The sequence below is a fragment of the Scardinius erythrophthalmus genome (genome assembly GCF_964197995.2).
Source record: "Scardinius erythrophthalmus genome assembly, chromosome: 2".
In the NCBI taxonomy this organism is placed as follows: Eukaryota; Metazoa; Chordata; class Actinopteri; order Cypriniformes; family Leuciscidae; genus Scardinius; species Scardinius erythrophthalmus.
This window is the reverse complement of record NC_138222.1, coordinates 34,662,841-34,807,019: the sequence shown is the minus strand read 5'-3', so window position 1 is coordinate 34,807,019 and position 144,179 is coordinate 34,662,841. Positions and strand designations below refer to the sequence as shown.

General features: G+C 38.4%; 7 protein-coding genes across 7 annotated transcripts; 3 read left to right on the top strand and 4 right to left on the bottom strand.

Moving 5' to 3' along the window:
* Positions 1 to 4,091: 4,091 nt before the first annotated feature.
* Positions 4,092 to 18,051, bottom strand: arl8 (ADP-ribosylation factor-like 8). The gene is made up of 6 exons (XM_081355058.1): positions 17,409 to 18,051; positions 12,226 to 12,286; positions 11,769 to 11,916; positions 9,489 to 9,572; positions 9,219 to 9,370; positions 4,092 to 5,968 (listed from the first exon to the last, which is right to left on the bottom strand). Exons 1-6 carry the CDS (start codon positions 17,452 to 17,454, stop codon positions 5,920 to 5,922), a joined length of 540 nt encoding a protein of 179 aa, XP_081211184.1. The 5' UTR covers positions 17,455 to 18,051; the 3' UTR covers positions 4,092 to 5,919.
* Positions 18,052 to 30,865: 12,814 nt separating this feature from the next.
* Positions 30,866 to 34,055, top strand: hrh3 (histamine receptor H3). The gene is made up of 3 exons (XM_081358961.1): positions 30,866 to 31,321; positions 31,413 to 31,579; positions 32,828 to 34,055. Exons 1-3 carry the CDS (start codon positions 30,943 to 30,945, stop codon positions 33,740 to 33,742), a joined length of 1,461 nt encoding a protein of 486 aa, XP_081215087.1. The 5' UTR covers positions 30,866 to 30,942; the 3' UTR covers positions 33,743 to 34,055.
* Positions 34,056 to 34,763: 708 nt separating this feature from the next.
* vps35 (VPS35 retromer complex component) lies at positions 34,764 to 71,449 on the bottom strand. The gene is made up of 18 exons (XM_081358847.1): positions 71,269 to 71,449; positions 71,033 to 71,184; positions 68,641 to 68,739; positions 66,585 to 66,681; positions 66,281 to 66,404; positions 59,660 to 59,842; positions 59,191 to 59,404; positions 57,817 to 57,900; positions 57,556 to 57,665; positions 57,274 to 57,370; positions 57,027 to 57,175; positions 53,162 to 53,369; positions 50,007 to 50,162; positions 49,518 to 49,640; positions 46,430 to 46,609; positions 45,965 to 46,204; positions 41,817 to 41,960; positions 34,764 to 35,789 (listed from the first exon to the last, which is right to left on the bottom strand). The coding sequence occupies exons 2-18, from the start codon at positions 71,033 to 71,035 to the stop codon at positions 35,610 to 35,612; spliced, it is 2,391 nt and encodes a 796-aa protein (XP_081214973.1). The 5' UTR covers positions 71,036 to 71,184; positions 71,269 to 71,449; the 3' UTR covers positions 34,764 to 35,609.
* On the top strand, positions 71,142 to 77,850 carry orc6 (origin recognition complex, subunit 6). Its single transcript, XM_081358848.1, has 7 exons — positions 71,142 to 71,649; positions 71,757 to 71,883; positions 72,557 to 72,720; positions 72,802 to 72,891; positions 74,212 to 74,321; positions 74,638 to 74,724; positions 77,239 to 77,850. The coding sequence occupies exons 1-7, from the start codon at positions 71,585 to 71,587 to the stop codon at positions 77,367 to 77,369; spliced, it is 774 nt and encodes a 257-aa protein (XP_081214974.1). The 5' UTR covers positions 71,142 to 71,584; the 3' UTR covers positions 77,370 to 77,850.
* Positions 77,792 to 97,638, bottom strand: mylk3 (myosin light chain kinase 3). The gene is made up of 13 exons (XM_081358846.1): positions 96,934 to 97,638; positions 95,180 to 95,273; positions 94,683 to 95,022; positions 93,150 to 93,622; positions 91,609 to 91,714; positions 89,562 to 89,655; positions 87,224 to 87,333; positions 86,473 to 86,614; positions 86,002 to 86,072; positions 84,866 to 84,994; positions 83,180 to 83,332; positions 78,892 to 79,027; positions 77,792 to 78,779 (listed from the first exon to the last, which is right to left on the bottom strand). The coding sequence occupies exons 1-13, from the start codon at positions 97,486 to 97,488 to the stop codon at positions 78,702 to 78,704; spliced, it is 2,481 nt and encodes an 826-aa protein (XP_081214972.1). The 5' UTR covers positions 97,489 to 97,638; the 3' UTR covers positions 77,792 to 78,701.
* Positions 97,639 to 118,984: 21,346 nt separating this feature from the next.
* On the bottom strand, positions 118,985 to 127,206 carry cUnh16orf87 (chromosome Un C16orf87 homolog). Its single transcript, XM_081358845.1, has 4 exons — positions 126,756 to 127,206; positions 125,873 to 125,966; positions 122,686 to 122,865; positions 118,985 to 120,857 (listed from the first exon to the last, which is right to left on the bottom strand). Exons 1-4 carry the CDS (start codon positions 126,819 to 126,821, stop codon positions 120,739 to 120,741), a joined length of 459 nt encoding a protein of 152 aa, XP_081214971.1. The 5' UTR covers positions 126,822 to 127,206; the 3' UTR covers positions 118,985 to 120,738.
* A 2,662-nt stretch (positions 127,207 to 129,868) lies between these two features.
* On the top strand, positions 129,869 to 143,968 carry gpt2 (glutamic pyruvate transaminase (alanine aminotransferase) 2). The gene is made up of 11 exons (XM_081358844.1): positions 129,869 to 130,562; positions 132,029 to 132,118; positions 135,373 to 135,481; positions 135,758 to 135,888; positions 135,985 to 136,228; positions 136,882 to 136,961; positions 137,624 to 137,760; positions 139,874 to 140,048; positions 140,236 to 140,391; positions 140,725 to 140,837; positions 142,472 to 143,968. The coding sequence occupies exons 1-11, from the start codon at positions 130,254 to 130,256 to the stop codon at positions 142,569 to 142,571; spliced, it is 1,644 nt and encodes a 547-aa protein (XP_081214970.1). The 5' UTR covers positions 129,869 to 130,253; the 3' UTR covers positions 142,572 to 143,968.
* The last annotated feature ends 211 nt before the right edge of the window (positions 143,969 to 144,179 follow it).

Genomic DNA, 144,179 nt, shown 5'->3' with positions numbered 1-144,179 from the left:
TGTTTAGACCATTAAGCATTTGGTTCAGAGACTGGGTTTTAGTGTTTCAGCAATTGAGGAAAACTGTAATACAACAAAAAAAATATTATTTTAATACTTATTAGTAGACCAGGTTGAAATCACAAAAATGTGCCTAAATAAAAATCCTCAGGCATTTTTGAGTAAAAGTTGGCAAATAGACTATTCTAGGGGTATTTTTTATGCTGAATCCATTTTTGCTGTTTGCCAAGCTGTATCTCTTACATGAAACTCAGTAGAGTGCAAAATCCAAGATGACCGCCTCATACGCCAAAATGAGCAAATTTCTCAGCACTGGCTCAAAGATAAACTGTTTTTATTGTACTATAGCATTTATTGAGTAAAGGAAACAAACAGAATAGTCAGAACAAGTTAGTCATTCTGTCTTACAATATTTCAGGTAAACACTGACAATTGTGTTTTTGAGTATGTCCATGTAAGAACATCAACATCATGCTGGTGGCAGCAAAAGGCCTATATCTTAAACCATCATCCTATTACATTAAGAGTGTTTATTACTTTTCAACATTTACATGTCCATGTAAATAAGTTTAAGGACTTAAATTTAACCAAACTAAATTCTCTTTTGGTTTATTTATGAAAAAGATATTCTCAGAAAGATTGCTTGTAAATATTAAGAATTGAGACAAATTAACAAATTACTAAAACATATCACGGTAATGTGTCACACCACTAACATTAGCTTTGAACAGATAAAGGAAATAAACACAGTAAACTTGGCCTAAAATTACCTTATAAAGTTGGACATAACATTAGCTGAATAATAACTAAAACATGAACTGCATGGCATATAAAATGTAATGTTATTTAAACAATGGTAAAAAATAAAGTATAAAGTCGGCAACACCTAAGCTCCAAAATTATCAAAAATATTTATTTTACAAGACAACTATCGCATGGCGTATGTGACGTTTCGAGCACGCAGGCTCTTCACCTGATGAAGAGCCTGCGTGCTCGAAACGTCACATACAGCAGAGCAACGCAGACGAGACCTTTTACATTTACATCGTGCACTCATACATCTTAAGGCGCAGTTGCAACTGATCAATTCCAAACAGTAGTCTGACTAACCGAGGTTACGTTAGGTAACCAAGTACGTTCTCTTAAGAGAGGTTCTCTCGTATTGCGTAAGTTGCTTACGCTATGGGAACCCCTTGTCAACGCCGTGTGCGCCGATCATCCACTGCATGAGTCCCAGGGAAGCCCGGGGAACACAAAACATGTGGGAAACAGGCGGCCAGCAACGCGGGCCAGCACATGTACATAAGCACTTCATAGGGAAATACAGAGCGGCTCCGCCGGTCTCTGTATAGAGAATATCGCCCTTAGTACAGCTCAACCAGAAGAGCTAATAGTCACATGAGAGTAGCCTGCACACGAACAAACTGGGAAGAACATACACACCACATAGACTGTTAAAAGTCTAGCCTGCAAGGCGGGAACTTCCAGGTTATAAAACTTAACAAATGTAGAGGGGGAGGCCCAGCCTGCCGCCATACAAATGTCATGAATAGAAATCCCACTGGACCAAGCCCACGATGAAGCCATGCTTCTAGTGGAATGGGCCCTAATGCCCAGAGGGCACTGCAGGTGTTTGGACGCATAGGCATGCTGCGATAGCGTCCACTATCCATCTGGACAGGCTGTTTCGAGGCGGCGAGACCCTTGGTGCGCCCACCAAACGAAACAAAGAGCTGCTCAGAACGTCTGAAGGCAGCAGAGCGTGTGATGTAAACTCTCAGCGCCCTGACGGGGCATAGGAGTTTTTCACCGCCCTCGCTATCGGATGCTGGCAGAGCCGATAGGGAGATGATCTGCCCTCTGAAGGGAGTGCCAATCGCTTTGGGGACATAGCCATGTCTCAGTTTGAGGATGAATTTAGAGTCATTTGGTCCAAACTCAAGACACGCGGGGCTAACAGATAGCGTGTGTAGATCCCCCACACGTTTTACTGATGACAGAGCTATCAGAAAAACGGTTTTGAGCGACAGGTATTTTAGGTCCATGGATTCTAACGGTTCAAAGGGAAACGCTTTCAGGGCCTCTAGGACCAAAGAAAGATCCCAAATAGGAACCGAAGGGGGTCGCAGGGGGTTCATCCTCCTGGCTCCTCTAAGGAAGCGGATGATGAGCTCGTTCCTTCCTATCGCACGGCCGTGCGTCGACTCTGCTAACGCTGCAATAGCCGCAACGCAAACTTTGAGTGTGGAAGGGGACCTGCCCTTGTCCAGCTCAACAGCTCTAGAAGGAAGGAGAGCACCCGCGAAACCCCACATGTGCGTGGGTCCTGGCTCTTTGTAGCGCACCATTTGGAGAACACTGACCATTTAGACGCGTAGAGTCTTCTCGTAGAAGGAGCTCTAGACTGCGTGATCGTGTTCACGACCCCTTCTGGCAAAGCAACGGTTATTCGTTGATTATCCACGCATGCAGAGACCAGCGCTCTGGATGGGGATACAGCGAACGCATAGCACAAGCGGTGCCAGACCACGTGCTGTTCTGTGTTCTGGACAAGAAGCACTCTGGCAATTGCTTCTCTGTGTTGAGGATCGTGAAGCTTGCCTCTACTTTGTGCAGCTGATTTTAGTGTCAAAAGGCCCTGTTCTGTCGCATTGTATAGCTTATCTTTCTTGGATTCTTGGCATATAATGCAAGTATTCAATGACATTGACCGGTCAGGCTTCAAACTACACACAGCTTCCATAATTGGTGATCTTATAATCTGACCAACTTCATGGGTACAATTCCACAACTGGAAATATTTTGTGTTGGTTCATGTCGCTTTTTGGATATAAAAATTAATTCTGATGAAAAATACGAAGTGTGGAAATAACTGCAGAAAGTAATAGAAAGTAGAAAGTAGAATAAAAAACCTCTTGGATAACTCTGAACTAAATTCACACACTTTGATCCAAAGACAATAGTATGCATGTGACTCCAAACAAATGACTCTCGCATTTTAGATATTCTGTTTGTCCATTTGAAATAAGGAGAAAAACAGATATTTTCATGACTACAATGAGAAATAATGCAATTATCATTGTCACATACAAGTATCTTAATTCCCACCTAAATAAACTTTCTCGTTAATTGATGTCGTGCATGATGTAAAGTTTATAAATATAGAATTTCCTGACATTTTAGAGGTCATCTTGAAGTTTGCGCTCTACTGAGTTTCACATAAGAGATACAGCTTGGCAAACAGCAAAAATGGATTCAGCAGAAAAAATACCCTTAGAAAAGTCTGTTTGCCAACTTTTACTAAAAAATGCCCAAGGGTGTCACATTATCTGAAAATTGACCTAGTCTATAGGGCCCCGGCCACCAGGTTGAGAACTATTGTTGTTGACTCTGAATTGGAGAACAAGTTACTTCTTTTTAAAGAGTAACAATACATAATGGTGTAGGACAATTATAGTGAACATGGCCAATAAAATAACTACAAAGCTGAAGCCACAAATCAACATAATTAAATGTTTTATAATAGAAACAAACAGGTGTACTTGAGCAAATGGGGAACTCTAGCAGCTTTGAAGCTTCATGGGTACTGAATTAAAAATAAATATCCGACATAAGAGCTGATGGTTTCAAGTACGACCTGGGTCATGTACCCGTTCTCAGACCTACATTCCTGTCTTACACTTCTATAAATGAAAGGCTAAGGCTCCCCATTATAAAAGTGTAATTCATTGATTTAGCTTATTAAAGTGCCCCCTTTATCAAGTGTTTTTTTGTTTGTTTGTTTTTTGCCTCAACATATGAATAATTTACATCAGAATCAGTTCATTTCACAGTTGAAAGCATTTCCTATCATCAACTATGAAGAAATTTTTAAGAGATAGATTCATTCAAACAAAGTGGAAGCAGATCATTTCCAAATGGATACACAAGACTAATCCAAGGTTGCTGCGGCTGCTTTTTCTTCTTCTAATAAACTGAAAATACAAAATTTAAAAGAAATGGCTTTGTAAAACTCACAAAATGCACCCATTTTCTTTTTACATATATACATACATATATAACCCAATAATGCAACAATAACACAATTGAGATTTCAAAATAAAAGCTTTTATTATAAAACTATAAGAATTAGGAAAGTTGCTACAGATTTCACCTTCTCATTTAGAAATGGCACATCTGAGAACTTCATGGTCTGGTTTGACCATGAACATCAGCATTGAAACAGAATATTAAACTTTTTCCATAATCTTGTCCAAAGACCTCTGTTTCTACATGGTGTCATACAACATACTCGTATCAGGTTTGTAATGATGCATATTAACACACACGAATACACATTCAGCTTTAGACTGAGAAAAAAAAATTATATTACATATATCTGACCAATGAAGCCTTTTATGCCAAGTCACAACAGCCAAATTAATTTTGTATTTCATCAGAGAAGACTCCATGTGAACTTTATTTTGGTATGAAAGTTAAACAGCACATCCACAACAGTCAGGTAATGACCTCAAAGAGCCACCATATAAAACCCCTGCAAAACAGAGACAGATCCATGGGACTGATTTGCCTAGATCAGCAGCCAATAATAATTATGTAAAAAGATTTCACTGCTGGCAGGGACATGTCAGTGAGAGCACCAATTTGTAGTCACTGCATCAAAGTCTTGCAAGAGTTTCCCTTAATCGAAAGCAGCGCACGGAGAGGATGGAAAAATGTGAACACGCACAGAACAGTTTCAGCTTGAACCAAAAAGCCCATTGGCAAAATCAACATGTGAAAAATAAGCACTAGTGCTCATGCACTCATGTACCATACAAACGGAAAACAGCGAAGATGACAAAAAATGATAATATGAAATGTCCGGAGCTGAACAATAATGAATAAAAGAGCAACAGACAACTTATGGCTGGTTGACCTATGAAGATCATCTGCAGGTTCCATTTTTGCACCAACAGGATTTGGATGAAAAGAAAAAATCATAATACTGAGTTACTTTTGAACGTTATTTCCTTATGATAACTGAATGACCTTTATGCTATAACCACACTCGAGCGAGGAGCATGGCTACTTAAAACAAACACACACAAAAACATGCTAGTTCACCTGCAGTGATGTTGGTTGGACATTCTCACATTCAAAGCACGCACACACACCTGTAACAAGCATTACAATAAATGCAACATTTTTTAAGCCTTCTCTCACAGCTGTGATCATACCTGGTGACTTTTAAATTGCATCTCAAATGACATTTCAAGCTGCAATGGCCACGTTTGAAATGGTAACAGCACCCTCTACAGTAACGAATGTTTGAGGTAATGTGAAATGATATGATATGCTCAGGTGTTTTCATGATATGGTATGATAGTGGTGATGGTGGGTAGGTACCAATGGCACTTAAAGCACTCGATACCCAAAAAGTTGAAACCCAAAAACATACAGTTGACCAATGACAACAATTGACCCCAAAATTTCCCCATCTGAAAAGGAACATTTTGACCATTCAAATAATTTCTTTCCAGTAGATTTAAAGAAAAACATACATGATTAGCTTAATAAACCCATCCAAAGAACTTCTTTTCCACTGCCAGAATGCTAAAAATGCCGCTCCTCACAAACACATACCAGCACTGTAGTGCCTCTCTTTAAGTTGAAATACTTTGAATATCTTCTGCTATACACCCAGTAAAAAACTCCAGTAGCTCCTGATACATTATTGATCAACAAGTCTGTCAAACCAGATTCACATAACCATTAAATCCCAGCTGAGGTAGGTGTCCAAAGTGTTCAGCTGCAAAATGTAAATTCTGAGATTTGAGAGATTTAAAATAAAACATAAGCAGCCAATAGGATGAGTCTGCGACGCCACCGAAGGAGGTGGAAATCACAGTCAATAAGTCCAACATGGAGAATCAGAGGCTATCTGAGCCCAGCCCTGGAGGTCATCCACTCTAAACCCTGACACAGCCTGAAACAAACACACACACACACAAGTGTTAAATAGGGATGCACTAAAAAGAAAATCCTGCCCAGTACAATAAAAAGATCATTTTCATATTAAGACCAATATAAAAATGTTACACTATTGCCTATAAAATTCAAAACTAAAACAATTAACATAAAAATGAATAGTTAAAAATGTTACAAGTAGACATGTGCTAGTATATGGTAGTACAATATCTCACAATGAACATGCACAATATTGTTATTGTGGGGCCGTGGGCACTTCAAAATACATTGAATAATTATTTATTACGAATTATTCTGATTTTTAGAACGCATTGAGAATACTTTACCCATCAACCGTTAAAAATGCACAACACGCTGGAAGCAGCGTCAAAGAGGCATGTATGAAGGTAATATGATGCCATAAATTATCGCATGCGCAGGGTAAGATTTGTGAAAGTGTACATAAGATTGCAAGCGTAAATTAAATTTGTATGCGCAAGAGAAGATTTGTAAAGGTGTAAATCGCCTTTCAAGTGTAAGAAAAAATATTTGCTGCATTTAACTGTTATTCGTAAGTGTAATTCATGTATTGTGAAGCTGCAGCTTCATGCTAACGCAAAATGAATAGGATCTGTATTCTTCTGACTTCCATTTTTCCGCGCCTACACTTTTGGCACGGTTTTTGCGCACAAATACTGCCAAAAGCATTGCAGGCTTGTGGAACAGCAATTTGCAACCGAAAGCAAAAGAGTCAGGAACTGCAAAATAGATTCATTGCGTACAATCAAACTTTGTGTAAAAAAAGAAACTGTTGCAAATGTCTATATGACTTGTTGTGTACATGGGGCAAAAAAGTTCCCGAAATAACCCGATTTGTACAGTTGCGTCTTTCTTTTACCTGCGCTTCCAGTTTTGGCACGGTTCTCTCACTCACTCATTGAGTTTTGCAAGCGTGAAGAGGAGCCAATCAAATGAGCTTCTAATGCAAATTATCTTCTACATAAAGTAGCTTGATCAGTCACACGAAAGTAATCACTAATCAGAATCAATATTGATAGTGCTACCAAGACAATATTTCAAAATATATAATTGAGTGTTAAATACCATGAACAGAGACATGATGTGAAAAACACTGCATCAGAATGGTATTATTACATAAAGAATGGGTATTAAATGTTTTGATTGTACTTCAACTTTTATTTATTTATATAGCACATTTAATAGCAGCGCTGTTGCCAAAAGTGCTTCACAGTTAACTAAAAACCGTAAGACAAGATTGTAAAGTTTAACATCTGCTCAGTGGCATAACAGATAATGCCAGCTTGAAATTCAGTATGAATGTTAGTCAGCCTTAATCAGCCTAATGGTGCACAGCTTATTAAGCAATCATGATTTATTTGTTTATTTATTTTTTTGCTTACCTATTTATTTATCATGTATGTGTGCATTAAATGTACCATTTCGGCAACGAGAACGTTTCTGAGCCAAATGAAGATAAAGATGTGTTCTGGTGACTGGCGTGTTTATTGAACCAATCAGATAAGAGTAAACCTAGAGTTAGCGAGAAGCTCATTTGATTGGCTACATGAAGAAGGTGGACCCGCCCTCCTCTTCACGCTTGCAAAACTCAATGAGTGAGTGAGAACCGTGCCAAAACTGGAAGCGCAGGTAAAAGAAAGACGCAACTGTACAAATCGGGTTATTTCGGGAACTTTTTTGCCCCATGTACACAACAAGTCATATAGACATTTGCAACAGTTTCTTTTTTTACACAAAGTTTGATTGTACGCAATGAATCTATTTTGCAGTTCCTGACTCTTTTCACAAATCTTAGCCTGCGCATGCGATTCTTTATGGCATCATATTACCTTCATAGGCATGCACCCACTCTGATGTAAACAAGCCCAACACACATGAGCAGCGCATGGCAGAACGAGTAAAGGAGAAACGCTGAACGAAAATGCACATTCACTCTCTGACAGCAGGTGGCGCTGATGGAACAGCAGAAATGCTGCAGTTTTAAATGTTTCAAACAGCCATTCAGATTTTTGAAATCGCAATGGTGTTCATCGCAGAACCGATTACTTAAAGACTTAAGGCTATTTATTTTCAAATTAAAACATTTTTATATTTTAATCTGGACTACAACATGCCCTAGATATTGTTTGAAATAAATATGTTCTGATTCTTTATTGTTCACACTTTATATTTATATTATATAATCTCAACATTTAATAATACATTATTCAAATCAAAAGTTGTATTAAAAAAAGAAAAATTCAAAATGTATTATTTAATGGACCTGAGCTAACGAACTAACAGTAGTATTTTTTAACTAACATTAACAAAGAATAAATACTTCTGTAACAAATCTAACTATTGCTCATTGTTAATGTTAGTTAATGCATTAATGAGACCTTATTGTAAAATGATACCTATTGTTCTTTATAATTCTTTTGCACTTTAATCTGTTTGAAACATTTGTTGACTTTGAACATTAAATACAATAAAGCAATACACAAAAATGTTTAGTTATTTTTGTTACAAGGGAAAAAGTTATTAAATTTGTTATTGTGACAACTCTTTTTCTGCAATTTATTTCAATATCGTGATAATACCATATACCGTGATAAAAGCTTCAGAATTTATCGCAACATAAACATTTTTATACCGTCACATGCCTAGTTACAAGTGAACAAGCATCACAGAATTAGTGTATGAAAAATTTATATTTGCAATAGATTACATTTAACATAGTTGTTAAATTATGTTTAAAAGGATTAACGTTAAGAAATAATTAGATGATAGCAAAGCTAATCTAAATGACCAATTTTGATTGAGACTGCAGATGTGAAACTGTGTATTATTAGTCAATAAAATGTAATACTGATACATCTGGAGAGAGATGATATTTTTGGAGAGAGTTAGGACATGATTCATTTAATCTGCTCGCAGAAGTGTCTGGCAAAGCAAGGAACAAAGAGCGTTAATAAGCGCAAACCCTGCCCTGCAGCCAATCACAGGTAACTGCATGATTGAGTTGACCAATGAAATCAGCTGTGAGGCAGGCTTTGGAAAAAATCTACTTATTAGGCTGCTGATACGATCTCCATGAAGTGTGCATCCTTTTGAAGATTTTTCTCTATGGGTAAAACATTATTTAAATTTTAACTTGCTCTGTTTTATTGTATTATTACATTTTTACATCATTAATCAACCAATAACTGCAGGCTAGAATAGTTGATGTTCAGAGGTAGTGCAGGTCTTACCCTTCTCCAGTAAGCGCACAGCAGGATTGGATGTGCCATGGATGATCCTTGATGGAGCTGAGGGTCAGGTATTTGGAAATCTCTGCAGCAGACATACAGCCCTTCATGTCTTGCTTATTAGCAAAGATCAACACCGCAGCTTTGCGGAGATCCTAAGTGAATGATGAAGAAAAAACAACAACTGAAAAACAGAATCAACATTTTGCGAGAGTGAAGCTTTATATTCATCCTCCACAGTTTTATCGTGTGGTGTAAATGTTAAAGCATTACCTCGTGTGCTAGCATTCTGTAGAGCTCTTCTTTAGAAATGGCTAGTCGCTCTCTGTCAGTACTGTCCACTACCAGTATGATGAACTACCAAAGAAAACACACACACACACACACACACACACACACACACACACACACACACACACACACACACACACACACACACACACACACAAAGCATTATCTTCAGATGCCAGGCAGCATACTGTTGCACTTGCATTCAGAGGTGGTTTCTAAGTTTAGCAAGGCCACAGAGTAGTTTGTTGCTCAGAGTACACATGACCTTGGCAGAAATGGTGTATCTATGGTCTGTAAGAGCGAGTGCTCCTGAATAAAGCTTGACAGCAGGGCCCCACCACAAATCTCATACGCACACTTTCTGAATGAAAGGCAGGGGTCTCGCTATTCAAACCTCTTTGTGTAACCCTGAACTTTGAACTGTGAATCAGACACCAGCTGCTAAGATCTGGCAGAATTACCGCTGCGCACAACTGTTGTTCAAACTATTGTTCACAGCAGACTGGACCCACAGCTGTTCATCTCACCATATTATCTTTAAAGATGCTTTTGCTAGTTTGTGCATGTGCTGTTAGATACTGGTACTGAAAATACCCATTTGAAGATGTATCTGTATGAGCACGTTCTAGTCAAAAGTTGTTTTTTGATATTTAAAATAAAAGTCGGAACACTTAAAGGGATAGTTCACCCAAAAATGAAAATTGTGTCATAATTTACTCACCCTCAAGTTGTGCCAAACCTGTGTGAATTTCTTTCTTCTGCTGAACACAAAAGAAGATATTGTGCTGAATGTCAGTAACCAAACATTTGATTGGCCCCATTGACTTCCACTGTATTTTTATTCCATACAATGGAAGTCAATGGGGTCCATCAACTGTTTGATTAATGATTACCCATATCCTTCGAAAGATCTTCTTTTGTGTTCAGCAGAAGAAAGAAATTCACACAGGTTTGGCATAACTTGAGTGTGAGTAAATTATGACACAATTTTCATTTTTGGGTGAACTATCCTTGTAACTGAAAGGTTCTATATGTTAAGACTGCATGAAATAACAATGGACAATACATTTAATGCATCTTTTAAACTTGAATTGTTACATATTACCAATACCTTTCTGACATTTCAGGTTGTATAAATTAACATAAGCAAATGTATTATGAAGAAACATGAATTAAAGTACATTTATAAATGAACATTTACCTAGATTAATAAATGTACAAATTATAGTTCATTGTTAGTTCATAAAATATTTCCGAAGTCTTTTCCAATAGAGTAAGTTTGTCCACTGAAATAGGGAGTTGCAGGACCTGATATTGTTAAAGCACATACATTCTTAGATTTTTTTTAAAAAGAAATAATAATTTATTCTACTAGAACGCATTCAATTCAAAAGCCTGTATAGTATATGCATTTATAATGTTGCAAAATACTTCCATTTCAAGTCTTTTGAAACTTTCAATTCATCAAAGAATCCTGAAAAAAAAAATCAGCATATTCAGCAAATATTCAGCAGCACAACACTGTTAATAATAAGAAATGTTTCTTGAGCAGCAAATCAGAATATTAGATGATTTCTGAAGGATCATGTGACACTGAAGACTGGAGTGATGTTTTTCCATCACAGGAATAGATTACATTAAAAAAATAAAAAATATTACAAAACTTATGCAATTTGTATTTATTTAATATTGTATTTAAATTTCAAATAAATACAGCCCCCTTAAGCATAAGAAACTTCTTTAAGAAGAGAAGCAGATTCAATTCACGCGTCATGTTCCCAAGCCATTACATCTTTCTCTGCCAATGATTTCCTGTCTACTCTATGAGGTCTCTGTGAATACAAAAACAGGCCTAAAACAGGACACAGGAAATTCATCCTCTGTGTGTTTATCCTACACATTTGTTTTCTCTCTTCCAACTCGTGAAGTCCCATTTCCAATTCAACAACACAGAACTGACTTCAGCTGAACAACAGCCAAAATGTATTATTTTCCTGTTATCATCGTAAAGCTGCTTTGAAACAATCTGTATTGTATAAAACGCTATATAAATAAAGGTCACTTGACAGCAGCACCAATCAGAAACAGCCTGTTAAATCTCTCATGGGACCTATATCCACTTCAATTTCATCTGCAAAGCATTTAAAAAAAATCAATTATGTAATCCAGTTCCCTCTTGTGTGAAGTTTTCAATTCTGTTAATACAATCATCACTTATCAAAGGGGTTCAGCCTCCAGCAGTGTAGTGTATAAGTGCATTACCTCAGTGTTGGAGTAGTATGTGTTCCAAGAGGAACGGAGACTCTCCTGACCACCGATATCCCACATCAGGAAGTGGGTTTTCTTCACCACTATTTCTTCCACATTGCTGCCAATCGTAGGAGACGTGTGCACCACCTCATTCATTAAACTGCACAACAAAACAGGTTCAGATAAAACAAACCGCAGAGCAGTTTGTATACTTCACATTAATTACCACATTGGAGACTTTACCTATCTGTCCATACAGTATCTCAATCTATTGTTTTACTGCACATTGTATGATGAATAAATTGCCATGTTTAGTGTATTGTATGTCCATTCTCACCGTAAGAATTTTGGCTGGCCCAGGCGTGTGGCAATAAAGACTCTATTCTATTACTCAATGAATTAGAGACTATGAATATAAATAAAGAGCAATAAAGATTCTAATCAAGTAAATAAAATATCTATTACTCACAATTGATAAAGTATAGTGGTCTTTCCAGCATTGTCCAGCCCCACAATTATCACCTTGTGTTCTGCATAACAGAAGAAAATATATTACGGATTAAAAGAATAGTCAAATTAATATTACAAGAACTTCATTTAAAATTCAAATGCAACAAATTAATCTCAATAAATAAGGATAAGAAAATATGTGAAATGCCATAAAATTTAAAATACAATGCAATCCATAATTAAAGTGGGTTCATTGCATTAACTGTGCTCTTGCTCTTTCCTTCAGAGCTAGTTTGTTTCTGTTGTTCTCTCTGTTCTAACTCCCAGATAATTGGTCCAGCAATCCCATACAAACACACAACTCAGCCACATGAGAAACACAATTGCATAACAGAGGAAGACGTGATTAGATAAACCAGTGATCCATCCTTTATCAGAGCTCAATGTGAGGAAATTCTGACAGCCTCTCTGTGTGTGTGTGTGTGTGTGTGTGTGTGTGTGTGTGTGTGTGTGTGTGTGTGTGTGTGTGTGTGTGTGTGTGTGAGTGAGAGAGAGAGGGCACATTTTGATATTTTTCACCTTTAAACTCTGATGTGAACTACAGGAAGCAGGACTGGATAACTCATGATATCTTTGGCAGCTCCACAAAGACTATTTCACGCCTATTACTTCCTCCAGAGGCACCGACCCCTATTTTACTCCTGTATGCCTCCAGCAAAAATGTCACAGGGGCAAACTAAAGCCATGAAGAGAGACTGTTTATTAAGACTACAACTACACTTCCCACAGGTTTTGGTGGAACTTTTCATAACAAACAAATAGGACAAATTTAGCCTGATTCTAATGTAAGACTACTAGTGCTACTGCTCTACGCTTTAGCCAAAGGATAAAACCTTTGAACATTAAAGTGAGAGGTTAATGATTTACAAGACCAATAGGCCCTAATCAAGCGTGCCGCACAAGCCCTGAAAAGTGAAGCCAAAACGTCTCGATCGCCCCCCGGTGACTGGTCCTAGTATAGGTCATAAGCCCCGCCTCCCTGTGTTATTCAACGGGACGTGAGACCAACTAAACAATTAAATTACACTTCAAATATCTTTTTTCCAAAGGTGGTTTCTTTCATTTGCTGTCGTTTTTATCTCGCTGATGTAAGTTCAAGTGTCTGTTTCAAAAATAAGTTGGTTTTTAGTTAGTTACGTGATGCGGTGGTGTAACGTCATGATTGACAGCTGTGATTGACAGGTTCTCTGAGCGAAGTAGTCACTGAAGCACCAACGGACATTTTTTCGGGATCTTCGGAGGACTGAGGAGATTGTATTTACTTTATTTTAACAAGTCTCTTGTCGTACTGCAATCAATTTTTAAAAAAAGTGTGCAGAATCCACTCTCCCTTAGTGCATTCTGCAAGAGTGAGGGCGGAGCGTTGATTTCCCGGCTTTACTTCCTGCTCACTACTGCGCAGGTCTGGTCCCGAGATCGCTACTGCGCAGACTCAAGTTCCAATATGTCAGCGCCATATCGGGACACTGGTGGCTTCAGTTCTCATCAATGGAAGAGAGCGAAGGGGCGTCGTCCATCTTTTTTTACAGTCTATGGTCCTAATTTATTTAAAGGGGTTCTATTATGCCCTTTCACGGAGTCTTGATTTTGTTTTTGGGGTGTACTAGAATATGCTTTCATGCTTGATTGTTCAAAAACTCATTTTTCACATATTTTACATTATTACAGCTCTTCTCTCCCCAGTCTGTCCCGACGCGTTGTTTAGTTCTGGTTTCGATGAAGTCCCTCCTTCCGAAATACAAAATGTGCTGTGATTGGTTAGCTGGCCCAGTGTGTTGTGATCGGCAGCACTTAGCACGTGTTCGGGAAATGTCCCGCCCCTCCATAACCGCGAGTTCTTCTCCAGTGTAAATATAAAGGATGGTGTCAATTTCAAACCAGATTCAGACCCTGACAATGTTAACAAACAAGAGGATCATCCAGAATGGATTTCATGCACAGACTTTACAAGCACAGATCTCACAGGACGTTTAAGAGTGGTATGTTTTTCTTGTACATTATAGGTAGCCTACAATGTTATCCACCATTTAATCATGATATTTGTCGGAAAACTATGGTAATCAATCACAAAAACATGGATAATTTTCCTAAGGGGCGGTGAACAGTCTTACAAAAGCGAGAGCATACAAAAGATATAGTAAACACTATATCAACACTAATGTTGGCTGGCAGGTGAGCATAGCAACAACATAAAACTTATAATTAGAACTGTTAATAGAAAACCCAACTTCAAATAAGATGTGATTCTGGAAGCTGTTCTTCGTAAAACGTGCAGCGCACAGATAAACATCTTGATTATAATGTTCAGGATCAGTGTTTAAAATAAATTTTACCCATTCTAAGTTCATCAGCCTTAGGAAGGTCAAACAAATGAGTTGTGGTCTCTTTGACAATGCAGCTAGGCTAATCCAGGCCTCGTCCGTTTTTCGGCGTATTCCGTGGGCGGGGATTATTTAAACGAGGAACATTATGACTTTGTAAAGCCTGGAAAAATCGCGTCATCATCTAAAATCGCGTCCAAACGAGCCGTTTGTTGTAGCTCTTGGAAAGTGAATTCTGTTAAATAAAATATCTCCCTTTAGAGTCAACTTTGAGCTTTGTAACCTAGCAGATCTTTTTATGCTCATACAGCAACATTAATAATAATAATAAGATACTGTTATGATATAATATGACTGCAGGAACGTTTGTGTATTAGAGAGAGCAACACTCAATGTAATGAATTGACTGGTCCTCTTCAGGAGAGTAATCCAGGGAATTAGGAAAGAGAATGGGATTACAAATCCAACAGACAGAATTCCTTCTATGTCTACAGGAGTAGGCCAAAGAGCTATCCTACTTTCTCCTGGGACATCAAATTGGACCTATAGCAAGACTCAGCATTTAGCCCACAGGACTGTCTAGTTCATTTGTAAGGAACAAATCTAGCACACACAAGAAATCATATGTTACCAATAATTAACAAGTAGAAACTTCTATGAATGCAAATAAATTGGTGTCAGAAATTATTGAAAGTGCTCGCAATATCAACAACGTCCATCCCATTCCCAGTGTTAAAGGAGAACTCCGGTCAATTTTAACATTGAGCTCATTTTTTTGTACATTTGGAGTGCTGTCAATACAGAGAACAACGACAAAAATCGGTGTTGCCTACACCGAGTTATTCTATTTTTAAAATTTGCACCCTATTGACTTCAATGGGGCAAGTAGTAAGCCTGCTTTTTAGCCTCTTAACATCCTTTAAGTGTCATTACAAGTGCACAGAAAATGTGAGTGATTCCTTCCGAGTGAACACGGGTGAATCGGACTGCAGTAGATGTTAGAGATATTAATAAAAATGAAGTTAATTCAGCCAGCGCTCATACCTCTGTTTACATCCTGTTTTCGGTGGAAGGCCATAGTAATCGATTGTTGAGTTCACGCGCGTGATCATAGGCACTAAACCTATGCGCGTGAACTCGACAATCGATTACTATGGCCTTCCACCGAAAACAGGATGTAAACAGAGGTATGAGCGCTGGCTGAATTAACTTCATTTTTATTAATATCTCTAACATCTACTGCAGTCAGATTCACCCATGTTCACTCGGAAGGAATCACTCACATTTTCTGTGCACTTGTAATGACACTTAAAGGATGTTAAGAGGCTAAAAAGCAGGCTTACTACTTGCCCCATTGAAGTCAATAGGGTGCAAATTTTAAAAATAGAATAACTCGGTGTAGGCAACACCGATTTTTGTCGTTGTTCTCTGTATTGACAGCACTCCAAATGTACAAAAAAATGAGCTCAATGTTAAAATTGACCGGAGTTCTCCTTTAAAGGAACATCTGTCCAACATTACAGCAATCTGGATGTGGTTAGGAATGTTTGTCAGGGGACAAAACTGCTAAAAAAAATTACACTGGAAATACTATTTGCTTGGTAAAAATTCAGTTAGAAGTGTAATTTGGAAACAATCTAGTACACAAGTTAAAATCTCTGCAGCTTCTGTGAATTTGTCCATCACTGTGTGTCCAGCCTCTGGGCAGGCTCAACTGACTGCTGAAATAGGCAAACAATGGGAGAGGAAAACGGTTTCCTCACGCTGCTTTTGTTTGCCAGGTGCTTGTGGCGTCTGTTTCTCTACACAAAAGCATTTTCAATTCAAATCAGTTCCTTTTATTGTCATTCCACAAGTTGGAGCTGATATCTGACCCCTCTGTCCTCTGGACCTACATCATGAGAGACACATCTGTCACAGCAGCAGTTAAGACATACAAACATATATCAGTCAAAAAAAAAAAAAAAAAAAAACATTAATATAGCCAAGAGCTGGAGAATAGCTGGAGTTTCATCACAGGCTAGTTGTAGGCAGCATAATCCACTATGGCAAAAACCATTTGCTTTTTCATGCACTGACCAACTGAGGTTTTGGGTTACCAAGAAAACACACAAAATACACATTTAAGTGTTTAATTTATTGCAGTATCAATTTGTGTCTGTAGATTTCAGTTATCTTTTAAAGGCCAAGTTTTTTCCTCATGCACTGCACCATCTCCACTTCAGTAACTTTGTTACTTTCTCTAAGTTTTTATGGAGTGACGAAAAGAGTTATCCAAAATCCTATCAGTAGAAACCTTTAACTCCGTGTAAACAAAATGAAACAAAATTTAAATCTGGCTTTATCAAATGTTCAGATTTCTGTTCTGGAAATGTATCCAGTGTATATTTAATAAGATAATACATTATTTGCATATTTACACATTTCACAAAATGTAATACAAAAAAATTATAGCATCAACAAGTGGATAATACGTTTATGTGCAGATCATTTAGATCTGACCCATCTGTTACCTTCACCACTAACCAGATCATCTTAAGTGTTTGAGCTAAGTTACCGGGAGAAGGTAACGGACCAGGTAGCCGACTAACGAACCGTTACCATTACAAGGTGAAAACACGATCTGGTCGGTTTAAAATATAGGATAAACACACGTAAACGTGTCAGTGAGAGACAGTGGTTTCGATAGGTTAACATTGGCACAACGCAGCGGATTTAAAACGAGCACACTAGCATCAACATTAGCTCAGTTCCGCTGGATATCTGACAACAGTCAAAACAACTCGCTATAGTACAAACCAGTCAGAACAACACCTCTTACCTTGATTACAAAAGAAGCTCCATAGTTTGGCGAAAATTAGACCCATGTCTCCTGGTGTGTGAGAGAGCGTGTCCAGTGAGTGGGAGTTTAGCGAGCGGCCTACAGCAGCTGTCCGTGAAGCCGTTATTTCTTCATAAACCCGCTCGCGCCATGCATATACGATACGATAAGTCAGCAGCACATGCCTCCTTCCTTCTGTCCGTGTGTGTGTTTGTGTGTGTGTATGTCCACGGTGTGTTCACCCAGGCGAGCAGCTCCCGAGCACTTTCTTTGTGATCAGATCAAGTGTGCGACAGATGCGAGCGCGGCGGATACATCACTGTCCAAACACAAGCCTCTTCACTTCCCAGGTCGCTCTGACCTCATCCACATTTTCCTCATGGACAAAAAAACAACAACCGCATATCAGCTCCCTTTGTCAAGCTACACACGGGTATGTGCACAGGAGGGCCTTAAGAGAGTAAAACCACACGTATGTGCAATTGTGCATGTGCTGCTGCTGGGTAAATAACAAAATCTCACTCTCCTTTGCTTTGCTGTGCTGTACACACAAAACACACACCATCCCCCATCAGTGTTACACGTGTGAGGATCATGACGTGCACATCCAACCCACAAGTGTTTTCTTCTTCTTCTTTGGTGAACCCACCACATCCATACAATGTGTTTTATATTTAATTAAAAATAACACGGTTGCAAACACAATTTTAATTTTCTTTTTAAATTGACATGGACATATGCTAAGCAGATAGATGGGCAGGCATGCAGGCACATAGACAGGTAGTTAGTATGCAGGTAGACATGCAGGCTGTCAGATAGATAGATTCATAAATGGTGGATTGATTGATTGATTTAATGTTTTACTCACCTGAATCAAAACTAGGATATGACCAAAAACCACAGCACTCTGCATTGATTTTGACCACTGAGAGGAAACTGGTTGGTTACTCATATGTCTTTTTCTGTTTTGCCTGAACCACAAGTTCCCTCCTGCCTGCAGCAGAGCTTATTTGCACTATAATGTGAAATCTCTAAGAAAAAACTGAAATGGAGCCTGTATGCAAGTATCGTGTCTGCTAAGAATCTACCGTAATAAGAAATGATTTGCCATTTTACTGAACACTGTCATATGATTGTTTCAGATTAACAAATGGTATATGTCATAATATGACCTAAACACTTAACAACTTCTTTATCATTCATCAGAAATCTGATTGGTGTCACACTTCAAGAAATACAACTTCAGTTCAAATCTAGTTGAACTTTGATTAATTTAAATGTGGTTATGTAGCATTAGTGTGTACAGACACTTGGTAAAGGTGTTTACAGTGTTGCACTAAGAAAACTAGCAGGTGCTCTGGATGGTTTGAAGACAGAAATGCGAGAACTTAGATTTTAAATTTAAAAAAAAAAAAAATTCATTTAAAGGCACACTATGTAATTTTTCGCCACTAGAGGTCGTTTATTCAAAACAAAGGCGTATAGCTTGATGACGCCTTGCTTTCACGGAGTCATGAGAGTTGTTGTCTTCACCTCTACAGCCGGTGGAGAATCCGACGAGACTTGGACAGAAATCATATGGATGACCGGTAATGTAAGATTTGTTAACATAATGAAAGCCACTGGAGCGGAACGAAGCCGCTGGAGCGATTGCTAATGAGAAACAAGCACGACACACAGCTCGAAGGCAGTGGAGCATTTATTATGACGACGCACTGACACGGTCCGTGTCCTTGTTAAAACTGCTTATTTCTCTGGATTTAAACATCCTTAGAAACATTTGGGATAATGTAAGAACACAAATCAACAAAATATAACATTGTTCTGGGTTTTGGATATCTGAATCCAAATATCTTACATATTGTGCCTTTAAGATGTGAAGTTGTTTAAATATTCCTTTTGTGGCAAACAACATTTCTTGGTGTAATTTCTTTAACATAAGGGTAGGTGCAGCCATTTGTAATTTGCAATTTGTAAAACTATGTTTGATGTGAGCAGGCCACTTGTTGAATCAAATATGCAGCAAACGGCAGCAGCGGAATTTGTTTTTAGAACGAGGGGGAAAGAACATTGGATAGGGAAAGCTCTGGCTTCGTGTATGCATTTCTTTTTAAATTCTTAAAGAAAGTTTTTATATGCCATACAGGTTTCAGGTGGTCATTATTAATTTACACCATGTCTGGTTTGCAAAATTGAAATGTTTATATTTTTCAGATTCTTTCTTATCTATTGGCAAGATTACAGATGTGTTTAAAGTCAAGCACTTCTTCATTTTTCTCTGCTTAACTTTTGCATAAGAACAACAAGTCGTCTCAAGAAATATTTGCGCACACACGAAACCACTGAAACCGACTCAAAACGATGTAGTATACATGCCAGACCAGTATGTGGCGCTGTAATTCTGCCACAGAGACACACTAAAAACGGAGAAGAAGACTTGGTGCATGTGCATCATAGATATATACACGTGTGAACATCCATACGCAGCACAAAAGTCCGGCATCATCCATGAACTCGAAGTACAGGCGGAGATAGCAGCGTTACCTAGCTAATTCCTATGACAAGTCCCCTGTTCCAAGATGGCGGCGGTTTTGACGCATGTTTAGAACCCCAAGGCGACATCTAGTGTATATATCTATGCATGTGCATAAACCTATTTTTTACAGTCTATGGCATAAACCTTGCGCGCTATGGAACAAAGCTTGAGATTTACAAGATTTATTTATCCTGATTTATATTATTTATTTTAAAAACAGCAATTTATTTAAATTAAATCTCAGACAAACTGTAGCAGAAATGTAACAGATACTAAGTGGTCAACATTTTTCTATATTAGTCCATTCAGTAAGATAAACTATTTCAAATTATTTTAGATCATGTTGCCTAATTAAACTTTGTATAATGTCAGGTGAACATATGAAGTTCCAGAACTTCCAAGCCTTCTAGTGCACTGGGAAGGCTTTTATAAAGGTCAAAGCAACTGCTGGCTTGTGTGTATTTTCAGGTCATTTCCAGGGCTCTGTGAGCTGCAGGAATACAGGAGAGAGTCAACGGGCTGCTCTGACAATGATGTATGTATCCATCCACATGATTTATCCAAGACTGGCAAGGCTTCACAAGAAAGCAAAGCATAATACTTATTTAAATACTTGTTTAACAGTGGTGACATTTTACTGTTTTTCCAAAAATCTAAATCCCAAATCAAAATAGGCTATGCTTAGTTTTCTGCACATGATCCATAATCCTCTCCATCTGTTAGTATTTAATATATGGATGACAGCAAAATTTTGTAGAACACAGAGATTTATAGTGTTTATACCTCCTGCTTGTTTTATTTTATTTATAATGTTGGTTTGATTTTGATGCTATTTCGCTGTCAGACGCTAGGTGGCGCAGAAGGCACCATTTCAGATCAGCAAGCTCGTGCTCTGTGTCGATAAGAGCTGGGTAGCCTATATATATATATATATATATAAATATATAAAATCAATAGCCTACTAGTAGTAAGCACAATTATGAAAAATACTATTCTTAATAATTAATTGTGTTTTGATTATAGGTAGTAAATTAATGGTAATGATTATGACATAATTGTAGCCTTTTATTTATCATTATTTTTTACTTGACTTTAGTTGTTGTTTTGAAAGCAACATGCGATGTATTAATTTAAACACAACCCAGCTGTTTAATTTGGACAATTTGAACAACTTTGGACTTTCACCAATACCTTTTATAATTCAGGTATTTTTTACAGTTGAAAAACAAATATATTATCAACCCTTTTAGAGTCTCTCTATACAGCCACGAGATGGCAGTGATGAGAAAGACATGAAAGAAATACTAAATTAAAGGAATAGTTCACCCATAAACGAAAATTCTGTCATCATTTACTCACCCTCATGTCAGAGAGTGAACACATAGCTGACACCTCATGATCTATCATCATATGCTTATAATCACCACAAGGGACTGTAGATTGATGCGTGATAGTCGATGAATAAGGTGTAGCCTATTTTTTCTGTAAAACAGCTGGTGCACAAACTTACATAATAATTAACTTGCTTGTTCTCTTCTTGCCAACTGTAGCCCATTATATGGCACACTCAAATTAGAGACCAAGAAGGTCTTGACTCTATACAGCAAGAGAGCAGAGTGGATGCTTTCTCCTTTGAAAAGCTATAGTCAGAATGATTTTAAAAGCACTGACTGTAATATGAGCACGAACAGTAAGTGGGGATAAAATGTTGAAAGAGATTCAGTAATGCTTTACATTAGCTTTACACAAAATTGTACACCTCCACAAGGCTGGAATGGGCTACGGGGAAATTGCCAAGCAGCTTGGTGAAAAAAGGTCCACTGTTGGAGCAATCATTAGAAAATGGAAGAAGCTAAACATGACTGTCAATCTCCCTCGGACTGGGGCTCCATGCAAGATCTCACCTCGTGGGGTCTCAATGATCCTAAGAAAGGTGAGAAATCAGCCCAGAACTACACGGGAGGAGCTGGTCAATGACCTGAAAAGAGCTGGGACCACCGTTTCCAAGGTTACTGTTGGTAATACACTAAGACGTCATGGTTTGAAATCATGCATGGCACGGAAGGTTCCCCTGCCTAAACCAGCACATGTCAAGGCCCGTCTTAAGTTTGCCAATGACCATTTGGATGATCCAGAGGAGTCATGGGAGAAAGTCATGTGGTCAGATGAGACCAAAATAGAACTTTTTGGTCATAATTCCACTAAACGTGTTTGGAGGAAGAAGAATGATGAGTACCATCCCAAGAACACCATCCCTACTGTGAAGCATGGGGGTGGTAGCATCATGCTTTGGGGGTGTTTTTCTGCACATGGGACAGGGCAACTGCACTGTATTAAGGACAGGATGAACGGGGCCATGTATTGCGAGATTTTGGGGAACAACCTCCTTCCCTCAGTTAGAGCATTGAAGATGGGTCGAGGCTGGGTCTTCCAACATGACAATGACCCGAAGCACACAGCCAGGATAACCAAGGAGTGGCTCTGTAAGAAGCATATCAAGGTTCTGGCGTGGCCTAGCCAGTCTCCAGACCTAAACCCAATAGAGAATCTTTGGAGGGAGCTCAAACTCCGTGTTTCTCAGCGACAGCCCAGAAACCTGACTGATCTAGAGAAGATCTGTGTGGAGGAGTGGGCCAAAATCCCTCCTGCAGTGTGTGCAAACCTGGTGAGAAACTACAGGAAACGTTTGACCTCTGTAATTGCAAACAAAGGCTACTGTACCAAATATTAACATTGATTTTCTCAGGTGTTCAGATAATTATTTGCAGCTGTATCATACAAATAAATAGTTAAAAAATCATACATTGTGATTTCTGGATTTTTTTTTTTTAGATTATGTCTCTCACAGTGGACATGCACTCTCTCACTCTGTCTCTCACGATGACAATTTCAGACCCCTCGATGATTTCTAAGTGGGAGAACTTGCAAAATAGCAGGGTGTTCAAATACTTATTTTCCTCACTGTATATATATATGTCTCCTTATATATATATGTATATGTATATGTTAATATATTTATCTACAGTATAAATAAAAAACAAAAATGATGTGTAAATTATATCCCAAATCCCTAAATAAATGCATATTAAGTAGCACTGGGACAGTGCCCTTGTATATTGGCTAGCTAATGCAATGTGAGTGACTCATTGAAGATCGTTTCTGGAACTGCTACTTCACTAAAGGCTAGATTTTTCTAAAATACACTATAGCTAGCCTAATTTACAATCACACTACATTCACATTCATTACTGTCCAGCTCTGATATCAAATATGTTGCGGTATTAGTCAGTATTTAAGTATGCAGTAAATCACAAATATATAGAATGTGACCTAACATTCTTGCAAAATGTGACTGGATAATGTTGGGTCAGAATGGCTTTAACTGAGAGTTTTTTTTTTTTTTCTGAGACTCGTCATCTGTTATTCAGTAATGATTGACTCAAGATCACTTGTCTTGTCCTCTAATTAGGCCACAAATGCACCTGTTGCATGTCCTGCAGGATCATTCAAAGCATTTGAAGGGCACTAGAACACAAGCACACTTGCTTTCATGTTGACCTTATGCCTATTCATAAGCACACAACAGCAAAACTGCTATATGGATGTGAACTTCAAACAAGGCTATACTTTTACACGTGGCCGGCTATTTTCATAAACGGACATTTCACCCTCTCCGTTTTCAAAAATAACATCGTGCCCACCTGTCATATATGCCGTCAAGAGCATGCCAAACCTGTAGGTGGCAGTGTACTGGCTCTTCGTGTTTGGAGGGAGGACTGAGGAAAGGAGAAGTTATTGCAAAATTGCTGACCTCTGAGCACTCATTCATCTCTGCTCCTCGACAGCTGTATTTGCAAATGCAAACAGACGAAAAGGGTTTTTTTACCAACATAAATGCAACTGCTACTCTGAATGCATCCATGATCATCATAGCCAAATGAAAATGTAAACATAGGTAGCACTTTTGACGCTTGTGCCAGTTCTGTCGCATACTGTGACGTCGGCTGCCTAAAACTCCGTTCTGGTTTTTCTCATTTACATGCAAACGTGCAAATTAAGTTTTCCAAAATCTCCGCTTTTATGGAAAGAATCGTTTTCAGAGGCGAATTCTCCGTTTGCATGTAAACGAAGGGAAATGTCTCCGTTTAACCTACGTGTAAACGGGGCCCAAGCCTTAATGGTCATATGAGGGTAAACGGAGACTGAGAGCAAAACTTCTTAAGAGTAAAGAACCGTCTGCAAGAGAATAAAGTGAAGTATGAAGTAGAGTAGAGAACCTAGAAATGACTAACATTCAATAGGTTCAGCCCGAGCCCTTTAGTGATTCACCACTCCATTTCTCTACAACCACTCGCCACCCCTGCAGGTGCAAAATTACCTACATCTCCATCTCCCCAGAAGCATGGTTGCCTGCTACAGCCCCTAAAAGGAAATCAGTCCTTCGGCCCACATCGCTGCCAATCTCCAACACCAGCAGCGCTGACATCTCCCAAGCCAGACTGAACAAACCGACCTCAAGTTGCTGGATGATGCCGTTATCTGCAGGTTACAAAAAGTCGAGGCAGAGTAAAGATGACTTTAAAAAATAATGGAAAGTGAATCATCATGCAAATGCTGGTGGATTTCAGGAAGAAGAGGGTCCAAACTATCCCTGAGTAAATATGCATGGGAATGTCATTTAGTAGATTTTTTTATTATTATTATCTAAAGTGTCTAACAAATGAGGAACATCACAATAATTTATTATGCAAATGTAAAATAAAGTAGTAAATTTAACCGAATGAAAGAATGGTATAGAATAACTCTATAGACTATCAATACACACTGAGGCTTTCTGAAAAAGTTTTTCATGCGCACTAAAATATATAAAAGTTATTAAAAAAGAGCCCAATGTACTGTGTTAATATGAAGTAATTTTCCATATTGGTTTAAAAAAGAGAAATGTCCCTAAACTTAATATATATACATGTATATATAATTTTTTTTTCTCTGATTTTTGCATACATTCCAAAAAAAGTCAAGCCTTTTTTCAAGATTTACGCTTTTCAATTAATAGCAAAATTCCATCGAATTGAATTGAATAATCCTTACATATTATTCATATTTTGAATTAAGAAAAAAATATTGAGCTTAATAAAACATTTGGTATGAATCAAACTTAAATTTAAACACATGTAAATAAAATGTTTTATTAAGCACTAGTTTATTTTACTCATTTAAAATTCTAAAATTATTCATAATATGAATAATATGTAAGGATTATTCAATTCCAAGGAATTTTGCTATTAATTGAAAAGCGTAAATCTTGAAAAAAGGCTTACAATGTTTTTGCGTAGCATTCATTTTTACAGGTTCAGTGCATTCTGAATGTAATATGCATTCGAAACGTTTTGCATTTTTGTCTGTGTATATTCTATCTCTTTTTGTATAGGTCTCTTCTATTTCACTTCCATCCCAGTTGAGCATCTGACAAATTAACTTCAAGTCTATATACTTTGTATAAACTCTAGTATGAGATATTTTTTTGCAAATTACTATTGTTCCTCTTCATCTTCCTCTTCTTCTTGTTGTATTTACATTAAAAACTTAAAGCACAAAACAAAAACTGTGTGAAAAAGAAATTCCGATAAAATCAGTTTGAGTATGGGTTTTTCATTTATGACAGAGCCATCTTTCCCCCTTTTGTGGGAAAGACGCTTGCTTCCTATGAAATATGTGAAAGCAAAGATAAACTGCTGAACAGGAAGACCACAAACTTCAGCCTATAATTATGTGCTGCTTCCAAAACCGTCATTCGTGTGATATGGCCCCCACTTCTTGCAATTAACATAAATTAGTGAGTGTTTGTGAATGAGGTGAGCAGAGAGATAGAGAAAGAGAGTCTATGATGATGGTAGTGGTGGAGAGAGAACACATCTGTTACTGTTTTGCACAACACAAGCACCATGATTATGATTATCTATTTTGGTGAATTTGAGTAGGTTTTGTATACCATCTTATTCCCTTCATATCCAGATGTTTCTCAAGTATTGTCCAATAGCTGACTGCAAAAAGTACTAACAATGTTTTGTACATGTTAAGTTTTGCACTGCTGCCCAAATTGTTCATTTCATTTCAGTTTCTTTTGTGTGCCATCTCACTACACAGAAAGGTGCTTTATGCATGAATCTCTCTCACTCTCTCATTACTCTGTCTCTGAAAGTCCACCGGGTATGCTTTTGTGCTGTTGAAAACGACTACAATAATGGAACTACAGATCCAAAAAGGGTCACAAAAATGACCCAACTCTACAAATAAGATGCTCAATCACAAAAGATTAAATGCTCTCTATTTCAGTCCAGTGGTCAGCCGGTTCATTCATAATTCCTCTGTCTCTGCCTGCTAATCTCTGGCCTGTAATGTGACTTCGATGCCAGATAGGACTCAGACTAAATGATTATGCTCCATTCAAACACACTCTGACCAAAAAAAAAGTTTTATTACACATGAAATCATTTATGTAATGAATATTGCATTAAAAAAAGCTCATAACTATTTAAGCACATAGACAACAGTACACACTTTCTGCTGTGTTTTGTAAAAAAGAAAGCTCACGGTTGGGCATGGGCAATATTACATGTTGCAAATTAGTCCTGGCGTGGCTTTCATGTCTCTTTACTATGCTCTCAAGAGATGTGACATTTAAGTCTCCATGAATTCATTTGACCTTCCTGGGTATTGATTTTTTCTTTGCAGTTCATTGCAGGCACAGCGTTTTTAATTATGACAAAACTCAAACTGTCAAACATCATATTTTAGGTTAGTGGTTCAGGGAGACGATAAGAATGAAAGGTCACCCGCTATTTCAGACCAGTTTAGGCAATATGTCAAGGTAATCTCCCAAAGTAAATAATGATACTGGAAGGGAAAGTTGTTGTTTACTCTGCTATTGTATTTGAAATAAGATTTTTTACCTCCCTTTGTGTTTTGAGGATCATCTCTATGCAGTGCCACATCCATAACATAAACAGGCTTATACTATAATGACCTGTTACAATCAGTGATAATAACATCTGGCATGCTGGTCCAATATACCGTATGTGGATTTAGAGAGGTTTTTTTTAGTGCGGTAGGCCAGCTAGACCAAGTTAAGAACAGCGTGGCAATGCAAGGAGACAAGTTAAACCATCTGACCAGCAGGCTGGGAGACCAGCTAAACCAGCTAAGACCAACAATCCATCTTATGCCGGTTTGTAAAGTAAGTGATCTTTCGCGCTTTCGAGCCTATCCCAGGTGAAAAAGACATAGCCTACTTTTAAATGTATTAAAAATGTACTTTTATAACCTATGTTTGTAGTACAAAACAAATATACTAATACATTTAACAGTACGTCTTTTTCACCTGGGATAGCAATAATTAATTCAATTAACATATTGTTTTTTATGCTGCTAAGAGGACCGATGGCCAATTACGCGCTGCAAAGTTCTGGAAGTGAAATAAAATGCAGATTCACTCTCGAAATTGCATTATTGACAAAGTGATGTCAAAATAGATACACGCAATGAAGGCTAAATAAATGCATACTAATAGATTACTTGAAAAAATATTCGTATCAATGGGCCTACAGTATATTTTAAATTCCATTCCAATTATTTGTAAAATTGCTATCCTTGTTATGAGCCGTTGCAACATCTGCAACCTCGCTAATTTCACATGCTCAGTGATTTAATTCTTAATAAACTTAGCTAAAGTTCAGGTAAATATTGAATTGTGCATCTGATTAATAAAATAAAGTCTGCAAATCCATTAAAATAATTTACAACAACTGCAAACATGCAACTGTCATTTGTATCGCAACATGTTGTTTATGATGTTGCATAAATCTAAATTTTAACAATGAAAAGTAATATAGCCTATGCAGACAGTGATGCATGTGCAACAACAATAATGTGCATAGTTCTGATCTACTGTCTTAACATAATAATATTACTTATTCTTAATCATAATATGGTTAGTTTTTCTATTAATATCGAAGGCTATAGCCTGTAGCTCTTTTTGACACATTTTGTATCAGGGGTTCCTGCTCCATGTCTCTATCGCCTAAGGGGCCCTTTCCTTGCCCTGAAAACGCTGAAGACCCCTGCCATAGATGCATAATTAAACTCTACTGTGTTTCACAGTCAACATATGGCTTTTTGCCCAGGGTAAGGGTGTTACACCTTACATCAAGGCGACATAATGGATGGCACTCCGTGGAGGTGAAAAAAAAAAAGGCATGAGATTTCGGCTGTTTTTGTCAATTGTAAGTTTAAATTTAAAATGTTTGTGATTTTAACATAATAAAAGTATGCGTTTAAATGTTTTGACTCTTGCTTGAGCAACTTGCTATCTATATAGTAGGCCTAGGCTAAGGCATTGAACAATAGGCTACGTTGTTATTTAGTGTGTTTAAACGTGAATAGGTCTCTATGAAAGATTGCGGTATAGACCGGAGTAAAGATAGTTTTGCGGTTTGATATTTTGTATTCTTTTGTCTACGGTGAAATGAGATTCGGCTGTTTTTGTCAATTGTAAGTTTTAATTTAAAATGTTTGTGTGTTTAATTTAGTGTGTTTAAACGTGAATAGGTCTCTATGAAAGATTGCAGTAGACCGTACAAAGAGAATCGTAATAGCCTGAGCAATCCTGACAAAAAATGTTCAGTAAGCGGGGGATTCTCCAACTAGGAGCACTTTTGGCACTGTGAGTTTATGGAAAATTCACTCTCTTAAAACACTCTTAACCCTCTGGGCTTCTTCATCCGAAAACGACCGAAAACTTAAACGTTTCGAAATGTTTATTTTTTTTTGCTTCATCGGATGGGGGTGAAACTTGGTGACTTTTGTTGTATTACCTATATGAACACACAAAAAAATCAAGGAGATTATTCTGATATGTTAAAGGGTCGTAAAAAAAATAGTCACACTTAGCTTCCTCCCGGTCAAAAACGGGCGACATAGGAAATGAATGGGAAATACGAAAAAATAGAAAAACTCAGAGAAACGTTTGGTGGTACAAGCTACAGATCAGCCACTGTGCTGAAAAAAAGTGTACAGCAATGAAGGGGTGACACTCTTAAACATCAAGAGTGCAAATATGACAGCATTTTGGCAGATTTCTTTTGGCCGTAAAGCAATTGTTTACATCGCGAGACCTGATATCACGCGATACTTCCTGACACGGCGGCCGGCGGCCCGCCGGCTCAAAGTTGCAAGTGCGGATTTTCCGCTCACGGGCACCAGGAGGGTGCGAAACGACCACCATTCAACCCGAAATAAGTAATATAACCATTCCAATGACTCCGAAGCTGTTCAGTTAAGGTAAAAAAGTTACTTAGATCACCTTTAAAGTTGATAAATGCCACGATTTGGGATTTTTGCCTACAGCATTTCATTTTTGCTCAGGTCTATGTTTATTATAAGTCACTCACACATATATTGTAAGTAATGAACTATTACTACTTGATTTAAAATACATTTAGATCCACATCATTGGTTATTCTTATTTTTTCTTCTTAAAAACTGTAGTGGTGGAAAGTGGTGGAAATGACGGTTTATGGTGGAAAGATTATTTCTGTTTATTTTTACTTAAATTGCCAGCCCAAAATATTTTTAACCATGTATTTTATTATTTAACATATATGAGTTGAACAGTATACCTAATAGTTTTAAAAATAATGATTACAAATGATATGCAAATGATATGAACCTGCTCAAAACATTCATAGAAATATAGATAAATAAAAATAAATTTAGAGTGTACTGGAATGATGATATATAAAGTTCTCAGTCCAAAAGCACAAATATGTCATGAGAACATGCAAATAGCACACAAAAACTATATAAATCATGTCCAAAGCTACGCATGTAATTTCTCAGTGGTGGAAATTACATTTTAGCCGTTTTTCTGCTATTTTAGCACTCCCTCATGTCAGGCTTAGCTACTTTTGGACTTATTATGTTGTTTACTCGTAATAAACATACATACATACATTATTTTCATATTTGTTGTACATAATTCAACCGAACTACAGCCAAGAAATGACGCTGAATAAAAATACTCTGTATAAAAGCTTGAGTTACCTTGATTTATTTTCTTGTGCGGAAGAGCACATGTGCCTGAAGTTTCATCTTCAACTAATACGTCCTTTTCACTATTATTTTCATGATTACCAAGTAAATAAAATATTTAAGGTGGAGCTATTAAAGTGGATTTTGTTGAAGGAGAAATGACGGAAAATCTGGGGAGACTTATTTCATTCCAAAAATAGTTTAAAATTATGATATACATATGGAATTTCGATGGTATGATATTATTTTATTTGTCCTTAAGACAAACATGTTAAAAAATATTTTTAAATCGATCCTTTAATATAATTTTTTAACATTCAAAGAGGGCCAGCCTGGGTTGGGGACAAGCATAAAACTGCAAAATCTGCTAATAAACAGCCTTGCAAAAGCATTTTTAAAAGAAAAAAGGGGCAAGATTTGATGGTTACTAGGATGTTGGAGCATGAACTTCATAATGACAGTTTATTTGTGCACTTGTTTATTTATTTACAAAAAAAGTCCAAGGACGCAAAAGTGCCTGTAGTTGGAGAATCACCCAACAACTTTTGGACTGGAAATAAAAAGAATGAAGACATGTGGTTCAATTGCGCATTGCAAAAGCGGAATATCATATAGCCTATGTGAAAGCACAATAAGCGCGTGCTGCTCCTGCGTCGCATACGTAATCCAAGACGCACCGCATACGCACTGCAAACGGAGTAGGCTATGTGTGAACCTGGCGTTAAGTAATCCTGGAAGAGGCATCGACATCAGACCGAGCAGCGTTAAATAAGCAGCCAATGAACGCACGGTGCCCTATCGGTATAAAAACCCGACCGCCCGTGCCTCTCGTCTCGCCGAACTGTGAATGAGCAGCTCAGTCACTGTCGGGCGCGCGGATGGCGCGGCAGCTTTTAAACGCCGACTGTCATGCATAATCGCTTGTTGACGGAGGAAAACGGCGGCAACACCATGCAGTCTTTATTGTCCGTGGCTCACTCTCCCGGGATTCCTACAGCCGTTTCATTCATGTGGAAATCAGGAAATCCGCAGTCGTCCAACTGGTCGGGGCTGGAGAGGGAAAACGCGACTAGTCTCGGCGACTTGGACACATTTGATAACCGGCGCGCACAGTATGGCCAGTTTACTCCATCCACCTCAATATTCCTGACAGTTCTCATGACACTGCTGGTGTTCGCCACGGTTCTCGGGAACGCGCTTGTCATTTTAGCTTTTGTGGTTGAGAAAAGTTTACGCACACAAGGCAACTTTTTCTTTTTAAATTTGGCCATAGCGGACTTTCTTGTCGGTGAGTGATATTGATGAAGTTTTTTGCATGTCAGTTTTCGTTTTAACTCTGCAGTGTGTTGAAATGTAGCTGTGTTTGAATGGATTTTCAGGCGGGTTTTGCATCCCCGTGTATATTCCCTATGTCCTGACGGGTGAGTGGAGGCTGGGCAGAGGTCTGTGTAAACTGTGGCTGGTAGTGGATTATATGTTGTGCACCGCCTCAGTCTTCAACATCGTGCTCATCAGTTTCGACAGGTTTCAGTCCGTCACTAAAGCGGTGAGTGTATAACACACACACACTCACACTTGAAAACAAGTAGACATAGTTCCATATGTCTTTCAATTGCAGAAAAGGTAATTTATGGTAGAAAAAGGTTCTTTAGATTATTAAAATGTTCTACACACACACAAGTTATTTTAAGAACTGTTCACGAAAAGGTTATTTGAAGAACTAAACTTTTTTTTAATGTAATCTCTGCGAAACCCTATTTGGTTGGCTATAGGCTACTTTTATTTACTGTGTAGCTACAATTAGACTATGGCATTTGAGCGCTCCTAATTAGTTGAAATCGGTTTTGGAGAATAATAATTCAAACTAACGAGTCTGAACCACCACTGACAAGAAACGGCAACAAAATAAATGTTGGTTTTCAGAGATGAACACAGGCAATAATACATGGATGATTCACAAGGATATCTGTGGAAGCTTGTTTCCGCCACAGAATAAAACATTTTTAAAAAGATAATTGCGACTTTTTATTCCCCTCAGAATTGCGAGATAAAAAAATTACCTTTTTTATTTCTTATTCTGTGGCGGAAACAAGCTTCCATAGCTCACAGAAAAATTAAAATTCTGTCGTAATCTCCTCTCCCGGTTGTCGTTCCAATGACATATTCCTGTGGAAGAGTTAAATGCACTTTTAATGTGGAAAAACACTTTGTCTTTGAACATAGATAAATCAGCTTAAGTAAATTATAAATAGCTACACAGACCACAATATTACAAAATAATTGCCTACTGATACATGTTTTAATGCCTTGACGATAAAAATACATGGTAATGATGAAAATGAAGATTTTTCAGATTATATGTGGTTTCCACATAAAACAAGCATCACTGTGAACATTTCTATATAGACAGTTCCATTCAGGAGTTAGCCGTTCACATAAAGATGAATCAAACCAACACGAATACGTTTTTACATCACATACATACATACATAAATATTTGGACAGACACAGTGAGTGCTGATCTACAAATGCCATGCACACTTTTACACTTGTCAATCATATGTCAACATTTATTTATATCCCAGCATGCAGCAGCGCGCAAAAGCATGAAACCAATTGCATCTGCTTTAGAGATGAATGCACTGAGACATCCGTTTAATCATAATATTTAATTATTTAATCTGGCAACCTATCATCTATCTGTCTGTCTGCCCATCTGCTGTTCTTTCGTTCGCTCTGTCTGTCTAGCCCTACGTGTAATTCATATTAATTCAGTTATAAATCTGTATTTCAGGTGAGTTACCATTGCCAGAAGGGGATCACCAGAGAGGCTGTTTTGAAGATGCTCTGCGTGTGGCTGGCAGCGTTCCTTCTTTATGGTCCGGCTATTATCAGTTGGGAACACATCGCAGGAGGAAGCGTAGTGCCAGATGGAGAGTGCTATGCCGAATTTTACTTCAACTGGTATTTTCTGATGACTGCCTCAACTGTTGAGTTCTTTACCCCTTTCATAAGTGTCACTTATTTCAACCTCAGCATTTACATCAACATCCGCAACAGATGCGCAGTGAGAGAAGAACAGCCGACTCACATTCGGCTTAGGAGCCTCAAAATGAGGCCGCTCAGAGCCGGCGATGTACAGCGTGTGTTTTTTGTGAGGCCTGTAGAGGAAAGTGGGGCCGCAAATTTGCCCTTGAGGTCACAGTGCTGTCGGTTAGATTCTACTGCAAAGGTGTCCGCCATCGAGTTCCCCAATGGCAGACAGACTAAACGAAGAGACAGCACTATTGCAGACCTGTCTCCTCTGCAGGTCGGAGACCGGCTCCTGCCATCCAGTGAGGCACAGTTTCATTATGTGGATCATTCGTCTGGATCACACAGACATCGCCCTGATATGGTTGCCAGTCTAGCCAGCCGCTTTCGCCTATCTAGAGATAAGAAGGTGGCGAAGTCTTTGGCTGTAATAGTTTGTGTTTTTGGACTCTGTTGGGCACCCTACACACTGTTGATGATCATTCGGGCAGCATGTCACGGTCAGTGCGTCCAGCACTACCTTTATGAGATCTCGTTCTGGCTGCTGTGGATAAACTCATCCATCAATCCAATCCTGTATCCTCTGTGCCACAGCAGCTTCAAAAGAGCCTTCAGCAAATTACTATGTCCGAGCAAGATAAAAATACAACCTCAGAACATTGACCAGAAGTATTAAATTTATGAGGATGACTGTTTACAAATGGGGCTAGTCCCCCCACCCCCACCCTCACCCTCACCCTGCTTAATGTGCTTGTATCTAGCAGTAATGAACAGTAGCACAACATTTTCATGTACATTGTGAATAAAAAGACAAAGACCTTTTATCTACTTATTTAAAAATCTACATTTTTCTATGAAATTCAATAATGAATGATTGATTTATGTATAAATGTCTGAAAGCGTCCAGCGCAGTGCCATGTTTGCCTTTGTATGTGTAATAAATAAATAAATAAAAATCCCATTTCAAAATAAACTACTGGTGATGTTACAAACATAATGGAGTGATATACCTCTGGAAACCACGGTCTGATATAGACCAGCCTATCCATAATCGTATACTGATTGTACATGACATTTGTAAAGGGATTGCTGGCGAAGCCTGTAGTTCCTAGCAACTGCATGACCTATAATTCCTATAATCATATCTAAGAAACCAATTAATTATGGATTATTTCAGGGCTTATAGCAAAGTCTGAACACTTGAATCAATCTAGTAAGATGTACAATGCATTGAGATTCTCCCTTTAAACTGAGTGAGAAACCAATAGACAATACTATTAATACTTGCATTCACTGCAAAATCTGGCTCCGAGGTATGCTTATTAACAATAAGAGGTTGAAGAAAGCATGAAATTATGTTATGTTATAGATCTCATTGTGAATTTTTTAATCTATTATTGGTTTATTTCATTTTAAAATGTTTTTTTTGACCGTCTAATGTTTAATCAAAATGTCATAACTGGATCTTCCAGTTAAATCGATAGACTTCTCTGGTGACGCATCCCGGACTTACCTAATCATTTAGTCTGCTTGAACCCAGCCTTTCCACAATCGACTGGAAGCTTCCTTCATTTTTGAGTGCAACATCCACACTTGGGTAGAATAAAGTCTCCATCCTACATTCTTTAAAAAAAAATCTGTTATATTCTGGTACATGTCAAATTACGTGACTTATGAAATAGTACTTCTACAGGCCTGTGGGGTTAATATTTTTTATTTGTGCAAATGCCATGAAATCAATGATATTTTGTTGTAACTGATTTACAATTAGATTATACATACAATATATGAAGGGAGAGGGAATCATAATTCAAAAAAGTAGACAAGATGCAAGAGAAGGCTTTTGACATTGTTTCGATTCACAGCCACAGCTACTCGTCTATACACACGTTCACCCATTCCACGTATTAGTCAACACACTGTCCCACTCCACCAAAGAGTCTGCCGTAAAGTAAAAGGGCGAGAAAGAGACTATTCATTAGTTACACAAAAGTCTTTAATTCAGCATGGCGTTTAAAATATTAATGCTGAAAAAACGAAATAGAATCAAGTGTAGGTCCTCTAAACAAACACCGTAACAATGCATGGCTCAAAGCCCTGCCCTTTTTCTCCTGTTTGGCCGGCGGGGCAAGGAAGTGGTGTAGCAACATTAAATTATTATTATTATATTTTTTTTTTCACTCTCTCTTAAATGTATAGTTTTTATTCTTGCTCATTTGTATGGCAACAATAGTATCAAGAGGGAATGGTAGTCTGAAGGAAGCGCAGAGTAGGAGTGCAATGCATACACTGTTCTCTAAGGAATCCACAAGAAAACGCCTCACGAAATGAGAAAGAGGAAGGAGGGAGAGAGAGTAAGACAGACAGGCAGAAGACAAAAACAACATACAGAAAGTATGAGCAGTAAGAGGAATGGGTAGAGAGGCAGGTGGGTTTGGCTTTGTTTTTCCCCTGGCTGGAATACCCTGGTGTGCACATGTGGGCATATACATATATCTCTCTATGCATGTGTACACAAATATAAATGTAGATGTGTGCGGCTCCTACAGCACCAGCCCTTCGTAAGCAGGTCCTTCGGACTCGGGCGACTCTCTCTGCAGACGCAGGTGCTCCAGTGTATTGTGGAAGTGTTTGTTAATCTGCTCCGTCTCCTCGCTCGCCTCCAGGTTTGGGAGATCCTCGCGGATCTTCTGGATCAGCTGATTCAGGACTTGGACCGTCACCTGTAAGACAAACAGGCACACAAACGAACAGAAAATGTAAATCCAGGCTGATCTGGATTTATACAGACAAAATTCGCAGAGACAGAAAGTAATGAAGAAAGTGTGGAGAGCTTTTCTTAGTAACAAAGTGTAAGATCTTAATATTCCCGTGATTAGACTATGGTTACTGATTATCATCACATATCTTTCTAAAAAACATATATTTCTATTTGTGTGGAAGATATGTTAGTACCACATGGGTTGATGTGTACCATGAAACAATGACAAGAATTGTCTTTCTGTTCAGTTGTCCTCATGGGCTGCAAGAAAAACCAATATGCGATGTAGTCCAATTCAACAAATGAACAAATTAGCCTTTTGAGTTGGTTCTGTTTATTTTGATTTAAAAACATGCAGCGAGACCAGTGCAGTCTGACGTCTACCGAATGACTCTTGGGTATCAGTTCTTTTAATGAAGGTTAAGAGGAGTTACTGGTTTGATTCAGTCTGCCAAATCATACTGAACTGAATTCATCAAAGTGGTCACTGAATCAACATCTGGCTCACTAAACTGCAAGTTATAATTATTTTCAGCGATGTCATTATCGAAATGAAGACAACAATGTGTTGAGAAAGATATTTGGGGTCAGTAAGATTTTAAACTTTTTTGAAAGATTTCTATTTCAAATAAATGCGGTTCTTTTCAAAATGACTATTGATCACAGTTTCCACAAAAATGATACGCAGCACATCCGCTTTCAACTGATAAATACAGTAAATGTTTCTTGAGCAGCAAATCAGCATAATAGAAGGATCATGTGACACTGAAGCCTGGAGTAATGATGCAGAAAAATAAATGCAGCCTTGGTGAGCATACGAGACTTCATTCAAAAATCTTACTGACGGAAGTGTATAGATAGATCTTTAGAAAACTGGAGGATATTAACCAACTTCTCCAGTGTCTCCTACAGATTTTTAAGTATAGACAGTTCTGTTGATTACAATGGCCATGCATTTCTTGTTTCTAGAAATGTGAGCGATCTTGCTCTCAGTGCAGACATGGTGCAAAAACTGCCAAGCACTAAAGCACTTACTGTGAGCACTGCGAGCAATTTACCCAGACGAGAATCTCACACAGCCAGAGACACATAAACACAAAAATAACTTTGGTGTCTACATCTACGGATTTATAGGCAGCATTTGATTTCTGATGCTGTTTTTTACATTATCACACAAGCCACGCACATGCACACACGCAACAATAATTTAACCGTTGCATTCGGATGTGAACATTTCGTTAACAGCGATTCGCTTACTGTAGACGCTGGCCGACTCGTGAGTCTCTAATTGATTCGATACCGGTAGCTACATCACAAACAGCCGTCTCTTCAAGCGATGTTCCATCTATTATTGCGAATCATATGCAAAGGATTAATCCTACATCATTAAATAAATCAACGCGCAGGATAAATCTGGCAATTGTAAAGCATTGTGGTTTCAAACTTTTCAGAACAGTAAACCATGCTCGCATTCTTCGGGACTCTCGATCAAAACCAAGTGGGATATTAGGTGGACATTTGAACATTCGAAGTGTTATTCCTAAAAACGATCAAATACAACTTGAACTATGAATCAAATTTGGATTTTTTTAATGCCCATCAGAAACATGGTTGCATGAAAACTCCCCTGCTGACGTTAAACGTGTATGGTTATAAAATGTATAGACGAGACCGAACTGACGGTAGGGGTGGAGGTGTGCTATTTTTATGTTAAGGATAGTATAAGGTGTAAGCAAATCCAGTGGTCTTGTGTAAACGACTTAGAATGTATTGGTCTTACTGTCTGATCAAATGTCATTTACTCAAACTGGAATATATAGACCATCTTCAAAGACTGTATATTATGAAAAATTAAACACTCTTATTAAAGAGTGCAATACTAATAATACGATTATTTTATTAGGAGATTTTAATATAAACTGGAACGACAAAGCACAAAGGAAGAAGCTAAAAAGTATAGTTTTTAGTCATTTTGATTTTCAGCAGACTATTGAAGGGCCAACTAGGGTAACTATCCTCTGAAACATGTACTGATTTGGCTTTCACTAATAGACCAGAAAGAATAAAGAAATATTACAATCTGGTAACAGGAATGTCTGACCACAATATGATTATGATTGTAAGAAAGCTTACTAAAAGGAGATTTAATTTAACAATTGCCAAGAAGGTCGAAAATGATAAAATACCTAAAAGTCAGTTAGGTCATTTTGAAAACGCAATTAAAGAAATAGAGTGGAATGATTATTTAATATGTAAGAGTATAGATGAAAACTGTAATTCTTTCATGACTGAAATTCAAACAATTATAGACAGTTATACAAGGGAAGTGAAATGTAAACCAGGACAAAGAGAATATCTACCATGGTTAAATGAAAAAATCCATCATGAAACAAAGGGATCTTGCTCTTAAAGTTAGCTCTCAGGTCTAAGATGGAACATGGCAGGAGTTTATTTACCACATTAAGAAATAAGGTTGTAAAGGAGCTTAGAAAGGCAAAAGCTACATTTTTTTAATTAAGGCTATCAGTGAAGCTAGAGGAAATTTAATATGGCAGAATCAAATTAATATGGCAGAATTTAAATAAAATAACTGGAAAATGTAATAACATACATAAATCAATAGAGTTAAATATAGAGGGAAATGTGACTAATGATCTAAATAAGGTGGCAGAAGCTTTTAATAATTACTTTAGAGATTCTAGAAAGTCTTTGGTTCAGAAGGTATCTGGTTTGAATTACTTAGTTACACCTATACATTTTAACTGCCTAATTCTAAAGTACATATTATTATCTCATCTCTTAATAGTTCAAAAGCAAAGGATGTATGTAGTGTGTATGGATACACTCATTCCTCCCATTCTAAAAATTTTAATTGGTCTATAAATGAAGGAGTGTTTCAAGTGTTTGGAAAAATGCAATAATTACACCAGTGTTCAAATCAGGTGATCACATGGCTACTAGCAATTATAGACAAATTAGTATCCTACCAGCAGTATCTAAAATTGCGGAAAATTGGATTTCTGAACAGATATTACATTTTAATAGTACTCCATTCTCTTTACATCCGATGCAATTTGGGTTTCAAATCACTCCACAGAAACTGCAAATTGTTTTCTTTTAGAAAATATAAAATCTAAATTGTACAAGAATTATCTATCTAGATTTAAAGAGAGCTTTTGATACAGTAAATCATGAGATTTTAATAAGTTATCAAAATATAATTTCTATAAAATTTCTATAATTTCTAGGTAATTAAATGGATAAGATCATACCTTGTTGATAGAGAACAGTGTGTCCGGGTAAGCAATAAGACTTCACAAATAGTTATTAATTCTGTTGGTGTACCCCAAGGTTCAATTTTGGGACAGTTGTTGTTCAGTTTGTACATTAATGACCTGCCGGACGTTTGTGCATCAACTGTTAACTGTCAGATGTATGCTGATGAAATGGTTATATATGAGTATGTGTAAAAGCAAAAACCAAGCTGCAGAACAATTATCAGCTGCAACGGTCAATGTCTCTAATTGGTTAAAAAATTCATGTTTACATCTTAAAGGGATATTTCACCGCTGGAAAGATGAAGGTGTATTTAAATTGGGTAATTTATGTAGTAGAAATGTGAAATTATTTTAGAAGTTGGTGCCTTCTAGACTGAGAAAAGCCAGAAAATGTATTTTTGGCTCATGTGGATGAACGACAACAACTCCCAGAATGCACTTGCTTCGCTGCCCTACGAGGCCACTAGTTGACTCGAAACTGAAAAGACGCCGTTTTATCGTGAGATCCCCCTATGGGCGGGTTGAAAACATGCAGAACTAGCTCCTACTACTGGTTGTAGTCTCTAGCCTCTAGCCAAAAAAAGCCTAAAAAAATAGGGTTTTTTTTTTTTTCAGACACACAATACAGAAATCTCTCGTCTCAGGGGGACATAAGAGAGGGAAGCACGGTCATTCGAAAATACTACCGGGTTTCTACTGATACAAAGCTTAATGCTAATCGGTGAAGTATCCCTTTAATGTTAGTAAAACTGTATGTACAGTACTGTGCAAAAGTCTTAGGCATGTTAATATCCTGACAACAGCCGGTATGATCTGATCAGACAGACTAAATCCAGAAGAACTGCGGGAACGTCTCCAAGATGCTTGAAGAAACCTTCCTGCAAAGCTACCTGAAAAACTATGCGCAAGTGTACCTGGACAAAAGTCGTTTTAAACGTAAAGGGTCGTTACACCATATATTGATTTGAATTAGTTAATAGAAGTTAAATCATAAATAAATTCAATTTGTAATTTTATTTTTTAAAGCATTCTCACTTTACAGCATTTTAACACAAGTGCCAGTACTTTTCACAGCTTTGCAGGAAGGTTACTTCAAGCATCTTGGAGACGTTCCCGCAGTTCTTCTGGATTTAGTTTGTCTCAGTTTTTTCTGTTTCTTCATGTAATCACAGACGGACTCGATGATGGTGAGATCAGATCATCCTGGCTGTTGTCAGATTCCTTGTGCATACACAAATCTCACTGGATTATTACAATTAATGGCAAAAACAATGTTTGGAAATGTAAACTGACATTTCCTACGGACACACTACAGCAAAAGATATAAATAACTGACTTAAAACCATTTTTGGGGGGGAGGGGGGAGACTTTTGCACAGTACTGTATGTTCTTATCAAAGTCTGCAAATAGAGATCCAGATTCGGATGTCATAGTATCAGGAATAAAACTATCAGTAGTCCATGAGTACAAGTATTTAGGCATAATAATAGATTCACAACTTAAATAAAAAAAAAAACAAGTTAAAAACGTTGGGAATAAAATATTATTTAATCTGGTCTATTTTAGACACATTAGAAATAATTTAACCACTGAGGCTTCAAAGTTATATGTTAATGCCATGATATGATTTCACATATTAATTATTGCCTTACCAGTTGGACGCAGACAGGGGGAATTACATTATAATCAATAGAAAGACTCTATAAGCAGGCTTTGGATAAATATTTATAAATATTGGATAAAAGGTCTAATTTATATCATCATTGTAAAATTGTAACTTTTTTTAAATTGGGAAAATATGAATTTAATTTGCGGATATTTTACTTGTTAAATTTTGCATGGTATGGCCTCACCTCCACTTAATGAGTTTATCAGACAAAATCTTAGACCTAACTCATCTACTAGAGCCACTACTAGAGGGGATTGTATAATACCACATAAAAGGAGTGCTTTTGGGCAGTCAGCTTTTTCTTATAGAGCTGCACATTCCTGGAATACTATACCTACAAAATTAAGAAATATTACATCTTTTTCTGCATCCATAAAACAGTGGTTATTGGATAATCAATCATGTTTTCATAATTTGGAGTAGTGGCTTGTTTTGGTCTCCTTATATTTAAAGTCATTCTGTTAATTAATGTGCATTGTCCCTTTTAAAATAAATAAATTCTAATTCAAATTCCCAACGCTGTTCTCCATTATACACATTAATGACAGAACAAACATGGACAGGTAAATGTGTCAAAGAAATTCAGCGTGGGAATTGTTTTCGTTTCGACTCTCCCATTTATTTCCACTTTTAAAGAGGCCCTTGTCCTTGGATGAAGCTCAGATGAGCGACCTCTGTAATAAGTCTGCAGTCTGATAGGCACACCTTGACTTTAACTGCATGTGTGTTTGTCTGTGCTTCCTCTTAGCCCTTGCCGCCCTGTGCCCTCGATGTGCTCCGGCAAGTCCTGACTCAATCTCCCTAAATTGAACACTGATACAGATGATTCCTCTCAGATGAGTGAGAGTTAGGTATAATCTAGAACTGCTTGCTCCAGACAAAAACGTGGAGCACGGAGAGGGAAATTGCAAATGAGTGAGAGACGGAGAGACAGAGCAAAGGCAACAGGTTTAAACAGAGCAAGTATTAAGAGGTAAAAGAAAGAGAATAAGAAAGATGAGGGGGTGAATGATCAAATGTGAAAAGGCATCTCTGGTCATACCGCATCATTCTCTCGCTCATAGAAGCAGATGTATCTGTTGAGGATCTCGATGAAGAGCTGAACTTGCAAGGACGGGTCCATGCACTGGTTAGCGATTTTCAGAGCCTTCTTTAAGCATTCCATCACCCTCCGCCCATCACGGATCTGACAACAGAAGAAAAAAAAAAAGATTTCAGTTCAGCCTCAAATTATTCCATTTTATCTTGGCAAAGGCACCATGCTTCAAGCGTATGGGGTTACAAATTGGATTGGGAAGCTCTGTTGTTAGGGGTAACACATACCTCCCAACAACATGCTGTGGAGCCGAGAGAAGCAAAACAGCATGATCCTATCTCTCCACATGTATGTATGAGTCACAACAACATTCTCTATTGATCTATACTAGAAGAAAATAAGCACTGCTACATCAGGTTCCCTGCATTAAGTGTCATTTCAAAGGGGCTGATGTGTTATTATTGAGCGCTGCAAGAATGTCAGTTATGTAATTCACTATACATTTAACTCTGAAATTATACACTTGACAACCTGCTTATGTCATACAGTCATAATATACATCAGAGTGAGTAGTGCTGGGCGGTGAACCGGTTCATACCGAATACGGTGTTTATTTCTGTTATGATGTGAATTTTTAAAATACCGCAATACTGGTGTATGTCGCCAGTTAATAACGATCGGAACGCGGCGACACTGTTTGAGAGGGTCCTTTTTCACTGTGGTGTTGCACGTGTTACTAAGCGTGACTTTGAAGATAGCTGTCAAATTATAGAGACAGAGCGCAATGCGTCATAATCTGAAGACCAAACAGTCCAACCGTCTCCATTGACTTTGCATTGCGAGAGGCTGCCTCCTTGTCATTTCTTGCTTCTAACAAAAGACAGAATAATGCCTAAAAGCTGCTGTGTGACAAGGTGTACAGCAAACAAGCTAAGAAACACAGAAATAAGTTTTCATTAGCTCCCGACCCCAAAAAAAACGAGCGTTTGAGGACATAAAAGTGGATACAGGCTGGAACGAATGGGTAAATTGTGGGATCCTGACACTCAGAATGCACTAAAAATACACTACGTGTGCAGTAAGTTAAACATTTGGTCACTGGTGAGTCAAATATCCAAATGTCAGTTTTATATATTATATTTCTGTAAGATAAACTATCCTGTGTTGCCGATTATGGTCTCCTCCAGCGGGCGTACGTTAGTTCTCAGAGTAATGAGACACGTGACGCTCTGTCTCAACTGTCTGTATCCACTTTTATGTCCTAAACACTCGTTTTTTGGGGTCGAGAGCTAATAAAAACGTATTTCTGGGTTTTTTAGCTTGTTTGCTGTACACCTTGTCACACAGCAGCTTTTAGGCATTTTTCTGTCTTTTGTTAGAAACAAGAAATGACAAGGAGGCAGCCTCTCGCAATGCAAAGTCAATGGAGACGTTTTGATTGTTTTCCCCCGGGTGTGGGCGTGGCCTAAATACGCTCTGTCTCTATAGACCCCTTCACGGTTGACGTCACAAGAAAATTCATGTTTACAAACATTGAAGGGGTCTATAGAGTATAGACCTTATGTAGCCCCGCCCCTTTTCAGCACTGCGCTCGTTGTCTTTTGACTTCCGGTCTGTATCTTCACAGCGATTTTGCGTTGTTATTAATGAACGGCTCGTTTTAAAATCTTCCCGGTCGACTGACATTTGTTAAGTCATCTGCTTTAAACATTACAGTCCTCATGATAACTTTCGTTAACTTTACATTAACTAAATCCACTTCAAAAGCTAATTACTCTACGCCATAGAAATATACAGAGCGACCGCAAAAACGGAAGTTAAAGGACAATATTCTAAAGATGTCGGCGCCCTTGTTTCTCTGGCGCATAAGGTCTATATTACAGTGTTTCCCATACATTGGTTCACAATATCAACACAGCCTTTTGGAAAATCTATTTGTGGTTGGCATTGACATCGTTGAATAAACATGAGCACTGCACGTTTCAAAATCAAAACGTGGCGCGTGTGTTTTTATATGAATGTATCTAAAGTGAATTGACGGTCTTTAGAAAAGTTTCTTTGTTATTACGATTGAATCTTTCTTTATCTTTCCTGATAAAGCAGCGTTTATGAGCGTTGCTGCATTGTGTACAGCCGTTACCGGGGAAACAGCTATTTCTGCCTCTCCTAAAGCGCCTCCTGCTGGCACCTCTTTGTAAACAGCCTTGCAAACCTATACTAGTGTGAATGTTCACTCATGACAGTAAAATAGGGCATTCTAAGTCAATCTGCTGCAGTATTTCCTCTCACTCAGTGAAAAATGTGTTTTACACCCAGTCATGCTTGTAAAAAAAAAATACCGTCATATACCGTGAAACCGGTGTAATTTAGAAAAATACCATGATGTGGATTTTTGGTCATACCGCCCAGCACTGAGAGTGAGTCAAGGGGAGGTGAAAGGTCATACAAATGATGCTTTAATTTTTAACAATGGATGTGCAAAGAACATAAAAAAACTCACTAAAAGTCAGATTCAGTCTTAACTTTGTTACCTCTCTACAAAGTAAAATATACTTTATGCTGCATTTCCTTACACTCATTAGTTAAAGAAAGAACCGATTCTGAACTGCCTAAAACAAGTTGTCAGTAATTCCAGTCTTACTTCCTGCACAAACCTACGCAAGTTTGTACAGATCTGCATAATACCAGCCTATGATCTTCATTGGCTGCCCACGAACAACGTCTACTTTGACCAGCTCTCAAACACTGTAGTTGTAGCGGAGACTTAAACCAATCACAACAACCAGGGCCTTCTGACCAATCAGAGCAGAGTAGGTTCTCTGAAAGGAGGGGTTTAGAGAGACATAAGGCTTGTTCGACGTGAACCAGCGCTGCACAGACCGATCGGTGAATGACATCAAAGTACTGTGAGAGCGAATAGAAAGTAGACAGCTCCTTATACTTTTGAATTGCTAGTCGAACAAGCCTTGAATCTTTGAACGAACCGTGTCTGACACTGAGAAAAGAGGTGATGCTGCAATGTATATTATGAGAAACATATATATATAGAAAGAGACCTCCAGAACAAAATTAGTAACCTTTAAATAGCATAATATGGGCACTTTAAATGGAGAATAAATACTGTAGTATGAAGTTGAAGTTGAACGATCACATCATAGCCACCACACTGCACAGCAAAAATGGCACACTGGTGCAATGCAGGAGCTAGTCACGTATAAGCATGAATCACCAACCGACTACTCCCCCCTCCCCCTATTTTGGCCAACTGGTCTTAATTCGTATTTTCTGAACATTTTCTCATGAAACCAGGTTGGATAAATACAGTGAATATTCAAACACACAGTTTGGGTATTAACAAGAAAGACAATCTTCTATAACTGAACAGACAACCTTAAATTTCCAGGAGCTACAACTGAATTTTGAGAGAGAAATGCAGAAAAATTCACACTTGTATATGAGGGGTCGAGATGCACAGGCAGATGGGACGTCACATTCTGAACCAACTGTGTACAGCCTACACAAAATGCTGCTTCTAAAATGAATCACTGCGTTTCACTGAAATCCCTGGCAGATTCATTTACAGTTGTGAGCAATTTACCCTTAATTATCATCTCAATACAAATGACTCAGAAAAACATCTTCCACCTACAGAGTCTTGAAAATGAAAAAATCTTCTAGAAAAGCTTTAAGCTTCAGAAATGACAGCAAATACCCAAATATCCAATCCTACTCACACTCTCATTTTCATACCAAAAATAACACGGTTCATTGTCAAAACGCCCACAATAACTTACTGAGATCACACAGAAAGACGACACCCATTGAGAAGCATCAAGACATGATCATTCTGACAGACTCAAATCTAACAGGTTATGCAAGAATAACCTCTTTCATCATGATCAGACATTGACTACTGCCACGATTATGGCACAATTGGAAAATAAACTAAAACAAGCGCATGAACATTATGTGCCAATTTGCGGTGAGGTCATAACTTTGTTCAAGACTATTCAATGAGACTTACATAACCTGCAATCCAATTACCAACTTAAGGGCAGTTAAATTTACAGTCACAAAAGAATTACTAATATTAGAAATTAAATTTTCTGAACACCAGATTCCATTGCATAAAACTGTGGAAGACATGGACCAACCTCTTCTCCACCTTTGTCAGTGTTGCGTCCTGACCAGAAAAGGTGGGCACAAATGCTGACTGCACGGCACTGGTCGGGTTTCTTCAGCAGTTTGGAGGCAGCCAGAGCGCACTGGGTACGCAGGGGCTCGTGGTTCTCTTCGCTGAAGCACCGCGAGCGCTCAAACGTGCCAATGATCAGGGTGATGGCGGCCAGCTGAGCCTTTGAGTCACTGATCTCGTCTTCATACAGAGAGAACGCCTTGGGACACACACGCAAAAATTAAGTCACTTTTCTAGAATTAATGTTTTGAGGTGTGAGAATCAGACAGTGAAAAGCAATTATTTTTTTAATCTAGTCTTGCTCTCAGGGTATTACCGTATCATTGTGAATAGTAATCAACATGAGAGGGAAGGATAAAGAATCTATGCATGTTAACCATCTTGATAGTGATCTATTAGGCATTTAATCAAAATGCTTCTCTACCTGAGACATGAACTCATAGGCAACGGTTTCGTGGTTCTCGAAGCCGATCTCTCCAGCCGCCAGAGCCCCCTGGAGGAAGAGCCTCAGAGGTAACTCTGCCAGCTCTGCTTTGATCAGAGCGCTGATGGTCTGATGGGCGAATGAGAAAATCTTCTGACATTTCTTTTCCCATTTATCATCCTGTGGAAGAGAAAGATTGACATGTATATAAAAAAAATCTCTTCTATTATGAACTGTGATTCAAATGCAAGTGCATTTCATTAAGTGTGAAAATATGACAGATGAGGCTTGTGTAATCATTCTTCCATGAGAAAGGAAAGGTGCACTTTCATTTTCACACTATGGATGCCAAATGCAGTGCTTTAAAGGCTTTCATTTAAAGGCAATTCAACTGTATTGTCTTAAGTTTTTTGGACAGAAAAAGATGTTTTTTTTCATGATTTTTCTCCTTGTCAGTCTCCATAAATTAGTCAATTAATTTACAGTTAAAGCTGCAGTCGGTAGTTTTTCCTCTTTTTGTCTCTGTTTGAAATCTGCAGTTGCAGTTATTCGCAGAATTATCAACTTTACGTGGGTTGTGCCTCGGCACGGCACAGCGCGGATGAATCCAATGTTTTGAGGAGAATGTGCGGCTGTCAGTCACTGCGCCGGTGTGGATAATGTCATTCGCAATCACAGATTCTACTTTTTGGAAGTATGGCCAACATAAGATGTCATCTGAACAAGTAAATAACATCCACTTTTGTTCTGACCAACTAAGGGGAAAAAAAGCATTGCAGTAAATCACGCTGATTAAATCTAATGAACGAATAGAATTATTTCTAACATACAGCTATGTCAGACCTGCCATGTGGATTAAAGCATTTAAAGGTATAGCGGAGGATCTTTCCGAATTTTAGATAAGAACCGCCCTCTCCACTTTTTGAAAAAATGCACATGCGCAACACTCTACCTGCTCCCGAGAGGGAACGCCTATTAAACGTGTGCGAGGTTCTCCTCGTGCACGCTCTGTTTACAAGTTGCTGTCGGCATCGCTCATACAAGATTACTTTCCAAAAGAAGATTTGCACTTTTTCTCCAAATAGCATGCCAAACTTTACCTGTCAAGTAGAAACTTCGCGACTGAGGCATCAGTGGGAGGCCCAACCTGTGTTTTCAGCGCACGCCATCGTGTGAAACAATCTCCCAAAAACACTCTGATCTTGTTTCTCTCTTCTGAGGCCTTTCTCTTCTTCTCATACAGTTCGTACAAACTTTTTCTCTTGCAACCCTCAGACATTTTCAAAGGACCCGGTGAAACGGTGAGCTTCAATGAATGGCTTAGCTCTAGCTCACCACACATAAACACCTGAAAGTGCGCATGCGCAGAAAGCGAAAACTAAGGGACGAGCACGTACGACGGCCTTACGTAAACATATCACCAGAATGATTGACACTTAGGTGGACCAATAGTTTACACTACCCACCCGGAAAAAGAAAATCCTCCGCTATACCTTTAATTTATAGAAGATTAAACTGAAGGAAAAAAATCTCTCAAATTATCTTCTGTATTTTATACAGGTGTGTAATTACACAGTGGCTTTGCTACCAAATCTAGTGAGCTGCCGACCTGAATATAAAAAAAACCTAAAAACTGAGAAACTAAATGTTTAATTCTGAATCATATTGATACAAATATTCCTATCTAATCTAAAATTAACTATTAATTTTTTTCTATTAGAGTAAAGGCCCCAATATATTTCAAGCGAAATCGAAGAACGAACTGGTGTGACATTATTTTGAACAAAATCAGGCCAAAACGAAGTTAGTTTTGTGTTCGTTTCGGGAGTTCGAAACAGCTTGCCAAAGCAAACTTTCCGGAAAAGTTCTCTCAGGAATTGCGATTGCGTAATAGGTAGGTGTGCTCTGAGGCTCCTCATTCTTTGACATGGAAATCTTCTCTGGCTAATTTCTTCTGTTCAGTCCCTCAAGGTCGGACGTCCGCAAGGAAAAACATAAACATACTAGAGAACCGCTGTATAGTAGAAAATGAAGTTGTAATTCTTAATTTCTTAATTGTTGAAAAAGTGAAAGAGAGATTGACACTGTTTTTTCATGTTTAATACGGTAAGTAAAGCTGCTTGCTTTAAAACAATCTATTGTATAAAGCGTTATATAAATAAACGTGACATAACTTTACTGGAGTGCCGAATAGCAGAGTTTGTGCAAACATACTCTTTGTTGCTATGATCAAATGCTTTCTTCAATATTTCATCATTGCTGTCATTTTTGTTGCGTGTTTATCTTAATAAAAGAAAAGCGAGCAGCACATAATATTTACATATTCATCTAAACACCGCTCTCAGTAGTATGGGTGGCGTCGGGATGTTCGCTAACAGTATAACGCTGCTCACATATTTCAAACATTTTACCCCAAAACAAAGAACAAAAAAGAACTTTGCCGTGAGTATACCGGGCCTCAATGCACTACAAGCTAACACTCAAAATATTTCAAACTAGAGTATGCTTGGGGGACCAAAGAAAAGATTTTATAAAATGTATTTCTTAAATCTGTTCACTTTAGATATTAGTATAATATGTTTAATGCAATTATTTTTAACATACTGTAATACTGAATTAATAAAAGTTACCAATTTTGTTCTGGTCAGAAATCATGACATCAATCATAGCCATTTCATTCGATTGAATCACAGTAAAACTAAACCTGAAAAAGTTGCTTTTGTATTTTTAAAATACAATACAATAAACCTCTTGTGTTCTTATCACGGTTAATATTGTTATACACAGTGTCTTGATTCAAGAGAATATATAGCTGCCATTATATTTTATTAAAGGGATCATGGGGGTCCTCAGCATTTGAGCAAAACATTTGAAAACCCCTGCTCTACTGGAGCACTATTGTCACATGTCTATATGACCACCAACAGAGTTGCTGCCAATTAGGAGTTTCTTAAATCATGCTTTTATGAAAGTTTCTATTCAGTTAGGACACTGCCTCTAAGGTTGCCATGTAGACAAAAGCAAGCACTTTTGCTTTAGGTAACGTCATGGCAGAGTGGGATGTTCCGTGGTCGAATGTGGGACATACCGAGGAGGAGTTTTCTTTGTAACGGAAGGCCAGATGATAAGCAGCGAACACCAGTGGGGGAAGAGTGTGTCGAATTCTCTGGTTCCCCCCAGCGCCAAAGTGTTTCCTGGCAGTGTTTAAAATCTGTGGGAGGCACGAAAGAGAGTAGATGAATCGATTTTAATAATTCATTAAGCAGCAAAATGACCTCATCAGCTGATTGAATGCAGAATGAAACCACTTTCACTGGGAGCTAATTAGACTAGTTCTGGCTGATGTCAAACAATCATGACATTGTCATTCATTTGCTTATGATGTTCCATCAAGGGGATTGTATCTCGTTAGAATCCAGCACTGGTGAAATGATCAAAGAAACATCCAATACTTTTTCCCACAAATAAGGAGTACTTGACAGCAGTGCATTTTTATAGACTTCTTTGATTAGAATCTAACAATGCCCTTCTCTGTCATATGATGAAAGGAGTGAGTAAAAGGGGAAAGACCACGTACCAGATACTGCTGGTCAGGGTCGTCTGAATGCAGCAGATGAATGAAGCGGCCCACTAAACTCTGTTCCTCTGCAAAGTCCTCTGGGTCAGGATCCTCAGCAGGCTGATCTGGCTGGTCCTGGATCAGCGTAGACACCAGGCTCAGGATTGCATCAACCTGCAAGGAAAGAGCCATGAGATTATGCCTGAAAAAAACAAAGGGTGGCTCTAAAATACACAAAAAGTGACTTGGGAATTTGGAGAGAGATCTGAATTGAAGTTGTACAATTTAAGCAAGTATTTGGAGAGTTTGTTTTTTCGATTTTTAAAATACTTTCTTCTCTCCATCTTAATGTGCAAAGATAAGTAAGCTACTGACCCTGTAAAGTGCAAACACTTAGTGCACTTTAAGTTTGATTTAAGTCAGACTAAAGGAATAATTTGTCTTTTTTTTTAAATGTCATGTAAATACTGACATGTCATGTAAATATAAAGTCTGACTGAAATCATACCACTCTCAATTCTGAACAGACCTGGATAATTCAATCATAGCTTGGCTTCATCCAGTCATTTTGTTTTGTATTTTTTGCAATTTTGAGTTCTAAATCTGTTTCTAAAAACTGACTACATAACCATTTGAATCCATGCTCTCTTTTCAACTGCTCAGCAAACAAGTGGGTAAAAATATGGTGCTTTTTTGGCACAGACCTCAGAAAACGCCAGAGCAGCTCCAACATTCTCCAACACAGGAATATAAATATATTACTACCTCGGTACTATGGTCAGACCTGTCTGAGTCATAGCTGACCTTTCCCTCAGGAGTCACAGATTATAGGGAGAATAAACAAAGCACCTTTGAAAAGGTAGAGAAAGGCAGGCGGAGAAAACCCCTGGGCTAGAATGAAACGGCATTTAAAGCCAAAAGCAATCAAAAACCTCTCCAGTGCTCTAAACCCACGGTGCACAGCGTAATAACAAATGAGGAAACCGAGAATAAACCACTTGAACCTGTCAGTCACTTAAAATTAGAGGAGCAAATGACTCAAATATTGGTTACATATTCATATTCTCAAAAAGAACATACAAACATTAGCAAGTTTGTGAACCCTTAAGAATTTCCTGTTTATCTGCATAAATTTGACCAACATTAAAACTTTCTATTAGAAGATCCTTTCCACTTCTCCAAGACCCAAGAGTAAATATCTTTGTTGAAGAAGTATATAATAAAGTATCATCTGTTAATTTAAAGGTGCAGTACGTAAGATTGACAGCTAGCGGATTGAAATGGGCACTGCAGTTCAAATTCATAATATTGGAGAGGGTAGTTTCCCCTTTCCCCTCCTGCTCAGACTCGACGCCCAGATTGAGGACAAGCAACAGGAGCGAGCGCAATTGACAACTGAAGTCGAAGAGACGCAAGTTGATGAGTTGATTTATCCGTGTTTTAATATGTTTCGGTTCATAGAGATTTTTAGAAGGGTGCCGAGGCTTTTTAGGTCGGGTAGAATCTTCGATCTCTGACATAGTTTGTTTGCTGGCTTCCATGACTGCAATACGCTGTGTTTTCCACTAACTGGCAAACCAGGGTGTCGAAATATTATTGGATAAATTGTCAGTGGGCGGGATCACACAGACCAAAAACAAAAACAGACATCACGACACAGAACGCACATTTCAAAGTAAAATAACTGACTGTAGCATTGTTTTTCAGAGAAACAAATATATGAACTTAGAATGTTTCCTAAATCTGATAAAAAAAATGTGAGCTTAGCAGCCCTGCCCTATTGAAAGAACATAAACCTTGATCTTCTCTATCAAACTCTGGTCTGCACATACAGTTGTGAGGTCAGCCATGGCTTGGTCATTTGTATTTCTGATCTTATTAATGCTTACCAAGCTGGAAAAGTTTTATAGTTGCGAAGAAACAGAAGTAGCGACAGATCTTTTCCATATTGTGACACGTGTAACAGAGTATCGAAAAGAAAAAAAATTAGGGAGGGGACCTGGTTCTATGCATCGGTTGATGATTGGATTTTGAAATGTGGCCATTGCACTCAAAAGTATAGATTGCAGTGCTGGAGTTTAAGCGGACTAAATGATTGGAGGAGCCCTGCATATGTCACCAGAGAGAAGCATGTCGTTTTCACCACCAGGTCGTTATGATATTTTGATTAAACATAATACTCAAAGAGGTCAATATTATCTATTCATCTGGATATCATCTGAGGATCTACAGGCCACTCTCGCTTGGTAAGGTTAGTGTTCATGAGTCCAACATCAGACAAACACTGAACAAGAATAGGGTGCAGTGCATGGAAGGAAGCCACTGCTATCCAAGAGGAACACTGCTGCCTGCCTGATGTTTGGCAAAGACAACGTGGATGAGCCAAAAGACTATTGGAAAATCGTTTTATGGACAAATGAGTCCAAAATACTTATTTTTGGTTTAAATGAGAAGAGTTAAATTTGGCAAAAACTAAACACAACATTACACAATAGAAATGTTCACTACTATTCAAAACTTTGGGGTCAGTAAGTTTTTTCCCCCAAGAAATTATTATTTGTATTCATTAAGAATGCATTAAATTGACCAAAAGTGACCGTAAAGACATTTACAATGTTACAAACTATGTCTATTTTCAAATAAGCTGCTTTTATTTAAAAAAATAAAAATTCTATTCATCAAAGTATCCTGAAAACCATGTATCATGGTTTCCACTAAAATAATGAGCAGCACAATTACTGCAGTTTTCAACATTGATAATAATACGAAATGTTTCTTGAGCAGCAAATCAGCATAATGATTTCTGAAGGATCATTGCCCTGAAGACTGGAGTAATGGCTACTGAAAATTCAGCTTTGTATCACAGGAATATATTACATAAAAAAATAAAATTGTAATACAATTTCACAATATTAATGTTTTTACTGTGTTTTTGATGAAGTAAATGCAGTCTTGGTGAGCATGAGACTTCTTTTAAAAATCTTACAGACCCCAAACGTCTGTACGGCAGTGCAAGTCGATGTAATTTACTGTGGGTAAAGATAAAAAACATTCTTAGCAGGGCTCACAAACTTCCTATTACCACTGTACAGGGATTTTGTTTGAAACATGCAAAAACATCAGCTTGACAGCTAACAACCACAACTGCCAAAAGTACTGAATGTGATATAAACCTGATCTTGGGCCACTATGGTGGTGTTGTAGTCCAGAATGTTGCTCAGCACGTAGCAGCTCATGCTTTTGCGTGACTCATAATCGAAGTACTCGAAGAGAGGTGGGAAGTGCTTGAGCTGGAGTACAGTGAGGATGTTGTTGTACGTGTCCACGGGGATCTTTAGGAGCCTGGTCAGCTCTTTAGAGACCGCGCTGCTGGTGGCAATGCTGCACAGAAAGACACGAAGACATCAAACATTAACTCACAGAAGCAGGTACAATTATGTAGTAACGATTGACCTTACAGCTGTGGTCATTTGAAAGGCAGGTGGTTTGTAAAAAAACATAGCTAGGCCTTTGTATAACTAAGGCAACATAGCATAGCTACCGGTATGTGCCAAAATGACACCAAGATGTTGAAGAGGGCAAAACAATTCATCCTTATAAATAAATCCAGCATTTACAAAACTTAATTAGTAAGATTTCAGGTATGACATTACAAATGTGGAACATTATTACCACAACATATCAAAGATATCTGCTGAAGTGGCAGCTAGTCACAAATACCAGCCTTTAGCATGATTGACCTGTGCTGGGATTGCAAACAGTGAGTCATCATGGCTTCCCATCCACCCTCAAAATTGGTGGGTATCTGATAAGATTTTGGACGTCAGCAAAAAAAAAAAAAAAAAAAAAAAAAGGCATTTGCCCAAGTTATTTTTAACATATTACAAAGACAGCAAAGAAACATTTTATAGCGACATTTAAAGATAATATCGGCATGTTCTTTGATCAAGGTGCTTTAAAGGAGAACTTGGTAGCTTTTTTAACTTAATAAAACTGTCTAGAAATCATTTGGATGGTTAAACAACCTGTTCTGGTGATATTGGTGACTTTCCCCGCTCCCCCCAGCGTTCCCAGGCGGAAAACCAACCTTGCAACTTGTTCACTACCGTCCCGGCAAGATAGAAATTGGAAGTCTCGTGAGAAGCGAGAACTGGAACGAGAACGAGCGCGAAACACAAATTGCTTTACGGCAATTCAACATAAACACACACGCATGTATGATGTATTACCAGATTACCCACCTCGGTAGACATAGCTCCACACGATACAGTTGGCTTGCTCCGATCAAAACAAACGCACATGAGCAGCGGTAGAGAAGGGGAGGAGGCCGCCGCAAGTGAGTTTTTTACGACTGTGTTGTGAAATATACGCCCCACCACAGCTGTAGGGGGAGCTCGTGGGGAAAACATGCGACAACAAAAGGGAAAATCAACGAAGAAGTGACTAGAGTTCGCTAGAGTTGCCGAGTTCTGCTTTAACTGCTGTCCATGGTACTTTAGGAAAAAAACCCTGAAGTGTTATTAATATTAATATTCTGCAAAAACCCTAATATTAAACATCTGCAATTATTTCTGCCTGAAAAACAGTGCACAGAACCTATTCAATATTTGTTATGTATTGTGATGCAAATTACAGTCAATATGACAAATACATTTAAGAAAAATACAGATGAAATAAACTGCTTTAATTTTTTCAGGTAGGTTACAGTAGATCTATAGATCGGTGCAGGGGTGACGTAAATTTGTAGGCCAAAACGCAGAAACGAGTTAGCGAGTTAGCATGTTAGCACTTCCGATTCCATCGTCTCGAAGTCAATGTTTTTTTTTTATGGGTTTTTGGTTAAATGGCTGAAATAAGGTCTGTGATGAACAAGCTCAAGATACTTTCACGTTTTATTCTATGACATAAAATACATCAGTATTACCCCACTTATTTTATTTTTTTTTAACTCCTTCCCCGCCATTGACGGAAATTTCCAGCTTTCCGTGTTTTCACTGTTATATGATAGGGGGTACTATTACACATCTCGTGAACGAGTACTGAATCTCCTGATTAAAACACATCTGAAAAAGATGCCAAAAAAAAAGCGATCTCATATGCATATGTAAAATAACGCGATCATCAACAATAAACAGCATATATATCAAAACTGCCTTATGTTACTGGATGAAATCTCGACCCAGGATGAGCTATAGGACTGTGAAGCATTAGGGGTGTTGATGAACTATCTTATCTTTCTTTCGATCATTCGAAGATTCTTTCTGAATCTGATCTGGATGTAGTCTTTTTGTGACAAAAACATGATTTTTTTCAGGTTTTTGCTCAAAATGTTGCTTTATTTATGAAATTTACATAAAGTGTTGATAAAAAAAAGAATGCATGAATCTAGAATAAAAGATTTTTTTCGTTTAAAATCAGAGGGTCTGTTCTTTCTTTTGTATGTTCAGTATGTTCAGATATTCATTAAAAAAAATGAAAATTGTGAAAATAGTCAAAACCGCTGGCAGAGCCAGGCAACTGGAAAGAGTTAATCTGTTATGACTCTAAAAATGTGGTTGCTAACAAGTGGCTAAACAAGTAGCTAAATGGGACTACTAAGGCTGTTAGCGACATTAAATGCCATCACGCCGAACAGGTGAACTCCGCTTTTACAGCATTGTTATGCTTATAACGTGCTCTTATAAACTATTCTAACTCAAACTTTCTGGGAAAATGTTTTTTAGATAAAAACTGAGAGAGTTGTCGGAAGCTTAGTGTAGGTGACGCTGAAGTTGTGGGACCGTGGTGTATTTCGTTTATAGCCTTCCTTTAGTTTTTTACTTCTGGCGACTGCATTTAGGCTTCAAAATTCATAAAAGTTGTGTTCATCTGTGATAATAATCTTGATGGACAAAATGTGTAATCTCAACTTTTATTGATCACAGAGCTTGTTTTTTGCGATAATCCAAAATTCTATGGGAAAATCCTATTGGGTGTTTGTCGAGGGGATCAGTGTGATGCGAACTGCTGCTAGTTGGCCTGCGAAGTGATGTCATACCTGCACCACTTAACAGTAGCATTAAGAAATTAAATAAATGTTAAAAAAAAAACACTGCATTGTCTTCACTCTATAAATTAATTTACACAGATTGTTAATAAATAGATTAACAGTTATTCAGTAAAGCATTGGGTGATCCATGAAAGAGAACTGAATTTGCAATATCATAGTGTCTGAAAGACAGCTTTCTGTGCGCACGCTTCAGGTCTGAGCCTGGCAGTGCGAGTAGCGCTTTGAGCTCTTTTTCAAGGCTTATTGATAACTCAAACACATCCCACGCTTTATTTTCTCATGCACTGCGCATGTATATTATACTCCCTGCAGGGAATGGAAGCAGAGCTCTGCACACACATGTGCCACACATTGACAATGAATTACGGCTCTTATTAAGAAAGCTGTCAAGTACTAGTACTGATAAAATGTGAAACTTTACAATTTTTAATAGCAGGGTATCGTAATACCATTCTAGTGCCGGTATATCGTGCAACACTAACACAGACTGTTCTTTCACTAACGCAAGAGAAAATGGGTGAATAATTATTTATCCTTTGGAAATCCAATACAATGGATTATTTTATATTCAATTATTTTATGATTGATATTATTATTATTTTATTGATGTTAGTATATTGATAGAATCAAGAGATGGCTTTGATTTAATGGTCAAGATGTAATCTAGATAAAAACAGTAACCAAAAATGACATTGCAATATTTTCAATTGGTCCTATCTTCCTTGCATATATTTATTCATTTATTACCACCAACACAGTGACTATGTGCAGGGAAGCAACAACTGAAATATAAATAAAGGATCAGCATAATTAGGTCTTATAGGCATGTCCCCAAGTAAGTTCCTTAGTTGCAAAATGGGACTAAATACAGAAATCGAGCACTACAATCATCCAGCAACACACTAGCTGTGGTAAAGAGAGTGGGTGTTACTTGGACCATGTGCTGATCTGCCAAATGGTGCGAGAAAAACAGTGTAACTAATACTCACTGTTCCAGGTTGAGTTTGTTGAAAATCTCCACAGTACTTTCCAACACTTTATCCACATAGTCCACACGCTCAGGATAGCACTTCATGGCCAGATTGATGAGAGACACTTGGAGTGAAACTACATCTTCAGATGGCATGTCCTGACGAGACTAATGGGGAAAAAATTAAAGATGGCAACATTAAACATTTATATTTGAGCTAGTGATTTTAATAAATGACTCAATATTTTAATAAAGCCAAAGCATACCTGTATGACAGTTGCCACTTGCTGTGAGAAGATATCAAACAGCTTTATTTCAGCAGGGATTCCAGGCCCATCTTCTCTGTGAGCAAACAAGGCCAACCTGTGGGATGAGGCAACAATAAAATAAGACACTATATATATGGAGGGCTCAAATCGTGTTTGTAAAGTTTAGCCATGCTAAAACGTATGAATTTCTTTGCATTGTATAACAAACCAAGTGGCATTTACTTGTATGTCAATAATAGGCATCTGTCAGAGCTTAACAGTGAATGAGTGGAACGATACCTGTCAATAAGAGCAATGATGATGTTCTTGACGTTCACGTTTTGGTGCAGCTCGGCACAGGAGCGAAGGAAAGGGTTCAATGTCTGCAGGTGGAACTCATCTGGAAAAACCTGCAGAAAAATAAAGTGCAGACAAAATTGTGAGTGCATTAAATTTGACATGCCTGCACCTACTACTTGAAAACGAGGAGAGCATGTTCAAAGACAGACTCTCTCAGCCAAGTGCAACATGATGATGAGTGATTGTGTGGTATTTCTGTACCTGTATGATGCACTCCATGAGGTATTCCTGTGCTAGAGGGTCTCTACAGTTCACCACCTGCTCCAAGATCCCAGACAGCACGATCTGTGTGGAGGCGACACATATTTACTGTACGCCAAGTTAGTGCTGCCAAATTCTTTTGCAAACAAGATAACTGCAAAACACAGCCCAAGTCTACAAAATTCTGCCTACAGTGTACAGCATTATTTAAATTTATTTACATTTTTAAGCTTTAATTTCACCAAGCTGATTGCTCACTAAAAATCCCTACAGTCATCATGTTTTCGGTCCATGATGTGACAAAGTGCAAAGTGGTGATATCAAAAGTTTACGTTTAAATTAGTCTTCCCATTAAACGCCATCATTTTGTTCATTCGAGAGGCGGGATTTATCGCACAAACTAATATCCAATCATAGAGCGATGGAGGTATTGCCTCTTCTCAAGTGACTTTACCTCAATCGTCCTCAATTACCCCCCACGTGCTTCAGGAGGTCTTATAAATCTCAAAGGGCTCAAGGGAGGCAAGAGATACGCGGACTCCTGCTTTACATTTACATGCTGGTGTCGCTGTTGGACAGGGATACTTTAGAAAAACTAGTGATTTATACACTTTGTAATGTCACATTTGGTAATATTTACATTGTTTTATTTTTCTAAAATGGATCATTTTCTCATCCAATTTTCTGAGGAGGCAGAATTTTTTTTGAACATTTTTTTGCCTCCTTGGAGGAAACGGCCCTGCCATACACTACTATTCAAAGTTTGGGTTTGCTATTGATTAGTCTTGTGCACAGCACTGCATACACAAATTGGTCGAGCCACATGATTTTTGTCAAAGAGCCACATGTGGCTCGCAAGCCACAGATTCCCAACCATCCATTTAAGAGAAATATGAACCAGCTACATGAGCCATTAGCTATAAGTATGAAGGTGAAATACAGAATTTTAATTTAGCCTAAAATCAAGCAAAAAATTTCCATTTACCTCTGATTAAATAGCTTTAAGTACATCTAACAAGCTGCTTTGCATACACAGTGAGATGCATATGTATGGGTGCTTGAATTTAAAAAATCAAATGAGACCAAATTGAGTCACATCACGTTGTCAATTCATGAACGTGAACATCGAGTGCTTTAACAAACAGCTTTCAAAAGATGCTGTAACCTCTTACGCAGTTGTCATGCCATCAATGGCTCTTTTCCCCAGTGATTATGCTAAGTGCTAGCTTGAGGTTCCCAGTGTTTGCCACAAATAAACAGGTCATCAAGATTAAATCTAATTTCGATGCACCCTCTTAATCCTTTAAAAGAGCCCTATTGGTTTTTTGTACAAAGATCATTAATCTGCACTGGAGGACTGAAAATGAAACACACCTGTTTGTACTTTTCCACATTGACGCCTTCCAGCTGGCTCAGTCGGACCAGATTAGTCCCTACAAGGATACGCAGCTCTTGCCTCTCCTTCTCTCTCTTTTCTCGGTCCCTACTGTGTCCCTGATGCTGCATCCGCACCCACAGTTTATTCATCTCGGCAAAATTCAGCAGGACAAAGTCAATGGAGTCATTAATGTCTCCGGTCATCTCTTCCCTAAATCAAACAGGAAACCACATTGGTTAGTCATTCAATCCTTAGCGGATAATGAGATTTTCTAGTGATTCATTTTGTCAAAAGCTTTCTAAGTGCTCCACTGAATGTGGCAAAATAAGCAATGGATAGCAATGGATTAAACTGCAACATAGCACGTGGGATTTACTACGGTATCATTTAAATTGCTCAGTGGGAGTCACAACACTCAGGGGTACTTGAGGTGCAATCACAGCCATTAGATACGGAGTGTCATACTCAGCCTGCTCTCCATCATCAGGCAGGATGTTGCGCGTGCACTGCAACAGGTAGTTCCTGAGGAACAAGCCCCGGAGTGGATGCTGCACTCCACGACACATTTCCACCAGATCCTTCAGTATGTCTTTGCGGGATTGTGGGAAAGAACGAACGTACACCACTCCAACAGTTATCAACAGGTACCTGGGAAATAAGACAGAGGGATTGGACAATAAGTTAATGGGCAATATGAATCACTGACTGCAAAAAGTAAAACGGATAACAACGGTACTATATGCAACATTTATCAGACCAGTCTTTTGCAACACAAGCGATGTAAAATGAAATAAGACATCTGCCAAGCTCCACAGTGACAAGCACACAGACACCTGTTTTTGAGGGTCTGACTGAATTCAGATGATTTAAGCATGATTTAATCAGATGATTTATTTAGCTATACTTTGGTCTTTGAATTCTGTCTGTGCAGAGCAATTACCATTTGGATGTAGTACTACATTTGTAATAGCACCAGCATGTTAAGAGGAAATACAAATTAATTTAATACAAATTTAAAAAAGTAAGCTAATACCACATCATCACATTCAGATGAACTGAATTAATGGTGATTAGGGCAGGGAAAGGTTTTCTTTTTAAATCCTGATACATTTTTAGGATTTCCTTTTGATGGCTTTCAATAGTCTCAGAAGGCTGATTTTAGCCATTAACAAACCGCAGCTGTTGCAAGGTCTGTTAAAAATGTTCAATGCAGGATATAAAACACAAAAAAATGCAGATAAAATGATAATTAATTATGCTTCTTACATAGAGTTTTTGGTTAAATTCCTTCACAGAAGAATAATATTGAATTAAATATAATTAACATGTAACAATAGAAATGAACAAAAAAAGCTATATTTAATGAATCGCTTTTTTAATCTGTTCATTTATATGAGTAAACCTATTAAATAAGCCTATTAATCAGGCTTTCCAATGCTACATTTCAGAGGATGAGCTATTTAGGCTGAACCGATTTGCTGGAATGAACGTGATTTTCAGACCTTTTAGAATGAACTGATTCCACCAGAATGAACGTCAGATTAGCATGTTTGATTATCCCCATCAAAACACCCACTGAACCATTTGGATGGGCTACACTGTAAGTTGAACCCCCAATCCTGGTCTATAGCAACAGCAAAACAGAATCTGAATCAGAGCATTTACCGTGAAATGGCACACGCTCAAAAGTTGATTATTGATTCTCATGCCCACTTGACAAAAACAAGCTCTGAATGACAACGACAAAGTGCCACTGATGGCATGATGTAATTTACATACATTTAGCTCTGCCCATTTACCTCAGGGCCTAATTAACCTGGCAGAGGGCATCTGTCTTTACAGAAGAGTCTTCTGTCCTTCATCAATGAATTCAAGACCCTATAAACATTTCAGACCATTTCTGTTACCTACATTTTTACAGCTTGACTTTTTTTTTAAAGATCCAGCAGGTTAAGAGACTTTAATTTAAGAGAGAGACCACTTCAATAGTGCAGTCCATATAGTAAGATAGCAAAGTGAAATAAGAGGAGGCAGAGAAGCACTGGATGCTGCTTAATAATAAGTTATCAACTAGATCACAATTCCTTTAATGAGAGGTGTGGGCAGAACTGATAGCGGGCACAATGCCATGAAAAGGCCACAGTTGAGTGAGAACTGGAGTGCACATTTCACTGTACGTGAGTGTCAGCAACGCTGCCTGAAATGATGCTGCCTATACCAATGATGGCCAACTCCTGATGACAGTTATTAAAAGACACACTCAGTGGAGCAACCCAGCAATCACTTTTCTGTATTAAAAAAAAAAAAATCTAGTTAACTGTATAAACTCAGAGTTGTTATTTGGTAGAAACTGTTGGTGGCTGTACTTATGCTCTTGCTTTCACTGTTAAGTTTGGTGACGTATAATATGTCAGTTTTCGTCAATGACATTTTTTCACAAAAACAAGACAATAACTAAAATAGTTTTTGATGAAAAAACTATAACAAAATCTATTGGCTTTTTCATCAGCAAATAAAAATGAGATGAAAATGTTAGGGAGGGAAGATAGGAAGAGATTCAATCAGAATGAATCTTTGCGTTTTAGAGAGCAGGGCTCTACCGTGCAACTGAAAATTACTGCGTGCGACTGAAAAAAAAAATGAAGGAACACCAGATTTCTTGAACGCAATGGCCAATCAGAGGTGTTTATATTAGTCAGAATCCACTCATCGCTCAAAATTTTGCCCAGTGCTGAGTTCTGCACGATAGCGAATCCTCTCAATAAAACAAACGAAGTGTAGACATGATGTAAATCCATTATAGTGTAGACAGCTTCATTGATTATAACTAGTGCTGTCAAATTGATTAATCGCATCTACCATAAAAGTCTTTGTTTACCTAATATATGTGTGTGTAATGTCTACACTGCCATGCTAAATTTTGGGATCGGTAAGATTTTTAATGTTTTCAAAATAAGTCTCTTCTGCTCACCAAGGATGCATTTATTTAATTAAAAAACAGCAATATTGTGAAATATTATTACAATTTAAAATAACTGTTTTCTGTTTGAATATATTTTAAAATATGATTTATTCATGTGATAAACAAATAATAATACAAAAATGTTATTTTAAAGTCCGCGTGAACCGGAAGTTGCAAACGACTTTTCTCCAGTGTTGTGACGTATTTCCCAGTGAAAAGGAATATTGAACAGAGGGCAGGGTTTTACTCTAGCGCTCCCTCTCTCCATCTCTGCTCATAACAGACTAACGGTTTGAGGGGAGTGGTTAAGCGTTTCCCAAACCAAGCCGTCAAACCTACATCATCAGAGAAGGAACGCCATTCCAGACCGGAAGTAACTTTTCAGAGTTTGATTAAAGATTACGACGGCAAACTATTTTTTTCTGTGTATTAACTTGCACGAATTAATTGTTCACCACAAGACTAGTAATATGCGCTAACAAAGTAAATAGGGTCAATTTTGATTTCAGTTGGACTTTAAATTAAGGTGCTCCTAAATGTTTGACCCTATAGGGAGGTTAGGTGCGCATATATGAATGCAACACACTGATCTACCCGGTGGGTTAATAGCATACACTTGCTGCATGTCTTATAAAACATTTAAAAAAAAAAAAAAAAGAGATGAACAGACATATGGATAAATTTCACATTTGATTTAAAGGAAAACAAGACCATTTGTAAACTGTGTGGAACGACAATCTAATATAGGGCTTGACAACTGGGACTGCACTATGGCCCAGGACAGTTGAAGGAATTGACAAAAAGTTGATCATGCATTTGCACGTGTTTTACACATTTACACAACAAATTAATACATTTCTGTAGGTAGTATTTCTTACCTAAATACTACTGTTAGACATACATGGCAAGCTTAAAGCAGGTAGTTCTGTTCTATAGTGTTTATTTGTTTTGTTTCTTATTTACTGGCTGATAGATTTTAGTCGACTAAATCTAATCTAGATTTAATCTAATAAAATCGTAAGATATCAAGTCGACTAAAACTAGACTAAAACTAAAACAATTCAGATGCCAAAACTAAATCAAAATTTACTGTCAAAATGAACACTGGTTGCTTTTGCTTAAGCATTTTTTGTCTATGCGGTTTAAAATAGGCCTTTCTCTAAAGGTTTCTGTTTTTTCTTCAAACAGATGCACTCCACCAATCTGTTTCAGCACATACTTCCTCATTAAAGATAAACAGTCAATGAAGGAGCTTTCCATCTGTGTTCTCAGTCGCATCCTCATCTTATTCTTCTCTCTCCCATCCACATGCTCACATTCAAACAAAGCTAAATGTACTGCTCCAGTGCAGTTGTATTACAATAGTAATCCATTTTTGTCTTAGACATAATAATTATAATAACATATTAGTAATTTATTATTATTATTATTATATAATCCACCTCAGAGCCTGAGGAATCTAAGACAACAGAGATTCAATTGATTAAAAAAATATTTATAAGAAAACCCTGATCAAAAGTCAATTACGTTATATTTCTAAAATAGTATCAAATATCTATATTTTTCAAGGAATTGTATCAAAGTTAGACATTTCAGTACCATCATCAACACTAAATCCTATTTTTTAAAACTAGATTAAATCTAAAGCCGCTTTCCGACCGGAGGAACCTTTTCACATTTCCTAGAACTATTAGCTAAAGTACCCGGATGTCGGCGTGTTCGCACCGCAGGAACTAGGAACGATTTTAGTTCTAGGAACTCCATTTGTAGGAACTAATTTAGGTCCTACTTCAGAGTAGGGTCTAAACCAGCACTATAGGAACTACCCGTGACGTTAGTGTGCGCTGATGACCGAACGCACGCGGAACACCAGCACCCGCCATTTTTAAAACAGCTATAATGTAAACACACAGATTATAGCCTATATATTTACTCCATAAACTAACAATACAAACATGGAAAACAATGATAGATGGGTCTCTAAACCTTTATGCTGAAGAGAAAATCCAACGCAACTTTGAGGGGACCAAGCCAAACATGATTATGTAGGCTAATAACCTTTTTTCATATACTGTCTACTTTCTATAACAGTTCTATCTAATAACATGTTAAACAGCACTGTTAGACAGATCGCTAACTAATAAACACAGAGAATGCGACCATTGTTTTCTCTGGCGTTCTCAGCGCCGCCAAAATAAAGGTCCGTCGCGCCGTCAAAATAAAAGTCACCGTGCTTGCGTCACTTCCTTACCCCTCCTACCAGTTCCTATGGCCACTTGGCCAGTGCGAACGCAAACAGCAAAACCGAGTTTGGGGGAGAGAAGTTCTTAGAACTGTTTAGAAGTGGACAGTTCCTAGAACTACTTGGTCGGAAAGCGGCTTAAGACTGACTGAGCTGTGCGCATCATTAATGGGTTTCCCCAATTACATGATGTCTTACAAGACAAGAGGCAGGCGCAATGTAAGCAATCCCACGTGGAGTCTTTAAACTACAGGACCACACGGCAAGATCATGCAATACAATATTTACACACTCATGAACATTTATTACATAATTAACTGCACTTGTCATTACCAAAAACATCAAAGGTTTAGAACACACCATTCACTCATTCATTTACAGTCGGTCCTCAGTTTAAACTTTTCAGTTAAAATGAGTAGCTTTTGGAAATATGTTATAATGGTGACTAAAATATTATAATTAGGGCTGTCAATCGATTAAAAAATTTAATCGCGATTAATCGCATGATTGTCATGAGTTAACTCGCGATTAATCGCAATTTTTTTATTTGTTCTAAATGAACCTTAAATTAATACTTTTCAAGTTTGTTATACTCTAATCAACATGGGCATGGATAAATATGGATGCTTTATGCAAATGTATGTTTATTATTGAAACCATAGTCAACATAGAGCATGAAGACGAGACATGTTTCAAAGGTCATAGATGTTTTTCAAAGAACTTGCTCATGTCTATTAGACACATATAGAAAGAACAAAGAAATACCAGGTTCCCATTACTTCTCTTTCTTTGCACTGAGCAATTCACTAACACAAACATGTTTAGATTTTTGCATGACAGGGCAGCTCTTCTGAAAATGCTAAATGTACATTTACTATTTATTATTACATTAGTGTGTCTCTCTCTATGCCCATTTTGATGAAGCTAAATTCTCAATAAAACTGTTTTCATTGGTATATTTTACTGTTTCTGTTGTCAAACAACGGAATGAATATGAAATAGTGACTGAAACGCGACCCATTAAGACATAACCAGCTCTCAGCGCGCGCGCGAGAGAGAGAGAGAGAGAGAGGGGTGCGCGCGTGCTGGGAGAGCAGTACCGACCGGCGGTACCGGTAGATTCTCAGAAACTAAATATGGTTTGGGCGCTTTTTTGAAGGGAAAAAATCGCTAAAGGGGTCTGCAGTGTCGCTAAGTTGGCAACACTGTGTATCTCCATTTCTCCAACTAGGGGTTGGGCCACGGGTCAAACAGAAAATACGCGCTGCGTGTATCGCGCGTTAAAAAAAATAGTGCCGTTAATATGATTTTGCGTTAACGCGTTATTAACGCGCTAACTTTGACAGCCCTAATTATAATACTATAACTTTATGAGTAATTGTCCCTTCCTTTACATTGAATGAATCAGCATCCCATGCAAATCTAATCTTTAAGCTTTCTGTGCTATTAGGAAAGAACACAAATGTTGCCCAGGGCACGTTCGCTGTTAATGAAAACCGACGCTGCATAATTGAACGAATGAAGGGAGTCAAGATGTCAGATTAAGTATTGACTTGCTACTAACTCAACAAGTGAAGGCACTGATAAACAGGTGGTGGTACAATTGGGCAAGTTAAAAAGGATTGAGTGTGGGAAAGAGAGAACAAGGGAGAATGTGCGGGAGAAAATAGAATGAGCGGCAAATATTGAACAGCCGGTGCCTCATGACAAAGTGTACTCATTCAATTCTTAATTTCTTGATCTCATTAAGAGCACCAAATGGATTCAGATTGCTCTATTGGCAATTTTATTTTAGTTACATTTTTACAATGTGACTAAAATGGCAAAATCTTGAAAATGTTCTACAGTCACACTAACTGGGGAGATTTAGTAATATACTCACAGTCTAGGGATGATGTTCCCTGCATATTGAACAAGCTCATAGAGGTCAGCCACCTTGCGGCCTTTGGCGAACTCGTCTGTCAAATAGACCTCCAGGTAATGCAGCTCATCTGAGATGGCCATGTCTACAAGCACAATAATCAAATGAAACCTTGATAGATAACATATGGTGTATAGCAGCTGTTAAAAATAAATTACAAAACAGAACACCGTTCTTTAACACTCAAGAAAATTCTTACAGTTAAACTCAAGGGTGCAAATGTGTTCTGTTCGAATTAAGAACATAACGCAATGAAAAAACATACAGAGTTCGTAGTAGCTCTTGGGAGAAAGCATAGAAGTCCTCAACTCCCCCAACATATTTGAGGCATGTTTCAGTGCATCCATCAGCTTGTTCTTGTCCTGGATGAAGGAATATAAATGCTCATAAACAGAGATTAAGGGCGAAGCTTTCAAACTGCCATGAGAAACACCTTAAAGGGATACTTCAGGATTTAGCATTAAGCTTTGTATTAGTAGAAAACCTGTAGTATTTTCGAATTACCGTGCTTTCCTCCCTCATGTCCTCCTGAGACGAGAGATTTATGTATTTTTTGTCTGGAAAAAATCCTCCGATGACGAAAAAATCGTCATTTTGCGTCATCGGAGGATTTTTTGGCCAGAGGCTAGAGACTACAGCCAGTAACAGAATGTACACATAGTGTCAGCCATCTTTTTTTGGAAGCTAAGCTTGCAGGCTCTTGTGGAGCGCTCTGTGGAGAAAGCTGAGTAGTAGGGGTTACCATCCTCTTTTTCCCGGACGTCCGGCTGTCGAGATCATCCAAAATGTCCGGGATTTGGCTTTTGCTTTCTGCGGTTGCCATTCATTGTTTACATGCACACCTTTTGTTTCAATCTAACTGAATTCACTCCGATTGGTGAATCTCAATGTAGTGTTTACATGAACGCTAAACAAGTGATCGGTTGATGTGCGTTTTAACATCGCTAAGAAAATTCCCGCTCCTCCGTGAGAGATACGAGTAGAACTGTAGACTGTAGAACGCAAAAGCTGAATCCCGGACATTTTGGGCGATCTCGAAATCCCGGGCAGACTGACTCGTAGGGCTGAAACGATTAGTCGATAACGTCGACAAAAAAAATTGTAGACAAAATATCTTGTTGTCGAGTATTCGTTTGATCTCACGTGACCTAATGTAAGGGCCTGCAATATCGCGATTTGGCCGCTACTGCGCTGTAGCGCTAGAGTGTAATGCAGCCGTTACAAATGCTATTGCGGTAGAAGAAAACACAGCACAAATTATGACAGAGTGCAAACGAATCCGAACTAGCAATGTGTGTGAAAATTTCACAAATCTTCAAACCAAGAATGCTGTTGTGTGCAATACATGCAAGGCGGAACTTGCTTTTCACGGGAGCACAACATGCATGTAAAAGCTCAAGACGAGCCGGTGAGAGGTGAATGTTCTCCAGCTGGAGCTAAATAACTAGCAGTAAATCTCTTTATTAGAGAATGCAATACTACTAATAAAAGCAATAATATTAACAATAATAATATAATTACAGTAATGTGATGATTTATTTTTGCATAGAAGCTTAGGAGTCAGGGCTGTTTTTATTATTATAACACTATTAGGTATTACAGTCTTATCACTTGCCTGTATTTTGATCCATATTCATGAAGACTTACAAAAGGAGATGCAAAGAAGAATATCATGTCGGTTACTTTTTTATACTGTAAATTAAAAGGTGAATGAGAATGTCTCTGTCAGCTCAATTGACATGTCAATTTTCTTTTTTTATATTATAGTTAGAATATGTATAACTCAGTGTTTTATCTAACTGAAAAGCTGAATAATCGTTCCAAACTTACTGATTAGTCGGCAAAATAATCGATGATTAGTCGATTAATCGTTCTAATAATCGTTAGATTAATCGATTATCAAAATAATCGTTTGTTGCAGCCCTACTGACTCGTCACGGAGACTCACTAGTAGCCTAGCTTTGTTGTTTTAAACTGCGCTCTCTTACCGGTAGGCGTGGCTTGGGAGTGGCCTCCTAGGGCAGCGAAGCAAGTGCATTCTGGGAGTTGTTGTCTTTCATCCGCATAAGCCAAAAATACATTTTCTGGCTTTTCTCAGTCTAGAAAGCTCCAAATTCAAAAATAATTTCACATTTCTTCTACATAAATGACCCATTTTAAATACACATTCATCTTTCCAGAGGTGAAGTATCCCTTTAAGGTGCCTATAAATAAAATCATGTTTTATTTTTCCAATTTGTTCAAATCAAGAGACATCACACTGCTATGGCCTTGGGGTGCAGGTTAGCAGCGTATTGTAATCTTGCATGTACTTAACTCACCAGACAGCGCTTCATTTGAAATGACTGAACCTTGACTGCCTGCACAGCTTCATCCAACAGCTTCTCCTGCTCATCCTGGGGCGACTGCTGTGTGGTCGGCTGGAATAAACAGGTGCAGTCAAACAATCAAACTAGGATGTGATGTCTCCTACCTTTAAATTATTAAAAATAGGTTTTGGCGATTTTTTTTTCCAACAACAAAATTTGAGCAACATTTGTATGTCTTTCCAGTCAAAAGCTTGGATACAAAATTACTACCACTGTCTACTTCTTAGAATATCTCATTACTATCTTTGATAGGTGCACCCAGTATTTTTTTGTTTTGTTTTGTCGTCCAGCTCATCTATTTAAGAAAAAATGTTTGCTTTCAAAACTACTTTCAAGCATTGGAACCTTTAGATCAAAAGTGTTTTAAGATCATGATCATTTAACAAATTCAGTTAAGTGCGTCTAAACTTTAGATGGTGTACTATATTTACATAACCATTAGGGAAATATTGGGAAATATTATTACAAATTAAAATAACTATTTTCTATTTTAAAATGCAATTCATTTCTGTGATGGCAGAGCTGAATTTTCAGTGTCACATGATCCTTCAGAAATCATTCCATTATGCTGATTTGGTGCTCAATGATCATGTCAGTCACACTTTATATTAGGTGTCTTTAACTTTCATGTACTTGCATTTAAAAATAAATTGGTACAGTGTACTTATTGTGTCCATGTTGTATTCCAGAACCTGTTTGCTGCGGGATACGGGTAAGGTTTAAGGGTGGGTTAAAATTTCCCACACAGTGTAATTATGGATCTAATTACAGAAATTATTACAGCTATAATTACATGTAGGTTTTTTTTTTGTTTTGTTTTTTTTAAGTACGAAGTCAAAACATGTACACAATAAGATCATTGTATCAACTTATTAATATACTGTAAGCGTTACATTTCTGTTTAAGACACTTAATATAAAGTGTGAGCAACATTTCTTATTATTATCAATGTTGAAAACGGTTGTGCTGCTTAATATTTTAGTGGAAACCGTTATGCATTTTTTTCAAGATTCTTTGAAAGATAGAAAGTTCAAAACAGCATTTAATTGAAATAGAAATATTTTGTAACATTATGCATGACTTTCTTCAGTGTCACTTTTGATCAATTTAATGTGTCTTTATTGAATGCTGAAACAAATCTTACTGTCCCACAACTTTTGAACAGTAGTGCAAGTATATATGTATAAAGGACACTTTCACTCATACACTATTGTTCTAAAGTTTAATATCAATTGCTGTAGTAGGCCATTTTAGGTGATTTTTAATCACATTCTAGCCTTGTATATTTTAATTCATTTGTCCTGCGGCATGACAAATGTATTTTTCAAGGTACAAATATTCTAGAAACAGTCAAAAAACCAGTCACAAAAAAGTGCATAATTGTAAATGAAAAATAATGTTTAAAAATGTAGTATGTGAATTATAACAATATATATGCAGAACATTGCTGTTTACTGTTTTAATTGGCATGCCTAATACAGCTCAATTGTCATATGGCACATTTTTGCTAATAAAAGTTCAGAAAGTAACTGTATAACTTCAAGAATTGAAACAGTAACGCTATATTAATCTGTTGATGTGTCTAAAAAATGTCTGTAAATGAGATTGCCAGTGCATAAATATCTACATAATTGAAGTGTCAGTGGCCTGTGGGCTGGGAATCAACAATCTACGGTCATCTCTCCATTTCCTTTCAAGCCCAAACGACCCATCGTTAGTGACAGTAACAAACAGTTACACCTGACATGAAGAGCAATTTTAAAAGAGTTATGATTAACAGTAAGCATAAGATATTATGATCAAGTTCGAAATGAATGAATGAACCCGCGACCAAATAGCATAAACTGAAGCTCATGTTATGCACACTAAAACCATTGCAATTATTCAAATATATGTAATGCGCATGCAAGAAAAAAAGCTGTATATAAACGTATCTTACATATCTGATTACAAAAAAAAAAAAAAAATGCCTATATAAACAGACCTGTAATGAAGTAACAAGGCTAATGCTACTGGATTAGCAGTTCAAATTAGCCTATTTTGTTGAAAACCTGTGGATTGTAATGACAGCAAACCATGATGGCTGCAAGTTCCCTACACCTGCAGGGCGAATGTTAAATCGCTGGTAGAATAAAACAAGACAGAATAAATAAACGAGAATAATTAGGTGCATGTAGGCCTCCGCATCTCAATCGCTAATGCTAACGGCTATCTTCACAGACGCAAAACAGCCAGTCAAGAGATCTCAGCGCCCCTCTGACACTATGGCAGCTATAAACAACATAACGGAGCATACAAAGAATCCAGCAGACAGTCTATGCATACGATGATCCAAATATCTTACCATGATTATCAGATATGTTAGAGGAAACACTGGATGACCCCCCTGTGAGTGTGCCGTGTCATGTGACTGCCGTTCCTGCTGTTCCGCCTCATGACGACGAGCACTGCCCGCACACAACACAACAAGCCCGGAGAGAGCGGTGCTATTCTTCTCTAAAGCTCCGCAGAAACAACATTAAGAAATAAAATACATTTGTTTACTATAAAAATCAATAGCTGGGTCGTGTCATTACTCACCTGAAGGAAATGTGTTAAGAAAAAGTTTCTCAGAACAACATTAAATTTGCATTTAATAGAGAAAAATAAATTGTATACTTCTTTTAGACATATATGGTATAATTTGTCGATTAATTAAAACTAGTTAAATTGTATCAACGTTTTACCCGAATGACGCTTTCCACGCCCATTTTCTTGATCCACCAATGGCCGGTCAGAACGTTTATTTCTAGTGTGACACGTGTTTGTTTTCCCGCGAAATCAGCCTGTCTCTTTGCGAAGTCTGGTGAAGGATTCTGCCGTGTCGCGGTGGTGAGAGGATCGAACAACTTTACAAATGGATAAAGAGTTGTTTAGTAAGCTTGCTTCGAAGATCGGTATAACTGCTGTTAAAGTATTGAGGTAAGTGTTGCAATATATTAGCCACTCGCTTGTTTTGGGAAGACATTGGTTCAGTCAGAAGTGAACATGTCAGTATAACAACATAACTAATTCGGATTCATTTTCAGCCAAGCAGAAGAGTACATGCGATTATCCCAAGTGAAATGTGTTGGACTGGGTTCTGTGACAGCCACCAGTAAGGCCCTTATTTGCCTCGAGTTGGCAGCGACTTCATTGAAATTTCCTGTAGACAAGGCAAGATCCTTTTCTCTTTATGTGTGTTGTGATGTGTAACACAAGCATACACATGATGTACAGACATGCACACTTAAGTATGTTGTTATCTAATATGCATATGCGTGAGTATTTGCAAAAAAAAAATCGCATTCTCATACATTTATTTGTCTATTCACTTTAATATTTACTAACACTGTCCAATAGTTTTTTATATATATCTCTTTCCCCCTGAAAGACATGAAAATTACCACCAGTGTCATTCCGTCTCAAATCATGTGTAATAAAGTAGCTTTCTGCATGAAAATTATAATTAATATTAATGATCATTATTATCTTAAAGAATTGGCCTATTCCTTCGTCTTGTCAAGACTGTTTTGCTCACAATTTGCACACAATAATATTTAAACACTTTTTGCATAATGTAGAAATATTCTGTTTTCTTCATGCATCACGGCTCATGTAATATTAAGAATTGCTCATCCACTGTATAACTTGAAAAAAAAAAAATATATATATATATATATTAGGTGTGGTCGTGATTTTTTTCTTTAAATTTATAGTAATTTTGCACAATAAACATTGAATGGTTTACGCAATATGCTGTACATATCTAACATGTATTATATACGTAAACATTATTTCTTGCAATAAATGTACAAAAATAATATTCTTTCAAAATTCTGCCGGATAGGAGTATGCCATCAAACTATCTGGCCTGAGTCCTAAGGTTTACTCCTGCAATTTGAAGTCTATGGAGTGCATGCTGGGCCTGCAGTCAAGCCTGGGTCTCAGAGATCTTGCAGTGCAGTATGGGTGTTTAGAAGCAGTTAAAGTGGCCTCTCAGATCCTTGAGCGGTGAGACTTCACATTGCATCAGTGCAATCAGCTTGACTTGATTCTGAATGACTTGATTTAAACTGCATGTATTTGTTTAAGGTATAAGACCAGTTTACCCGCAGCTCAGCAACAAGACCTTGACCTGTCCAAGTCTCTCTTTACCACAGCCGCTCTATATGCAGCATGCAAGTGAGTATTTTGAAGCCCTGAAATCTGCTGTATTTACACATCATCTCTGAGTCAAATAATGGATGGTTCAAAAATACTTGTTGATGGATGATTAGGTGTTTGACACTCACATTAGATATAAATATGGATGGGAGCTCCACTGTCTCTTGAAAACCTGATTAAGCTCTTCACAGTGCGGTCAAAGTACAGTGAGGCCATAAGTACTTTAAAATGAGGGCACAGGCGTAACTATCGGTAAGCAGGGTACGCGGTTGCTCTGGGGCCCGGACCAATCAGGGGCCCGCGTGACTGGAAGATATTGATTGACAGCCGGGGCCCCCTATCGCATTTTACAATTTTTAGTCTGATCGCATTTTACTTTACCGTGAATTTATTTGAATAAATAATGACAACAACATATTTTACTGATCATTAAATACATGTTTGAAATGAACAATGATGGATTTTGGTGTAATTTGTTTCGAATTGGGACTGGGGAATCCCCGGGTCAAAATTCGAATCCCGGATATGGTAAGTGAACATGCATATTGCGTGCAAAACAGTAAAAACGTTGAACTTGAGACAGACAATATCGAGATGGAGTCGTCGTCAAATTACAAACACAAAAGTGTAGTCATAGCAGTGAGTAACAATGTGTTATGGTGCGCCGTCACCAGGTTTTTTTTTTTTTTTTTTGTTGGTGCGCGTAGGCTACTCCTGATTTTGTCAGTCATCTCATCTCTTAGGCTACGTTTACACTTGGCATTAACATGCGATCACCGTGATCTGATCAAGCAGATCGGATCATAAGCCAATCAGGTCATGGTGTGCTTACACCTGTCTACATCAAGTGGCTTCTGTATTTGGATAACAGATCAGATCTCGCATTCTCGCAAAAAAAAAGGATGGTGCAAAGTCGACCTGAAGTAATCCTGCATAAGGCCCCGGTGTTGGCTCGTTACACCACTGAATGAGGGTATGAGAAGTGAATTACATACAGATTAATTTGGAGCTGAATTTACATTTGGAAAGGTCAAATCTTGGATTGGCCATCACATGTTTGTTCCTTGTCCTTAGAGCTAGCTTATCTGCATATTAGACTCTATGAAAGTGAGTGCTCACATAAGGAATCCAGCCGTACTGAGACTGTGTGACTGTTGGGTTATTGCTATCCAACCAAAATCTGTTACTGTACAATAATAAACTCAAGCTCCCAGATGGTTTAAAAGGATTTTATGCATGTCAACATGTCACAGAAATCTCTAAATCTAAACTGCACCTGATTTACATTTAATTATTGAAAATGGAAAAATAAATTGGTTTTGTCCTTCCTGTTTGAAGGTGCATGAAAATCAAAACTGACAGGAAATTAGCCTCTTCATCTGGAGCAAAGAAGGGCATCTTTGATCGGCTGTGCACACAGTTCCAGAAATGTGGACAGGAGATCTGCAGTAAGTGTGACTCCTTCTAACAAAAGCTTTTTAGAAAATGACACATTGCCTAATTAAAGCAAATAGATGCTCAAACTGACATAGATTGAAGATGCACAACTTTTAATCTTGTTTTTAATTATAAAAGTATTACTTCAAAGAGATTTGTCATGAAGAAACAGACATTTCATTAGTTACCATGGCTACAGGCATACCACAATGAGACGATGTATATTTTTTGTGTAGTTGAACAAAGATCAGCATGTTTTTTTATTCTCAAGTACATATTGTGAAATTAAGCAGACTGACTCACTCTAATATCTCTCTGTACCCTTAGAAGAGGCTTCATCTGTGGAGAAACCAGTCAAAACTGCTCAAAAGAGGCAGAAGTCGCTCACTGAAATGCTAGAAACGGCAGAAGATGGTAAGAAATCCACCCGCTTGTCACAATAACTAATAATGGCTAATTATTTCTGCCATTATGTGCAGTGAATGATTATCAATGTAACCTTTTCTGTTCTTAAAGGAGAACTCCGGTCAATTTTAACATTGAGCTAATTTTTTTGTAAATTTGGAGTGCTGTCAATACAGAGAACAACGACAAAAATCGGTGTTGCCTACACCGTGTTATCCTCTTTTTAAAATTTGCACCCTGTTGACTTCAGTGGGGCAAGTACTAAACCTGCTTTTAGCCTCTTAACATCCTTGATGTGTCATTACAAGTGCACAGCCATGTGAGTGATTCCTTTAGAGTGAACACAGGTGAATCTAACAGCTGTTCTCTGTATTGACAGCACTCCAAATTTACAAAAAAATGAGCTCAATGTTAAAATTGACTGGAGTTCTCCTTTAAGCATGTCTTCAACCTATGGAAATAAAATCATTTTCTTAGAGCAATAAGACTAGTAATGAATACTTCTAGATGTAATGAAAAAAGGAGGGGTAGAGGAGCGCTTCCTGGACTCCAAAGTTTGGTTAAGATAGAGGTGCTCTTTGGATGGGAAACTAAATACCAAAAATCAAAAAAGAACTCCAAGGCACTCTCAATTGAAAAAGTTAAAAAGCCTTTATTATTATGGCTTGGTCAAATTAACCTTCTAAAAAATTCCAACGCGTTTCGGCTACATGCCTTCTTCTGGGAGTTAAAACTTTTTTCTTCTGGTTTTAACTCCCAGAAGAAGGCATGTAGCCGAAACACGTTGGAGTTTTTTTAGAAGGTTAATTTGACCAAGCCATAATAATAAAGGCTTTTTAACTTTTTTAATTGAGAGTGCCTTGGAGTTCTTTTTTGATTTTTGGTACTTCTAGATGTAATATCTAATAAAAGACAGAACTTACAGTGAGGAAAATAAGTATTTGAACACCCTGCTATTTTGCCAGTTCTCCCACTTGGAAATCATGGAGGGGTCTGAAATTGTCATCGTAGGTGCATGTCCACTGTGAGAGACATAATCTAAAAAAAAAATCCAGAAATCACAATATATGATTTAACTATTTATTTGTATGATACAGCTGCAAATAAGTATTAGAACACCTGTCTATCAACTAGAATTCTGACCCTCAAAGACCTGTTAGTCTGCCTTTAAAATGTCCACCTCCACTCCATTTATTATCCTAAATTAGATGCACCTGTTTGAGGTCGTTAGCTGCATAAAGACACCTGTCCACCTCATACAATCAGTAAGAATCCAACTACTAACATGGCCAAGACCAAAGAGCTGTCCAAAGACACTAGAGACAAAATTGTACACCTCCACAAGGCTGGAAAGGGCTACGGAGAAATTGCCAAGCAGCTTGGTGAAAAAAGGTCCACTGTTGGAGCAATCATTAGAAAATGGAAGAAGCTAAACATGACTGTCAATCTCCCTCGGACTGGGGCTCCATGCAAGATCTCACCTCGTGGGGTCTCAATGATCCTAAGAAAGGTGAGAAATCAGCCCAGAACTACACGGGAGGAGCTGGTCAATGACCTGAAAAGAGCTGGGACCACCGTTTCCAAGGTTACTGTTGGTAACACACTAAGACGTCATGGTTTGAAATCATGCATGGCACGGAAGGTTCCCCTGCTTAAACCAGCACATGTCAAGGCCCGTCTTAAGTTTGCCAATGACCATTTGGATGATCCAGAGGAGTCATGGGAGAAAGTCATGTGGTCAGATGAGACCAAAATAGAACTTTTTGGTCATAATTCCACTAAACGTGTTTGGAGGAAGAAGTATGATGAGTACCATCCCAAGAACACCATCCCTACTGTGAAGCATGGGGGTGGTAGCATCATGCTTTGGGGGTGTTTTTTTGCACATGGGACAGGGCGACTGCACTGTATTAAGGAGAGGATTACCGGGGCCATGTATTGCAAGATTTTGGGGAACAACCTCCTTCCCTCAGCTAGAGCATTGAAGATGGGTCGAGGCTGGGTCTTCCAACATGACAATGACCCGAAGCACACAGCCAGGATAACCAAGGAGTGGCTCTGTAAGAAGCATATCAAGGTTCTGGCGTGGCCTAGCCAGTCTCCAGACCTAAACCCAATAGAGAATCTTTGGAGGGAGCTCAAACTCACACGCAGTGTGTGCAAACCTGGTGAAAAACTACAGGAAACGTTTGACCTCTGTAATTGCAAACAAAGGCTACTGTACCAAATATTATCATTGATTTTCTCAGGTGTTCAAATACTTATTTGCAGCTGTAATAAAAATAAATAGTTAAAAAATCATACATTGTGATTTCTGGATTTATTTATTTTTTTTAGATTATGTCTCTCACAGTGGACATGCACCTACGATGACAATTTCAGACCCCTCCATGATTTCTAAGTGGGAGAACTTGCAAAATAGCAGGGTGTTCAAATACTTATTTTCCTCACTGTATCTTTGCAAAATAGCAGGGTGTTGATGGTAAATGTAATTGTCTTTGTTTTTTTTTTGTTTTTTTCCAGATGGGAAGATTGCAACATCTCCTAAGCAAGAGCGAGTTGAAAAGACAGAGGAGGAAGAGACACAAATTTATGAGGAGTGGAAAAGAAAAATCCTTGAAAATGCATTAAAAGCAAAGGCTGTAGATTCTTGAAGGTTTTAAGTTTCCCATTTATTTATTGATGGCTCTGCATAATGTCAACAGGAACTTTTGAGTTGGATTTAATACTCTACCAAGAGAAGTTGCCTGCCCCCCTCTGGCTTCTTGTGTGAAACTGTTTCATCCACATACAGACATTTCCAGAGGAATTGAGGCTCTTTTTATCTCCGTTTTATTTTATTGCCATTTGCCAGGTCAAAGATAGTTACTATTTTAGATATTGTGCAAATTCTTTCCAATTGTTGAATTTGTGTTGTTTAGTCTGACATGGTTTGGATGATTATGTCTGGTGACAATATGACTTAATTTCTCAGTGTTCTGTGGTATTGGTTTGAATCACCTTAAAATCTCATTGGAGGTGTACAATGCATTCAGTATGATCTAGATGTGATTTATCAATTTGTTTCAATAATACATGGCACATCTGCTTTGTTTGATTTTGATGTGAATAAAATGTGTATTCAAGACAGTTTAATTTTCTTGGTTTCTCATGTTTTTTATTCTACAGAGGCTATTTGTCACAATATTGTTAAAAAAATACCCAATACAATGATTTCTATACAAGCACACTCTATATGAACTATGATAGAGAACATGTCTGCCCTATAATTCTGTGCTAACTTGTTTGTCAGTCGCTATGACAAGAGCTAAACCACCTTTGCATGTACAGTATTTGTGGTTATGCTATAACCATAGAAATGTACAAATGCAATAAATTCATAGAAAGCAGTTTCAAGTCGCAATATTAACATTCAAATGTTCTTGAACAACCAGCGAAAATAAAATGAGAATTTTGAAAAATAAAAACAGGCCAGTTTAGTCTCTTATTCAGATTTTGTTTCCAGATCTAATCAATGTGCTAAACAAAACATTTAGGATGACCACAGTGTTTCTACATCAAATCTTCATGCTATGTTTTTTTTTTTTTTTTACTAATATAAAATACTGAAACCATGAGTTGAGAACCAAAAACACTTTCTTTCAAATACTAGGATAAGGCAGTAGTGCCCAAGAAAAACACCTTCACAGAAGGGACAACAGCTTTTTCATGTGGTTCAAAAGCACACCCTGCCATCCATGCCGTACACTCCTGGTGTGAAAGCACGATGAAGTGGAAATTAAATGCAACAGTGATTCAAACAAGGTACATAAAAAGACACTTTTTAACAAGATACTATTACACTGGCTATGAACAAGGCAAGAGCATATTAAACACTTTCCACAAAGCCATTTCAAATCATTCAAAAAACTTAGACATGTTCATTTTCCAGTGTGTGACACTGTGATGTCCTCTCAAGCTACTGGCACTGTCCTCAAGGTTAACAACTAATTTGGCACACTAACTGATCTGCTCTGCTGGAACCTCTTCAACCTGTTTGCTGCAGCGACCGCATAGAAATGTTTCTGTAAAAACAAAAGGAGTTAACATAAGAGCAGGATCATGTGTTATGCTGGTACGCGAACACCATATAAATCCATTTAAAAATCGAAAATGCGCTGACTAATGATTCCATACCTTCCACTGATGGTGAGCAGCAAGGTAACGCTGAAGCCTCAGTTGTGACTTGAGCCGAACTTTGTACATCTTGGCTTTGTCCTCCAGGTTATTTAGCCAGCTATGCTTCATGCATCCTGATGCGCTCAGACGGCTGCTGCCATAGAAACCACGCAAACACAGAAACATTAAGGTCTTAAAAACATCTGGCACACAAAGAAAAAAACAGTTCCATAAGATGCAGAATGCAATTCAGGCCCTTCTGTGTAATGACTACGAATCATATAGGCTATTGTTTTCAAGCCCTAGACAGAGATTTGTTTTGATCATTGATTGAGCACTTACAATTTATAAGAGATGTCAACAAACATTAGTAGGCCTAAGGTCACTTTATTACACATTTATGTATAATATATATTTAAAGTTCATATTAAACTATATATAAACTTAAATATAGATTAAGTTTGACTAACTGTACTAACAACTGCTGGCCTTTCCCATCCCAATACTCACACTTGCAATCTTTGTACTTGACCACTTATTTATCTGCATTATTTCAAGTCGGCGTAAAGACTGCAAGTATGTGTAGAACTTTTGATTACTTGATGGGAAACACTTGAAAAAATGCATTTTTTTTTTTTTTTTACAGAGCATTATATACACATTTTGATTTTCAATACCTTGCACTTTAAAATAAACAGTATTTTATTTTAAACTTTGTCCCATCCCAATACTCACACTTGCAATCTTTTTACTTGACCACTCATTTATCTGCATTTTTCCAAGTTTTCGAGTCGGCGTAAAGACTGCAAGTATGTGTAGAACTTTTGATTACTTGATGTGACGCACTTGTAAAAAAGCATTTTTTATTTATTTTTTTTTAAGTTACAAATTTAGATTTTCAATACTTTGCATTTTTTCAGACCTGGGGCAGTATTGCGTACTCTAGTGCGTAGTCTTGGGACGGAACCTGTGGTAAGGTTTGGCTAACTGTGCAAATGTTTGGCTAAACATGCCAAGGGTGTAGATTTGGTTTGAACATTGGGGGGGTTGAAATTTGGGTCTGCATATTTTTCATGTGATCATGGTATAAATATTGGGGGGGTTGTAATGCATAGATTTAAATATTGGGGGGGTTATCTCCCCCCCAACCCCCCCACAAACTACGCCCCACATGCTAACGGAGACAAAAGGCAGACAATTTTCAGTGAGAGGAATAGATGGCACCCTGAAAATTACTGAAATGAATGTCCTTAATTAAATAAGTCGACCTTCCCGCAAGACAGCATAAGATTTGAGAATAGTGCGCGAGTGCATTTTTACCAGTAAGAAAGACATAATCCAGCTGATTATACTACATTGTCATCATGCAATTAATCCACTAGTTTTCATCGTCTGAAAGCATGAATGTTCAAGGGTGATATGAATCACATGGCATGTGTGTGGAGGGGCTGTGATGAGGTTATTAGACAACATTGTCACCACAGACAAAGAGAAGGGAGGAAGGCCAGGGTGGGTGTCATGCTGCGTCTAAATGCACCTTGTCAAAGTGCACTGAATCATCTCTTTTACTGCGTAGACTGTGGTAAGATGGTGGGCAAAAGACAATGCGCCCTCTCATGGCAACCTGCTGTGCCAGCCTGCTATTATCTCATGCCTGCATGCCAGCTGAGCATTACAGCCCTTGTGTGGGAGAGGTTAGCTAAGACAGAGCAATGTGAGGGTGAGCTTCAAATGCTCTAAACTGCTCCAGGCCATGTTACATCACCGGCCAATTATATGTTATTTGTGCACATTTTTGGTGTACAGCACTGCATTTTCAGAGGTTTCAGTTTTGATGTCAGGATGCATTAAGGGAGCCTGCAGGTCAAAGTACAGGACAATGACTGAGAGGTGGAAGAGAAGAGTGGCACTCTTAAATCCACAAGAAAGGAGACCAGAAAGGAGGAGAAATAATAGAAGAGAGGCTATATCGAATTATGTGGGATAGAAAACTTGACTTGCGGTATATTCAAAGTAGCCTGACGTCGTCATACTCAGATTCTAGTCAGAATATGAGTCTGATACTGCTCCATTGGGCTGTGATTAAGGAGCGTGTTTCAACCGAACCAGGAAAGAAAATGCCTCTGCACTCAATTAGATAGACCTACAACCAATCAGAGCAATGGAGTAAGTGGTGTGTGTTCTTCATTCATCTTTCCGATCGACAAATGCCTTGATCGCGGTTATCTGTTCCTCTTTTAAAATGAATGCACTGTCGATATCTTCTATAACAAAGGCTATGCCGGAATCTAACGTTACACATCTCAATTCTCCAGCGACCGCCTTCCTTGTTGTAAACGAATTCAACCCAAGCGCTCTTTGGTGACGTGAATGATTACGTTACTGCTGATCATCTGTCCATCATCGTATAAAGCCCGCCCTGACAATTTGATTGGTCCGAATAGCTCTGGTTCGAGCATAGTTGCTCCACAACGGATCAAGTCCTGACCGAACTCAGAAAAGGGTGTCCGATCTCCCCATTTTTGTTTTTGTTAGCAACGCAAATAATGGCCCTCCACATTAAAAAAGGACATTTCCAAGGAATTACAGCATTAGGGAAAACATTTAAGTTGTGTCAGTTTGCAGATGACACTGCTTTATTTGTGAAAGATAGGAATGAAATCATTAAAGCAGTGAAATGCATAAAAGAATTTTCAGATGTATCAGGGCTAGGAATGAATATGAATAAATCTGTTCTGTTTCCTCTTAAAGAATGTAGTTGAACTAATTTCTGTAATAGAATTGCAAATCAAGTAACATATCTGGGAGTTGTTATATGTAAAGATGAAAATCTGCGTAACAATTTAAACTTCAATCCAACTATTAACAAAACTAGTAAGAGGTTTAATGTGTGGTTACAAAGAGATCTGTCGGGTACTTTTGTCAAAAGCTGAAGGAATCTCTAGATCAGTTTATGTATGTGTCATTATCATTGGATATTCCCCCTAAAGTTACCAAACAATTGGATAAAATGCTTTTTGATTTTATTTGGAAAAACAAGCCACATTATTTGAGAAAAGAAATTTTATGCAATCTCAAAGATCATGGTGGTTTAGAGGTTTTGAGTTATGATGCTTTGAACAATGTATTTAAAATAAATTGGCTTATTCAGTATTTAAAAAAATAAAGACAGTATTTGGAATTCCTTTCCTAACTATCTGTTTAAACAATCTATTTAAACATTTTTATTGAAGTGTAATTATTCAATTGAAAAAAATACCATTTAAGCTTGCAAAATTTCATAAACAAGCTCTCATGGCATGGACACTGGCCTACAAACATAACTTTTCACCTAGGAGATATTATATTTGGAACAGCAAAGACATCCTTTACAAAAATAAATCTCTCTTTTTTGTTTGAAAACAATATTATATTAGTTAGTCAGCTTTTGAATAATGATGGAAATGTATTAACATATAGAGAATTTTTAATACATTTAAAATACCAGTTAGACCTAAAGACTTTGCAGTTGTAATGGATGTAATTCCTAGGAAAGTATTGATCCTTCTTAGGATTGCATCACAGGAGGAAGATCTAAATTTTACAGATATCATGGGTAAAATATTTATTGGTAATACAAATATTTTACAAAATAAAGTCTCAAATAACTACATTAGGAATATACTTAATAATATTGTTTACCCTCCAGCTCGTTTTTTCTGGTCATCTGTTTTTGGAGATGTAAATTGGCGTAATGCATGGCGAACAGTAGATAAATTCTACATTAATAACAAAGTAAAGGAAGTCTCTTTTAAAATAATGCATAGAATATATCCAGTAAAACATGTGCTGGAACGTTTTAAATTAGATATTGATTACTCTTGCAATTTCTGTAAAGGTGAAAAGGAAACAATTTTTCAGTTATTTTTCCATTGCATACTTTAAAAAATATTTTGGATTGATGTGGAGCGTTTAATTAAGAAAAAAATTAACATTGATTTACAGCTGAGTGGATTTGACATAATGATACACTTCAATGATAATGGGATTGAGAAAGATAAGGCATAATTCATACAATTGTTAATATTAATGGGGAAGTTAACCAACTCCAAACCTAACTTTTCTTGCTTTAAAAATGATTTTAAACTTTATTGTTCTGTTTTGTGTAATTGCTCAAGTAAAAAGGCAATTAGAGCTTATAGCATTGTAAGCAGGTATGATGTTGTATAAAGTAGCACCCTTTTTCTGGGCGGGGCTAAGTTCGGCTGGCATCCAGGCTATATTCTATGGTTTTCCATTAACAGAATAATGATAGATAGATGAATACCATTTAGCGGGCACAAGGAGGCTGGAAATGAAGTCTTTAGCTTCTTCTGACACATTCTCAAATGCCTCTGCGTCAAATTCCCATTTGGCGTGCAGAATGTTGTTCATTGTTTCTGTGTCATTGTCACCCATGAATGGAGAAAGGCCACTCAAACTGAAAAAAAAAGAAAAGAAATCACAGGGAGTGTGAATAACCTGGAAAATCTGTTAACCCTTAGTTCTGACCTAAATAATTAGGAACTAAAAAGGTGCATTTACACCTCTGTACCATTCAGTTCTACTTTTAAAATGTTCATATTGGAGCACTGCAAATATTGTTGTCTTCTCACGATTAATCAATTGTATTTGTATTTTTGCTCATTAGTATGCTTTGGTTAAAATCTTCCATTTAATGAATAAATGGTGAATGGTGAAGTGAATGTCATTATACATTCTAATACATTTTCAACATTTCAAGTTGTATAAATTAGTTAATTTATGAACAAGTTAACAGTTAATAATTGATAATGCATGAATTAATCTTCATACTAAACATACTTAACCTTGTTGGAAAGTGTTAGTGAACAAATATGAAAATAAAAAGTTTTTTTTTAAATTAAATTACAAAATATATAAATCTACATATAATGAATATACAACCTTAATGCCAAACCGGTATCTAAACACTTTAAAATGAGGACAAAAACAGTAATGACAGCTGTTAAATAAAAAGCCATAATTGTAGGAATTGTTCACTTCAAAATGAAAATTCTGTCATCATTCACTCACCCTCAAGTTGTTTCAAACCTGTATGAATTTCTTTCTTCTGCTGAACACATAGGAAGATATTTTGAAGAATGTCGGTAACCAGAGAGCTGATGTACCCCATTGACTTCCATAGTAGGAAAAAAATACTATGGAAGTCAGTGGGGTCTATCAACTGCTTGGTTAGCGACATTCATCCCAAATATCTTCTTTTGTGTTCAGCAGAAGAAAGAATTACAGATTTGAAACAACTTGAGGGTGAGTGAATGATGACGGAATTTTCATTTTGAAATGAACTATTCCTTTAATACAATGAATGCTGGAGACTTCTGGATGTTCAGTTCTTAGAGAAGTGTGAAGTAGGGTAAACACATATTCTCTGGATGGGCAAGCCCTAAATCTCCACCAACAGCTGTCAAGTAATTGATTCATTCACTGAGGCTTGACCACTATTGGCCAGAGCAGTGGGTCATCTATGGCCAGTACAGCAGCACTGCTCATGGAGAGCACAGGACCAGACATGGGACATTGTGTTTGTTTGTGTGTACAGGATTTTGTTTGTTTGTATGTTTGTTTGTTTTTTGACAGCATCAGAGCAGCAGGGTTAGTAACATGCTTTCTGAGCTGTACGGCACTGGTGCCCTTTCATCAGAGCTCTATTGAATGATGAGGGCTCTTAGAAGAGCTCTCTAAAGCTTTCATATGCGTTCCATTTGCATTTGGCTTTTGATCTCTCTGATATTTCACTCAAGAGTATACGCCACTGTGCAATTCAGACTATGAAGAAAGTGAAACTTCTATAATGCATAAATCATCAAATAATAATTAATACTTTATGAATGTTGATTCTGACTCTTTAAATGGCAATTTTACAGATTCTGTTCAGATTTGGAAGTTCTATTAAAATGTGTAGATCTGCCTTACTGCCTAGTTGCGTACTCACAGCATGTATGTGATGACACCAACACTCCACATGTCTGTAGGAAATGACACAAAGTCATAGTTGACAACTTCTGGTGCCAGGAACTCTGGGGTGCCAAAGTTGACCTTCAGCTTTTCTCTGGGTCTATACCTGTGGGAGGGACAAACACATTTTTGTTTTTGGATCCTGTATCATTCCCATATGAAAAACCAAACCCAGACTCACTAGCTCACAACCAAAACTGATTCAACAAAACCTTGCCAATGAAAACACCAGGTCAGCTAAGAACCTAGAAGTACTTTTTGACTTAAATTAGCTGAACATCAAAGACCGCAAAACAAAGACCGTTCAGTTATGCGTTTTTGCACTCTGTTGATCCCAATGATCCCAGCTGCAGGCCACATGCATTCCTCAACTCAACGTATCAAAACAGGCACTGGATCTGTACCTCTACCTCCACACACATCTGCAAATTTTTGAGGTGCATATAAGAGTTTTGAAATCACTTTCCCAAACATTTACATTCAATGTGCCTCAGTGGTATAACAATCTTCCCAACTCCACCAAAATGAATCTGTCTCCACTTTCGGAAAACACACAACTCCCCTGTGAGGACCTGACTGTACTTTTCTCACTCTGTTCTTTTCTTTTGTAATTCTTTGAGCAATTCTGGTACTTTGTATTGTGCCACTTCTCAGTTGTATGCATTGCTTTTGTTGTAGTTTTCCTCATTTCTAAGTCACTTTGGATAAATGAAAAAAAATTAAACCACAAATCCCACACCAGTGCTTTACTTGGACACAAAAATTCTTACCTTAAAAGCTATGCCAGTTACTAACAGTTACAAGGCACAGTATATTTTGATGACTTTGTAAGGACTCAGATTGTTTTAATGGAGCTTTAAAGCTCAAAGTAAACAAAGCTCTCAAAAATGATCACACATGAAGGAATCTGACTGTAGTCATGGTGACAGCACAGTGGTGTAAATCAGAAGACATGATGCCAGCTATAAGCACATACTTTGTTTTATGTGTGAAATTTGGGACATAATTACCCAAGACTGAGAAAAGTGCTTCTTTTGTAGACTTAAAAAATATGAGACGTCAATAAGTCTACTATTTAATAACAAGATAATTGAATGAGGTCTGCTTACTTACTTTCTGGCGAGTCCAAAGTCAATGATCTTGATCTGATTGCCTGTGGTGTTCACACATAAGATATTTTCTGGCTATATTGCAGAAAATAAAAATGTATATTAGAAAGAAATAAGAGAGATTTAAAATACATTTAAACTGATTATTAATTCTAAGACAGTAACAACATTTAAAAAAAAAAGTATTTAAAACTAAATACAGGATTCAAATGTATTGTTATGGCCGGGGTATAGGGGTACAACATCCTATAACATTGTATGCATTCCATATTCCTATACACAACGTGCTAACAACAACACAAGGCACAAGCCCACTGGCAGTGTGCTAATTCAAATGTGCGACATTCAGACTGCTGATGTTGACATACGTGGGTGATTCATTGGTGGATTTTTCCATAGAGATACCCGACACTATATGCACTGCTAATCCCTTTAGTATCACATTATAACATTCAGTGCGGTGTGTGGAGTCTACCTTAAGATCTAAATGGAGAATGTACTGCTGGTGAAGGTACTGAACCCCCTCACAAATCTGCCTGGTAAACACAATGGCATCCATCTCCGTCAGCTGGTAATTCTCATCAATGATTCGGTCAAACAATTCACCACCTTCCACACTGAAATAACAAACCATCACAAATTAACTCCTCTCTTTTAGTTCAGGCTATTTGGACATGCATATTGAAATTAAGTGGCTTAAGCCATGTGGGTGCCAGTAGTTTTAAATGCTAAAACAAAACTGAATTTTGATACTCGTTCCTTGTTGTGGTACCTTCATATAACAATATCCATCTTCCAAAAATCGTCATCATTTATAGTTATGTCTTGTATTACAAATATGAATATTCGCCGCCATATCATACAATTAAAAGCTTTTTTGTAAATTCAATACCATAAAAAATTAATTTAACTTGTGGACAAGACATGAAGATGACACACACACCAAAGTGGCATGCGTGGGAGCTCTATGTTCTTGTGACAGAATGTGAGGACCAGGCCAGGAGAGAAAATTTGCTTTGCAAATGAGGCCTGATGAATACTGTCCAAAGCCACTAATCAGCCTGAATTAACAGTTAAAATTATCATTTAGAACAATAGCTATGAAATATATTCTTTTTTTTGCAGAACTTGTTTATTTTTAGAATTAGAGCTATTTAATCTAACCTTTCTAGTACTTGGAAACAATCATTCTGATTTGAACTAAGATCTCTCTGTGGTTTACTTACTATTCCATAATGAGTGTGAGGTTAGTCCGAGACTCGAAAGCATCATACAGCTGAATCAGATTCACATGGTTTAACTGGTTCATAACTCCAATCTCATTTTTCACTTCATCCTGGAAAGAAAGCACAAATAAATAAATAATTCCAAAGCAAATGCATTTTAATCTGCAACAGCTTTCCTATATTTTAAGGTTTTGAAATGGTGTTGTTATTACTCTCAAAGCAGTGTTAAAAATTAGGTCATTAGTAAGAGAGAAGCTTTTTCAGAAATTAAATTGCACAGTTAAATAGCTTGAAGTGAATGTGCAATGATTGAATTGGGTATAGCAAAAACAAGCGTTTCAGAATGGGGGCTTGACAGCCTTTGCCAACCCTGTAATTGTCTGTCCTAGTTACTCCCTTCCTGTCCTCCATTCTCTGACCCACAAAAAGCATTCAATTATCCCATATGAAGCTTCTCTGTCTCTCTCTGGCATACATTGGAGCAGACGGCACATGCCGCAGGAATGGCACATCATGTTGCCACTAAGATGGAGCATTTAGAAATGCAAATGAGGCTTAGAGAGATTAAGTGTATGTACACTGTATGTGATTGTGTGTTGAATTATTTTACTCCTTTGACATTTGGGTCGAGTGGCAGAAATTAAAACATGAGAGAGTGAAAATTATCTGCATTTGTCCATTCCTGTCTGATTACTCTCTAATGGTGGCAGCAGACAGATCATAGGGCAGAGAATGGCATTGCATTGAGGGCAAGTGCTGCTTATGACAGAAGTGCCATCATTATATGTAATTATCAGCACTTGTTGAAGCATGGAGGATGAAGGGAACAGATAAAAGTAGTACATGTTATTCTGTGCAAAGAAAAGATTTATATTTCACATTACACTGTATACAGCGGGGGAAATAAGTGTTGAACACATCATCATTTTTCTCAGTAAATATATTTCCAAAGGTGCGTGTATACAGGCCATGGCGGTGGAGTGCATTACTTACTGTTTTCTTTGAGACAACAGTACCTGCTATCTGCAGGTCTTTTTGAAGCTCTCCACAAGTGGTCCTTGGCTCTTGGACAACTCTTCTGATTATTCTTTTCACTCCTCTATCAGAAATCTTGTGAGGAGCACTGGTCGAGGCAAATTTATGGTGAAATTATTGTCTTTCCACTTCCGTATTATGGCCCCAAAAGTGCTCACTGGACCATTCAGAAGCTTAGAATGGCACCTATAACCAATGCCATCATTATGTTTTGCAACAATTAGGTTGCGAAGGTCTTGAGACAGCTCTTTGCTTTTACCCATCATGAGATGTGTCTTATGTGACACCTTGGCAATGAGACCTTTTTGTAGGCCATCATTTGGGACTGAACCAGCTGTTATTATTTTCCACTGACAGGGGGCTGGATTGCTTTTTAATTACTGTAAGTTTTCAGCAGTTGTCTTGGCTTTCCATGCCTTTTTGCGCCTCCCTTTCTTCATGTGTTCAATACTTTTTCCCTGCCATTTCACATTATTACACATAACTTAATTTCTGAACTTATTTTTGTTTGTTTCTTTGTATGTATGGCTTACTTGGGTTGTTACCAACATCTGGTGAACATTTCATGTCAATAGCACCTTTGGAAATATATTTACTGAGAAAAATAATGACGTGTTCAATACTTACAGTATTTCCCCCGCTGTATATATACAGTGTAATGTGAAATATAAATCTTTCGTTGTTCCTGGATCAACATATTTTACTGATCCTGAAACAACATTCTTGTCCCAAAATTTTGTCCTAATCCTATCCCTACCCCTAATTCTAAATCTACCCATAAGTTATCCTTAAAATCAGAGGGAAGTGATAGGTGAATAACACTAATGTAAAAGCACCTGACCCTGGTTGTAAGCCTAAACTTAACATAAACTTTAATCTTGTGCCTCAAATCTGACTGATTGATTGGAATGTTGTTTCAGGATCAACACAGATGCTGAAGGAACATATTGCAATTGGTGAAATGATGTTCACCATATAAATATTGTCTTCTTTTCTATTTGAAAGTATGCATTGTTTTTAATGCAGATACTAGAAACAACATGCGCTTCCATATCCTTGAGGGACTATGGGTGTTATTATGTTATTTGCGAGAGGGCAAGTGTCTGTGTCTGTGAATGTGTGCGTATTTGTTCATATGCTCATGTGCAGAACTGTCAGCAGTTGTCAAGGAAATGTTCTCATAAAGCATCCTAACAGGAACAGAGTGATGGACAGATTGGAGTGGGAGGGGAGGGGAGAGAAAGAGAGAGAAGGGGGGTAAACATGTTTGAAATGCTAATGCTTATGCATGTTTTGTACTCACCCTCTCTTTCATTCCCCGGACCTTTATAATTTTAGCAGCAAGCATAAGACCAGACGACAACTCTGCACACTTGTGTACCTGTCCAAAACGGCCTCTGCAATAACACACGTAAACACAGATTTCATTTAATGGATTATGGACATCACTTCAACCTTTGTGAAAGTTATGTCACTATCTGCTGCTGTTCTTCTCACTCTGCACTGACTGGGCTGCCTATTTACTTGGAGCTGTGTTTCCATGGGGTGAGATTGCGTGTTTATGTCAAGATGGCTGCTGCTGTGGCTGAAAATAATACCAATGCAAACAGACCAGCTCAACACCTGCCCAAAATAAACTCTGCCGATGATGAGTCAAAAACAAGCCAGTGCTTACTTATTTGTGGCGTATGTGGAACAAGAGTGGAGAGGGGGTGCAAATGAGCCCTTGTCTGCGTGTACCAGTCATTCAACTCATGCTATATGTTCCATCTGCCGGTCCTTCGAAAAAGAGTCCCCAACCCCCAGCTACTCCCCACAACCTAATCTGCTGCACTAATGTCAGCATTTCAGATATAACTGGGAAGAAACAATATACAGATAGTGCAATAGAATAAATGTTTGCCAATGTCAGATATCAAAATATTTTAGTTTTCACTGTTATGGTGATACTCCGCTCTATATTTCTTTGCGGCCTGACAAAATATACCAATTCACAAAACAAACTGAATGCATACAAAGAATTGGATGACTAGTAATTTCCTATAACTAAATTCTGAAGAAAAAAAAACTGAGATTTTAAATATTGGACTAAAAAAGTCTGCACATAATAACCTGGAATACTCTCTAACACTCGATGGCTGCTTTATTTAGTATTCGTCATCAGTTGGGAACCTGGGTGTGCTCTTTTCATTTCAAACTAAGCCACATTTCTACTTTCTAGCATTTACAAAACCTTATTTTTCCATCTTAAAAAAATACCTCTAAATTATGACATATGCTCTTAATGGCAAATGCTGAAAAGTTAGTTAATGCTGTCATGACCTCAAGGCCAGATTATTGTAATGCTCAACTGGGTGGTTGCCCTGCACGCTTAATAAAAAAAACTCCAGCTGGTCCAAAAGGCAGCATCTAGAGTTCTTACCAGAACCAGGAAGTATGACCATATTAGCGTGTTTCCGTCAACACTGCATTGGCTCCCTATTAAACATCTCTCATACATTTTAAAATCTTGTTGATTACTTATAAAGCCCTGAATTGTTTAACTCCTCAGTATTTGACAAAGCTCTAATACATTATAGTCCTTCACGTCTATTGCAATCTCAAAATTCTGGCCAGTCGATAATACCTAGAATATCAAAATCAACTGCAGGCAGTAGATCCTTTTCCTATTTAGCACCAAAACTTTGGAATAGTTTTCCTAGCATTGTTGCAGACAAAGAAGCAGACACACTTTGTAGGTTTAAATCTAGACTAAAAACACATCTCTTTAACCTGGTATACACATAGAACATTATACATTTCTATGATTCAAATCCCTTAAAGGATTGGTAGGCTGCATTAATTAGGTCAACTGGAACCGGGAACACTTTCCACAACATCCAATGTACTTTACATTGTAAGAGGAATGGTATCAATGCTAACACTAGTCTGTCTGTCTCATTCTTATCCAGAGATTACCATAGTCAGCCATATCTGTTCCATATCCGTATCTAATATTAACTGAACTGTATTGTATAAAGCCTAATAAAAAAAAAGGTGACTTGACATAACTTGACTTGATTACACACAGGTTAAATTAAGCAAGTAGTATTAAATGGTTTTGATAATTCAACAAAATATGAAAATTCTGTCATCATTTACTCACCCTCATGTCGATCCAAACCTGTATAATATTTTGTCTTTTGTGGAGCGTAAAAGTTTGGTTCTAACATTCTTCAGAATATCTTCTTTTATGTTCCACAGAAGAAAGCAAGTCATACAGGTTTGAAACACCACAAGTAGCCTAAATGATGACAGAATTTAAATTTTGGGGTAAACTTATGTGTTTATCCATTAGCACATGGACTCACCCGCCCAGCACATCATTGGGGTTGACTGCGTAATATGAGTTCATGGGAACTTGCTTGGCACTGACGATGCGATGCTCAAATGGAGCTGGAAGAGGTGGACTGTCATCTAGAAAACAAATATCAGTATGCTGGTTTTATTGAACACTACAAGCTGTATAGTTCTAATTACAAATTATGGATTTGATTTTAAGTTTAAGTTTAAAGCCTAACTGATCATTTTTGTCACATGATGTTAATTGGTTTCCAGTGTCATTGTTCATTACATGCTGTCCACTGTTTGCTCATCTTCTTAAAAAAATTTGCTCAGATAACATGCATGACATGACATGCATACATTGCTGTCAATGCCTTTTCCAGTGTAGGGTTGGGAACCTAGTATCGGTTCTTATTTCTTAGCCAGTTTTACAGCATATTATAGCCAGTTGTTTTTAGTGAATCAAAAAAGTGCAACCAGCACATACAGCTCAACCAGTGTAGTCCAACTAATTACTCTTATGAGACGGTTATTTTTAGAATGAGACAAAGAAATATCATGTAGCCTAGCCTAGCTTATCATATCATAGGCTACAAAGTAGCCTAGTAGAAAATGTATATGCATCTTAGTTGATTATGGGCTACAAATTTGGTTTATGTGAGATGGAGACGCGCAGAGACGGCAATGCACTGTTTGATTTGCAATCGTGCGTGTGTGCTTATTACATTCATTCGTTCATTCGTGTATCATTTGAATAGTCATATCAAGTAGTAGAACATGTGTACGATTCAGTAGGCTATCTTACAGATCACTGGCTACCACTCTTGATAGAGAGCTGGTTTGTTTTCTGAGAGACGGAGACGCGCAGAGACTGCAACACACTGTTTGATTTGTGATTGTGTTGTTAGCCTATTTCATTCATTTGTGTTTTATATTGTACAAGGCTTAAATCATTGAAATATACATATCAAATAATGTGTATGATGTAGTAGTTTAGTTACTCTTGCCAAGCTCTGATTTCTGAGAGATGCACGCGTAGACGCGGCTTTGATTTGCGCTCCTTTCATTCATAAAGTTTGTTCTCTATCATTCACACACTCATTATTGCATTGAGATTTTAGATGTTTATGTAGGCCTAGTCTATAACATGGTGCAACTGCTATCTCCTGGCTCACCTGTGATCCAGTAAACACGAGGAGTGACTGAGTCAGCCTCAGACGAATATTATTAGACAGAATTATTCGTTAGCCTATTTGTTTTGAAGCCATTATCCATGCCTTTCCGAAAAATGTATTCGACTTCGGGCACTCCCCTAATACAAAGACACATTTCACTTATTTTCAAAGGAATAAGTACGTTTACATGCGCAGTTATAATCAGTGATAATCAGGTTTTTGTGTAGGCTATAGTCGAGCTACATGAGTGACAGGTCGTGACAACCTCACGGCAGTGAAAAAGTTGCTGATTAAACATTACGAGGGCATGTGAATTAAAAAAAATATTGATGTGCATGGAAATTATTTATAATATATCAACACAGTTTCACTTCAAGGAATGAATCACTCACCGATGATCAGTAGCTGTGTCTCTGCTTTTCTCAGAGGTGCTGATTTTGCATTTTCTTCATCAACAAGGGTTGTGTTTTGTGGACTAGGTGCTGCACAGCTCTTTATTGGGTCAGACTCCAAAATCTTCTCAGCAGTTTTATTTTCATTATTCTTGATAGCTGGTTCAGATCCTGTCTTTCTCTCATCATGTTTTGGCACAGGTGCTACCATCTCTACTGTGTCTTTATGTTGTGACTTAACTTCTGCATCCTTGTTGACAGGCTCTTTGGTGCAGATTTGAGGTTTGGGAGGAACATCCACCTTCTCCAGCTGTTGTTTCAAAAGGGCCTTGTCACCAACCTGTGAAACCTCTGTCTGTTTATGAGGAACCTCAACCTCCGGCTCCACTTGTCGTCCAAACAGTGTGGGAGTTCCTATCGACTCGGGTGAAGCCTCATCGCCATCCTGTGAAACATCTGTCTGTTCATGAGCCCTGTGAATAATCAAAAGAACAACCATTTGTTCATTTTTCAAAGGTATAACCATGTATGTGAGACCTTGATATATGTAATCAGTTAAAAATATGTAATGGGAATCAGCAAATGCAGCATAGTAGGCATGTAGGTGTCCTTATAATAAGTGTGTTGTCTATGAAATATTATGAGGCTGCATGTGAGAGGCTACTATGAACAACAGCCCAACAAACCCAATAACACAACAAGGTCCTTAACTGGAATGTTTTGTATAAAAATAAATGGCTAAAAAACCCTTAATGCCCGGCAGGCTGGCAGCATGTATTCAGTCACCACTGCATTGTGCAATCTCAAGACCTTGGCCATTAGTCTAATGAATTTTACTTTCCCAGCATGCACAACAGCCTATTATTTCAGGCAGAGGGTCTTTTGTGCCTCAGTACAAAACATACAACTAGCACATTAAAAATACAGAGCACTTGCATGTGCATTATCAGCACTCTGCCTTGTAAAACTCTTACGACAGAGGAGAAAGGCATGGCTGTATGATTGTGCCTTACTGGATTTAGGAAGGAGCTGTTCTAGATGTGATATTTATTTTCTGGTCTGTTCAGAGATGTTTTTTAGTAATATTCACTGAAAATGCTCAAATGTTATATTTTTCACAAGTATTATTTTATATTGCAACCTCTTTGACTAATTGTTCTGGCCACATTAGCAGGCTTAATTACAATACTCTGTATATGTGAGGTGTCTAATTTCTAATCTTCTATATACTGTAGTTCTTATCTGTTGGAGAAAAGCCAATAGTAAATTAGAGTATTAGTGGCGTTCTCACTGGCATCAGCAATGTAATTATCTCCAAAGGTGGCCAATGACAATGTTCGGTCTTCCGTTATAACCCGTTTCCCTTTCAGCCTATAGTCATTTTTGACACTTTTCTGCTACAGTCAAAACCAACATATCATTGACAACATCCCTTTTAAAATTCAACGCAGAAGTAAAATGCACAAATTTTTACAGCATTTTTCGTTGAATGATTCCATTCAGCTTAAATGGCAGCAATTTGTAAGTTGTCACCTCTCTTGCTGAAGAGACAAATCTTTTTCCACTTTAGCTGTTGTCACAGTGACACATTCAGCATTAGCTTGTGTGGCGGTTGAGCTATCTGTCTCTTGCTTGGGTACACAATATACGTCAATATCCTCAGCCTCCAGCTGGACTTCAGGACCAAATGTCTGGACCTGTGCAGGTGCTCTGCTCTTCACGGTGACTTCCTTGGCCTTTCGTAAGTCTTTGGAGCTTTCCCCTGTACTAACAGGTATCAGAGGTTCACTTGCTCCTCTAAGGGCTTCAGGAGAAGGTAGGCTGCTGGGATCAGTGGGAACAGTGACGTCTGGCTTCTTCAGCTCAGGCTCAGCTGTGGATAATCACAGAGTCAGGCTAAAACATGGTTTGAAGAAACGTACATTGAAATGCATGCAGGAAAAGGCTCTGACATATCACTTCTCACAAGCTGTCTCTTAATAATACACATTTCTAGTCCATAATCTGCTGAAAATATATTCTATTCATACCTGTAATCACTTCTTTAAACTCCTCTGAAGTCTGTGTGCTCTGGTGGCAGTAACGGTCATTTGGTTTAAAGCTGTTGCCATCTGGTTTGTTTTTCTGTGAAAAAAAGATATTTTTTTATGCAGTATTGATTGATTTGAACTTTTATTTCACTTTGTCAGCTTTCTTCTAAGTCCTGAAACAGAAGTGTATGTTTTGTAATAACATATTAACAGAACAGAACTTAGAGAGCCAATTAAATATTCCCTCAAACATTGCATTGGGATGCTTTTATGGATTTAATTTGGCAAAGTTAGATACTTCAATGAGTAATTAGATCTTTAAACATTATGTGGGTGTTTGAATTATAAGAAAACATGATGATGCTGATTATGGTGGAGCAGTATTATAATAGTCAACCTGTTTACAGAATGGCACTTATGCAGCTTTATATTCACCGCACGACTCAGAGGGCATCTGTCACAAAACATTCCATTTTGTGCTTTTTGGCATTTGCTGCATGCAGTGCTTGGTATAATTACACTGTTTGACAACAGATCTGCTTATTATACACAGTTTGGAAGGGTTCCATTTTCTAGCCTAAGCCAACTATTGTAATTTTACTTGGATACAAAAGCACTTGCACTTATTTTTAAAAGAGATGCTGTCCTTAATTAACAATATAGGCATATGTCTATGTACAACAAAGAAATGGAATATGTCATCTGACAAGCTGTTCTGAGAGAAATCCACATTTACACTGTACTTAAAGTAGCCTACATATGATAAAGGATTGGTTTTAAACTGTGGTTTTGCTATTGCAAAACTGGGTTCTACTCAGTCACCATCAGCTCAGTCACACATCCAGTCTAGGAATTTGAAACACGAGGCCCGTTCAGCCTCATCATAGATAAAATAGCAACCTTGGTAAAAGGTTAGATTGGCTGTAAACTTAACATGCTTGCTAGCAAGAATAGATCAGCCAACGTAGTAAATGGTGGATACAATTGCAGGGACATTTCCATTTTTTCTTTCCATCTATGAAAGAAAAGGGGATTTTAGCTTTGTCTAGTTTGACCATTGTAAATGCATTACTGTGAACTATGGGGTATTTCTATCTTTGTCATGCAACTTTAAATTATATTTAGTCATCTTTTGACCTGTAAAGACCACCTAACACACTGTAAAAATTATATGATACATAAGTTATGACAACATATATTTTTATCATAGTTATAGTCATATAGTTTATCAAAAACTTTTTTTAATAAGTTATACAATATTCAACTAATTTTGTAATGTTTTTCAGTTTAATGTAATTTAAGTTAAAATAACTTAAACATTATTAAAAATAAGGCAGCAACTTTTTTTTACAGTGCAGCTACACACTGAAACGCTGTGTAATGCAACTAAATGAAATGATAACATGCATAATGTACATAATTATTAAGGATCTAATGCAATAAAATAAAGAAAAATAAAAGTTCTTAGAACAAATTGAGGTCTATACAGCATGTTCAGTCTTTACTATGCTCTTTTCATCAATCCAAACAATCAATATCTTGCACATTAGATATTATTTAACATTGTGGGCTGCTTTGAATTTGTCCTCATTTTCAGCGACAGCTTCATCTGTTGTAAACACTTTGGAAAATAAACAGCTCAGATTTAACCTCATTCTACAGTATCTCCTGTTATACTGGATATCAGATAACCTCTGTATTTTTCTGTTTATCTTTTTGCTGCAGAGATCTTGGATGACCAGGATCTTACTGACCTCTTCCTCTACAGTGTCCAGAAGGCCTTGTCTTCTCCATGGCACCACTCCATTGAGGATGAACTCCACTATTTTTGAGTTACGGAAAGCATCTCCCACATACCTTATTACTTTCTCCAGAGTGGACAAAGAACTTTCCATACATTCGATCTTTTTTCTCTGCTGCTGACTCTCCTGCTTGAGATTATGAAGCAGATCCACCGTTTCCCCACAAAGTGATCTGACCTCAGTCAGCAAAGGGAGCTTGTTGCTCTCTCGCTGGCCATTTTTGATCCCGTTTGATTCTTGAGCACCCTGCTTGTGCTGCAAAAGGCTCCTTTCTAGTGCTTCCATCCCTTGACACAATAAGCTCAGCTTGTGAAGCACCTCTGTCTGGGTAAGTTCAATCCGTTCCACTTTCCCCTCTAGGTTGTTTAACTTGACCTCCACATTGCTCAGACTACCTATCAGAGTTGGACTCGGCTTCTTGACTGTCCCAGATGGAGTTCCAGAGTTCTCCAGCCTGCTGCCTTCATACATCTTGGCAATACAAGTGGCCAGAGTCTGTTTACTCATGGCTGCCCCAGTCACACTCAGTGCAATGAGAAAATGCAGAAATAGAAGAAGCCCCACTGATCAGTTCCCCCGTTGGTCTCTACTCTAGTCTAAGGTATTGTGTGCCTCTCACAAAACAGACAGCTCAGACAACCCTGTTGTTGGTACGTGCCAGAGACATGACACCACTTAAATAAACAGCTCCATTGGGTATCTTATCTCTCCACTTCTATTTTGCGTCCCCTTCTCTCTCTCTCTCTCCACAGGCCTTTTATATGACCTATAGAGGGCCTTGGTGATTGCCAAAGTTCCAGCGCTCTCTTGACGTCACCAAAACATTTAAATTCTCCTCAGCAGATGCTGCTGACAGGTGGGCACGCAAGGAATGACCTCTGTAAATGGCCAGTCATTAGGTAGAGAAAAGAAAGATGAAATCTCCCTCTTTCATTTTCTTATCACGTTTTCTTTTTTAATTCATTGCTACACAGTAGCATCCATTTTCCTTTGAGATTCAACCATTGGATCCACCCTATCACAACTATACGGTATATCACCTATAACACCCTCGTCATTGGAACGTGACGTGACATTGGTTGACATTTTTAAGTAAAAATAAACCTCTGTGGACATGGGTATGAGGATTAATGATATGCTACAACTGCCTCTCTCTCACCTCATCTGGAATGAAACCGTGGTTAATACTGAATCATTAGGCTACAACAAACGATAAACATAACAAAACAAACATAATCATGAACACAAATAAAATCATTTAAAGACAAAGTTCATCAATCAGTGCGTGCATGCAATTTTTTTAATATAATTTATTTACAATTAGTTAACAGTCATAAACTAACAATCAGGATTTTTATTTTATTTTGTTAATCTGTTAATATTAATTAATTTATAAAAAATTTTACACTAAAAGTTGTATAAATCAACACTAGCTAATGAATTGTGAATTAACATGATTAGCAATGAGCTAGATTTATAAGTTATATTAATTAATTAGCCTAGACTAGTAAAAAACTGAATGCTGTTGTAAAGTTTCATCCTATTTTCTATTACTTGAAATCTATTCAGAGGTTTTAAAGAACGTATTAATTGAAAGGAACATACAAATAAATACAAAATTTGTGCAGAAAGCTCGTTTATATACATAACTTGCCAACAGCTCAGCATTCCTGTAGCACAAATAGTAGCATGGTATCAACGGCAAGGTCATAGATTTTATTCCCAATGTGTGAACTGATCAAATTAATAACTTGAATGTGAGTCGCTTGTCTACCAAATGTATAAGATAAAAAGGGCTTCTGGGAGGGAACCTTGAACTCTCTGGATGTGCTGTAATAATGCCAATTCTAAATGTGTAAGCCAAGGACTTTTTGTCTGAATCCTTCTGCAAGAACATGGCTTTCTGCTGTGTTCAACTGCCAAAACACAACTCACAATATAGTATAACCTTATTATGTAATAGAGCTGGAGGCCAGGGTCAGGACAGCCATAGGAATGTGGCTCCATGCTGACTAGTGGTGGTGGTGGGATGAAGGGAGGTATCTGTTATTACAAGCTGGCACAACATAAGCAACTCAATTTCCAGTCCACAGCATAACTCGGGCCAGTAAGATAGCGAACATCACTAGGAAAGAATATCTGTTTGACAGAGATAAACATAACTTTAACACTGCTTAATATATTAAAACCTCTTTGATCTCTAATTTTCATTTTAAAATGTCACACAAACAAGTCGAGTACACAGTGTGCATTAAGAGGAGAAATGCAAGTCTGCTGCTAAACTGCTGCACTTGTGGTATATCATGAGCCTGATAGAAGATGTGGCTTTGTTAATGGATGCTGTTGTGTACACAGTGGAGTATATCCTTGCCCTCTCTGAAGGGAATGTTTGGACTGTAGTCTCATTTTACAGTCCCTTCTGTGCCCTCACATTAATGTTTGACATGGCAGGGACCCTTAATGTTAAAGATTGAAAGAGCAGATGGGTCCGTATCCCACTTCTGTCTTTGACAAGAGCACTCAAGAGGACGGTGTGTAAATTTGATGTAAATCCCATTACGGTTCAAACCTTTAAATAAAAATTCACTTTGAGTGCTATGAAGTGTCGGGATTAATTAAAATGAATCAGTTGTTATCTCTTTAATAGGCTAAACTAAATATGCTTTCTCGAAATAAATTATTTCTCTTCTTCACTCTCTCACGTAAGCCAATTGCCTTTTCTTGTTTCGTCTTTGCTCTGACAAAAGAGATGAGATTGTGCTGATGTACAACATCTTTAAAATGTTACAGACAATGATCAATTTGTCAGAAGTCCAAAGGGCACTGTTGTAAAAAACATGTGCAGCAATTTGCAACAATGCTGAGATGATTTGCCACAAAAAAGAAAAGTAAAAAAAATGTCAGAGCACACAACTATAACAACAGCTCAAGAAAGAAGCTTTTAAACAAAGCAAATAAAGTAATCACACATTTGAGTGGTAATAGCAACCCTGAACTTGTTTAACAGTTCTATCTCCTCCTCAGAATTACAAACCATATTTAAATTAAAAGGGGTATGCATCTGCAAACAAAATTATTATTATTATTTTTTGTCATGAGAGAGTCTTAAATTAACAGTCACTTAGATAAGGGCAGCTTTAAAAGACTGATTTAGCTCCTAAAAAGAGCAGTTTATTAGTTAATGACAATGTCCTAATAACCTAAAAGTGAAAAGTCTCTCAAAAGCAACTGCATATTAAAAATAGGTTTTTATATATATATATACATAGGCTAATTACATTTTCAACTAAAACATTTTCAAATATATTTTAAGATATATTCTATACAAACTGATTTTTCTGCTTCCCTTTCAGGAAAATTCAGGATCTTACCGTGAATTTGCGTATATAGTTCGACACTGAAGCCGCCTGCACTGAGAAGCGTTGATCTGTACAGAGAGGTCCCCATCATGCATTGCCTTCTTGTCGTGGGTTAGTAGGACTCAGTGTAGTACATTGCCAAAGTGGGCCGCCATAAGCAATGAATATTCCGCAGAACTGGACTCTCAGGGTTCTGTAACATTCTGGAAAATAGACAGATCACCCCTCAAACACTAACTATCTTATCACTTTCAGCCCGTTTACTGGGTACACGCCCCTGTCAGCACGGCAGTGGGCCCAGAAAGCACTTCCTGCTTAGAGATAACAGCTGCCTGAGATTAGTGTGAGTATGCTGGAAATGTGAGTGTTCTGTTTTATTAATAGGTTTCAGATTTGTCTTTTTTTGGGGGGGGGGGGGGGGGGAATGGTCCCCACGGGAAGTCTTCCTCCCAACACAGCCGGGATAGATGGGTGGTTGGAAGGATGGTGATATGACGAGGATGCTGGGGGTCAGACCAAATTTAAGTTTCCTGTTATGCTGTCCAATGTGCTGACTTGAGAGGGATCTGATCTCTTGGACTGACCCAATTTGGGACAAATGCGTCAGTCGCACCCAGACGTGTAGGAATTGAGTAGCTAGGCTAAGTCCTTCCGGATAAGGAATCTTGAAGAGTCGGAGAGAGAGGAGAGAGCTCGTACATCTGGGTTTGAAACAGCCCAGAGCTATACACTACAAGTGGGCAAACCATAAGACCACCATGCAAGCTGTTTTGTCGGCTCTGGTTTTAGAAGCATATGTAAAGCCCCAGGAGGCTGATGGAAGAAAATCCATCTCTGATTGGTGGCATTGTGCCTGGTCGGAAAGCGTTTCTCTTCATGGCTGGCTACTATTGCCTCTAACACCAGGAAGACTGAGCATGTAGGTGCATGTCAGTAATGTTTATATGTAACAATTACAGTGGTTGATATGATGCTAATACACTTTTAAGGTTCTAAAAAATGTGTAAATAAAAAGCTATCCTGGCAAGAAGTGCGGCAGTTTAATTCACTACTTCACTGTTGCAGTGACTGGTGTTTTGAAAATCTCCGAATGTAACTTGTTATTAGAAGCAACATCTTCATCCTATGATTTGTTAATTTATGTGGGTGGTGGTCCAGATGGCATTGACAACTCTTTAATGTTAAAACAATAATGTGATTCTGTGACGGGGCTGTTGTTCCTGTTAGTAATGGGACAGGTGGCATCAAGTATGGCGTCTAACATGACTCACACGCACTTTTGTCATCACTGTGCTCTATTAAATGACATGGATTTTAATGACTCAATATATGCACCACACCAAGCACTGCTTGTTCTGACTCTGGTGTCAGTGGCCGGGGGCACCAAAGAGTCTTAATCTGCCAATGGTTCTGTGTATGGTTTTGCTCAGGTAACTTACAGCGAGGGAGATAAGAGCTGTGCGTCATCTTAAGGTTCTAGATCCACTTTTCTCCACCGGACCGGCTCCCGTCTGTGTTCTATGTCACACACAAAGGCCGTGTCATGCGCGAGACCAACAGGGTCCGGTTAGAGCGTGTTTACATTGAAGCTTCTGTCAGTTAATGAAGATTTGACGGATAAACTCGCGGCTCAATTGCACTTTTGTCGTGTCAAATGTGATAAGACTTTTCATTTTTATGGACGTCGCCATCTTTGATATACTTGGTCACTGTCGCTATGGTTAGCCAACTGGAACGGCACTCTCGGTGCACGGACAGTATTCGAGACGCTGCTGTAAATTGCTGTGTGAACGGGACATTTCGAGACTCACACACCTGTAAGTAAATGCAGTTGTCAATCCCAAAAATTGACAGTGTGAACCACTAGCCTAACCGGAAAACAGACTGTGCATCAGAAAAACTGAGTGTGCCACATTTATTGTCAGATTAATGTGCAAAAAAACCCTGACTGCGTATCACTAACGTTACAGAATAGACTGGGCTGATGTGTAAAACTATACCCAGGCTCACCACATAACCATAAAACTATATAAAATACCTACACACAAGATCGCCAACAACCAGCGATGGCCATTTCACGAGTTCACACTTACATATAATTTGAAGGGGTAAAGTTTAATGCGTATTTGGCGTGCTGTCCGGAGGGAGGGCTCCGAGCTTGGCCCGAACCCAGAGTACTCCCCCCGTATGTAAGTGTTTAGGACTAGAAGCGTGGAGAAGGGGTGGTGGAGGGATGCTGCAAAAACTGTCAATGGAATGAGGTGAGACTGCTGAGTATATATACCCCTCTTACCATTGATTGCTGAGTGCTCTCCACTTGTGTTAATTATCTGAACGTGCTCCTCCCGAACCTTGTTAATAAAACATCATTTCACGAGTTCACACTTACATATAATTTGAAGGGGTAAAGTTTAATGCGTATTTGGCGTGCTGTCCGGAGGGAGGGCTCCGAGCTCGGAGTTTGGCCCAAACCCAGAGTACTCCCCCCAAAGGCTAAAGAGCAGAGGACAGCCGCCAGACTAAAGACCCCCCAAATGAGTGCCGAGTTTGGCGGGCTGGCATCTCAAGAAGGGGCCTGGATGCTTGACCGGGGAGGCCCGTAATGGTGGCTCACTGCCTGGACTGACGGCCCCTGTTGGTCTGCGAACGAGGAGCAGTTGTAGTTTACAGTGAACGATCGGGAGGATTTGCGCTTTTCCGCTAAGCCCAAATGCTCGCTGGACAGAGAGGAAACAGAAAGGAGGAAAAATGAGTGCTTGCCCGAGAGATTTTCTCACACTGCATCCGCTGTGAGACCAAATGCTCGCTGGATGAAAGAGAAAACGTAAGTGCTCTACCGGGAAAGTTCTCACTCCGTCCACTGGGAGACCCATGCTCGCTGGACGGAAAGAGGAAGCGGAAAAAATGAGCACTTGCCCGGGAGATTTTCTCACACTGCATCGCTGGATGAAAGAGAAAACGTAAGTGCTCTACTGGGAAGGTTCTCACTCCGTCTGCTGTGAGACCAATGCTCGCTGGACAGAAAGAGGAGACAGGGAAGAGGAGAAAGAGGAGATTGAGTGCTCTTTAATTATGAATAGAGAAGTACTTCAGAAGAGACATCACTGCTGCGGCAGTAGAAAAAATTAGCTGGAGAAACAGAGCTCCTGTGGGAGCAGAGGAGACATCACTGCTGTGACAGTGGAGAAGATTAGCCAGAGAAACAGAGCTCTAGTGGGAGCGGAGGAGACATCACTGCTGTGACAGTGGAGACATTAGCCAGAGTAAAAGAGCTCTAGTGGGAGCGGAGGAGACATCACTGCTGTGACAGTGGAGACATTAGCCAGAGAAACAGAGCTCTAGTGGGAGCGGAGGAGACATCACTGCTGTGACAGTGGAGACATTAGCCAGAGTAAAAGAGCTCTAGTGGGAGCGGAGGAGACATCACTGCTGTGACAGTGGAGACATTAGCCAGAGAAACAGAGCTCTAGTGGGAGCGGAGGAGACATCACTGCTGTGACAGTGGAGACATTAGCCAGAGAAACAGAGCTCTAGTGGGAGCGGAGGAGACATCACTGCTGTGACAGTGGAGACATTAGCCAGAGAAACAGAGCTCTAGTGGGAGCGGAGGAGACATCACTGCTGTGACAGTGGAGACATTAGCCAGAGTAAAAGAGCTCTAGTGGGAGCGGAGGAGACATCACTGCTGTGACAGTGGAGACATTAGCCAGAGAAACAGAGCTCTAGTGGGAGCGGAGGAGACATCACTGCTGCGGCAGTGGAGACATTAGCCAGAGAAACAGAGCTCTAGTGGGAGCGGAGGAGACATCACTGCTGTGACAGTGGAGACATTAGCCAGAGTAAAAGAGCTCTAGTGGGAGCGGAGGAGACATCACTGCTGTGACAGTGGAGACATTAGCCAGAGAAACAGAGCTCTAGTGGGAGCGGAGGAGACATCACTGCTGTGACAGTGGAGACATTAGCCAGAGAAACAGAGCTCTAGTGGGAGCGGAGGAGACATCACTGCTGTGACAGTGGAGACATTAGCCAGAGAAACAGAGCTCTAGTGGGAGCGGAGGAGACATCACTGCTGTGACAGTGGAGACATTAGCCAGAGTAAAAGAGCTCTAGTGGGAGCAGAGGAGACATCACTGCTGTGACAGTGGAGACATTAGCCAGAGAAACAGAGCTCTAGTGGGAGCGGAGGAGACATCACTGCTGTGACAGTGGAGACATTAGCCAGAGAAACAGAGCTCCAGTGGGAGCGGAGGAGACATCACTGCTGTGACAGTGGAGACATTAGCCAGAGAAACAGAGCTCTAGTGGGAGCGGAGGAGACATCACTGCTGTGACAGTGGAGACATTAGCCAGAGAAACAGAGCTCTAGTGGGAGCGGAGGAGACATCACTGCTGTGACAGTGGAGACATTAGCCAGAGAAACAGAGCTCTAGTGGGAGCGGAGGAGACATCACTGCTGTGACAGTGGAGACATTAGCCAGAGTAAAAGAGCTCTAGTGGGAGCGGAGGAGACATCACTGCTGTGACAGTGGAGACATTAGCCAGAGTAAAAGAGCTCTAGTGGGAGCGGAGGAGACATCACTGCTGTGACAGTGGAGACATTAGCCAGAGAAACAGAGCTCTAGTGGGAGCGGAGGAGACATCACTGCTGTGACAGTGGAGACATTAGCCAGAGTAAAAGAGCTCCAGTGGGAGCGGAGGAGACATCACTGCTGTGACAGTGGAGACATTAGCCAGAGAAACAGAGCTCTAGTGGGAGCGGAGGAGACATCACTGCTGTGACAGTGGAGACATTAGCCAGAGAAACAGAGCTCTAGTGGGAGCGGAGGAGACATCACTGCTGTGACAGTGGAGACATTAGCCAGAGAAACAGAGCTCTAGTGGGAGCGGAGGAGACATCACTGCTGTGGCAGTGGAGACATTAGCCAGAGAAACAGAGCTCTAGTGGGAGCGGAGGAGACATCACTGCTGTGGCAGTGGAGACATTAGCCAGAGAAACAGAGCTCTAGTGGGAGCGGAGGAGACATCACTGCTGTGACAGTGGAGACATTAGCCAGAGTAAAAGAGCTCTAGTGGGAGCGGAGGAGACATCACTGCTGTGACAGTGGAGACATTAGCCAGAGTAAAAGAGCTCCAGTGGGAGCATAGGAGACATCACTGCTGCGGCAGTGGAGACATTAGCCAGAGAAACAGAGCTCCAGTGGGAGCATAGGAGACATCACTGCTGTGACAGTGGAGACATTAGCCAGAGTAAAAGAGCTCCAGTGGGAGCATAGGAGACATCACTGCTGTGACAGTGGAGACATTAGCCAGAGTAAAAGAGCTCCAGTGGGAGCATAGGAGACATCACTGCTGTGACAGTGGAGAAGATTAGCCAGAGTAAAAGAGCTCCAGTGGGAGCGGAGGAGACATCACTGCTGTGACAGTGGAGAAGATTAGCCAGAGTAAAAGAGCTCCAGTGGGAGCATAGGAGACATTACTGCTGTGACAGTGGAGACATTAGCCAGAGAAACAGAGCTCTAGTGGGAGCGGAGGAGACATTACTGTTGCAATATTAGAGAAAACTTAGCCAGAGAACTTGAGCTCCTCCAGGACCAAAGGAGACATCACTGCTGCAGCAGTGGATAAACTTACCTGGAGAAACTGAGCTCCTGCAGTGTGTGGCTGAACAAAGGGAGGAGGAGAGTGGGGTTTAGCGGGCCGATGCTCGTCTTCTTGTGCTTTAGATCAAAGACGCGAGGAAAAGGAGGCGAAATGAAATCCTTGCAGGATTATGTACATTGAAGTTTAAGTGACCGAGCAAAGATAACAGTTTGCGTTTAGAACAATTTTGATTGTCTGAAGTTCATGTAGTTAAGTACAAAAGAGACGGTTTATGGTAAAAGACGAAGCTTGCATAAATGTGTAGGCATCTTGTATTTATTTAACTGTTGCGTTTCAATTAAGGATTACTAAACTCTTAGCATGAAACACACTGCTTGTAGCCTATACACTTTTTTTTTTTTATACATAGATTTTACACGATTTTGAAGATAAATTGCAGGACAGTGTTAACGATAGGTTCTTAATGATTCTGTGAGCAATCTGCACGTAACGTGCGACCTACTGTTTATGTATGACGGTAAATCATTTGTACAGAAACAATTTAAAACGTGCATTTCCCCGATCAAAAATTGTATACAGATGGCACGACTGGCTCGTGACTCAAACAACTGAAGCAATGCCAAGCTCAACCAAGACAGACTCGAGAAGGGCGAGCTGAGCACTCACTGAGTTGACCCGGCAAACGTTGAATATGGACTGTCCGGGACTGAATCTGCGGCGCGGCTTACTTTAGGGCCAGCTGTGGCGGCCTAGAGAAGGAGGAAGACCCTTTCCCTCGCGTGAAGAGGGCGGCATTGCGTTACTAACAATTTCTCTATGGCGGGAATTATTGTATGGACCGGTGTAGAGAAATACGAGGAAGGAGATCGCGGATGTTTCGCCCGCGGTTATGATCCCGTTTGTTAAGCCTGACGCCCGCGATATTGGTCAGACGATTGCGGCAGAGGTTCCTCAAAGATTATTCATCGGACGGGAATTGCTCGATTCGGACCTGTTAAAGCCTGGAACACACCAAGCCGACGGTCGGCCGTCGGGCAGTTTCCGTGCGTCGGCCGACTAAATCTTCTCGGTGTGTTCCCCTCCGTCGGCTGAAATTGGTCCTCGTCGGCTTGGTAACGGCCGATTCGACATGTTGAATCGGCGTCGGGCCGTCGGTTAGGACGATACTGTCAGGCTACATGCTGCAAAAACTGTCAATGGAATGAGGTGAGACTGCTGAGTATATATACACCTCTTACCATTGATTGCTGAGTGCTCTCCACTTGTGTTAATAATCTGAACGTGCTCCTCCCGAACCTTGTTAATAAAACATCATTTAAATACATGGAAATGTATTTAAAATAAAAATACAAAATACTGTGTGGAAAAATGTATTTAAATACAAATACAAAATAACGTGTGAAATTTTTTTATTTAAATACATTATTTTGTATTTTGAAAATACACAAAATAGGCCTACCTGTGAAATCGGCCTTCCAGTGCAGGTATAGGTCACATCAGTTAATGAAGAAACTACATAGGCCTACTGACTTTTCATTCCTAACCTCATCTCTGCCCTCTCTGTCATTCTTTCTTTCTGGCAATTACAAATAAACTTATGCAAAATAGCAGCCATTTATATATACTTATTTCTGTGTAAAACTGTGGGAACCTTTTCTGCTATCTAAGAATATGAATGGGCGCGATATGACCAAAATCTCAATTTTGATACGGAATTTCAAACTCTTTTGAGTTTTTTTGTTGTTGTTGCAGGTAGTCCAATGCTTTTTAAGTAATTTTATATTTATTTTATGTAAAGTTTATTTGTTTCTATAAGTTTATTAAAATTAGAAAGTTTATCCAATTCATTTGACACTATTTACCCCTTTTTTATTATTATTTTTTTATGTACAATAAAACTAAAAGCAGAAGATTTTTGTGGTGTATCATTCATCAGTGTTTCTTTTTCCACTCCAACGTTCCAATAATTCCTGCCCACTAAAAGCTGCACGGATAAATTTGCTTACTTCACAAATAGACCCATCTACAAACGATTTAGAAAAAGTTCCATCGATTCACACTCCATATCATCGCTATGATATGTAGTGTCATATCACCCAGCCCTAACATACAGTAAAACATTTGACAAACTAGTTGATAAAAATCAACAACCGGTCAAGACTGATTGGCTAACACTATTTTCCCACTTGTCTGTGCTCTTTTATTCTTTCATGTTAACTGAAGGCAAATCTGAATAATGCACTATTTGAACTTTAATCAACAAGTAGAATTGATCATGACATCCACACCTTATTCCAAAAAAATTTGCTGATCCAATGCTGTGTTAGTGAATGTCTGAACTAGTTAATACACAAAATCAGTACCCTTATAAAGAGATTGAGTGGCAAAATATACTCATAAATGTATTTAAATACAAATTACATTTGATTTTTCCGAAGTCTTTAAAATACAAAATACAAAATAGTATTTTGTATTTCAAATACGCATTTTAAATAGGCTACATGTATCTGAAATACTGCCCATCCCTGCCAACAACATAGTCATAACACAGTACCTTTAATAGTGCCTGTTCTCTGCTTAAAGGGCGTGACAGAGTGGCCTGGCCTTGAATGCATCAATTATGTCTTCTGGGTTCAGTGTCTCTGCGAGTTCTCATTCAAATATCAGTAACGAGAGGCTATTTAGTCTTTCTGAGCATGGATGTTCTGTTGCTGAATTTGATTCGGTTCACTGCTGAAAACAAGCTCTCCACAGAACAGCTTGTAACAGGCAATGTGATCAAAACACGCAGTAAACTGTTCATGTTGGGGGAAACGTCTATCACGAGTCTAAGACTTATTTTAAATGGTTAGTTCACCCAAAAATGAAAATTCTGTCAGTAATTACTCACCCTCATGTTGTTCCAACCCCGTAAGGCTTTCGTTCATCTTCGGAACACAAATTAAGATATTTTTGATGAAATCTGAGAGCTGGCTCACTCCTCCATAGGCTTATATGGGATCGAAACTTGCCGGCCCAGAAAAGTTATTAAAGACATTGTTAAAATAGTCCGAGTGACTACAGTGGCTAAACCATAGTTTATCAAGCGACGAGAATACTTTTCGCGCGCAAAAAACAACAAAAATAATTACTTTATTCAATTATTCTTTTTCGTCTGTGTGGGCCTGAATGAATTCACGTAGTATAACAGCGCAGTGTGTCTGGGTTGTACGTCACCACGTAGGCTCACTATTGGCCAACGCTGGTCATGTGTGTGATGCGTGTGACGTACAACACAGAAGCGCTGCGCTGTTACACTACGTGAATTATGGTTGAGGCACTATAGTCACTTGGACTATTTTCACAATGTCTTTACTAACTTTCTGGGTTTGCAGGTTTCGATCCCATAGAAGCCTATGAAGAAGTGATCCAGCTCTCAGATTTCATCAAAAATATCTTAATTTGTGTTCTGAAGATGAATAAAGTCTTACGGGGTTGGAACAACATGAGGAGGAGTAATTACTGACAGAATTTTCATTTTTGGGTGAACTAACCCTTTAAGGATGGGTACAGGTGACCCCCATCCACTTTTCATTTGAGCAGTTGAACAAATACTGTAAGCCCCCCCCCCCCTTTTTTCAAGATACTCTGTTGTCACACAATATATTCTCCCATCGTTTTATCAGGCATTGATTTACTAAATAAATAAGTTTCTCTGATGCTGTCGCCATCTAACGTTTGCCAAGAGCATGCCTGTCAGTCGATTCATCCAGCTGCAAGGACAATTTCCTGCTGGATCGGATTTTTTCCAAAACCACACTTTCAGTGTCGGAAGACACGTCATCTATTCGCCTGCTGCTAATTGTATTGTTTGCCAGGGGAACCTTTGATATTTTGCTCGCTGCTTGTGGGCCTAGCATTGTGTTAACGATGGCTTTGCATGCTGGTATAAGATTACAGTCTCAGCGATTGTATGTTTTTTTTATATTTTTTACTCGGCTATTTCAGCCACAAGATAGCTAGCCTTCAATGCTTTTTAGGACACTTTTGCAATCTTCATCACAACTTCCTTTTGTTTTTCATGTTGCCTTTTTAATCGAATAAAATAGGCATAGTCTGCATCCTTACTAGTGATTGTGATTTTTTTGTCAGATGCTGTTTCAGTTTGCTAGGAACCATTGCTTCATCCGACAATTTGTCCCCACATACCAGACACAGAGGAAGAGGACACGATGGATCTCCGATAAAGGTGAAGCAGTAATTGTCGATGTACTGTCTTCTCTTCTTCTTGCTGCTGCTCTCAGCTGCCCGCTCTGGACTACAACATGAGGATGAAGTCGATGGTCCAGAAGCATTTGATTATTATTTTTATGCGTGTATGTGTGTCTGTCTTATCTATTATTTCAGACATTAGATATTTGTCATATAGGCCTATATTAGCTATATGTTTTATACACATTTTACCATTTTATATACACTCACCTAAAGGATTATTAGGAACACCATACTAATAGTGTGTTTGACCCCCTTTCGCCTTCAGAACTGCCTTAATTCTACGTGGCATTGATTCAACAAGGTGCTGAAAGCATTCTTTAGAAATGTTGGCCCATATTGATAGGATAGCATCTTGCAGTTGATGGAGATTTGTGGGATGCACATCCAGGGCACGAAGCTCCCGTTCCACCACATCCCAAAGATGCTCTATTGGGTTGAGATCTGGTGACTGTGGGGGCCATTTTAGTACAGTGAACTCATTGTCATGTTCAAGAAACCAATTTGAAATGATTCGAGCTTTGTGCATTATCCTGCTGGAAGTAGCCATCAGAGGATGGGTACATGGTGGTCATAAAGGGATGGACATGGTCAGAAACAATGCTCAGGTAGGCTGTGGCATTTAAACGATGCCCAATTGGCACTAAGGGGCCTAAAGTGTGCCAAGAAAACATCCCCCACACCATTACACCACCACCAGCAGCCTGCACAGTGGTAACAAGGGATGATGGATCCATGTTCTCATTCTGTTTACACTAAATTCTGACTCTACCATCTGAATGTCTCAACAGAAATCGAGACTCATCAGACCAGGCAACATTTTTCCAGTCTTCAACTGTCCAATTTTGGTGAGCTCGTGCAAATTGTAGCCTCTTTTTCCTATTTGTAGTGGAGATAAGTGGTATCCGGTGGGGTCTTCTGCTGTTGTAGCCCATCCGCCTCAAGGTTGTGCGTGTTGTGGCTTCACAAATGCTTTGCTGCATACCTCGGTTGTAACGAGTGGTTATTTCAGTCAAAGTTGCTCTTCTATCAGCTTGAATCAGTCGGCCCATTCTCCTCTGACCTCTAGCATCAACAAGGCATTTTCGCCCACAGGACTTCCGCATACTGGATGTTTTTCCCTTTTCACACCATTCTTTGTAAACCCTAGAAATGGTTGTGCGTGAAAATCCCAGTAACTGAGCAGATTGTGAAATACTCAGACCGGCCCGTCTGGCACCAACAACCATGCCACGCTCAAAATTGCTTAAATCACCTTTCTTTCCCATTCTGACATTCAGTTTGGAGTTCAGGACATTGTCTTGACCAGGACCACACCCCTAAATGCATTGAAGCAACTGCCATGTGATTGGTTGATTAGATAATTGCATTAATGAGAAATTGAACAGGTGTTCCTGATAATCCTTTAGGTGAGTGTATGTTTGAAGGATTTTTTCATGGGGAACACTGCTCTATTGTTTAGAATGCGGGCAAACGTTTCCCAAGATGCTGGGGTCACAGTCAGCAGCTGTTTGCGGATTGTTTGGCAATCCGAATGTCGACAGATATGTTTTTAACGACATTTAATGACATTTTAAATGAACAAATATTGTAAATAGACAACAATAGCCCAAGTTAAGATTTTTTAAAAATTTTATTAAGACAATATTTTATTAAAAATATTCTGCATCTAATTTTAGGTGTGCCAGCTCAGCTGCCACTGTGGGTGGCACCGGAACACCCTTTCCCTGGCACACCCGTGGCTACGCCATTACTTATCCATAGTAGTGGAGGTCATTTTCGCGTGATTGCATTTTAGCGGCTTTGGCAAAGGAGTCTCTCGAGAACATGCGCTGTAAACCTGTGCGGTTTTTTAAAAACATGTCGATCTCACGTCCGCCCTTCGAACGCAAGAGGCTAAGGTATCAATTGGTACAGTAACTAATAATGAACCTCGGCTAGGCTAGGTAATATTTAACGGCTCTGGGCTGGGCTAGGCTATAGGCGAACTGCACTTTGCAGAGAAGCATTTCAGTTTCTCAGACTGTCTGACAAGAAAACATGCATGACACATCCGTGCTTCTAAATGGTATAGCCTATATTTTTTATTTTATTTTTTGGATAATGTATTAATATAGGCTAATATTCCATACATTATCAGAGCTTGGCAGACAGATAATTTATGTTTTATTAATTTGTTATTTATATTAATCATATATAGAGTAGGCCATATACGTAATAAATAATCTTGTCATATACAGTTCGTTCATCTTTGTAAATCGTAACAAAAATTAAGATATTTTGATGAAATGAGAGCTGGCTCACTCCTTCATAGGCTGCTAGGTAATTGATATCTGCCAGCCCAGAAAAGTTAGTAAAGACATCGCTAATCGTTAATAGTAGCCTACAAGTGACTACAGTGGCTCAACCATAAGTTTATCAAGCGACGAGAATACTTTTTGTGTCCTGGATGTCCGAATCGTGAGAAACCAATGAGAAAGCGTAAAAGTGCCTTACCAATGCCGCAAAATGAATGGCTTAACTTTCACACTTTCCCATCAAATGATCGTGAGCTTCATCTTCTCAGTTCTCACGCATGCGTCGTGGTGCTCTCGTGAACTCACATGAGAGGCCCACACAGAAGAAAATGAATAGTTGAATAAAGTCGTTATTTTAGGGGGGGTTTGCAGACAAAAAGTATTCTCGTCATTTGATAAACTTATAATGATAAACTTGAGCCACTATAGTCACTTGGACTATTTTAAAGGGTAACTCAACCCCTGGTCAGAGCCTATATTTGAAAAATGCTGGAAAAGTGGGCAGAGCCCAGCGGAGACAGAGGGATGAATATACGCTATCCTGATCGTTTTCAATACCCACAATTCCAACTCCTGACTCGCGATACAGTGGTTTTGATGGAACAGGGGCTGAGCCTATGCCAAGGGCGTGGTGAGCTGGTACCTGCTTATGTCATGGGGCACCACAACTTCCAATAGGAAAATTCAACTGCAGTCGTCACCGTTCAACCTGAAGAGGGCAGCACTCAGACGTTTTTAAACCATATGCAGCAGGAAGGGTTATGACCCCTCCTACTTGTCATGGTTTGGCCAATGGCCTGGCGTCCGGTGCGTATAAGAGCATGGGTTGGTTACATAGACAGTAAAAGAAATGGACGCAGCGACCCCATAGGTTTCAACGGAGACAAGTGAAGTCAATTAGAAGCACTGACTTCCTGGGGGACGAGCGTACTGCGCAGACTCAAACTGAGCTTGACGACGTAGATGTGACGTGAGCAACCCGTCTGTCTTCTAGTAGCTGTGCCGAGAGAAATCTGAATCATTCCCTTCTGAAACTTGCAGAGACGGAGAGTGTGAGTAGGAGGTGTCCATGAGCTAGGAGCAGGAGCAACTTTTGCTAAGTATTCTGATTAATTACTTTGTCATTTTGCCTTCACGTCTCCCCGATTGCGCGCGAGCTTCTCCTCCTGTCCATACGGTAATTTCTGTACTGTGCGACAGAGAGTCGCAGGTTATGACGCAATCGTTAGCCTATTTTTACAAAAACTGCTTCTACGGGGCCATAACGTAAGATACAAGGTAATGGAGCCTTTTATACATTTTCGTGTTTCTTTAGAAATAAATAATGGACAAATGGAGTCTTTAAACACCTCAGATGTAAAGTTATTCGCCGTCAAAGTGATGCCAAAATGAATGGGAGTCAATGGAATGCTAACAGCAGGTGGGGGTCCGCTAGCTAATGGCGGCGGCCGGGGAACCTTCAATAAAATATGAAACGCTGCCCCCCTGGTTGGTTACCGGCTCCTTAGGGTGCGTCACTATCCGGGGCCGTGATGTCACCCATGCGCCCTGCTGCTTTTTTTTATTTATTTATTTTTTATTATTATTACTATTATTATTATTGAAATCTTTCCAGTACAGACATAACAATTATAAACATTACCATTTGATCATGACAGTTTGCCCTGCTGCTTTTTGCTGGAGTGCAGTGTCATGTGTTGTTGCTCGTAAAAGTTCGCTGAAGCTGCTTATCTACTGTCGGTGCTGTTTGCCGGTCTGTGTGCTTTCTGGAGAGTTGAATGTGGACACTTGAGACAGTGTAAGATCTATCTGCGCTTTCTGCCAACGAGCTTGTCGGAGACATCTGGCTCCATCCACCGCATAGTTTTGGGATAGTAATCCCGGGACAGCATGTTTTGTTGCACGCGATAAGGACAATAGCGGCGTTCTGCATGAGAATTATCTGCCCTGTGCTTCATCGTAAAGTGTTGTTTGCTCTGTGCTAGAGGTCTGCGCGGGACTGTTTTTTAGGTCCCGCTCCCGCCCGCTCCCGCTGGGGTTATATCCCGCACCCACCCGTTCCCGCTATATATACACTATTTGTTCACCCGCTGTCTGCTTAGAATAATTTTCTTCCCGACCCGACCATCCCGCTTTAATATAGATCTCCCAGAATTTCACATGTAGCCTACATTTTCACAGAGAAAATAAAAATGTAGTCTGCACAAACATTTTTTTATTATTATTTTATTCGCCTTGTCAATATACAAAATTTAACATTTTGCTGCAGACAGTAGTAGGGGAAAAAATATCGCAGCGAAAAAAAAGAAGAAGTGTAGGCTATTATTTTTATTCGTATTATCAAAATTCGTAACATTTTGCTGTTAGGCAAATACAATCAATGCATGACAGAAAGAACCGTTACTGGTCCGTGCGTGCAGCGCGTGCATAACGGTCCTGATTAGCCTACATGGCAGACCCTGTTGGTCGATAAGATTAAGATTAGGTAAAGCGAAGATATGCTGTTCTGAAAGAACGTCGGCGTCGGGAACGTGATATTGAATGACCGACCGCTCCCGTTCAAATTACACCAGAGTTACCGACCGCTACCGTTTTTTAGTCGGAAATTTAATCCCGCGGCGCAAAATATCTGGTCGGGTCCCGCGGATCCCGCGGGACAGCCGCGGGAATGCAGACCTCTACTCTGTGCCTCATCGGCTGCTGTTCTGTTTCGAGTGAACCGACTCGAGTGAACTGACCCGAGTGAACCGTCTCGAGTGTTCTGTCTCGAGTGAACCGTCTCGAGTGAACTGTTCCAGTGCACTGTTTCCAGTGAATTCTGTTCTCAGTGATATGCTTTGAGTTTCTTTTGTTTGTCTTTTCTTGTTTATTTCTTTAATTGATTTATTTTTAAATTTGTATGTTTATTTTGATGTATTTATTGTATTAGTGAATTTAGGTATTGTTTTCATTGAACCATTATTATGGTCGAACTATACTGTCGAATTTATGTAATCATTTGTTTATAGTGGGTTTGAGTTTTTGCTTCGTCTTTTGTTATTTTTTTGTCTTGCTTTGTGACGACCGGGTCGGGACCAAGTAGTGGATTCCTTCCAGGAATTCTATTAAGTTATTCATCATATTGTTATATCATTTTGTTTTTGCGTATCACTGTTTGATAATGTATTTTTTCTTTTGTTTGTTGGCAGGGCCTGGGCACCCGGGGGCAGACGAGTGACCAATTAGGTGGTGGCGTCCTCACTGTGTGTCGTGGTCTTCTCTGACATGAGTCGTTGAGTGTGTGTGTGTGTGTGTGTGTGTGTGTGTGTGTGTGTGTGTGTGTGTGTGTGCACTGTGAATAGAGTAATTTTCATAAGGGTGATATCTTGAGACTGCCCCTATGGGTAAGCCCAGGTTCTTCTGCTGCCAACGATAGAATTAAACAAATAGATGAGAGTGATTGCTGGTCAATGCCTTTTATAACCATTATGTATTTTAATAATTAATAAAATCGTTTTTCATTACCTATGTCTCTGATTCCAACAGTGATTAGAACCTGTGTGTGCCAGTAGTTTAGAGGTTGTGTTAAATTCTTGGGGTGAAATTCCCCAGGTGGCGTAGTCGGAAATAATAATCTAAAATTGAGGGTGTGAATAATTTGTTGCTCTGCCCAACTCCACATATAATGGAGTTGCCCTCACACTAGTGCTTCGCTACACATATATTGTAGAATTAAAACACTTTTTACCTTTTTACCCAAAAGTCAAAAAATTTACTTGAATCAATGAACAGCACTAATAAAGCCACAGTCTTACAAATCATAACTAAAAAAAGTTGTTTAGGGTTTAGTTACCCTTTTACCGATGTCTTTAACTTTTCTGAGCTGGCAGATGAAATTACCTAGTAGCCTATGAAGGAGTGAGCCTGCTCTCAAATTTCATCAGAAATATGTAAATTTGTGTTAGGGTTGCCAACCGTTCCGTATAATACGGAATCGTCCCGTATTTGACACATAAAAGTCTTGTTCCGTTTTGAACTGATACGGAACGCACTTTGTTCCGTATTTTTGAGAATCAATTCAGTGCAAATCCATGACAGACACATAGCTTCTAATATATGTCAGACTATGAACGAAGACAAGAAAAAAAAAACCCGACGGTGCGGATACTAATTTCTCCCCCTGTTTGTCTATGATCAGCGTAGCGTTTTTAACATCTTGGAACATCATCAGAGAATGCCATTGTGAGTCACGTATCGTAGCAACGATGACGACAAGTGACAACAGCGGGAAATGTAAAAATGACTACTTCCGAGCAGCCGGCGAAAAAGAAAAGAGCACAAAAATATAGAATTGAATGGGAAAATGACTACCCGTGGCTGGAATGCGTGAGGGACAATGAATACTGTTTTTTTACTGTGTTTATTTTTCTTCAAATGCAGTCTAAGCCGATGAGTTTTTAATGTAATATGTTGTATTTTAAGTTAAAAATAAAACGTTTTATAAAGTAAACAAATCCATGGTTCATTGTTGGTAAAATGATCATGATAGCCTTTATATTTCACATCTATGTGGTTCAGTCTTGTAGGCCTACTTCGCTATTCTATAAATATATAGGCCTAATAATTTGTATTATAATATGCAATAACGTATGAAATATATTTATCTAAATGTATCAATTAGTTTCCACAATATTCACCAGAAGTCATAATTTCAGGGGTTATTTTTCAAAATTTTCTTCCGTGAGGGAATGTAGATCCTTACCCCCTCGTGTTTTCTCGTGGTTCATTGTAGAGCTGTCAAGTTGTCATTTGTTGAAATAATCAGATCCTGACATTCTTTATTTGTGTCCTTGAAGCAATTACCTTTTTCTTTTTTGGGGGGGCGGGCGTAAATTGTTTTTTCTCTCACACACTTATCTTCTCACTTCAGCTGACATTGATCCATCAACTGTGGCCCTTGTGTGGGTTTTAAAGCGTTAACATGGGTTTTCATACACTTATATTAGGCTATATGAACGTTTGTGTTCATCTAAAGAAAGAAATTCAAATACACCTGGGACGGCACGAGGGTGAGCATGTGCCATGTGATGAGAGAATTTACATTTTTGGGTGGAGGATCCATTTGGGTCATGATGGTTTTAGAGCAGTAAAACTATACTACTGGATTTTGGCTGGTTTTCTTCCTAAATCTGATTGAGAGCTGAAGCAACGGGTTCTGTAAATGTTCTGTAAATGTTGTATGAAAACTAATTGCTAGTGGAGGATATAGTTTGGCTGCCATCTAGTGGTTCATAAAGAGACAGCTAACTGAAAAAAGACCAAATCTAAATGCCAGAAAAACAGACGTTGAGCTATCTGATATACATGATATTAAGGCTGGGGTCTGTTTTATTCCACACCCTCGGGCAAGAAACCATGTTTCCATCAACAACCCAAATGGTTTTTCAAGGCTCATCTGAACAAAGTGATTCCAGAAAAAGGGTATTATGCAAGTAGCATCTTAAATAATATGCAGACGACTTCAGTTCATTCCTTGATGTCTTTTGTATGATGTTAATCAAAAAGCCTTGCTTTCCCGCATTGAATGAACATTATTACCCTTTCAACAGGCTTGAAAAGGTTTTATGTGTGAAGCAAATTTTAGGCTTTAGCCTTGGCAGTCTCATGTACAAATATAGCAGCTTTTGTCGAGGTCTGACTCTGGTTCTCCTTTCATCAAGCTTTGTGTGTTATGATCTAAGGCTTGGGCTATGTATGCTTGATTAAATATGTTGTTTAAAGTCACCATGAAAATCAAAATTGACAATTCTTATTTTTTATGGAATTTTGCAGTAGGCTATATATTATACGTGATTTATCTGTGCACATCATTATTATTACTTAAAAAAAAAAATATATATATATATATATATATATATATATATATCAAACTACTCAAGACAAACACATCAAAATCAAAGACTAAATCTAAAGAAATGAGGAAATATGACATCAGTAACTTTCCATGGGATGCAATTATTCAACTTCTCCATTTCCTGTAACCTAAGAAATAAAAGCAGGAATCTGTTTTATTCCTAACCTCCAGGAAAAGTGCCAGATACTGTGATTCACACTGAGCCTGTCCAGAGGGAGCTTCAGCAAGTGCCAAACAATATCAGACCCTTGTCACCTCCACCACAGAGAGACACGCCGTCTGCATTTGACCTTAAAACCATTCAGACCAAAAACACCACCTGTCACATCACGATGTCACTGAAACCCACAAAAGCACAGATATGACAACAGTTTTACGCAGGAAAACATCGCCACAAGGAAAAATCCCCTCTAGAGTTCTCCACAAACTTGTTAAATGAAGTGAATGAATTATGTTGGTTTTTGGCTCAAGAACAAAAGCTTTAACAGCTGTCACACTAATCTTGACTGAAGGTGGCAGCCAAATGCAAATGAAGCTACTCATAAAGTGGAAACCCCTGGTGCAACTCTTGTGTCATGTATATTAAGATAAAGGCAACGTTTATCTCGACACTTCTTACTTTATTGACCACACAGTTGTAGAGTTTCTGCTCAGTATTTGCATTTTTGTTGTTCCACCTCACTGTTTAATCAGTGATAAGCTAATTTTATTGTACATATAATTTTACATGGCAAATAGGATCCATTTTCAGGCAATTTTTTAACTCTTATATGATCTGCTTTGGCCACATTTTCATGGTTTCTCAAACAACTTTGAGCCCTTCTTTTTATGGAGAGAGCTACTACGACACATCAGTAACAAATCTGCAACCCTGTTTTTCTTGTTCAACAGGCGAAGCTAAACCCCCCCATTATTCACAGTTTGAGAACCAACATTAATTAATGTAAACATGAAAATACACAAACGCCTTATAACTCGTGAAATTAATTATGGAACATTTGGATATGGTTTCCATTTACTAAGAATGCCTCACACCTTGCAACCTTTTAACGCAAGGGAAAAGTAATATGTTGACTGTAAAAAAAATACTGCTTGTGAAGAGTTGAAGCAGTATAAAATATTTGACTGCACACAAACAGCTGAAGGAAGGTAGAATATATTGACTATAGAGGTATACTGTACTGTTAAGTAGGCATTGTGAATTATTCATTAATATGGCCTTTGAGAATCACAAAGGTTACTGTGAGAGCTGATGATCCATCATTTCTGTGGAAACCACAGCACACTGGATTCTCCGAGGTGAGCTTGTTGCTTGGTGATGAAGCCATGGCAGCTGCTCTCCTAGGGAAGCTAACACAATTCGAACTGACTGTGGAACTAGATAAATACAATACGTTCTCCATGTAAATCATAATGTTAGATAAATACCAATCATAACATTATCATTTGAAACATGGGCATCCATGGACAATCCTCATGCATTGAAATCAACACATTTGAGTCTGGTTCTTTGTTCATGGTTAAATATTGCCTGTAAAGAACTGAAACAAAATGGTTCAGTTTTGAGTAGAGCTTTAGCTGAACAGCTGAAATATGAGCTCTCTTTGAGAGTTGCCATAGGCATTTTTCTTGCTCCAAATCCATCTTAAAGAGGGGAACATGACGTATGAGAAGGAATGGTTGCAATTAACTTCCCCTAAAAATAAAACAAAGTGTAAATGCAAATAATTTTAATATATTCATATACAGGGTGAATATTACACATGAATTTTGTTACCATTTATCAAACAATAACAAAAGGGAAAATAAAATACACACTTAAATTAAGGTGGTTGAGGCATAATAAATAACCATTAATCCGCCATTTCCTTGGGTTCAGCTCCCACTAGGTTACTTGTGAAATAATATTGCTCACTGGCACCTAAATAAACAAATAATGGAATTGATCAGCTTACAAGTCTGAATAATGGTGCCAGACATAATTTGCACAGAAATTGTTCTTTTGGTGAACCCACGTCCCCCAAAAAACTGCTTAAAAATTTAAGAAACGACTGGTAGGAACATTGAATACATTCCATAAAATTGTCATTAAAATAGAGAGAATCCTACACCGCTAATGAGTACTACAGTTCTCACTCATGTCGAGGATAACAGTCATTTTCCCCTCATATGCAGAGAGCAGGTGTCTGAAATCCACCAATACACGGCAGCACCACTGAGCTTCGGCCACACAGGCAGGGGTTTAAGCTTCTTCGGGTCAGAGCTTCCCCAACCGCTTTTACATAGACATATGGGACATCTGCACACCCACGTAGTAAGAGTCCTGAGTTTCAGCTGCAATTGTTTCCAACGCTTGTTACAGGATGAGTCTCTGGCCCAGAATTTTACGGTTAATCTCAGCCAAGGCCACCGAGAACACAAAAGCCTTCTCATCTGAGAGGTTGGCATAAATGTCAACCTCCTTTTCCTGTTTTTCTGTGAAAGGAAAGAAAAAAAAAAGAAAAAAAAAAATCAACCATGACTGTATTGTCATCAACAGGGAATTGTTCCAATTTAGCATAGGATACAAAGCAAGGATAGAACTTCATACAAATGTAATTTATTTCATAACCAAATGAAAAACTGCAGATTTGCAGGGAAGTGAAAATCATAAGATTCTCCATGGAAGAGCTGACAACGCTTAGACGCTTCCAACTCGACAATGATTTATTCAGCACAGAGTAAAGAGAGAACCGTGTGTGTAAATCATTAATCCACAATATGAAAGCCGTACACTTGGAAACCACATGCCAACCCTGATGGCTCCTGAATCCTCAATATTTCTTTTGACCTAGTGTCCATGGAGATATGATCTACTGTTGTCATTTTAATAAACAAGCTTTATCTAAAACATACTTGGGTTGCTCAACAGAGGGCTTTATTTAATAGGAGACACTATTTGGTTTACAGCTAGGTGTGGCAGGGAGTGAAGACAGATCAGTGGTGACACGCCAATGAGAGGCTTTTATTCTAAATGCAAATGAAAATAAACAGAGATCTCTAGGGGGAGCGTGAAATCAGAGAAGGACATGACGGGACTGAAGGTCAGTTTGGGGAGAGGGGTGGTAGGTAGGTCTGTATCTGGACCTTGAGGACACAAATAGCATCATCACACACTTATAGTATTGTTGTATACCTCCTGTTGGCCAGTCACTCCAGATGTGAGAATATAAGTCAAAATCTTTTATATCTTAGGATATCTGTAATGCTCCTAAAATGTTCCACTTCATGTACTGTTTGACCCAACAGGCCAAGGTTATTAGTATTCTTTACAGGTTTTTGCATTGCGCTATTTTTCAGTTTTTCTATGTAAACATGCATTTGACGGACGTGTTCGGCTGTGTTCGTCTCGTGCATGAAATGGCAGTCTAAAAATGCAGTGCTCAAGTTATAGGAAGTTTAACTTGTGCATTATTACTGCCCACGTCTTGTTTTTAAACGCAAAAGCATTCAGTCTGAATAGCCGCTAAGGACTTAATCGCATACTGCCTCAGCTCACGTGCATGAAGCGCCATCTACTGGTATTTTCCTAAACACGTCAGATTTTCCACCACAGGATGAGAGCTTATCAATTACAAACACGATTATTTATTTTTGCTAAGTATTATTTTAATTCAGATAGTTTTTCAGTAACTGTTGTTAGTTTTGTTTAGTTTTAGTATTTCATTTATTTAATAATTTCTATTTCAGTTTTACGAAAATGTCTTCGTTTATGAAAATAATCTTGCAACAGGCAAGAAGCATTTAAATTACGAGAGGGAGAAAAAAAGAGAGAGCAGAACCCATTTTTTGGATTATGAAATAATGCAGACTCAAAACGGCAACAGTGATGATGGCAACAGTGACAGGAATTGAAAATAAATGTCACATCGATAGTGAAAAATGTGTTCACAAAAGCAGGAAAGAAAACTGTAATCAAACATTTTTCACAAGAACCCTTCACAGCACACTCATTGTGAATGCTTTCACTTGGATAACTCAAAAAACTTTGACAAAAGAATTTTTCAAAGCATGTTTTTTGGTCAGCGAAGCACTTCACATAAGAGCATATGCATATATTCCAAGAATATATTTCAGCAAATATTCAAAGAAAAGTCTATGAGAAAAATGTATTTGTCATCACTGTAAAAGACTAAAGGGGAAAATAACACTCATAAAATATCAAATGAATCACCCTGGATGTCTACATTTCTTAAAGTCCATGTTTACAGTTATTATATATCTACAACTCTTACTTTTCCCTAGACACGTGGGAGCACATTACCTTTTTCTTCCTCCTGCTTCTTCAGCCCAACAGTTTTCGGTCTGCCTCGTCCTCTGCGGATTGGATCTGACTGGCTGTTGGAGCGGGATCGCCTCCTATTTTCCATATCACTGGCAGATGATAAATTTATCTTCTCTTTTCTGATTCTTTCTGTTCGTCTTCTTTTGGCATCCAATTGGTCTGAAACACAACCGAAAGGATAAATTATAAAACAGTGGGGGTTGATACATTCACAAACTAGCTAAACCATATTATAAACTGTTTTTACACAAACAGCAGCTCTCTTTTTCTCATGTGATCTTTAAACCCATCCCCCAACCATTATTGACAGACTTAAAAGCCAAAAAGGGGGTCTGTCACTTCACATGCAAATCAGCAAATGTAGAAAACCACAACCATATGCAGAGCTATAATCAGAGAATTAAGAGCTTGTTACTAAAGAAAGTAGGCCTGTGTCTCTCTGAGGTAGTTTATTTATAGGGCTCTTTAGTCTTCGAGTAAACATCTTTAGTAACAGACTCTAGCAACCCCGTGTGAAGAGAGCTGACGATTTTCAAAATGACTACACCAGAATAATAATAATAAATTAAGAGCAGTGACACAGATATACAGAATTTGGCCAGATATATTTATTCTTAATAATTTTTTTTTTTAAAGATCTCAAAGAAAATTTTCCAGAGAAAATTAAAATAGCTATGTTTCTATCACCCAGTTTTTATGCGTATTCTGAAGTATCACATCAGAAACGAGGGATGGAAATGGTGTAGTGATGTAGTGAACATTAAACCCATGTGACTAATCGGCCTGTTTCCATTGATGGTGTTTTATTTACAGTTGGTTACTAGGTTACCAATACCACTCCATCCACTCAAACTACTTGATGGAAACGCACCTAATTCGCATTTGTTTTTTGCACACTTTAAAAAGATTGAATGGAAACCCAGCTACTGATAGCGGGTTTTTTTTTTTTTAACCAACATATTATTTTGGTCTAGATGTATATGAATAATGTGCAATTGAATTGTATATATTAGGTGCTGTGACTTTTCTGTCAGCATTTCCTTTATTATTTTCATCACCTTTTTTATGTTCACTTGTTTATTTTGGTGTGACAAATTCATTTGACTACATATACTCCATGTAGTTTCTCAATAAATATGAGTTAATGAAAACTGCATGTATAATATAATAAGAGAATTATTATTAGCAAAATGCAGTTTAAATATTTTTTGACAAAGTCACACCAAAGTACATTTCAGCTTTCCAAAAATATTTTGTCACATGTATTTACAATAATTAACTCAATTCTGTGTATCTCTTATGACAACACAATCTGTCACCAACAAATATTTATATAATCAAGTATTTCCATGGCAGCCATTTGATTCTGAACGCAGCGATAAGATCCGTTCCTGCTCCCACCCTTTCCAGGCCTGCTGTATGACATTAACTCAGGAATCCAGGCACTGTCAATAACCTGCACTAACAAGAAGAGCTCTGTCTTTTCTACAGCTAATTAACACTGCGTAACTTCTCCACAAGAAGTCGGGGTTGCATGATCGCATGGAAATATTATGGTCAAATATCTGGAAAGATTGGCTGTAAATGTGATCAAATATTCTTATTTTATACTCTAGTCTAGTCTACAGTATTGTCTCATAGATAGTAGTCTTTCATTTAATATTTCATCTGAATTACAATTCCCCTTACAAAAGGAGCAAACAAAGCAAGGACAGGCAGAGCAATCTAAATAAAGTCTGTCCTATTTCAAATTGAGCACATTATTCTCAGCAGAGGGATGGGTAAGCCCTGAATAAATACTGCTGCTAAAATGGAAACCTAATGTTACAAGAGAAAAGACATTTCTCTTAGAAGAAACTATGACTACACTCTTCATTTAACATAATATACTGTAAGTAGGATCTCACACTCTTCACATATTAACAAATGAATTCCTTATGCGACTCTACTTTTGTACAGAAAAAATACATCACACCACTGTAAAACATTCAAACAAAGAACATTTGTGCAGATCATTCCAGTCATAACTCAATGTAACAATCACAGACTGAGTCTGCAACGCCAAAAAACGCAATGCACAAGCCAGCTTGGCTTTGAACAATAAAAATAGCTTGAGACTATCTGCCGATTTCAATGAGAGGTAGGTTTCTAGCTTATACAATATAAATACTCATGACTGGCCTAAAACCTGATTTTACTGTTTGAATACTACATCCAAAAAAAGAGAACATCAAATGAATGAAAAAAGTAATAATAATATTAAACTACAAGATTAAGTTTACCAACAACAACAACAAAAAAGCATTAAAATACCACACGTGTGGTCACATCATGCACAAGCTGATCTCTTATCCCTTATATTGCTAACTTCAACAAAGTGCCATCTTTGTGATTTCACAGCATTAAAATACCAACAAAACTCCAGTTTAACTTTAAGAAAGCCATTTTGTATAATAATCTTTGGGAGAATTTTTTTTTAATGACCGTTGGTGTTTCATAAAAATTAGTCAACTGAAATATTATGACTAGTTTCTAGATAACACAGTGGCGGGAGGGGGTGGAGAGGTGGAGAGGTGGAGAGGTGGAGAGAGAGAGAGAGAGAGAGAGAGAGAGAGAGAGAGAGAGAGAGAGGCAGCAGGAACAAGCTTTTCAGACAGGAATTAGTTTGCCCTTCCCCCATCCTTCTTAGCACTACTCACTCAAGCAAACAGCCACACTGCACCAATCATTTCAGTATTCTCAACGCATCCTGCTGACTGGAAACTTGCCTGCTATTTAATTCCATTCACTAGCCTAGAGTTAAACACATACCAATAGCCGTCTTTTTTTTTTTTTTTTTTTTTTTTTTTTTTTAAATGAGCCTGACTCATGAGTATAGCCAGAACACATGGGCCAACTATGGCAGACACATATGCACAGATATTAAAGAGATGAAATAAATGAGTGTTGATTTTCAGTGACAAAGAAAAGTTTGCTGATCAATATATGGAATTACATTCCATTGTCCCTCCCATAGCAGTCACTTTTCAGATCAATATTTACATCACATCTGGTTAAAGGCCACTTGATAAATAATTTAACTGTACATACTTTAGAATAACATAATATAGTAGTGGATATATGGGGTTTTCATATGTATAAAACCCATTAAAGATGCACAATTTACCCATCACTGGAGATCTCTCATTTAATTTGGCATTGAGCAGCTTTCGGCTGATGAAGACGTAGCCACAAGGACAGGATTTACAAGCCACAGGAATCTGAGAGAAACAGAAAGAGCTCAGTGTACGCAAGAACAGACTAAATTTATGTACAATGACTGTCTAAATATTTCACAACACTGGAGGAAGAGCACTTCAATATTAAGCATTCACAGGGATAAATGTGGTGTGCCTTAATAAAGGCAACATTGATGTGTCCTTTGACTGAGGAAAACTGGAAACTGACTATGCTAAATTTATGCTAAATTGATGTGCCAAAACACAATGGCACAAAATACAGTCTAATGACTTTATCTCTGCAACGACGCGAGTTCTGTTTGTTCAAGGGCAAAATAAACATCGGTAATTTATCGTTTATAATGTCAATATATCCTCTCTCGTCATAATTACAAATGGTTGAAGTCTTCAGATCATATCATGCACATTTCTAAACAGTTTAATGGCAGAGATTATCGTTCTTCTTCGCGATATTTGACGAGGCGAACACAGCCTGCATGAAACCTATGAAATTTCATTGTTTCAATCCATAGTAAGCAGGAAATTGTTGTACAGCCTTACACGTTTTCATCGCCAAAGAAAAATGAAAACAAAATTCAGTGGCTAATTATGTGATATACATAATATCAATAATATCACTTCAATACAATCGTCAAAAATGAGAAAACCATATTTTACATCACGTATAGCAGCGTTGTTTGTAACTCACACACATCTAATGAATAACTTTGCCTCATTAAAGCACACACCATACTAAACAAAACAATTCGGCGAATGAGAACTTCAACAAAAACACAAAAATGTATTATTCTTTCTCAGACAACACCTCACCTGTTGGTCACACTCCGGGCATGATTTGGTGGCCATCTTCACTTTCTTCACTTTGTTTGTAGACATATTTATGACGAAGAGCTTCAATAATATCCCTTGACCGAACAGCAAAACTTCCAGCTGCACTAATGCACACAGAGAAGTGCAGCTGATCGGGATCCCGGGAGCTCAAACACACGCTAGCCGTGCGATGGACCATCAACCGCACTATACACACTGCGCATGCGCCCTGTGGACTGGAGCTTCGAAGATCGGTCAATGGCTGGCGGCTCACGTGACCCACAGCTAGCAACGGACAGATTAGGCACTTTTTTGACAACACACTCAAAAATGTAATATTGTTCGTCACAAAAGCAACTTTTGGAGAGCGAATGGCAATATTAAATATTCAAGGTATTTCCAGATATGGCCAGCTACTGCCTGAGCATGCGCACTACAGCACGACAGTCACGTGGATCAAGAACAATACGTGCTGATGTAGGTGAAATAGATATGCTGGTTGAGCCACTGCCATCACTTTTTAATATAATGACTTAACGAAAACAACTGCTCGATTACGGTTTATATGCGATTATAACTATCAATATGAATATAATAGTTTATAATACACTCACATAAAACATTTTAATGAATGCACCATGTGACGAATGTGTAGCCTTTAACATGTATTATGTTTGCAACTGTCAATGTTTGTGTGGAAGTGTGTGAGAGCATTAGATCTGTATTACTTTCCCCTATTTCAAAAACACGATCCTAAAATTGTTTAACCTATTGTTCCCTCACATTGATTTGCAAGTTTGTTTGAGACACCAACCTTTTTGATTTTCTGTAGCCTATGCTGTATAATCACTGTCTTCTACTCGCTTGCTCATTGTCATAACTTACACTGGAATATGTCTAGCAAACTTTTCTTTGTATATGTAGCTGTAAGACTAGTTGTGCAAGATTAGCATAATTGTGAAAGGATCTGATTACAACAATATTCCCAACAACCTGGCAAACTGATCCCAGCTATAAAAAAAAATCTTATAGTAGGCAGGAGTATCAGGACTTATATCAGGAGTATCTTGGAAATATCTTAAATCCTGTACATTTTACAAAACATTACATTTCATTGATATGAGGGCTCATTTCATGGTATGAATAAGATGTGAAGATATGTACTTTGTAGCATTTAATAGTTTTTTTTTTCTTCAGTTGAGCAGGTGATTTAATTTCTTGGACAAAATATCTTCAACACAGTTCTTATCAGATGTTTTAATATCAATCACACTTCTTACATGACTTCTGCTTCCGTTTGTAATGTTTTTGCCAACTCCTCTTAACCCCACCCCCACCCACTGCTATTTGACAGCAAGGGACACAATCCTATCATTTTCAAAATACAATCAAAATGCAAAATACATTCATCCCATCATCACAAAATACAATCAATCATTACTGAAAAAGTGTGCATGAAATAGAAATGCATGAACGGGAATATGTTTTTGTTTATAACACAGTAAGTTGGATATGTGAGAGATAATCATAGATTATCGAGCTGATTCTTATTTTAAAAGCTAATTACTTAATGATACTATCTTGAGTAACGTGAAAAAGACAAAAACATTTCCTCATTCGATGCAAATATGTCATTACAGCGTCTGCAGCTTTTACAGTTCTACTAGCCTGTTTTGTGGTTTGTGGAACGCATTTCCGTCATCACTCTTTTAGTCAAGTAGGCATATTATTTCCCCAAACACTGCACATCATACACTGCTTGAAACACAACCCTGGTGTTTTGAAATTACAACATAAAAGTAGAATTTCGTCCATGTCATTTGAAAATGCTGAATCCTGTCAAGTGCTTATTGAAACAGTAAGGAAAATCTTAGAAGAATATTATGTGTGGCTCTGCAGACTTGTTGGCTGCACTGTGGGAACCCCATATCCTCTTCATATGCTAAACAAGCCATTGTTCAACACAACACTGCTCTTTTAACCTCACACAAGATGACGTAGGCTACTGGTACATAGAGTGTTAATGACGTTTTCAGTGTGACTGACAGAGAATCTTGTTTGGGAACTAACTGGATTTTTTTCTTTTTGTTATGTTAAAAATTTCACTGTCATGCCAGCCATTATAAGTGAAACCACTCTTTAGTTTCACCAAATATTTGCCTCTTATAAAAATAACTCAATAAATAAATAAATACAAATAAAAAAAAGCAACCTGACAAACAAATGTTGTGGTATTGAGAGGTAGATATTCTAAAAATGCTTAAGTGTTAGATTACCAAACAAACAATCAAACATTATATAGGCTGTTATTGAGCTACAGCCTTGTTTCCAATAGATGGCAGCATTTCATTTAGATTCGATTCAATTGCAGTCTTTCTTTTCACTTCTTCAGGATTTGACTTTAATTTGTGGTAAAATCCATACCTATATGCTTAACTTAGGCACTCACAGTACGTTTAAAATGAACGAAACAGTGTGCCTATGATTTTATGAACAATCTTTAACAATCTCTATTACTCCTGTCCTGATTATTCAATTAAGTATTAATCGAGTAATGGGCCTACCCCCTTTAATTGTCACTACAAGAAACACTTAAGGTAAAATGTTTTTCTTAAATAAATCTAGTGGGTCATATTCTTTTACACATTTACATTCTTTAACACATTCTTGCTCTTTTTCTTTCATTCTAAACAATGATTGACCCCAAGCGACCCCCAATATGTTTCGTGTAATATGACACATTGTGAGAATGCTTAGCTTCTTCTCGCCATTTCAATGTGATGAAATACAAAAGACGTAAACAAGAAGATCATTTCGTGTTTGTTGACACTGGTCAGAATATTAGAAAATCTGAGGTCGGTCTTATTCACCTTTATTCTCCTTTTGCTACCAAACTATGCCTAAATGTTTGAGAAAATCGTTAAAAGGATAGCTAAAAACAGTTTTTTAAATGACCAGACATGTCACATGTCATCTGAAACGGCAGGTTTAAATGGCCTGCTCTCGTGTGTGTGTGTGTGTGTGTGTGTGTGTGTTCTGATGAAATTTTGGCCCTCTGTGACAGTCGGAAAGTCTCCTCCCCTCATACACATCCACCGGCTGCGCTAAACCATACAGCGCCGGGTATTGTAGTTTTACTTTGAGCTTTGAATGGTGTAGGGTAGGCAGCGTGAGAACTACAACCCCCAACGAACAGAAACATGATCGCGCTGAAAGAGAGCGCATAAAGATTGGCGGGTGGATGATAGTAGGCGAGAATGAGGCGACTCTGAGCGTGATACAGTCAAGCACTTGAGAATGCTGATCGGCCTTGTACAGAAGATACATTTTCGGAAGTGATTTTGTTTTTTTATTCGTCAATTTTGCCCTGTAATTGTCCTAACTGGCGGTTAAAGCGACGGTTACAGTATCTTTTAAAGTTGCGCCCCTTCACGCGCATCCTTGTTCCGAGCTTTAGAAACGGCCACCGGACTGACTCGACTTCCTCAATCTGCCGACATGTATCGCTTGCAGTTACTGGCAGCTCGGTCACTGATCGCCGGAGCTCTCGATCAGTTTACCCCATTGACACTAACATCATCTCTTACCGGGGTGAGGCACAAATCTCAAGGTCCGCCCGTGGAGAAGTACGGCCAGATGCGCTTCAGCACCGCCGAGGCTAAAGTGTCAGCTGGGCGCCTGGACGGAAAGCTGCGGGAGAAGAGCCTGACCATGGACACACTGAACCCGCAGGTGAAGGCTGTGGAGTACGCCGTGAGAGGACCCATCGTCATCAAAGCAGGAGAGATTGAGAGATGCTTGGAGGAGGTGAGACAATGTTTACATACCCATTTTACACTTAATGCTCCCAAGTAACGTTACAGCATCCAAGAGCTACATGTTTATAAATGTGATTAGCCTATATGAAAAGTGAAAGTAGGTTTTATTTCTTTGCACAATTGTAACCAATTGCAAAATACAGTCTAAATTGTTCTGTTAGACCCAAAAGTAAGTTGCTAACAATAGTTAAACATTTTAAGTTTTCAATAAACTTTTCTTTTTTCACTTCTACATATTTTTTAATGCGAGTATATAGGCCTATTTGTGTTTCTCATTGGTCACTAATCTGACTACTAATATGAAGTGCTTGTTTTTTTAAGATTACTCCGCCTCATATAATAGAGCCTTTATATATTATATGTATAAATTGTGGTTGTTGTTTGAATATTGTTTTTAACATGCTTCCATTTCTGGAGATTTGACACACACATCTTTTTTCAAAGGAATAAACCAGAAACCGCTCTGGATTTCAAGATATCTGGTGTAAATGACCTGGGCTGCATTTCCCAAAAGCATAGAAAACCCAAGTAGATTGTAGAAGCATTACCACAATGCTTTTGAGAAATGCAGCCTCGGCCATTTACACCAGATATCTTGAAATATTCATTATTCACACATGTAAATAAAACTGACAGAACTATGTAAAATATATTAGTCTCTCAATTGATCTGAAGACACCCCTTAGGGGATACTTCTTTTCTTACCAAATGTACTCTGTGGTTGGAAGTAACATACAAAATTATCCACCCTAAATGCCTTGAGGTTGCTCATTTAGATTTCTTCTTTCCTTTCTTCTTGTGTCCATGATGGTTGCTTTGAACGGAACAGGGCCTTCAGTCCACTTTCTGACCTTCTTGCAGTGCCATTATCAAAGCAATGCAACAAATGTGTCTGATTGCTGTGAAGCTGACCATTCAGCAGTGATATTATGTAACTCTTTACTATGATGTAGAAGTTAGTTTGAGCTTGCATGCTCAGCAATGACAGATGAGCACTTAGGAAGAGAGCTAGGCTATATTTAGGCTATATCCCATGAACAGGTGTCTTTTCTGGACCTTTGACAAGGCATATCGTGTCCAAGACATTGAAAGTGACAGGGAAATGATAATTTATGTCTGTAGATGACATAATCATAGATATAATTATATAATTACAAGATATAATTTTTGTTCATAATATTGAGCCTGATTTCACAATCACAACATTACAGATTTCTGTGAATGTAGCATAGCCTTTGCATGTATTTTCCAACAACAAACTTTACTATGCGTGTCCAGACAAACATCTGCTTTCACTGCAGTTTGGTAGACATGATCATTTCCCTAAAGCTGTTTGGTGCATGATGTCAGGGCAGGTCTGGTTAGTGTGTGCTTTGGGTCATGGACTCTAGGCAAGACTTGTGGCGTTTTAGAAGCATTGTTCATACAGTGGGCTCCTCTCTTACTCTCTTAAAGGGTGGTACGAAACCCTTCTCTGAGGTCATCAAAGCCAACATCGGTGACGCACATGCCATGGGACAGCAACCAATCACCTTCCTTAGACAGGTAACCACAAATGCACACATTTTTCTAGTCTTAAAGAGACAGTCTTCATCTCTAATGAAATTGTTTTGGCATTGAATTAAGCAAACTATTAAAACCTGCATATTTAATTCCTCTGAACTGTTGACTGTGCCAACATGTAGCAAAACATTAAAGCATTAACAACATTAATGCTTCTGAAACTAAGTCTCTCTACAACTACACAACTCTTCAGTATTGGTATTATTGGTATCTTGGGGTGCTTTCACACTTTGTTTGATTGCCTGGTCCGAATGCGAGTTCGATTGCTCCCCTCTCCCCCTGCCCCCACTTGATTGTATTCACATTATATCATTTAGGTCTGAACCGTGGTGCGTTTGCATCAATGCAGCAGCTGTTACTTTTATGTTTTGTTTTCAAAGCGTCAGCACATAACAGCACTTGTGTCTTTCTGCACCGAATGTACTGCAAACTTTCTAAAGAATGCGGGAGTCCATTTCTGCTGAAGGCGAGTAGAAATTAGATCTACATTCTTTCTGCTTGCAGTGAGTCAGTCACGCTTATCAGGAAAGTGAGCGAGGACATGCACACAAACACACAGTTTTATCAAATCCTACATCCTCAATAGTGGTTCACTTCTGCAATTTAGTACGACTGCGTTCAAATCAGTAGCGAACCGTATACATACCCCAGACCAAGCTTTTTAGGTGGACTCGGGTACGGTTCGCGATTTGGAAAAAAAAATTTCACATCATCCAACTAAACTGAACTGAACTCTTACGTCAATCGAACCCGGGTGTGCACCAGAAGTGCTAGTGTGAAAGCACCCTTAGAAACAAGATTAATCTTAGACCTTTGAAGCATGAACATGCTTATTCAGGTTAATGAGGGGTCTGATTCCAGTGGCTTGAAAGAAAAGCAGCTTTTGTTGACCACTCACAGTTTTGGAACACACTGTACATTCCAGTGGAAGACAGTCTCTTATTATTGGCCTAGTTTAGTCTGAGTCGATCTGGCCTTTCTTTATGAGCTGAACAAAAGCTCCTGTGATGGCCTGGAACTGCTGCTTGAACCAACAGGACACTAGGGCTGCACGATATTGAAGAAAAATGCGATATTTGATATGTGATACGATAATGCTTTAAGTGTGTAAAATAAACCTAAATTATCTTTAAAATATATTAAAAATGTACTCTTCTGTTTCACATTCTTTTTGTGACAAAAAAACATCCCTAAAACTTCTGAAAGTGAACAGCAGTGTTTTACTGTAGCATAAGAAGTGTTATTTTAACATCAGTGTAAACCACGGTTACCTACATTAGGTTTATTTAACAACAAAAACTGAATTCTCAAATGTAGAAATAAAACACTGCTTAGTTTTCACTTCATGAATTAAATATATATACTGATTCTTATTCAAGCTACGAAAGTTATTCAGCCAAGAGCAGTGAGTGATTTTGTCTTTGTCTTTTGTTCATGACCCCAGTTATTGCAAGCCATTGCGATATGCATATCGCGATATATACATTTGCGATATTTCGACAATATCGATATTGTGCAGCCCTACAGCTTTTCATGCTAGCATGATAGTCATATGTTGCATCCCAATTCACCCCCTTATACTATGCTCTTAAAGGGATAGTTCACATAAAAATGAAAATTCTGTCATCATTTACTATGTATGACTTTCTTTCTTCTGCTGAATACAAAAGACGATATTTTGAAGAAAGTCGGTAACCAAACGATTGATGGACCCCATTGACTTCCATAGTAGGAAAAAAAAAATACTATGGATGTCAATGGGGACCAGCAACTGTTTAATTACCAACCTTCTTCAAAATATCTTCTTTTGTGTTCAGCAGAAGAAGGAAATCAAACAGGTTTGGAACAACTTGAGGGAGAGTAATTGATGACAGATTGTTCATTTTTGGGTGAACTATCCCTTTAAAGTATGTACTGTTTTTGTGAAGAATAAGTACATACTTTTTGAGTGTGAAGCAGAGTAGTAGGCAAGCTTTGAAACATATTAGTTCTGTGTATCCTCTCACCGTTTAAACTGCCCTGTCAATCATTGTCAGTTAAAATCCTCCACATTCAATTTAATTTAAACAAGTAATAAAAACTCAGTGAGTGTTTTAGCGCAATTTTCTCACGTCATGGGATCACAACACTAAGAGATAGCAAATCTTTTCCTGGATTTTTTTTGTGCGTTCCCGAGATTAGACCTTCCTTAACATAATGCCGAAAACCCGAAGTCTCTAGGTGGTCTGGTTGAGGAGTAGATAGAAGTGCAAGATTGGTGCGCACAGACAGAACAGAAATCATGAGTTAACAAGCGCAATTTTGTCCAGTGGAAAATTGCGCTAAAAGGGGGAAAAGTAGACCATCCGGGTATCTTTGGAATACTCACTTCAACATACTAAGATTTGGGACGTACTAATTCTAATTTTGAATACCATTTAGGATGAATAGTATGCGAATTGGGACGTGGCAATAGTCTCTGGTCAGTGTGGTCATATGATTTTCAAGCTAATGTCAACATTGAAGAAAAGGGAGCCAAAGGGAAGCTGCCTCTGACCTGAATGGGTTATTATGGCTTGGAAACTCCGGAGGGACTGGATTCCACCAGCCAACAAAGTTCCTGCTCAAAATTCTGATCCCCATTCAGTGTGCACACGAAGTCACACAAACACATTTTCCTATATACCAACTGAATGTGAATAAATAATGAATAATCATTGTAACAAAATGCTCTCCTTGCAACACAATACATATTGAAATATTGCCAGAATCAGAACTGAAATCCCATCCAATCAGCTGCAGTCAATTGTTTTCAATATTTTATTATCATTGATTGCAAGCATCTCTTCTCCATTTAGCATCAGTGGCCACCAGTGTAATGCAGTGTATGGAAATTGTTAGAATTAAATCTTGAGGGCGTGTCCCACAACAGGACCAAGCAATATTGATACGATCCACCTTTACGTTAAAGATGTTTAAAGCTTTTGGAACTCATTAAATCATTATGTTTTAATATAATATACTAAAATGTTATGCCTACTATACCATTTTGTTATAAACTAATTTCTTGTGATCGACAGTTAGAAATATTGCTCGTAGCATTGAGAGTTTAGTGGAAATACCTTCGGCTGTACTTTGCCTGTATATGCTCTTACACCTGAACACAATACGTTTTAAAGTGGCAATATAACATCACACAGCTTACTGACTACAGACAAATAACAGAGTGTTTTATCTGCATTTGTTCATTTGTGCAGGTGGTGGCTCTCTGCACGTTCCCTGAGCTGATGGACAGCCCCAGTTTCCCAGAGGATGCGAAATGGAGAGCACGGCGTATCCTGCAGGGCTGCGGAGGATACAGTCTCGGTGTGTGCGTTTTTTTCCTTTGAGGACTTGTTGTTGAAACTGGTTAAGACCTTGACATTGAATCAAATAGTTAAGATCAAGTTAAAATATAGAACTGTTTACAACATGGCTCTGTAGCGATTGGAAGGCATGCATGATGCTTTGTTATTGCAGATCATGCAGTTCTCACGAAGCTGGGGAACAATAGACCTGTATTGCAACACTCTGTTCTATTCAGTGTTGTTTTGCAGTAGTAGCCTTAGAGCCACTGTGCTAACGCATGCGTTTCTGTCGCAGGGTCATATAGTGCAAGCCAGGGTGTAGAGTACATCCGCAAAGACATTGCCGCATTCATAGAGCAAAGAGATGGAGTTCCTTCAAACTGGGAAAACATTTACCTCACCACTGGAGCTAGTGATGGCATTATGGTAATTAATTGTATATTTACAGTCAATCAGAGACTTGACCTAGAGTGCTTACTTGGCATGCGATACCAACAAACCCAAACTTTTATTTCTTTTAAGACTGTTCTGCGGCTGCTGGTTTCTGGGAAAGACTCTTCTCGGACAGGTGTGATGATTCCCATTCCTCAGTACCCACTTTACTCCGCTGCAATCTCAGAGATGGATGCAGTACAGGTCAACTACTACTTGGATGAGGACAACTGCTGGGCCCTGGACATAAATGAACTTTACAGAGCCTATCAGGCTGCCAAACAGCACTGCCAACCCCGAGTCATTTGCATCATAAACCCTGGCAATCCTACTGGTATGTAAATTGCAAAGCTATTCTTGTGTGCTAGGAAACAATGCCCTTGTGGCTGTTTGGATCCAATAGCATGTTGAAAGAAGAACATATGCTAAATTTTCCAGTCATGATCCCTTGTGATTGGGGATGATGCTGATGAGATCCAATATTAAATACATATTATGCAATATTCTAAGTCTTCTGAAGCTGATCACTTTGTGTGAGAAACAGAAACTGAAACTTGCATGTGGAATATACTGTAGAATATGTTCTCTAGAATATAGAATATTCTGTGTAGAATTCAAATGGGTCGGACACGTGATTGTGATTCGCTCCAGCTTGCGCTATTCTTGTCTCTGTCTGGAGTGATGTGTACTGTGGTATTTCAAGTCATGCTGATGCAAAACCAGGTGTTTCGCTTTGATGGAAAGCATATTTACACAACCTGTACCCTGTGCCATTCACTGTATAGGAAATAATACATGAGTGACCAATTTACTGATTTCACACACAGCTTTAGCTGATTAGACAAAATCTGATGACTCTTTATTAAAATGTGCCGCTTCAAGATGCACCATGCTAGGTTTGATGTTGATGCAAATTATATTTAGGGGAACTATCTCTTTAAATTCTGTCATGATCCCCCTTGCTTTATCTCGCTTTACCCTTTACAGGTCAGGTCCAGAGTAAAAAATGCATTGAAGAAGTCTTGCACTTTGCTTACGAGGAGAATCTCTTTGTTATGTCAGACGAGGTAAGATGTGCTCTTTTGCTTTCATCATTTGAATTGGAAAGTCTTTTAGTTAAGCTAGAAGTAGAAGTTTAAACGTTTAAAAGTTTGGGATCAGTAAGATAAAAAAAAGAAAGAAATTAACTTTAATTCAGCAAGGTGCATTAAATTGATAAAAAAATTACAGTTAGATATTTTATAATGTTACAAAAATATATATTTTAAACAAATGCTTTTCTTTTTAACCTTCTATTCATCAAAGAATCTTGAAAAATGTATCATGGTTTACACAAAAATGTAGAAATAATAAGAAAAGTTTTTTGAGCAGCAAATCAGCATATTAGAATGATTCCTGAAGGATCATGTGATTCTGAAGACTGGGATAATGTTGCTGAAAATTCAGCTTGACCATCACTGGAATAAATTACATTTTTAAATGTATTAAAATAAATAAAATAAAACTAATTTATATTTCACAATATTGCTGTTTTTACTGTTTTTGATCAAATAAATACTGTCTTGACGAGTATAGGAGACTTCTTTCAGAAACAAAAAAAAAATCTTACAGACTGCAAAAGTTTGAAAATTAGTGTATATTTAAGTGTGAAACCATTTGAAAGTATGTGTGCCTTTGACTTGCCCTTGACAGTTGTGTTCTCAGTGTTGGTTTGTGCTGTTGCTGGCAGGTGTATCAGGACAATGTGTACGCTCCTGACTGTCAGTTCCACTCCTTCAAGAAGGTGCTATATGAGATGGGTCCTGAATACTTCAACAGTGTGGAGCTCGCCTCCTTCCATTCCACTTCCAAAGGCTACACGGGAGAGTGAGTGTCCCTATCCTTGTACCTTCACAAGAGTCAGCATGTGCCTATCGGCTTTCACTGACCCTTCACACACTTTCACTTGACATAACCGCAGTATCCTGAAACATATTTAGACATCGTCTGGATTTGTAATTTGCAATTTTAAATAGATGCGATGTGGAAAGATCTACCACCTTCAGTGACAAGTTATTGGTATTTGTAAGGAAGGCTTGGACTGGTAGAGTTTTATAGGCAGTCCAGTGGCTTGGCCTGAGGCATTGTTGCATTAAATGTAATCTTTGTTAAAACTCGTTCCTCTAACTGAGACTGGTTGTTCAAAACCAAGTTAAAAGTTATTCATGCCGAATGTTGGCTGATTGGAATTAAAGATGCTGTATGTAAGTTTTTGACTGTACTAAAGCATAAAAATACTATAATATTTTTGGAGATATTTTGGAAACATGCTGAGTTTCGACACATACTCGTTTCTCTGAAAAACAATGCTACAGCTAGGCCTGTCACGATTATGAAATTTGGCTGACGATTAATTGTCTAAAAAATAATTGCGGTTATGGCGATTAATTGTCAGTTTTAGGGCTTTGGCGATTATGCCGATTAATTGTCTGTTTTAGGGCTTTGTGCTTCATTCATTAAATAATTGTGATAAATTTAATCCTTTGTAAGTTATCATTTTGCAGTGTAAGATTACAGTTAACACCTTTAAATATTAAATAAATATATTCAATAGCTATGACAATTTGTTTATTAAACTTAGTGAGTGTATAAATCAGCAGCAAAAAGTAATTTTTGAAAACATCTGCACAGTAATTGAATAAAATCTAAACATGTTAATAAAAACAAATGTGCACAAACCATGATAATATGATACGCTTCAAAACAGAGCGGAACAAAGCGCGTATGCGCATCGCGGGTGCAGAATGATGTGCTTAATGCAACATGGAGTCACAGTGCGCAGCGCTGCACAAGTGCGCATTTAAAAGTTCACGGCACAAAGTGAAGAAATGTCGACTGTCGAGGGCACAAATCCTAGTGTATATCAGTCCAACAGTTTATTGATCATTTGTTTCTTCACAGTTTTAAACTCCAGTTATTGCGCGTCTGATGCCAATTCATAGTCCTTGTGCTGTGTAGGCACACGGTAGCAAGCGAGTCATCTACAGATCAAGCATTATAACACAATGTCACATTGGAGAAAGTTTTACCGTGTATCCTGTCGTAACCGGACGACGCGCGCTGTTTGAATGCTGCACGGAATGATTGACAGCTGCAGACGAGTTTGTGAACTTTAATTTAACAATGTAAATATACTACTGTCCCTCACATTAAACTATGAAATGGCTTCAGATGACTTTGATGTTGCTGGAAAACGTAATTAGTGCTTGTCTATTTATTTTGGTCCATGACTACCCCTTGTGCCATAGGCCTATAAAAGAGCGCAATAATCGCGGTTGTCTGAAACAATCGCGGTTAGATCAAATAATCGCGATCAGACGGTTATTTAATTATCGCGACAGGCCTAGCTACAGCCAGTTATTTTACTTTGAAATGTGCGTTCCGTGTCGGAATGTCTGTTTTTGTTTTGGTCTGTGTGATCCCGCCCACTGACAATTTACCCAATAGTATTTCGACACCCCGGTTTGCCAGTTAGTGGAAAACAGCGTATTGCAGTCATGGAAGCCAGCAAACAAACTATGTCAGAGATCGCAGATTCTACCCGACCTAAAAAGCCTCGGCACCCTTCTAAAAATCTATGAACCAGAGCATATTAAAACGTGATACAAACTCATCATAAATCAATAAATCAACTCATTAACTTACAGTGTGTAAGTCTCCTCACCTTCCGTTGTCAATTGCACTCGTTCCTGATGTGTGTCCTCAATCTGGCAACCCGCGTGAGCGAGCGTTAAGTCAGGGAAAACAACTCTCTCTAAATATTTTGAATTTGGACTGCGTGCCCATTTCTGTCGCTAGGTGTCAATCTCACATACTGCACCTTTAAATGACTTTTCTTTTTTTGACATGACTACAGATATTTATGTTTTGGCTAATAAATGTGGCAGCCTTGTCCGTCAATTCAGGGAACTCATGTGACCATGTCCATGTCCTTCCACAGGTGTGGCTTCAGGGGTGGATATATGGAGGTGATCAACATGGATCCTGAGGTCAAGGTCCAGCTGGTAAAGCTATTATCAGTTCGACTGTGCCCCCCCCTGGCTGGCCAGGCTGCAATGGATGTCATTGTCAACCCTCCACAACCAGACGAGCCCTCGTTCAAACAGTTCCACCAGGTCAGTCGTGTAGTCTAGTGTCTGGTGAAGTAAAGCACATTGTGTGCTGACACTGACAGTAATTTCATTGTTATGTTGTTTTAAGTATGCAAACATGTAATTGTTACACATCAGTAACCTGTTATTACATGAACAGTCCAAAAGAATTTCTAGGTTTGATTTTGACTGGGTGTCTGATCTCTATCAGGAGAAATCATCAGTGCTGGGTGCTTTAGCAGAAAAAGCTAAGCTAACTGAGCAGATCCTGAATGCTGTTCCAGGAATCAAGTGTAATCCCGTCCAGGGGGCCATGTACGCCTTTCCTCGCATCTTTATCCCTCCTAAGGCAGTGGAGGAAGCCAAGGCAAGTGCTCCTACTTTAGCAGAACTTGAGCTCTACGGCACTGCACATTGTTCAAACTCTTAAAACTTCTTTCATCACCATTGTAATGGTGATCCGTGTGTTATATGATTAGGAAGGGTGCAACTAGTATTACTAGTTCAGCACAGTCTGCCCAGTAATCTTACTCGAATGGTTAACTAAATCCAACTGTATAAATATTATTCTGTTTAAGAGCTACGTTTTGTTACTGAATCATACTCGGATGAAACATGTGTTCTGCAACTCGAAAAATTGAAGAAATTAAAGGTGTGAGCTGTCACTGATGTGTCAAATCTGACTGATTTGGTTCGGCAGGCTCTAGGAATGCAGCCTGACATGCTGTACTGCCTGAGGTTGCTGGAGGAGAAGGGGATCTGTGTTGTTCCTGGTAGTGGCTTTGGACAGAAAGATGGAACATATCATTTCAGGTAAACTTGTTCTTGTTATTCAAACAGATTCAAACATTTGATCTGATATCAGGTGATTTCTTGACATGACCCCCTGGAAGTACACCATTTGAAATGTGTTATTTTTGTCATGGGCACTCAGTGCATCTGTTTGTTTCGTCTATTTTCACCTGTCATGTGAGTACCGTATTTTCCAGACTATAAGTTGCTCCGGAGTATAAGTCGCATCAGTCAGAAAATGCGTCATGATGAGGAAAAAAAACATATATAAGTCACATTTATTTAGAAATGTATTTCACAAAAAAAACAATGTTACGGACGGGACAGTTCTCCGTTACAGACGTGAGCGCTCTGAAAGCGGCAGTAAAAGACTGCTTTAAAACTTTCACAGAGACCTCAAACAGAAAGCACAAAGCCTGCATTTAAATTTAATTTAATTTTGTATTAATTGTATCTTAATTTTAATCAATGTTTCATCAACCAATTGCCTGGATTTAATAAATAAGAAGTAAATTAGTAGAAAATAGATAATCACGACACGGAGGTGCCGGCGCGTGAACTGGAGCTCGTCTCATATATGAACCACAACTCGGCGTATAGCCTACTTGCCTCACAGACCTGATACATGTATAGAAAGCTTGAAATGTCTACTTTTAAACAGAACAATTCAAAACGAAAGAAAACAGACTGTTCTCTGCTTATGTAATCCGTATGAAATATGCATTTCTCTCTGGCGCGTTCACTACTGCGAAGATCGCGAGTCAGCATCGTCAACTTCATCTTTGCAGCCGACACTGACACAGAAAACACGTTTATTAGTAAACAATTAAAATCTCTCCTTGCTATATTTGACATATTCATAATCATTACTTTTGCTGGTTCTTTGTGACAGCTTTTAGGTGCTTTATTGGCAGCGCCACCCTTACATGTTACATGAAAGCGTTACCACTGCATCAGTACCGAAAACATGTAGATTTATTTCTTTTTGGGGGCATTTTGTTTATGTTCAGGCTTTCTCAGTCGTCTTTAGGTTAATGTATTAGTAAACTTTTTTTCAGTTGTTTTCAGTTAATTTTTTTCAGGTGGGTAGGCCACAGGAGCAGCATAGAGTACTTTCGCAGCTGTAGACGGTAATGTTTTCTCTTGGTTCATGTCAGTCAGTATGAATTAATTTTGATATACAAGTCGCACCTGACTAAAAGTCGCAGGACCAGCCAAACTATGAAAAAAAAGTGTGACTTATAGTCCGGAAAATACGGTATTCAGTCTTGCTCATGGCACACGCACAGTCCCAAACCCTACACTAGCAACTATTCCAGTTGTTTCTTGAAAAAAATTAATTAAAAAGCAAGCCGTTTTGAATTTGCTGCTATGCATGTCCATGTATCAGGTATCACTACGATTTGAATGTAAATCAGTCACCATTCAGATTTTACACTAACACATGTCATGTTTTATTGTTACTTCAACTTTGGTTTTTAAACCTTAGGATAAAAACATCGCTCTATTGAAAACTATTCACTTTCCCCCTAATACTCAAAATAACGTGTTGTGTGATATTGTTTCCTGTGTATAGTTACTGGCATAAAATTTATAAGCCGGTAACACTTTTACTTGTTTGCACTTTATGTTTGGTATGTTTGCCTTTGTTTCAGGATGACAATCTTGCCATCCACAGAGAAGCTAAAGGTACTTCTTGGCAAAGTGCGAGATTTCCACATCAGTTTCCTGAAAGAGTATTCTTCTCTGGAGTAGCTACAGAGAGGAGATGTGTCCTGATTTGGAAAACATAAGCTGGCGTGCTCCAGCACTACTTAACACACTAACTACACATTTAGACTGTAAAGGTAGTGTTAAGTATCTTGCAAATTTTGTTTTTATTTTCATTTGAAACATGATTTAATGAAGTTTCAAGAAATACAGCCTTGTTTACAATACTAATCATTTTGGGAAATGGTTTCTGGATGAGTTTTGGGGAACTATTAGCGGTTTAGTCAGACATGTAACATGATGTTTGAATGTTTAATTTTTACAGCCAGTATTCAGCAAGATTACCAATCATTTTCCATTTTAAATTTGCTTTTAATTCATCAATTCTGCAGCAGGGTGTTGGGTTAATAGACACCCTCTATCATACATGAGATTCAGTTACAAATATAATTTTATATGAAATACACCTTATATGAATGATATGAATGACACTGAAGGTAGTGTTTCTGGAAAGTTTACAAGAAGGGACTGATGTTTCTGTTGTCCTAATCTTTAGTTGCACTCATTGCCATGCAATGTACATAAACATTTTATTTGACAAAATGACAAGCTTGGTCACAAGTTAAGCTTCTGTGGAAGATTGTGACTAGGGTGAAAACATGGCGCATATCTGGCTTGTAATCGTTTACTGATGTATTTTATTTCCTCTGCTTTTGCGTCACAAGTTATTTTAAACTAGTAAACAAAATCCTGTACCATGATGCTGATCATCAACTTGCTCTGTCAACTCAGGCTCTGATCATGAGTTCATGAATAACTACATATCATGTGCAAATTGTGACATCAGTAGCGAACATCCAATCACACGCTTTGAAACAGTGAGACTACGATTAATTTCTCAAGAGAGAGTCAGTGTTCACTTTTATCTTCTGCTGAAGATTTAGAGATGACGAAACACGAGGAATTCGACCGTTTACCTGCTGCATTAAACACAGAGTTGGCACAAACTGATCTAAAACTTCACGAGCCAGGTGAACCTGCTTCTTGGTACAGGCCAGTTCATTTTAGATAGTCTGTTGTATTACCTAAATGTCAGCCATTAGGAGATATTAGTGCCAAAGTTGACTTATCAGTTGAAATTTTCCCTTTCTGACATCTCATCTTTCACATCAAAGCCATTAACGGTGAATGAATATTGTTAATGCACTCTTGCATTTCTTTGAACTTATCACTTCATATGAGGTGCCTTTAACTCATGCCTGTGAACTTTTAATGAAATGAGTTTTCCTACATGCATTAATAGCTTGTAATATTGAATTTTTTAAAAAAGCTTGTTTGTTTCTTATGCATTTTTTGTTTACAGATTTTTGGAAATTGGCCCAACCTTAACATTGTATATAGTATTTTCAATTGAATATTAAAGTTATGGAGACTGTTAATCACTTAAGTCTCTTTGTCTCATTTAGCACTGCTTTCAGATGTCAGTTCTGTCAGAACGCAAGAACATACACAAATAAAATGAAAAAAGTACACCAGGTCGGAGAAATGGGTGTGTCGAAAGGTTTCTCATTGGTGAAAGGAGCTTCTCCTTGACAAATGAACAAATGTTTTATTGGATAAAATTGAGTTTGATAAATTGCCTAATTTTAACCT

Excerpts from the sequence above, each read along its gene's own strand:
- arl8 (XM_081355058.1), bottom strand. The coding sequence starts at position 17,454 with ATGGGTCTAATTTTCGCCAAACTATGGAGCTTCTTTTGTAATCAAG. Across the intron at positions 9,371-9,488 it reads ACAGAATGCTAGCACACGAG|GATCTCCGCAAAGCTGCGGT; the intron begins GTAATGCTTTAA and ends TCATTCACTTAG. Across the intron at positions 5,969-9,218 it reads TGTGCGCTTACTGGAGAAGG|GCTGTGTCAGGGTTTAGAGT; the intron begins GTAAGACCTGCA and ends TGTTTGTTTCAG.
- hrh3 (XM_081358961.1), top strand. The coding sequence starts at position 30,943 with ATGCATAATCGCTTGTTGACGGAGGAAAACGGCGGCAACACCATGCAG. Across the intron at positions 31,322-31,412 it reads CATAGCGGACTTTCTTGTCG|GCGGGTTTTGCATCCCCGTG; the intron begins GTGAGTGATATT and ends ATGGATTTTCAG. Across the intron at positions 31,580-32,827 it reads TTCAGTCCGTCACTAAAGCG|GTGAGTTACCATTGCCAGAA; the intron begins GTGAGTGTATAA and ends TCTGTATTTCAG.
- vps35 (XM_081358847.1), bottom strand. Across the intron at positions 49,641-50,006 it reads ACCCTGACCAGCAGTATCTG|ATTTTAAACACTGCCAGGAA; the intron begins GTACGTGGTCTT and ends TGCCTCCCACAG. Across the intron at positions 35,790-41,816 it reads ATGAGCGAGAGAATGATGCG|GTGACGGTCCAAGTCCTGAA; the intron begins GTATGACCAGAG and ends TTTGTCTTACAG.
- orc6 (XM_081358848.1), top strand. The coding sequence starts at position 71,585 with ATGGATAAAGAGTTGTTTAGTAAGCTTGCTTCGAAGATCGGTATAACT. Across the intron at positions 72,721-72,801 it reads GCCTCTCAGATCCTTGAGCG|GTATAAGACCAGTTTACCCG; the intron begins GTGAGACTTCAC and ends TATTTGTTTAAG. Across the intron at positions 74,322-74,637 it reads ATGTGGACAGGAGATCTGCA|AAGAGGCTTCATCTGTGGAG; the intron begins GTAAGTGTGACT and ends CTGTACCCTTAG.
- mylk3 (XM_081358846.1), bottom strand. The coding sequence starts at position 97,488 with ATGAGTAAACAGACTCTGGCCACTTGTATTGCCAAGATGTATGAAGGC. Across the intron at positions 89,656-91,608 it reads CCCAATGATGTGCTGGGCGG|AGGCCGTTTTGGACAGGTAC; the intron begins GTGAGTCCATGT and ends GTGTTATTGCAG. Across the intron at positions 79,028-83,179 it reads CTCCTTGTGCCCGCTAAATG|CAGCCGTCTGAGCGCATCAG; the intron begins GTATTCATCTAT and ends TTTCTATGGCAG.
- cUnh16orf87 (XM_081358845.1), bottom strand. The coding sequence starts at position 126,821 with ATGTCTACAAACAAAGTGAAGAAAGTGAAGATGGCCACCAAATCATGC. Across the intron at positions 125,967-126,755 it reads GCCCGGAGTGTGACCAACAG|ATTCCTGTGGCTTGTAAATC; the intron begins GTGAGGTGTTGT and ends TGTTTCTCTCAG. Across the intron at positions 120,858-122,685 it reads GAAGCAGGAGGAAGAAAAAG|AAAAACAGGAAAAGGAGGTT; the intron begins GTAATGTGCTCC and ends TTCCTTTCACAG.
- gpt2 (XM_081358844.1), top strand. The coding sequence starts at position 130,254 with ATGTATCGCTTGCAGTTACTGGCAGCTCGGTCACTGATCGCCGGAGCT. Across the intron at positions 136,229-136,881 it reads AAACCCTGGCAATCCTACTG|GTCAGGTCCAGAGTAAAAAA; the intron begins GTATGTAAATTG and ends TACCCTTTACAG. Across the intron at positions 140,049-140,235 it reads CGTTCAAACAGTTCCACCAG|GAGAAATCATCAGTGCTGGG; the intron begins GTCAGTCGTGTA and ends GATCTCTATCAG.